The sequence below is a fragment of the Artibeus jamaicensis genome, unplaced genomic scaffold (assembly GCF_021234435.1).
Source record: "Artibeus jamaicensis isolate MK-2021 breed Jamaican fruit bat unplaced genomic scaffold, CSHL_Jam_final contig_1998, whole genome shotgun sequence".
In the NCBI taxonomy this organism is placed as follows: Eukaryota; Metazoa; Chordata; class Mammalia; order Chiroptera; family Phyllostomidae; genus Artibeus; species Artibeus jamaicensis.
Window position 1 is genome coordinate 13029371 of NW_026521407.1, and position 144179 is coordinate 13173549.

The 144179-nt window shown below is 45.3% G+C and overlaps 2 protein-coding genes and 1 pseudogene across 2 annotated transcripts in view; 1 reads left to right on the forward strand and 2 right to left on the reverse strand.

Moving 5' to 3' along the window:
• Positions 1–9743: 9743 nt before the first annotated feature.
• Positions 9744–48134, reverse strand: YPEL2 (yippee like 2). The gene is made up of 4 exons (XM_037163583.2): positions 47837–48134; positions 19352–19395; positions 18291–18399; positions 9744–14489 (listed from the first exon to the last, which is right to left on the reverse strand). Exons 1-4 carry the CDS (start codon positions 47951–47953, stop codon positions 14400–14402), a joined length of 360 nt encoding a protein of 119 aa, XP_037019478.1. The 5' UTR covers positions 47954–48134; the 3' UTR covers positions 9744–14399.
• A 56796-nt stretch (positions 48135–104930) lies between these two features.
• GDPD1 (glycerophosphodiester phosphodiesterase domain containing 1) overlaps positions 104931–144179 on the reverse strand; it is a 39457-nt gene continuing 208 nt past the window's right edge. Inside the window, exons 1-10 of the mRNA XM_037163773.2 lie at positions 144125–144179; positions 130024–130066; positions 121887–122022; positions 119574–119619; positions 113774–113892; positions 113186–113275; positions 110916–111049; positions 108232–108291; positions 106604–106655; positions 104931–106237 (exon numbers count right to left, since the gene is read on the reverse strand). The exon at positions 144125–144179 is cut by the window's right edge and continues 208 nt beyond it. Coding sequence (XP_037019668.1) covers positions 106115–106237; positions 106604–106655; positions 108232–108291; positions 110916–111049; positions 113186–113275; positions 113774–113892; positions 119574–119619; positions 121887–122022; positions 130024–130066; positions 144125–144179 — 858 coding nt within the window. The 3' untranslated portion in view covers positions 104931–106114. The remainder of the gene's footprint in view (positions 106238–106603; positions 106656–108231; positions 108292–110915; positions 111050–113185; positions 113276–113773; positions 113893–119573; positions 119620–121886; positions 122023–130023; positions 130067–144124) is intronic.
• LOC119062690 (40S ribosomal protein S15a-like) lies at positions 122465–122847 on the forward strand (annotated as a pseudogene).

Below are 144179 nucleotides of genomic sequence, written 5' to 3' on the forward strand. Positions count from 1 at the left end.
CTTTTTCACGACCCTGTGAGGTAAGTAGTCACTGTCTTCATTTATATGAGACCGAGGCTGAGGGATGACGTCACTTGGCCACGTCACACTGCTAGTCAGTGTATGGAAGCAGCGCAGTCTGGAACCGCAGCCTGTGCGGTTAACCACTGTGTTACCTCATCGTGGACCGGTCCTCAGATCCCAGGGATTCGGTCTCACTCCTATTGGCCTCTTCCTCTCTCCATCCCCATGGACACAGCCCTCGGTTAGGCACTGTGTTTTCTCAAAACTGCGACATCCTTCTAAATTACCTCCCTGCCATCATCTAGCCTCTCTTTCCTCCCATAACTGGCCAAATTGGAATTTGATGTCCAACTGACCACGTCATGCTTCTGCTCAGAATCCTTTAATGGCGTCTTGTTGCCTGGGAGTTAACCCTAAACTCCCTACGTGCCTTCAAGACGCGGCCCTGGCTTCCTTGAGCAGCCTCCTCCTCCTCCTCTCCTGCTGTTTGCCGCAAGCCCTGTGTCCCAGGCATCACCAGACCTGCTGCCTCAGGTGTGAATACTGGGGCTGGGCTGTCGCTGAGCCCAGAACGCTTCTTCCTGTCCTCCCCTGGCGACACCCCCACGCCATATGCATGAGCTCGTGTGCACACACACACACACACACACACACACACACACACACACACACCCGCAAGCGTGCGCATGCGCCTTATCCGTTCAGTGATCACTATTTTTTGAGACTCAGCCCCTAGGATGGCTCCTCTGTGAAATCTTCTCACTTTCACAATTGGATTTAGGCACCACTTCCTCCTTTGGGACCCTGCCCCTCCGTACCTCTGATGCTGCCCATCATTTTTGTTGTTGTTGTAATTCTCTCTTTACCAACCATCTCTCTCTAAGATTGTCACGTCCATGAGGGCAGAAGCCATCATGATCTCGTTACTGTTGCACCCCCAGCACCTGCACAGGCTCATGAACCTCCGTTAAATGAGTGGCTTGTTGAAACACATGTGGTTTTTGAGGTAGAGTTCACGGGGCCCCAGTTGTATGTACAATATATATAGTGGTTCAGAATGAACACTCCAGAGACACATGACCTGGGTTTAAAAACTCAGCCCTACCATCTCGCTCTCTGTGGGCCCTTAGAAAGTCACTATCTCACTAAGCCTCGGTTTTCATTACTATAAAACAGGGTTCATCATAGGACCTACTTTATGGGGCCAAGGTGAAGGTTAGTGTAGAAAGAACACACAGAGCGTTTGGTGCCGGCACAGAGCTGTGCTTGATGCCTACAGCTGTTATTAACAGCTATTTTCCTGACAGCTTCACTTGACCCCATTGTGTCACCATCATTTTTTGAACCAAATGTCTGGAGTCTGGCTCTCAAACACGGATGCTGAATTTCAGTAGGCTCTGCATTTGCCATAGGATTTGCCCTGGAGACAGGCCCTTGGGGAATATGGATGCAGATAATGGCTGAAATCAGGCACAGCCTTTTGCTTGTGAATCGCGGTTTATTGCCTAGAAACCAAAAGTAAGCATTGCCAACCAGTCAGCAAATCACCTGAATTCTTCAAAATGTTCACCCCTCTGGTCCCATGTTCTCCCTTGCATGTGGTAAAAGAGAGGTGATTGGTGTAGGTGGTTTAGGCTACAAGCAGCAATTTCTCCTTGGAGGAAAGGAAGTGGGGCATACCGACTCTTGGCGTAGGCTGCGGGTGTGTTCCTTCTGCTGCCTGCAAAGAGGCGTATAAGAAGCAACCCTGGGTAAACGGAGCCTTCTGTGAGAGGTCCATGAGCAGCTGAAAGACATGCCTTCCTTTCCATTTTCATGCACGAGAAGGGAGGGGGTAGTATTTTTTATTTCAGACTTAATTTTTCTACATTAAAACATTTATTTTTGAGAGGGATTTGTTGTTCCACTTATTGAGGATTCTTGTATGAATCATCAAGCTCATTGATCATTGGTTGATTCTTGTACGTGCCCTGACTGGGAATGGAACCCACAACCCTGGTATATCGGGATGATGCTCTAACTGACTGAGCTGCCTGGCCAGGGCTGATTTTTCTAGGTCTCAATTCACGCAGCCTCTTTTAGAGGTCATAATCATCTCAATAGAACCTTGAACCAAATGGCCAAGATTATAAATTCCAAGATTATCCGGCAAATGTGTGCCAATGAAGTGAACAGGGAGTGACAAGGAAAAGAGCAAGGTGATTCCCCAACAGGATTCAAAGACTCTGCATGTCAGATGTCTTACTAAAGAACTAAGAAATAACATAATTCTGGGTCAAGAGGTGAGGTTTTCCTCTGCATGTGCAATTCTGTATAATGATTTTACACGTGGCTATTTTAGCAATGCTATCGTCCCGGCCATCTTTCTGAAAGGGCTGGCATTTCTGGTTTAAAGGAGACCAGGTTGGAAAACAGGATTCAACAAACACAGGCCGTTTTCATAACCTATGCCAAGAACAAGGTGGATTTTTCCAAAAGTATTAATCAGAAAACTTGGCCAAGCGTATACTTCCCACCTGGATGGATGACAAAAGGGACCAATCGCAGTGGAAAGATGACGAGACCCTACACCGGGGGCCTCTTCGCAACACCTGCCTGCTCTCTCACGTCTCCAATTTTCATTCTTGTCTTCTTGTTTTCTTATGAAGCACAAGGCATTTTTGCTTATTATGTCAAGTCGCTCTTAAATTTCCTCTTGGCTCTTTACCTTGTCTAGTCAGATAGAATTTTCTACACAATTATCCCAAGGGGAAAATGTAGCAGTAGCAATCGGAAAGAAAAAATGAGTATCCACATATATCAGAACAACTAAGCAGACAAACAGTCAGGCAGACAGACCATCCAAAGTGCTGACAAAGGTGTGGAGCAACTGAAATTCTCTCACACTGCTGGTAGGGACGCAACATGGCACAACTGTGACCCGGCAATCTCACTTCGAGTAATTCACCCAAGAGAACTGAACATATACACACGCATACAACATACACAGATCTGTCCACGAATGTTTGTGGCGGCTTTTTCATGATAGCCTGAAACGGGAAGCAACACAAACGACCATCCACTCACTGGTGAGCATCCCTCCGTTTGTCCATACAGTGGAATATTACTCATCGGCAGGAAGAATGACCCACTGATTTGTGCAATAACATGGGTGAATCTCCAAAGCATTATGTTTGAACATGATGAAGAAGCCCAACTCAAAAGGCTACACAGTCTATGACGTTCTGGAAAAGGGAAAGCTACAGGAACAGAAAACTGATCTGTGGCTGTTGGGGTTGGAGATGGGGGAGGGGGTTCATTATCAAAGGGATGCAAAGGAACTTTCTGAGGGGATGGAAATATTCTACTATCTTGATTAGTTACGTGACTGCATGCATTTGCCAGACTTCACAGAACTGTACGAGTGTGAGTTTTACCATCTACAAATTATATATTTGACTTAAACAATATTTGTATTTCTTTGACTTTTGAATTTTAAAATCCTAGGCCATCAAGAGTAAAAAAAGAACTCCCTAGGCAAGAGCAAAGTATTTACTAGAAAACACCATAAATGAAAGCACGCCTTTTCTACCTCCATCCCTCACTTGCACAGGGTTGTCTAGACTAAAGAGATTAGGGAAGAGAGGAGCAGATGATCAGATTAGTGGGGCATGAAGATGAAGAGGCTGACCCCAGAGTGGTCCCACAGAACAGATGGAGTCCATGCTCACCAGCTGCTCAGCCTGCAACTGAGTGAGCCCAGGCACTGCTTCCAGGCCATGCCGGTAAGGTCTTCTCTTGGGCAGCAGACAGCACATCACCCTCTGGCCGGCCAGTTGAAATGACTCACGTTGGTGCCTTCCAAGACTTTGCTCAGATCTCTATCTGACATACACCACGTGGAAAAATCCCCCTCCTTGCTAGGACAGGAGTGACCACCAGCCGCCCTGGGCTCCCACCACTTGTACTTAGGTTGGACTGTACGAAACCATCGGACTACTAACTGTTGAAGAATTCATCATAGCTCCAGCTGGTGTGGCTTGGTGGGGCATCATCTTGCAAAGCAAAAGGTCACTGGTTCAATCCCTGGTCAGGGCACATGCTTGGGTTGTGGGTTCAGTCCCCAGCTGGGGCGCATGTGAGAGGAACCTATACGTTTTTCTCACACTGATGTTTCTTTCCCTCTTTTCCTCCCTCCCTTCCCCCTCTCTCTAAAGAAAATAAATGAATAAATATTTAAAAAGTGAAAAAAATAAGTTCATCAAACATCCACTGAGCTGCTCCTCTGGCCAGCTTTGAAGAGTCTGGGCCCCTGCCCTGGAGGGAGTCGTGGGAACTGGTAAGGACCACGACAGAGACCGGACACAAATTGCTAAGGGGACCCAGAGGAGGAAGGGCAGCAAGGGGCCCGGGAAGCCTTCTAGAACTACACTTGCTGGTCCAGATCAGTAACTGCTGTAGCGACCTGACCTTTCTTTCACTGGGCAGCCACCCGGGCCGCCTCGTTAAACAAGCACCCCCGGAGGGGACTGAGAAACCTCCCCAAGGGCGGCCGCCTTGCCTGCCTACCCCTAGCATACTGCTGGGCTCCTGGCCCTTAAAGACTGTTTGAAAGAATGTGTAAATGATTGCTCTGGGGGATATTTATTACTTGTCAAATTCCCTGGAAAGAAATGTAAAATAAAACGTGTTCAGAAAGTGCATGCAAAGAAAAAGGCCAGTTATAAAGCATCCCACTAATAATCCTAGGGTTTGTCCAGGGATTCACATGCATTTTTCCACTTGAAGTAACTTATCTCCATGTCTCGCCCGCACCGCTGCTGAAGCGACAATGAACGTGGAGTGCCAGGCCTCATCTGGGCACTCAACGCACATTATCCTGCTCAGTCCTCACGAGCCTCTTCACAGTTCAAGTCAGTTGAACCTCAGAAGGTAACTGACCTATCCAAGGTCACACAGCTAACTAGAGCCTGGAAATCTAATTGTTTAATTGTTATGATTTTTTTTAGAGAGGGGAATGGAGGGAGAAAGAGGGAGAGAAACATCTACAAGGAGAAACAGTGACCGCTTGCATTCCGCATGCACTCTGACGGGGGACCGAACCACCGCCCAGGCATGTGCCCTGACCTGAATTGAAGTGGTGAACCTTCAGTTCACAGGACAACCCCCAACCAACCGGCCAGCCCACGCAGGGCCTGGAAGTCTGCCGTTTTAATCCCCACTTGCCACCGGCAGAAAGGAGCTTCCAGTCATCCTCATCCTGAGCTCTGCCTGCTTTATGGCACTGGTTTTCCAGGAGAGCCTCCCACAGGCGAGACCTGGGTCTACCTAAGATGAAATGTTGGATGCACTGGACACAAAAGGGCCAGGCCAGTGATCTCTGTGGCAATTCTGACCTTTTCTTTGCAATAAACACCCACTCCCTCTGGCTGAATAGAAACTCCCAGAGGTCCCTCCCACAGCTAGGGGCCCAGAAGGTCAGGGGCACTCCCTCTGTCAATCCTCTTCCCTCAGATGGTACTATTCCTTTATAATACCATTGAAGTAGCAAATGAAATGAAACGTGAACTTTGGGCATGTCTCGTCACCATGGAAACAACTTCAAGTTGGAGCGCCTCCAGGTCATGTGGGTGCTATTTTCCAATGACTGTGGAAATCAGGGACTGGGAGCCAAAGATAAAACAAACTCCTGTTGGATTAGTGGCAGCTTGGGTAATAAACGTGGCATATTCAACACAGAGTTATGCTTATATAATGACCAGCAGCATTATTGACCTATATTCTCAATTTCCGACTCTGTACTGGCTTGGGTAGAACATGTTAGCCAAGTGAATGACGACTCAGATTATCCTGTTTTTGTGAAGGAACATCTTAAACTCTATCAAGGTGGCTCAAAGAATATCCTAGGAAAAGGGCATAAACAAGTAGTACATTTCAAGAACATTCTGTAGATGCATTTTTGCTTCTGGGAATGGGAAACCAAACATTTCCCAGGAGACTCCATTATGAAAGCCATAAATAAAGCCTCCCTGGCTAGACTGCTTGGTTGCTGTGCTGGTGTGGCCTCGCTCTGGAGAGGTGGCTGGGACCGGGAGGCAGGCAGGCCCAGAGAGGCCGGGGATGTGAACAAGTCAGAGCATTTGGCTTCCCCTCCCATGTGTTCCCTGCACTTCAGACCAGGATGCAAGGATAATGGGTCAGTTCTGCTTTATTGAAGACTACCAACTATGGTTAGTATAAAAATCTCAAGCAGGATCCTAACATTCAGGATATTTTTCTAGCTGATGCTCTTCTTGTTCATTCCCCAACCCCCATAAATGTGTACACTCCCCCCTAGAAGTAAAAGCAGGTAACGTGGTGCCAGGTAACAGGGACACTTGGCCCCATGGCCGAGGTGCTGTGGGTTTCACTTCCAGTTGTTACTTACCTGGCCCGTGACCAAGAACTGGTTTCCTAAGTGTCCTTTGCAGAGGTAGGTTAAAGGGATGAATGCTGGGTCCTGAATACCCTATGTGTTAGCAGTGTCCATCACAGTGAGTTCCTGTCACTGGGGGGAAAAAAAAGGCAGTGACATTTGCTAAAGCCTACTTGATCTGGGCAATACGCCGGGCACTTGGTGGCTGTTCTGTGAGCCTCACAATAACTCGTGTGTATTTACAAATGATGGGAGCTGGTCCTGAGAATTGCCCTGACTTCCTTGAAGTGATCTTGTACAAGTGCGCAATCAGGCTTAAAGTCCCCATCTGCCCAGCACCAGAGCCACCCTCACTTCTGCTTGACCCTGCTCGTGGTTGATCTTGGGATCAATCACTAACATGACTTTAATTTTAAATAGATATAACTCGATAGTTCTGTCAGAGATTTCAAATAATTTGCTAATACCTTGAAAAATTCAGCATCTCTAGCAAGTCTGACTCTTATGAAACTGATCCCATATCACTTGGGAATTACAGGTTATCGTATGTGACACCGACTTTCAATCCTTGGCTTGTTCCAAGCTGGACTGGAGAGTTGGTCCCGAATGGCCCCCCAGAGATGGTGTCTTATGTTAGGATACTTTAGTCGCTTCTGCGTGGGCAAGTTTTTGGATTTGTATCTCTTAAAGCAGTCTCAACAACCGAAATCGACACTTTTTCCCCCTTCTATGAAATATAAAATCAACAGGCCTGAAATCCTTATAAAATAAAGGTATAATACAATGCAACTCTTGTCTCCGTTCTAAGCTCTTGGTTTCCACTGGGAAGGCCAGGATTTTCATTTCATGAAAAAAGAATTAAACATAAGAGAACAAAACAGCCATGAAGTTTTGGGTGTGTGCTTAGATCTGGCAGCAAGTTTCCTACTGGGTAGTTACTCCTGTTTCCTGAGTGGTGAGCCAGGGCCCCAGATAGGGTGTAGGCTTCAGAATCAGAACAAGAGTTAAAAAAAAAAATCTGTTATTTACCCTCTCTGCGCCCCAGTTCCTCCTCTTTACAAAGGGGGCGTTTGCTTCATAGGAGTGGTGAGCAATTAAAGATATACTGCATATAAATAACAAAAACAATAGTCCTCTTTATCTCACTCCCAATTCAAAACAGACTTGAGGATCTAACAATTAACGTATTATTATTGACTTATAATATGCCAGGTACTGGGCTGAGCCCTTTCCATATAGTTCCTCTTTCACGAAGGAAAAACAAGTGTTTGAGGGCAGGTGCCCCAACTCCAGGGGCTTGCTCTGCTCCAGGCTCTAGGATGTGAGCCCTTTATTGGGACCAGATACAAGGATTTATGAGCAATTGCTTCTGCAGGAAACAGCTGCCTGCGAGGGTCGTGGCTGATGTGGCTGGACTTTTGGCCAGTGGCAGGGAGGGGGCCCTGCGGGGTCCTTTGTTCCTCCGCTCTGCGAAATTACTACCACTGAATTTCTGCTCCCTGGGGTTAGTTTCCTGACTAGACGAGATGTGTTATGTCAAAAACAAATGAGAACAATAATTTGATGGCTCATGGTGTAACCATTTACCTCACATAGAAAACATTTAATGCTAACCTCATCTCCATTCTCCTCTTAGGGATTCTAACACGTTGAACGGAATGTTTAAAGCTATTAATTCTCTACCATCCACATTAATTCAATGTTCACCAAACCGTATTAAGTTCCTATTGATCGAGGGGCCAAGGATTACATACGTAATCCATTACACAGAGTATTAAAAAACAACAAAGCCCGGCTTATTTTCAGCTACGGGTTACACAACATTTTTTCATGTAGCATTGACTTCTGTGGCTTTGTTTACATTAATTTTCTCATTTGCATTGCCTGCACCCTTATTCAGCAGTCACATGGGAGAGTGCCGTCTGAGGCCACACTGGAATTAAGAAGGAGGAAGAATGGGGACGAAACCTGGAATGTCATACGGGGAAAGAACACAGGGCTGTGAGAAGTAGGACGGGCTGTTCTCTGACCCTGCTGCCAGCCACGAAACCTTGCAAAACCTCGATTTATTTCACTTGCAAGGTCTCCTATTCCATCTATAAAATGGGAATAGTCGATGTTTAGTTTTGACTACTGAACGGTGAGGGCTTTTAGGATGATGTGAGGAGGCACTCACTGCAAGGCTCCTAAGTGAGGACACACAGGCAAAGCGCAGGGTCTGGCACAAACCAGGCGCTCAGAACACTGGCACCCTCCCGTGTTCTCCGGCTCATTCTCCGGCTCATTCTCCCAGCCAGCTACGACTGACAGCCAGCCACCGATGGCTGAAAGCTCGGAAGGGGGCGGGCCCAAGAGACAGGGCGTCTCCTGCACGTGCTATCTTCTCTCTCCTCCCCATATGCCAAAGGCAAACAAGAATGACACAGTGGCAGGCACATCCACTGAAGCAAATCAGGTCACAGGAACGTAATGCACTCAAGGACAAACGGAAGTCAACTACAGCTGGGCGCAGATGGGTAGCTGAAAATTCATGGGAAGGAGGGGGATTTCCTATTTTATAGGGAATTGGCTTTTAAAATATTATTACTGAGGAGAACACACACAAACACATACACACAAGGGCATGGTTTTAGTTCTTTCTTTCTTGGTGACGTAGGTTGCCTGTGCAAGGTCAGAACTCTCTAAGTTATGGAGGCAAGTTTTGGGGACAAGAACTTTAAAATACAGTATAAACTGATGACGTCTAGACCAAAATGTTTAAAGGATACCAGAGCACAAAGCCACATTTACACGGGGCTACGCCGAGCTGGGAGTGTTCACACACAAGACTGTGGGGAAAGTGCTTGGAAAACAGCGGATTTATTGGGATGGTCACACTGCCTCACTCTGTGCCTGGAAACTAGTAATAGATGTTTAATATTGGTTAATGAATGGTTTTCCCCATGTTGTAACTGCAAGTATCCATCTCCCTTTGTCAGATATTCAGAGATGATGCTACCACTTTTTGACCTAATTCTTTTCTTTTCTCCCCGTTACCAATGCATTCCTATCTCCAAAGAAATCGGTATTAACGGAAGAGCTGAGAATATGGGGCTTGGTAGACAGAAACGATTACGGTCACTCATGCATTTCTCGTATCTAAAGCCAGGAGAAGCATTTGTGGATAAACAGGAGACCTGCTTTTTACTCATTAATTGGCCAAGTGTCCTTGGAGAAAATGACTCCTCGGGGTCTCAGTTGCCAGATCTGTGAATGGGGTTACAGATGACCTCCCACAGGCCTTTCAGTATTGAACGTCAAGCTAAAACTGGCTGGGTCAATTAAGGCAGACGAGCCCTCCAAAGCATTAATATTTGAAAACTTTATTTTCTCAAATGAGCACCAACACAGATTGGAAATATGACCGAAACAATGCACTTCTGTCTAATACTGAATCACTATGTACAAATACAGGAGATGGTGAAGACAAATTATTGGAAAATTATGATCTTTGTTATTAAAGCAAAGTGACCTGAAAAATGCCAACAACAAAAACATAAACAAAGGAAAGAAAGTAACAAAACCCAAACCCAACAAATAGTCTGTAAACACAAGCATAAATAGTCTGTATTTAAAGATCGTCTCTGCAGGTTGGAAAAGTGAATTCTCACTTTCACTGAAATGTTGTACAAAAACATACAGGCAGAGAATTTGGTAAAATGGTAAGAGCTTGCTTCTTGGCTTTACCTTTCACTACTGGCAGATTTCATGACTGTACTTTAATTTTAAAAACCAAACACCTCTTTCCTTCACCCAAACCATTAGCATGATTTCCCATTCAAGGCAGACTTTTAAAAAAATACGTTAAGTTGATTGTGTTCAAGATTTGATTTCTCAGCCTCTTCCTGAACCTGAGGCAAACTGACCTTAAAAAAAAAAAAATTAAAAAAGCTGTTTACCAACAAGGTATGTGCATTATTTCATTACCGATCTTTCCACCCAAACCAATCAATGTTTTAACATCATGTGGCTTCTACAGCAGCTGGAGCCCTGGGTTCCATGATGAACACACTCACATCTCAACAGATCTGCCTCTGCTGGATCTTCACAAACAACAGATTTCCCTTACAGTCTGTAAAAGTTGAGAGTGCAAAGAAAGAAAAAGGAAGAAACCAGCAACAGCTCCATGCTCAGGAAAACGAGATCTCGCGGTTGTGCTGTTGGTCCACTCAGAGAGAAAACCGCCACCAGAGAGAAGAAAGAGAAACCTCATGTGCCCAAGGTGTAAACTATAGGTACGGTGTCCCCAATAAAAAAAGAGACCAGGAGGCACAGTCCAAAGTGCTTTTTACACACACACACACACACGCGCACACACAGACACACACACACTCTTAAAAACAAGATTCCCGTTTTCCAATTTGTTTCACTCTAAGTTGTTACTAAATTTATTGGATTATATTAATTTTCCTTTCTGGCCAATACTGGTGCAAGAAAATAGTTCCATTCTCAACCTGGTAACGTACTATAGAGTTCATCCCACTGGGGGGAAATACAGAGAGGCATCGCTGTATTGCCTCTAATGCGATAGAGATGTCTTTAAAAAACAAAACAAAACACAATACATTGGTGATCACTGTTTCCCTTAAAATATACTTCAAGAAATGCAGAGGAAACCGTAAAATTTAAAAATGAAAATAAAAAGTGCTCTCAGGGGATCTGAGAAAACAGCACCAAATATATTATTTAAAAAATTAAATATTATTTACAAAAGTATATTTCACAAGCAACTGTTTCTTTTATATATATCCACTTGAAACTCTTGTTATAAAGGGGCTCCCTCTTCTTCCCCACACTGACCCCCCCAGCCCAGATTTCTCGCTCCTAACTCCAGATCGCACCACCACTGCCGTCAGGGCAACGCTCAGCCAGGCCCGGCTGACTACCTGTGACCATGGACTCTGGCTGAATTTGACTCATGTCAAATCAGCCTATGAGCAGCCTGAGACAAGTATCAAGGGTGGGATGGGGGTGGGGTGGGGTGTGATCCAGGGCCACCAAGGCCGTCTGAGGATGGCACACGGGAGACGGAACTAGAGCCGGCGGCTGGACTTCAGCTGAACATGAAGGCAGCTGCTGGCTGAGGTATAGAACCCCAGGCCTTTCCCTTCCTCCCTTTCCCCTTCCTTCCTCCCTCAGCCCCACCCAAGCTCTACATGGAACTCCAATTCCCTGAACCTCCCAGGGGTGAGTGGATGAGGTCTTTGGTTATGCTCTGAGTCAATAATTTGGTGAGGAAAATTAAAGAATGAACTGACGGAGGCCATCAGTTGACGCATCTCCATTGTTCAGCTGCGGTCTCTCCGAAACTATGACGTTAGATAGACAAGCCATGAATGGAGCGAACGTTTTAAGAAGCACTTTTGGTTTCATCGACACAAAGGGAAAGCCTTAATGGTCTGGGCTTTTGATTTTCTGTAGTTATGGAAAAACCAACATCTTACTCAGATCTCTTAACACCAAGCATGGCGCCATCCACCCACTGGATGCTCGATGGATAGTGGCTGAAAACACCCAAACCAGGGTTCTATGGGAGCCTGCTCTGAGCCGTGCACATCAGAGGTCCAAGCCCCAAGGAAGAACAGTGACACACTGGTCTCCCCTGCCTGGTGATGACTCTGCAGCCCCGTGTCTGGTTTCCATGTCATCACACTCCATTTCTACTTTTAAAGACAAAACACCTACCCACGCTTAGCCCCTGTTTTCTTTTTATGGGAAGGAGTATCGATGGCCAGGGCTCCCTGAGCGAAGGGGCCAATCAAAACCCATAAACGAAGGCCACTGCCTTCTGCTGTGGGGGCGGGTGAAGGGGAATCTATGAGTTCTGTGCTGGCGAGCCAGCTGAGGAATGTGAAAGTTGAAAACAAAAAAAAATTTTTTTTGAGATCTTGGGCCTGGAAGTGCCTGGGAGCCAGAGGAAGTATTTCTCCAGGAGCAGAAACACACTACTTCTTCTGAACCGCGGTCTGCTTTTCAGGGTTGTGGGGAGAACAGAATCTCCCAGGGCGACTAAAGCACTGAGTGAGGCGGGCCAGAAGCCTTTAGGAACAGAGTTCCATTTCTAAAACCCCTTCTGTCTCACAGAGGCAGTTGACCGCTGAGCCAGGAGCCACCTGCGTCCTGCCGGTCCTGCTGTCCGTCCCTGCCAGGGCAGGGCCATGCCCACCGCAGGTCCCCCATTCGGGGAGCAGCTTGCAGAGACATGAAAAGGCATGTCCACCTCGGACTCATTCCCTTTGGGAATTCGGTTCAGTTCTGAAAATGTCCTGGGTTGGCTGCTTGAATCCTGGTTAATCAAATTTATAGACTTTTGTCTCCATGAACACATTCTTTTATGACTTCTAAGGTGAATATTCCTCTAGGATCAGCCTACTTGGACAATGAGATACTGAGAATCACCTGACATACCCTACACATATCTGAACAATAATATTTTCAGTCTAAGCGATGAAATTAACTCAGCTGGATGAGTTTCGGTCATGCACCGTGTACTGGCTGAATTGCTGCAGAACAGACTTCACAGTGTTGATTGGATGTAACAAACTCCTCCCCCTTGCAGGAGCCTTGCAGAGATTGTTCTCCACTTCCCCCATACAACGGACTTTGGATAGGGAGGTGAGGAGCAGGGGGTAGTATGAAATTTTGTGGCTTGACATCAAATCTAAGCCCTCCGCACCGCTGGACCACTCTGACTGTTTTCTCTCCACACAAAACATTCAAGTCCAAGAAGAACAGCTAGGGGCATGAAGAATCTACCAGCCAAGCTATCACTAAGCTCAAAGCCTTGGGACTTTGTTTTTCACAATCTACGATAGAACTAGAGAAAACCACCCAAAACTCTATGTACAAAGAACTGCCGATCTCACTGACGCCACTGCATACCAAGGATGAAGGACACACCTAACCTGTGGTGGTTCAAATCTGAGCTACTCCCAGTGTCGCCCCACCCCATGCCCTTCCTCGCCACAACGCTCTTCTCTTATTGAGGGTCAGGAAAAAAAAAGATTAGAGATGCCAACTGGTTTTACTTTTCTTTTTCCCCTGGCCCAACATCTGAGCCATTTCTGCAGGAGCCCCCAAACTGCAGCCCCCTGTGCTCCCTGCTCTCCTCAGTGACGGACTTTACTTGGTTCCTGGTCCAAGCCTTTGAGATGTTTGGAGTTTGCAGTCACTGCAAATGGCGGTCCCCTCTCCTCTCACCTACAGTAGCTGAAGAGGAAAAGATGATTACCCGGAGCAGCCGTGGGATTTCGGAGTCATCAAAACCCATCTGGGCTTTTCCCCCGAGCCACTCATGGCTGCCAAGACACCCCCCAGCTCGGCCCAGGAGAGCAAGGCTGCTGCCCCACCTGCTAGAATTAGGGTCACTTCTGGGGTCACATGCTAACCTTGCACATCTGGTGCAGGAACAGAAGCTTCTGATCAGAGAGAATGCGGTCATGAGGTATTTTTTTCTCTTTGTCCTTTTAGACAAGTTGGTTATTTCAAGCCTAAATTACCAGGTCTCCAGGAGTAGCACAATTCTGTCCCTACTTCTCCCCCCCAACCCCTGCCCACGCCCAGAACCCTCAAGGCTGCCCCTTCCCCTCCTCCTCGCACCCCCACGTGGCGCACTGTTCCCCCGGCAGGAGGCCATCGGGCAGCTCTTGTGCGCCCGGGCCCTTATCAAGGTGGGCTGCCGCCAAGCGGTCAGGCATCTGTTCCTCCTGTTGTTTTGTTTTCAGCCAACACTAGAACAGAGAGAGAAGCCAGGATCAACTCACAAACAGATACAAAGCAAAGAGACAGAGACAGCGGTTTAGAGGCCAGGCACCGGAAAGGCGGTGTCAGGGTGGGAGGGTGCCCCGGAGGGCAAGGCCCCTAAACGACGGAACCAAAGTATCCAGTCACTCTCTCGCGCTTGGGTAGAATGTTTGGTTGGACGGCGTTTGCGCAGACACTGGGGTGGGCGGGCGCGCTCCGGTCAGTCCCAGCCATTGTCCTTGATCATGTGTGCTAGCTCAATGATGTATTTGCCTTCTTTATATTTCTGGCTGCTTTCAAAGGCGTGTTCCTAGGAGACACAAGGAAAAGATGCTGAATGACCTGAGACAAGCAGGTGACTTCTTGTGGCAAGAAAGCAAAGGTGGGGCCCAAGACAGGCCCTGGAGCCTGCTCCCAGCTTCGCCCAAACTCACTGAGAGATTCCCGCCACTTAAAACACACTACGTCCCCTTCAGCCGACCACAGCACTGGGGTAACACCAGGAGTTTCTCAGTGTAACAGAATTTCTTCAGATTCTTTGCTCATTCCAGTGTTTGCCCAAAGGTTACCCTCTGGTTAAATTCCTTCCCAACTACTCAGCTACTTAGAATGCTAACTTGCCCTGCAGGGCCCCCCTCCCCCCCTTCGGCTGCTTGGTGGCCACGGCACTTGCCAGTAGCCAGCACGCTGTAACTCGCCCACCTGTTCTGTGTATTGATCCCGCTACAGCCACATAAACTGCCCAGAAGGCAGGCGTTTCCTTTGTTTTGCTCACTGCTGTATCCCTAGTGCCTGGAGGATGGCTCAGCACAGAACGGGGCTTCAGTAAATCACTGCCGGGTGAATGCATGATGCGTATGCGTTCTGTCTTAGGGGAACCTGGTTTCCTGCCTAACCCGAAATCTGCCCCATGGACGTATCCATCAAGTTCCTGTGTCTTCATTTTAAACTGGACCGTGTTGGCTTAGAGAAAAGACTCTCAGGGAGAGAAGCAAAGTGCTGTGAGACGGAAGTCTTCTTTTCATGTCTTATCTTGCGGTTTCTACGTCAGACGGTCAGACGAGTCAAGTCTGTTTTCCTTCTTCCTCCAGAGAACTCCGGGCTGAAGAGCCCAGCAGCCCTAGAGCCCCACCCGGCTGCCAGGCCTCCAGCAGGAAAGCTCAGGACAAAGCACCTGGCAGCCTACCGTCCTCAACTTGGAGCACCACGGGCTTTCCCACTTATAATGAGCCCCACAGAAAGAAGTCTTGCATAGATGCAAGATCAAAAGGCTATTTTATCTGATGTGAGATCAAACGGCTATTTTCTCTGCAGGCAGATACCTGAAGACCTCTGGGTGCACCATCAGAGCCATTAGATGGCTAAGCTGGATGCAGGGAGGCAGCAGACACCAGCTCTCCCTCCTGAGTCCCCACGTGAGTTAGTAACCAAATCCTCCTGTTGACAGGTTCTGGGCAGCACTCGTATGAACTAGATCCTCTGTGCTAGAGCTCGGGGGCCTCGGGTGGGAGGAGGAGAGGTCGGCCACAGTCTTTTGTTGAGAGGAACCGTTCCAGATCGTGGGGAGGGGAGGGGCACCAAGAGGGAATGTGCACACAGCAACACACACACACACACACACACACACATGAGCTGTGGGCTCAGCGGGAATCTCCCTGACACTTCATTCTCCGTGTGTGTGTGTGTGTGTGTGTGTAACAGAGAATGTGGTTCAGGAATAAAACCTGCTGATCCATATTAGTATATTCAGAGTGGGGAGAGAACAAAACTAGGAAAGTGAGAGAGTATCCCTATTAAATTAGAAAAAAAAAACTCGACAGCCCCAGGACATTTGCAGCATGGCACACATGGACTCCAGGGGCCGAAGTGCTTCTACAGCATCCAGAGTGAACCCCACTTCTGCTTCCTAGTACCACGAGCATCACTTAACTGTTCACAATTCACAAAACTATAAGCTTTCCATTTACAGAATTGGGATAGTTATTAACACTTCATGGGATCCTGCTGAGGGTCAGAGAGAGTCACAGAAAGAAAAGGAAGCCCTGGCCTGGCCCACAGTAGTGACCGATGACTCTGCAGGGACAGGTTTCCCCCCTGACCTGCCAAACTGTGCGGTTTCCCGTGGCCTTCCTCCCGCCTCCTGACTGTAAACACCCTGAGGGAGAGGACTTGCTCTCTTCACTTCTGTATCTAGCGCAAAGGCTTTCAAAAAAGCTCTGTCAAACGAGTGACTCGTCTGACCTGAAGTAAGGAGCAAAGCCAACCAACTCAGGTTTATCTGCCGTCTGTAATCCAGGACAGCCTGAGCAGAGTAAGATAGACTCCCAAGAGGTTGGGAAATAGAGATGGGCAGAGCATTTCTGGATAATCGACCCAGACCTGTGTCCACAGACCACCTGGAGGGGGCCCGTGCCACATGGGGCGGGGGTGAGGGGTGGGAGAAGAATGGCCAAGGCCAGCTTTTCCCAGAACCATCTTGGCATCATGAAACACAGTGTCTTGGTTTTTTCCTTTCTAATCCTGAACGTTTCGAGGGAGATGTAAGTGCTACTCCATCACAGGCTCTACCTGCAGCTGGTTTTAAGATTTGCCTATTTTTGAACTTGACAAAATGCAAGCACAGTTTGAGGCCCGGTTGCCATTGTTCAACAGCATTTGTTAAAACAGACTTCATAGTTTTTAGAGCAGTCTTGAGGTTACAGCCAAAAGGAGCAGAAGGCACAGATTTCCCCTCTTCTCCCTGCTCTCCACCCACACAGGACCTCGCCCACTATCAGAAGCCTGGGGCGTGGCACCTTTGTGAGAGTCGGCACAGATACACGAGTGGGCATTACCACTCTGCCAGCTCCTGCCAAAGCCACCCAACACAGGCCACGTGAGCCAGCCTCACACTAACCCCAGCCTTTTACAGGGAATGCATCACCCTCCCAGAAGAGAGAGGAAGATTCACTTTCCAATGTCCCCGCGGTGACAAGGAGGGCAGACAAAAGCCTTGTGGAAGATCAGCCAAGGATGATGACCACCACAATAACGTGTCTATTTTCACTGAACACATGTACCCCCTGCCCCGACAAAGGACTGCTCACTTTCCAAGGTACCAAGAAGACATGAAAAACGTTTCTGAGTTAAACAACGAAGGAATGAATGTGCAGTTGGGAGAGTCCAGCCATGACTGTATCTGACGGTGGGCGTTACAGCGTCTGGCGATGCCGGCACAGGGCCAAGGACCTGAGAGGTGTTCTGGGGACATCTGTTGGAGCTCCAAAGGGCAGGGGCTTAGTAATGAAAAGAGACTCGACTTGGGGTAGTGAGCACACAAACACAATATACAGAGGATGTATTACAGAACTGTACACCTGAAACCTATATAATTTTATTAACCAATGTCACTCAATAAATTCAGTAAAAAAAAAAAAAAAAAAAAGAGCCCCGGCTGGTGTGGCTCAGTGAATTGAGCGTGGCTGCGAACCAAAGGGTCACCCGTTTGATTCCCAGTCAGGGCACATGCCTAGGTTATGGGCCAGGTCCCCAGTAGGGGGTGCACATGAGGCCACCACACACACACATTGATGTTTCTCTCCCTCTCTTTCTCCCTCCCTTCCCCTCTGTCTAAAAATAAATAAAGAAAAAAGAAAAAAAGAGCATGAGCTCTGCTCTGCAGTCAGACCACTAGCTGCACTGGACACACTGTTAACCTCCCTAAGTCGGTTTCCTCATCCATAAAATAGGGGTTAAAACAGGACCTATCCTCTAGGGATGCTGTGAAGAAAGGTAATGTATGCCTGGAACACAGGCAGCTGTCAAGAAATGCTTTGTGCTAGTATCATTCTTGTTTATTGTTTATTAAATCAAAAGGCAAAGGGGCATGTGTATGTGTGTCTGTCCGTCTGTCCGTTGCAGGGGCAGGCGTGAAGGAACGAGTAGGCAGGGGGGACCACCAGTGGAGAGAAGAATGGTGTGGCAAACAGGAGTGTGCCAGGCGCAGCTCCTTGTACTTGGTTTCCTGTCCCGGTCAAAGCCAGTCCCAGGGGCCACAGAAAGTTTGCTCCTACGTGAGGCTCTCAGCCACCCCCTTCACGGCCCCCTCTGCACCGGATTTCTCAATACTTACATACTTCCATCCCAGAGTGGTTTTGCAGTTTTCACAGTAAATGTCTGCGACTGCATGCAGTCCCGTTAGCAACACTCGCTCTTCCGCAGGCCCACAGCCCACGTTAACTCTGTGCCAGGGGACAGAGAGAGGGCGGGGAGTTAGTCACATGTTCATCATCGGTTGCTCAAGCTGAGCTTCCGGCAAAACACTAACTGAGCACGCCTGCCTCGAGGGAGGCCGGCGCCGAGAAGGGTCTCGTCTATAACTGAAATCGATAACCACCCCCAAGAGGCAGCCACGTGGAACATCTCCACTGAAATGAATTTCAGGTCTGCGAGTTCTGATTCAATGAGTCTACTAAAAATAGTCTTGATGGTTGAGACTTTGTCTGGAATTTTTCTAACAAGTGCTTTTAATTTTGGAGAGTTAAGGGAACAAACTGATGGGCACATGGTGAAGTCCATGGCTACCACCCTCAGAGCCTCCTGGTGACTGACTGCAGCCGGAAGTGTCAAATACACTCTACTCCTCCGCGGAGTGCACATTATCCCAAGCTAAACACGCTAGATTTCCATCTTTACAGTTCACCGGGCTTGTGGGAGCTTCGCCTTCCTTTCCCAGGAAGAGGTCATAAATGACACGCCCGAGGCTGCTGCGTCTGCAGAGGGTGGGGCAGGGGAGGGTCTCCCCTGACCGGGCCCGCCTTCCAGGCTGAGGCCCTTCCGCAGAAGTCGGTGTCTTCAGTTCACTCTCTCCTCCCCAACAGTGTGTTTCAGACCCGGTTATAAGACCTCATGTCAAGGGCTCTCTCAGAAGCACTTTGGCTTCTTCCCTCTGAGACCACAGCTCTCTGATGTGCCTACTGGGGATAGTGAATATATTATTTTTAGCAGCCAAAGATGGTGCCAAAAAAAATTCCCCCAAGATAACTGGCTACCGCTTGTGGAAATGAATGCTCCACGGGTTTTCTATTGTGCCACAGAGGACGGGGTCCACTATTCAATCATCACGGAGAGTTTCATTCCCCCCGCCCCTCAACACCTGCACCAAACTATGGGGGAACTGTCGCAGACACTCACACTGAGTTAAAGAGGTACGCTCGTCCTTGACTTCCTTGGAACGACTGAAATGCAAAAACACAAACAGATGGTTAGACAGTCCCTTCCATCCACCCGCTCGGGAAACCAGCCCCAAGTCACAGCAATCGTGACCTTCCAGGACGGACACAGCAAAAGGGAGCAGTAAGCCAGTTAACAGTTCAGCTGGCAGGTGGCATGGTGGAGGGGGGGAGGCAGAATAAATGGCATCAGAGCCCAGGCCAGCTCACACCTGGACTGTTTTCACCGGCCCAGGTGAGAAGACATGAAAAGACAAGCTCCTCAATATCATTAAAAGCTCCTTCCCTCTGGACAGCATCTGATACAGTGAGTTGGCCTGAGGTGATTGAGCCACACTGGCCTTCCCTGGGCCCCACTGACTGCTGTCACCTGTGCTGGCCACGGCTCTCCTCCAGGTGGTGGGGCATGGCAACCGGCGCCAGCACCTTTGCTCGCCTCTGGGTGCCCAGCAGAAGGCAGCAAGAATCGCTGGGGCCAGAATAAACCACTTCTTCTCAAATCCACCCTCTTCTCACTCGTGGGGCCTTCAGGTAGATCCTAACTGCCACGACAGGCACCCTCCTCCTGAGGTGCGAGCCACGCGACGTCTAGGTCACAGGAAGGCTCATTAGGCAGCCGTCCCATTTTCACTTCTAGCTCGACTATGAGCTTCCTTCTTCCGGCCGGAGGTGGCAGGGGACAGGAGAAACGGGAGCCAGAGCCTGCCGTGCCACTTGGCGTCGACTTCCACTGACACAGGCCCGGTCCGTGTTTTCCTCCTCTGGTTACACACCATGTCTGGCTGACATGGGCCCGCCGTGTTCTGCATTGCTGCCTGCATTTTTAATGTGGCCTGACAATCGGACCCTGAATTAAGTGCCCTAGTCTGCTCTGAAAGTCACTCTAAAAACAAACGAGTAACAGGCCCTCCCATGACCTGTTACTCAGTGGCTGGAGAAGTCTGGGGGTGACTGGTTAACTAGAGAGAACCAGCCAGAATACAGATTCACTGCCCATGAGACAGTCGCTGTCAGAAGCACGACTTTGGGGATCAGCGGCGCCAGCCAGCGAGAAAGGCAGGATTCCTGACTTGTGAAAAAGCAGCCTTCGGGGCAGCGGGGCTGCTGGCTGCCTCCACGTCCAAACGAGGCAGGGGCCTTCACTCCCAGGTGTGACTCCACATGTTCCCCGGTTGCCGCTCAAACCTAAACCAGCTCTTTCCCTTTGGGTCTCGAAGCATCCCTGGGGATCACAGGAGCGCCCAGGCTAGAACGGAGCAGGAATATGAGTATCACAGCCTTGAAACCTGGGACGGGGAAGTCCAGGCCAAATGTTTAGCTGCGACAGTGTCCCAGTAACACGGGGTCACAGTCTGGCCCCACTGACCTCTGCAGTCTCTTCTCTTGCTCCGAGCGCAGCCTTTGCTGTACTTGGGCCAAACCACACGAAGCTCCCGAAAACTGATCTCACCGGCTTTGCCCACAGTGTCCCCTCGGATGGGGAGGTTCTTCACCTACCCCCCCTAAGTCTCAGCTCCGCGTCCTCTGACCTCCCAGGAAGAGGTTCCCTGGTGCCGCCTGTGTTTTGGACTCCTCTTGTTCCCTGTTTTTTTAATTTGACTTTAAGAGGGAATCTGGACTAGCTGACCTCCAAGTCCCTTTCCAGCTCCAAAATTATATTTGCTCATGGTTCCATGGTCCCTGTGGATGGATAATAGGAGTGCCGCCCTCTAAAACACATGTAAGACCTTTCAGTTCAGAGCTCAGACGATGGTGGCTATGGGAAAACAAATCCTTGAAGAAAGCAGACGGGAAAATGACAACATGAGGCATCACGGCGTCACCATTTCTGACAGGAAAAGTCACTTATTTCTTGAATATTCACAGATCACCTACGACCCGAGAGGACCTGTTCTAAGACTTTTCAGGGCAGTGGTATCCCCAGAAGGTGCACAAGACAGCCCCCCAGGGTAGGAAAAATATTAGAAATTTTATCTATTTATTTTTGTCTTAAAAACTTTCAACAAGTAGTCATAAGATACCGATTGCCAGTGGCATCTTCCCTGGGCTACTGTGTGCCACGTGTATACCAGTGTCTAAAAGTAAGAATGGGACTCTCACCGTGTGCGGGGGGCAGGGGGGCGAGGTACGCTTTGGCCTCTGCTTTCAGCACGTCGTGAATACCCCTGTGTCCGTGTCGGTAATGACACTGACCTCCAGAAGCAGGTCTTTAAACAGCAGGACCCTTGCACGTTTTTGTGGGATAAAGTACCCCCTAAGACCTTAAAAACGCAAAGTTAAACACTTTTCTTTTGCAAAAAAGATGAGCATCCCACACTAGCTGGCCTTCGTGGTAAAAAGTCGGCTACTTTGCAATATTTTCAAAAATAAATAAATAAACAAACAAACAAAACCTGTCCCTTTAAAGTAAAGCTGACATTTTAACAGGAAATGGAAATACGAGTATAATTCCTTTTAGAAAGAAACGTGCTACTGAGAGAACTGGTATTTGGCAATATTTTCACTACATATGATCTTTGTAGTTTAAAATTTATATGCCTATACAAAATTAACTCAAATGGATTTAGAAGAAAATGCAGGAGAAAATCCTTTGTGACTTGATATCTTCTTAGCTATTACACCAGAAACATAATTTATTTGAAAAAAACTGCTAAATTGAACTTCAAAATTTTAAGCTTTTGCTCTGAAGAAGACACTAAGAGAATGAAAAATAAGACTTAGACTAGAAAAAAATATTTGCTAATAACGTATCTCACAAAGGATTTATATCTAGAATATATAAATAACTCAACAGTAAGAAAATGGGAAAAAGATTTTAACAGACTTCAAGAAAGATAAACAGATGACAAATAGGCCCCATGAAAAGATGCTCAACATCACTAGTTATTAGGGGGTACGTAAATTAAAAACACAGTGACATATCACTACATACATACTAGAATGGTTAAATTCTTTAACTGAGAAAACCAAGTGCTGTCAAGAATGTGTAGCAATTGGAAGGAACTCTCCTACACTGCAAAACAGCTCAACCACTTTGGACAAAAAGTTGGTGGTTTTGACCTGACCGGTGTGGTTCAGGGAGCTGGGTGTTGTCCCACAACCAAGGAGTTGCTGGTTCAATTCCTGGTCAGGGCACATGCCTCAGTTGCAGGCTTGTCCCCTGCTGGGGGTGTGCGACAGCCAACCGACTGATGTTTCTCTCCCTCTTTCTCCTCCCCCACCCATCAAGAAATAAAATCTTTAAAAAAAAGATAGTTTGGTGGTTCTGTGTAGTCAAGTAAGATGGAAACCTATGTTTACATAAAACCTGGACACAAGAATGTTTTTAGCAGCTTTATATGTAATCATCCAAAACTGGAAACAATCTAAGTGTCTCGCAGTTGGTGAATGAATAAACAACACGAATGAATCTGAAAGGCACTAGGCTAAGCCGGTCAGCGGTCGCCACGGATTATGGGAAAGGGGGAAGTGGACTGACTACAGAGAGTCGGCAGGGCCGACGGAACCGTTCTGGGGCCTCGACTGCGGGGCACGTACGCGGGACGTCTGTCCTACTCACAGGACTGTACACTGGGGAGTGACTTTTACCATGTGCAGCACTAAAAGTAATTTTTTTCAAAATCCAATTTTTAAAAATAAGCCATCTCTAAAATTTCCTGCTATCTTTACACTGTACTCCTATATTTGGACAATGAAGAATTGTAAACATTTTTCCTTATCGATTTAAAAGAATTCCAAACAAAGAGTTTTAGAGGGGTTTGTAGCCTTCTTAAAACCCCTTCTTCTGAAAATCTGCAAGAGCAGCTGGGAAGTTCAGTAAAAACTTTTGTGTCATTGGACAGACTGGAAAATGGGAATCATGATTTTCTGAGCACAGAGATGCTGCTGGTGTTCCATCTGAATATCCCTTTGTACGTGTTCAGCGAGGGAGGCTGTTAAAGTGAAGCACTGAAAGGTACTCTGCCCAGGACGTACCTTTGAAGACTGTATAAAAAATGATAAGATTTTTTAAAAAGTATATCTTCATAAAAATAAGAATAAAAGCAAATTTATAACTGTTTCATTTTTCTTCCATCTTTTAAAATTACAAAAATCATTAAAATTTTATTTTTATATATGCATATAATGTACATATTCCACTCACATTCCACTCATGCAGCAAGGGCACGTATTTGGAGGATATGCTCAAACATTTTTTTTTGACAGGGGTGTGTGATTTTGAAAGTCTGAGGCCACTGCTCTGGGGGCTCCAGGGCAGGGCTGAGGAGGAACTTTCTCCAGCCATGACACTGATGAGAATTCCTAGAAAGTGGGGCTAGGGCAGGACACGTGGCAGAGAAGAGGAGTGCCAGCCGGGCCCAGAGGCCCACACAGGGCCACCAGTGTTCCTGCAGGCTTGTTCTTCGAGAGCATGCTGGCCGAGGCCACCCCCTGCACCAGGGTGCCGGACCCAAGCAGGGCTGTCTTACGGCAGCCCCTGAGCGACAGGGTTCTTGAACCTATTCCTCAGCCTGGCACTGGGGAGCCTCTGAATTTCCTGGGGCAGAGCTCCTCCATCAGGGCTTCCACCCTGGGGCCCCTGCCAAGTCAACAGCAATGATGGGAAAAACAGCAACCGAGAACAACAGGCATCTTGCAAATAGACACAGACAAGAATAGGCCCCGACAGGGCCCCTGTATCCGGTGGGGCCCGGCCCAGTCTGGCACAACCAGGCACAGCCTGGCACTCCCCCGAGTGAGGGTGTTACCAAAAGGTAGGGAGTCTGAGAGGAGGGTAAAGAAGCAACGGGAACGAAGCCAAGGGAATCTCAGACCAGGAGATCCGAACAGACTGCCAGACACATTTGTTTGCTGTCATTCCTTGCCAGGCAAAGGCGGCTCTGTCCCATGCGGTGTGTCGGCCACGGCTGGTATTCAGGGCTCCAGGAAAGTTTTTTTTTTTTAATTACACAAAACTTTTCTTCTGTCTTTTATAGGAAAGTAATCATTTCAGGCCCAGCCCTTCCAGCCAGCTCAAAGGAACGGAAAGGGCTTTGAGTTTCCTGTTTAGTAGCCAAAACCACTGCTCTCTGGCCCCTTTGAAAGTGTAGAAGACAGCAATTCCTTTTAAAAGTAGGAGGATCGTTGAAAAATGAATACTGTGGGGAGGGGGAAGTGGCAACGGAGCCAACATGTGGGTTCCTTCCCCTTGGTGACAGGCGCAGGTCCTCACCCTGGAGTCCTGTCTGTCTATTGAATGGACTCAGGTGTGAAGTCCCCTGGCATCGGGCAGAGCCTCTCAGACATGTTCCCCTCCCCCTGCTGGGAGGGTCAACTGAGCATGGGCCTCAGGAGGTGCACAGAGAGATGAGGGAGGCAGGTGTCCACCTGGAAGCTACTGAAATAGATGCATATCTGAGTATGATTGGAGGACCTAGTCTTGGCACCAGAAATTCAGGATCAGATTCTGGTTTTACGACTTCACCTTACTAGCTACTTGACTGTGGGAGAATTATTTAGCCTCTCTCAACTTCTACATCTTTTACACGTGTAGATGGAAACCATGTCTGTTTCACAGAGCTGTTGAAAATACAAGGTACCTGCAGTGCCAAGTAAAAAGGTCAGTCCCCTACCCTGTCTGGTCGGCCTTCTCAGAAGCCCCAAGAGACGAGATGAGAAGGCTGATTCTCATCTACTTGGGGGACTATGGTCTCCCCCCTTCTCTACTATTGTGACAAAAAGCAAGTCTTTCACCCTTTGCAACTCAATGTCTCCATAAAAATGAACAAATGGGACTGAAGCTTCCCATGATCCTTTCCACGCATCATACTCTGTGAATCCTGGAAAACATTCGGTGCCTGCCTCTCCCACCTACCATTCCACAGGCACAGTCTTAATTACACAGGCTTCCAAGAGGCACACTGACCGAGTTTGAGCCCTGGCTCTGCCATATACTAGCTATGTCACTACTCTGAGCAGGCCAATACCTGCTCTAAGACTCAATTTTCCAATCTGTATAATGGGCACAACAAAACAGTCTTCACATTCACACCAGATTCGTACACAAAACAAATGAGATGATGTGTATAAAAGAAAGCAGTTCCTAAATTTGACGGCATCCTATGAATTTTGTTGCTACTGCTAGAATTTGTTTTATTACGTAACAATAAAAGAACTTATTGGCACAAAATAAAGGTGAATTTTGTTTAATGAAAATGTAATTCACATTTTCACAAAAGTCAACCTTTTAAAGTATACAGCTCAGTGGCTCTTGGTGTATTCACGAGGCTGAACCACCATCACCACGATCTGATTCACAGCCCCTAACAGAAACCTCTCGTTTCCCTCGCCTCTGGCAACCACGGATCTACTTTCTGTCTCTGTGGATTTGCTCAAGACACCACATGCTACACTGTGGGCCATCTCAGTGTAAAGGCGGCGTGTGAGGTGGAGATACAAGAGAGGATTAGTAAAACCCCTGCCCCCACCTCAACAGAAGTGACTCTGGGCTGCTCGGAGAGTCAGGCCAGGATTTTTTTTCCTTTCTCGCTCTTTTCTCCGTCCATAGTCAGACTTGGTGGGGTTTCCTGTTGAGGGTCAGTGTAAGCCACAGGCTCTACTCCAAAGAGCTGAAACCCAAGCAAAATAATACTGGATCCTGTTTGGATTTCACCCTGAGGAAGCATATGGAGAAAGTGGAAAGGGTGATGATAAAGAACAATGAAAACTATGAAAACTTCCAGAATCTGAACTCTAATGCAACTGAAAAAAAGAAACTAAAAGAAAAAGATAAATTGTGAACATTTAGTTAAGAGGAAAGAAAATGAAAGGGTATTTCTTCCATCTTCTCTGCAGTAAAAACAAGAGGAAATGCACTTAGATGGGATTAGGGAGGGCTGGGTTAATTATAAGGGGAATTTCCTGACTCTGTATGACTTCCACACTGGGACACAGGTCACCAGGAAAGAAAGGACAAAGCCATTTATATGTCTTGATGGTCCACGAAAAGTTTTCCCATATCTGTCCAGAGATTCTGAATGGGTAAAAGGCCATGAGTGCTGTCCGGTGGCAGAAGCATGGCCTCCACTGGCCGTCCTCCCCAGCTTTGAGCTCTGCTAGGTCTCCATTCAACCTCACATTCCCTAAATGGATGGAGGGAGGGGCAGGGAAGAGACTGGCTCTAAAGGAGGAAATATCTGCTATGCAGAGTCATAAAATTCCAAGGGCATGGGAACATACGCTTACAAAAGCACAAAACAAAAGGTGGTATCGTGGATGCTACATTTTATTGTTGAGAGGGGGAGATGCTGAGATCTATGTCACTTAATCATCAGACCCTTCGAGTTCACCTTCCTGTTGACCTGTGTGAGCTGGGCTGCTTTCAGGGATGGGCCTAGAATAAAGAAACAAAATAGACCCTGCAAGGTCTGCTCCCTCCCTGTGTCACGCCTGCCTGATGTGGAGCAGGAACGATGCAGGCTTGGAGCTAGGCAGGCCTTGGCTCCAGCCCTTACTAGTTGTGTAACCTTGGGCAAGGCACTTCATCCTTCTGAGCCTCAAGGTCCCGTCTACAAAAGGAGAAACAGAACGCCTATCCCACAGGGATACTGTGAGCGTTAAACAAATGCACGGACATAAAGCACAGGACCTGGCACACAGAGTATTTAGTAAGCGTTTGTTTCCTTTCAAACCACCACCAGCTTTCAGGATTAAAAATGGGAGCTAGAAATGACGAGTCTGGAAGGGCTGGGCTGTCTACCAGAGCTGCCCCAGACCCTCTTCTGAACCCCTCTACAGCTGCAGCCCTCCGCAGCTCCCCCACACCTCTCCCTGCTGTCCTGAGGGCCTCAGATGTGGCTGGGGGCCGTGTGGTTGTTCTCTGATGAGCCGAGAGTAATGGACAGGCTCTGAGTCTGTGGCCAACGGCTGGGACAGGAGATGCCAATGTAAACACACAGCCGGTGGGAAAACAGATGCTGCCAGCACTCAGCTGCCTGCATCCCCCCTCTACTCTCCACAGAGAAGGCATGGAAAACACGCCTTCTCCTGAGCGGCGAAGCGCAGGGAATTCCTGTAAGCACGCAGGCCTGTCCTCTACAGAAGGAAGCCTGGCATGTGGCCCTCACTCGGTCTCTTCGGGGCGTCTGGCTTCTGAGTTAGAGAGCAGAGGTGCCGAATCAGGATGTAATGGCAACGAGCCATTAACAGCTGGGCCCTCTGCAGTTCAATTCAAATATAAAACTAAACCTGAAGGGGGCTGATAGGATGGGGCTCAAATGTCTCTCAAAACCATTAGGCCTTTGAAAACAATTCACTGTGAGCTGCTAAAGTTGACAGGATAATACGAATTAGTAAACCTAGAAAGGACAAATACCAAGTTCTTAGATTTATGTTTCAATCTATGCTACTGTCTCCAAAGCCAGCTGGACACTGCAAACCAAAGCGTCCTCACACTACCAAGGAAAGGCCGCCAAAACCTACAGACTGTCTTTGGTTAAGTCCCCCCTGCAACCAATCCGTGCAAAAAGGCCAGAAAAGCTTCCCTCCCAGAAGCTATGGGAGGGATGGCTTTGGCGAAGCTATGGCAGGATGCAGCTATGGCGGGATGGCTTTTTAATTATTTCCTAAGATGCAATCCCTGGAGTGATCCTGGAGAGAGTTTACAGATGTAACTGAGGTGGCTCTTAAATTGTGGAATAACAACAGCAACGGCTCACATTTGTACGGTGCATACCACACGCCAGGCAGGACTGAAGTTGTTTGATGTGAGCCAACTCATTCAACCCTCTTAACAACCTAATGAGGTAGGTACAATTGTCGCCCTCATTTTACAGATGAGAAAAGTAAGGCAGAGTGAGGTTAAGACATGTGCCCAGGGTAAAACACCTAATACACGGCAGAGACCCAGGTCATCTGGCTCCAAAGTCTAGAGGAAAGTGAAGATGGGGTAACGAGGGTGCTGTCCCAGTGACTTCCTCCAAGAAAGGAGCCCAACGGAATTAGACAAACACTGACACACACCCGAGATGTTCGCATACATTCACTGATTCAACCTCTGGAACAACAGCAGAGGAAACTGAAGCCCAGGGCGGCTCGAATGACTTGCCTGGTTTTATACTGTAAGTCAAGGTCAGAACTTGACTCCAAGCCCCCCAAATTTTTCAGGAGCACGTTCACGTGGAAAATCTGTCTCCTTGATGAAGGAGGATGGTGCAAGCCATTAAGACTGATTAAAATCTCTTAGGCTATTTGACTTCCTCTGCTCTGATTCCATATTTACTCAGCAGCCGCCTAATTTTAATTCTCTTGCTCAAGTGGGTTTACCTTCAAGGAAGATAACGCACAGTTCAAGCTTCAGGATTGTCTGTTCCCCTGTAAATTAATTAATTAGAATTCTGTCTACCTATCAGCTTCCTGTGAGTTGCGTGAGGGCAAATCACTTCACCAGAGCTTGGCCACTCCTGAGTGACTGGATATAATTAAGTCTGTAAACCACCCAGGGCCCTTCTCTGCACCCCAGCCTGCAGAGCCTTCCCAGCTCACTGCTGAATGAATGGTTCTTATTTTACAACCCACAGGAAATAAATTAAAAACAACAAAGCCCCTTAGAACTTCTTTCTTTGGCACCTGAATTTCATCGCAGAGAGTGAGTAAAGAACCCAGAAGATTGCTTGGGGGGATTATAAAAAGAGAAATACGTAACTAATTGCAGTCTGCAGGAATCCTATGCCATGGAGTACAGAGAAGGATCTTAAAAAATATATGCTTATGACTTTATCTAGTTTTAATGTCAGACTATTGAGGTTTGAAGAAGCTCCAAAGGCCAACCACTCACCTGATGCATGGACCTTGTCCACCTTTCTACCAAACCTCTGCTTAAATACATCCAGAGACAGGACACTCACTACCAGTCACTCTGACAGTACCAAAATTCCTATGTGGGCTGAATGAACTCTGTCTCCTGACAGCTCCCTGAGTCCTCCATCTTTACACCCTTTGGTGCCAAACAGCACATCAAGTTATAGCTTTAATGTTGTTATCTTGCCCACATCAAGGTTTCTCCCATGGGCTAACCCCCTCCCAGTGTAATACCATGGCACAATGAAAGAACTAAGTAGTGGGATGAACTAGATTGAATTCTCAGTTCTGGCACTTTCTGTATCAGATATTCTTGAACATTTTCACCTCTCTGGCCTCAAGTTCCTCCTCTGCCAAATGGGGTAACAATGCCCACCTCACAGAAAGTAAAATGCCTGGCATCGAACAGGCCTTCAATACATGGTAGCATCCTTCCTTCTATGAGTTCCCTCAAATTTCCCATACACGGCATGGTTTTATCCTCACCAAGCTTACTGCTGTCTTCTGAACTTGACTTTTCGTTTCATACCAGGCGTTCTCTAACTGCTTCCAACACTTTCTCTCCTGGAAATGCTACCCGAAGCACTGGGCCTTACTTAAACAGCTGGGCTGGAGCCTGCACACAGAAACTACAGCAGATCCAGTAACTCACAACTGTGTTCTCCCAGCTGGGCAGGCGAACAACAGGCTTTCCTCCAGTGAGCATGCTCGCACAGATCTGCACACACCTCTGCATTCACCCCCCACCTCCCACCCCCCACCCCAGCCCCAGGAACTGGGCTTCCGAGTAGAGCTATGAAGAAGAGCTGATGTTACTTAGAAGGGTCATGGTGGTAAGGAGGCCATGGTGGGGCTTGAAGAAATCACGGCCAAAGAGCTCTTAAGAAAGAGACTGAACGTACAAATGTTTCAAAGATTTCTGCCGAAGTGCACAAGCCGGGCTGGTGGTTGCCGGCATTCCCTCTAGAAACCTGACGTCACTGATCTGGATGACCAGCCCGTGCACTACCAACCAGCACGAGGTCCGTGGACAGATCCCTGAGCTGGGAGCTGTGTCATCTGTGAAATGAGGGGGTTGCGTAAGTCCTCTTAGGAGGGTGAACATCTTGTGAGTCCATATTCTCTAGAGAGACCACGCCTCGCACATTAAACAAACATTTCTGACTCAGAGTTAGACCTCTTCCCTTGAGTTTTTACACTTCCTGTTTATCTGCATAAAAGATCTTTTCCCCTCACCAGTTGATTTACTTTATCTGATTATTCGCCCTGAGACTCTCACCCTCAAGATACAGACACTTAAATCCCTTTCATATAGTCTGGTGCTCAACCTTCTCCCCTGGCCAATGGAAGGGTCTCAGCCTCACTGTAAATATCAGGCACAGGAAAATCATCTCCCAGGCAAAAAAGTTTTGTGTCCTACTACAGTAGTCTATGATATTAAGAGACTGGGAGGAGGGAAAGCTAATGTCCAGTTATAGGGCTATGGCTCCGAATCTGGCGGGCGGTGTGGGTCACATGAAGGAGATGGGACCGGAGAGCATGAGAGCGTGCCAGGGGGGCACTGGCCAATTCCACAGGGAGGCTTTCCTGGGAAAGGAAGGCAGGCTGAAGACAACCTCGAGCAGAGGCTATGTGTATCCCCATCTTTTCCTTGGTGAGAGTATCTCAATGAGAAGTCAGTGGTGGTCCCTAGATGCTTGCTACACATAATAGTAAAAACGACAGATAGCTTCTAATTCCCACAGCTGGATACCACCTCAGGGCACTGTCTCAAGAATTATTGTACTTTTATAAGTGAGCAAAGGCGATAGCCAATGGGGGCGGAGCCACCCCCTAGAAGCCGAATCTCGAGAAGCCCCTCTCTTCTGGACACCTACTTTGTTTTGAAGTGAGTGTGAGCATTGTCTATTGTGCACACGTCTGAACACAGGGCACTCTCATGGCTCCCTATCCACTAATCTTTCCTCGTTGATGGGGGTGGAGAGGGTGTGGGATTCTCAACAGCACTGGACAGAACATCTGAAAGCAGAACTTGTTCATTTTTAAACAAGGACCAGCCAGTTGGACCACAGAGTGGGTGTTTCCATGCAAATTCCAGCACTTTCAAGTTGCTCCATGACTGAGCCCAGCCAGGACAGCAAGCCTGGTTGTGTGGTGGTGTTTTTTTTTCCCCCTTTCCAGCTAGCTCTTTGATTAGGTCTGGAGAGGGACTCAGCATCATGGAAACACAGAGCAGATTTCAGAAAGGAAAGGTCAGCTGCAAGCCCCAGCGTTTGCTATCAGCCATCTGCCAAGCAGGAAGTGCTACTCAGATCTATTTTTAACCATCTTCCCCAGGCGAGGGCTCCTGGGAGAACACGGAGGCCAGTCTTATTCCAAGACAAACATTAATTGCTACCTTTCAGTACATATTTTTCAATAGTCTCTGGATATTCTGGGTATCATTTTCAATACATTCTGGTACCAACCTATATACACAGAGGCCCGGTTCTTGGGTTCTGTCACTTTGGCACCGCCTACAAGGTTACCTCTGGAGGCCACGGTTGGGGATCCCTTCTTAGGGAAATTACCTGAGACTGTCTGGAATACTAACTCTACATGACATCATAATCCTTCTAACCAGGTCCAGGTATTTGCTTTGGTTGTGACAGAGAAGAGAAGAGATGGAAGTTTAAGTCCAGGTTCACTCCGAAAAGCAGGATGACGACCAGAGCAGGAGCTAACTGTGCAAACTTCCTGGTCACTCCCATTTTTATTTTAACCACTTATTGCAATGCAGAAAGGTGAATTAAAACCAGCTCACCCGGCAGTAAATTTCTCAAGAGACGGATTAGCTAGAGGAGAGAATATTCACCTCTACCCACAGGGGCCCAGCCTGGGCAGTGGCTGGCCCATCCGGCACGAGAACACCGCGTCCACTGGTACCTCCCCATCCCGACTCCAAGCAGCACTAGTGTCTCAGTCCCACTCAGCCCAAGGAACGAAACCTCTTTGCGAGGTCTGAACAGGGAGCCTGGCTCGGCCATGGCAGAGTAGTCAGAAACAGGGTCTGGCTCAGGAGCCCTGCGTTCCTCCAACCCACACACTGAACACAGAGATTCCTTGTCTCTTGACTCTTACAAAATTTCAGCCTCCAGTTCCCACCCTAAAGGAAAGCCTAAGCATATGTCCAACTGTGGCTGCACCGTCAAGTTCTGTTGGCCAATAATGGACTGGGGCCAGGCAGCTGGCCAGCACCCCATCCAAATCAACCCTGGGGCACTGCAGGACCCACTGGGCCCCAGGCCCCGGGACAAAGGGACAAAGAGTTTGCTCCGGTTTCACCCACCTCTCCACCCTCCCTCTTCCCTCTTCTTAGGAGCTTATCTGTCAGAGAGCAGCGATGGGAAAGCTAAGCTGAAAGGGCACCTTGGATGTGGGATCTGTGCCTGAGGACGTGAAATAAGAGACTGGGTATTTGGGGCAACTTAACACCAGCAGGAGCCCGGCCAGAGAGCCAGGGAGGGACTGGCAGACATGTGCTTCACAGGGGACCGAACTCCCCCTGGGGCGGGGGGACCTGGAATCTCTCCCCTCAGAGCTGCTGAACTCTGCTCTAGTGAGCTGGGCATGTCTCTGGAAAAAAAAAAAAAAGAGGGGGGGCACTGCCCAGGGTCACCCCCCCCCCCCCCACCCAGTTGGACCATAGATTAATTAGGGCTCTGAGCCCTGCTGACTCCTGCGTTCCTCTACTTTCCGGTTTCAGGAGCAAAGGGAGTTAGTCAATCAGTAACCAGCTAAAGCTGAGTATCACCTGCGCTATTCTCCCACCACTTCCCACTTGCCGGTTCTGTGAGTCAGGAAACCCTATTTACAAAAAAAACCACGTGCACACAGGAAATCTGGGGCTCTGTGTTTATTTAAGTGCAAAACCCCAGGAACAGGTAGTTACCTAGAGATTTCAGAGTCAGGAAGACAGCCTGGGGCAGACCGGGAGAGGGGCTTGAGCTGAGCTCCCCAGCTAATGCAGATCAAGAAATAAACTGCGTGGTAGAGAATTTAGGGACATGGACTGGGGGTCCTGCCGCAATTCCAGTTCCGGTTCTACCATTTCCTGGATGGCTCCCCTTGGTCAGCTCAATCTGTCTAAGCCTCCCTTCTTCCATCTGGAGATGGGAACAGTAGTACCACATCTCTCTGAATTGGTACGAAAACGTGTCACATAAAAAACGCCTAGTACAGTGCTTGGCATTTAGTACACACGCAGTAAACTGATGACTACTGTCATCATTATTAGAATTCCTCCGAAGAGCAGTTTCCTTTTTCAAACAAGTGTCAGTCAAAAACCACCCTTTGGGCCTTCAAGTAGTAGAAAGGGTTAGAGGGTAGACGGTGAATGGCAGGGACAACACGGGTCGCTGTTTTCCAAGTACTGAGAACATCTGTCATAGAGCTGTGGCTCCCAGTATTAGCAACAGTTACATCAAAAGCTCAGGGGAGCCCTGGCTGCTGTGGCTCAGTGGATTGAGCACCAGCCTGTGAACTGAAGGGTCGCTGGTTCGAGTCCCAGTCAGGACACATGCCTGGGTTGCGGGTCAGGTCCCAAGTTGGGGGAGAGCAAGAGGTACCTGATTGATATTTTTCTCCCTCCTTTCCCCTCTCTCTAAAAATAAATAAATAAAATCTTAAAAAAAAAAAAGAATCATCATCTCAGGGGAGAGGGGAGGTGCTTATTAAAAATACAGATCCCTCGCAGGGCTGGGATTAGGGTGAGGCCAGCCAGAAAGCTAGAGCGGGACATTTCAACAGGTGCTCATTCTGAAGTGCTGCCTTTGTATCTGTGCGACCCTAAGAATGCATGCCTCCTTAAATTTGGGGCCGTAGGTCACTTGTTTGTTGCTCTAGTCGGGGCCCTAATTCTTGGACCCATTCAGACCTACAGAGAACAGGGATGTCTGCAGGTGGGCCCTGGGCGTCAGCCTTTTCACCCAGGTTACGCCGACGAGCTGCCTGGTTCGGGGACCACTGCCCGGGAGTCCCCACCTTCTAATGCCGGTTTCCATCACGCCCAGGAAGCCCTACAACACGGGAAGACTGCGGAAGCCACTTGCCGCCCCGTCCCACCACCCTTCGTCCTAAACCTCAAAGCTGCACCCAAAGCCATCTGAATTCCACAACTCAGTCATCCCTTCAGAGTAACAGAAAGACACGTAAATGTGCACGTAAACTGACTGCCAGCCCTGTCAATCCAACGAGCTTCCAGAAGCCAGAAGGGTCACACAAGAGGGAGGGCCTGGCCCAGCAAACCAGGGCACCTGGGAATCCTGGAGGCTCTCTTCTCAGGGTTATGGGTGTTTGGTGTTGGCCAGTGATTGATCTGATTGATGTTTGGCTAAAGGCACCAACCAGGGAAGGACCCAGCCTGGTTATTAATTACAGCCACTGGCTTAATTATCATGCTTGTTAACTTTATACAATATCAACATTCCTGTTCATACAAAGCTCATGAATATATGGTTTACGGAAGCTGGAGAAGGTGAGTCCAATCTGAATCAAATGATATCGCTCCCCTGCTGAGGACCTTTCAGTGGCCCCCCGAGGCACACAGAATTACGTCCAACCCCCCTGGCCGGGCTGCTAGGCCCACCTCCTGAATCCCTCGCACATGCCTTCTCCGTCTCTCACCTGGGGTTCCCTAGGCTCAAGCTCTTCTAGAATGTTCCTCTGCCTCTATTTAGAACGGACTTCCCTTTCTTGATCACTTAGTAAACCTTCCGCCTGCTCTTTGCCCTCAGCACCCTGAACTATTACCTACTCACAGCCTCGGTTTCACTGCATCTTTCTTGTCCTTCCTGCTAGACCATAAGCTACCGAAGGGCAAACACTTCGTTGCGTCCATTTCTGAGTCCCCAGTACCTCATACGCTGCTCGGTATTTGCTGACCGGTCAGAGAGATGAAGTGACTGCAAAGCCACCGTGAATAGTGAGTGGCAGAGCCAGCCCTGGAGCAGAGGTGGCTTAACCATTCAAATGGTCTCCCCAGCAGCAGGGCCCCACATTGTTTCCCATTAGAGTGCTGAGGTTGTATGAAACCTTGTGCATTTTCTGGCTTGGTCACCCGGTAACCTTTGCTGGGAACATGGGTGCTAGGTGGCTGAGGCTGAAGTCTGGCCTGTGCAGTAGAGTTCTCCGTGCAGCTAAACTTACACCGGAGTGTCAATCAACCTTGTCAATGAGCACAGGGCACCGACTGTTACACTCTCCCTACCAAATGTAGCCACGCGTGGACTTGGAATTCCTCCTGCAAATCACATAACCCTGTTTCTCCAACACTCGCTCCAACTTCTAGCCTACGGGTCGGCAAGTAACACAAAAGGGTGAGACGGGCCTCTCACCTGTGTTGCAAATCAAGTGTCACTGGAACACAGCCGAGTTTGTCCATGTATTTTATGGCTGCAGAACTGAGTGGTTGAGACCACACGGCCAGCAAAGCCTACAATATTTACCACCTGGCCTTCACAGAAAAGTTCTGCCAACCCCTGATCCAGCTGAAGGAACAGGAAATTAGACTTCAAACAGCTCCTTCGTCTACCAAGAGACTGGCCACCCCCACTCTGGAAGTCAGTGGACTGGCTTTTGCATGATGTCATTTTCTTTTTTTTCAGTGCTCATTTATGGGCCTGGGATCCAGGAGGAGATTTGCCTAAAGGAGACACATAAGGGCTTGAAACACCTAACATGTGGCCTGGAATATAATGATGCTCGAGAAATGTTTACTGAATAAACAAAGGCACAGGAAGCTGGCTGGTCTGTGCCCTGAACAAAAGTCCGTTCCTCCCCCCTCCCATCCATTTCAAGGTGACCAGTCATCCAGGTGCCTGCAGCAGCCTGGTGACCTAGATTTGTCAGCACACATCTTATCGGCTTTCCTTCCTCGAGTATTTGCCCAACACCTACCCCTCAGGGCCCAAGGCAGGCCGGCCTGTTGTTTTACAGAGGAGACAGACTGGGAGGAGCTCTCCTCCCCGACCCGTGCTCTGCTCTTTTCTTTCTCCTGCTGCTGAGAGGATCAAGAAATGTGGGGAATTAGAGCTTAAGGAGCTGCAGGGTGTCTGGTTCCTCTTGCTTCCTCTCTCCTTGGGTTTTTCATTTGTCTGGGACCAACCTTAATGGACTCTTCAGAGCCCTTCCCGTCCTTCTGGACTTTTGGCATCGAAAGGGGAGGGGCCAGCTGAGGATAAAGTCAAGCTGCTTTCAGAAGTAAACAATGTGGTAAAATTAAAAAAAAAAAAAAACCCAACAAGTAAACAATGCAGCCGCCATGCAAGGGTGAGAGGCCTGGTCCTAGAAATAGACATTCCCCCAACGGCACACCCGAGAACAGCAGGTCTCATTCACCAGCCACCTCAGGCAGCAAGAGCCCAGCTGGCAGTTTGAGGAGGCTGCACCAGCCTGGGCTGACATGACGGGAGGCCAGGGATAGTCTAGGGAAAAGCTATGTACATTTGGGCATGAAAATCAGGCAAATGGAATGGAAAGCAGTATGGAAATGTTGGCTCCTCGGCTGCCCCAGATGACTTGGTGCCAGGCTCAAGATGGAGACCCCCCCCCCCCCCGTGGCCACCAGCTGCTCCTTTAGACAAAGGGCACTGGGTACACGCTGGGTGAGGGCAGGGCACACATCTGTTGCCACTGTGTCCCCACTATATGAGAGGAGTCGCTAAGTGGGGAACAGGTGACAGGGCATAGTGTGGGAAGCTGTGCTGAGACCTTTCGCTTGGGCGAGAAAATGCTTTTCTGTCTCCTCGTGTACCTGTTAGTCCAATTTCCTGGTGGAACCAGCCTACCAAGAGAGGAAGTGGGGTTCCTGGCCCCCAAAGATAACTTATTTAACTTTCAACAATCATTAGTTGCCCCTTTAAAGGCCCAAAGGCGTTGGGGATGGTGGGGGGGTGAGAGCCAGCAGCACCTGCTTTGCCTCTTGACATCACTGTGGTCTGGAGGGAGGGCGTTTGTGGACCCAGGAGGTGTTGTTTTTAGCAGCAGCAGGCAGAGCCAGTCTCCTCCCCACTCCCCCTCCTCCCCTGAGTCACGGTCTGGCGGCCAGCAGCAGGCAAAGGGGGGTGGGGAAGCAGGGAGCTAAAGCTCTCCCTGGCCTGGCAGCCCTGACCCAAGCCAATATTCTGGGTCACCAGGTCAAACCCTCCCCTCAGGAACAGGCTAAGTGCTTTAAAAACAAAGGTTATCGGAGATTCTTTTTTGTTGTGTTTTGTTTTGTTTTAAAGATAAGCAAAATGACTTCTCTCAAAGGAAGCTCACACCACCACCAGCACTACCCAGCCACAGTGAACCGTCACAAAGTGAACCAAACTGACAAGCAATTCTTAGCTCCTGCTTAGACACCCAGGCCCTGGATTCTCCTCCAGCTGCCTGTGCTGCGGCTACCGTAGTAGTTGGAGGTCTCTGTAAGCTGCTGGTGGGTGGACAGAGGCAAGACCCCCACCTGATAGACAGAAAGGAAGAGGATGGGACAGATTTTTCCATTTAAATTCTAGAGAGACCCCGAGCTGCTTGCAGGTAAGGCCCAGAGAGCGGGGTGGAGGCCGCTGCTGCTGTGATTTAATTACCTCCAAAGACCCGTTGGTTTCTTTGGAATTCTAAGTAATGAGACGCTCAGAGATCACAGAGGCGTCAGAAGACCAGCCGTATAGCTAAAAGGCAACAGCAGAGTCTCTCAGAAAAGCAGAAACCAATACACCAGGCAGTCATGGGGGCCAGGGCCTGGCTGTGTTTGAATGCCACTTTGTTTTTATTTTGCTCAATAGAGAAAACAGCAGCAGCACTTACTGAGCACTTACTACATGTCAGGTACTGTAAAGTACTTTATATTGATTACCTCTTTAATTTCCACAAGAATTCAATGAGTTACAGTATCTAATATTAATACTAATCCCATTTCCCAATGACCTGAATAACTACTAAATGAAGAAGCCAGAGTTTGAACCCTGGGAATGTTCTGGCTCAGATGCCATATTGTTAACCACTGAGTTCTGTTGCTTCATATCACCTTTTGCTGCTACAGTAGAGTCAGAAGATGGGGGAGGTGAAAGGAACTTCCAAAGACAGTTTCATCTAACACCTCATTTGGTAGGATAAGGAGAAAGGGGAGGCAGAAAGAACAGTCTTCCCCGAGACCACAGAGCTTGCTGCTTTCGTTCTCCCGGCCGCCAGTCTCTTCCCCAGGGCTGCCCGCAGCCTTCCCAAGCACCTGTAAGTGCGAGGCAGTCGGGGGTCCGGTGGGGAGGAGGTGGCACAGTGCAAAGTCAAGAGGCCCTCAGTTTCTCTGGGCCTTGGCTTCTTGACCTGTAAAGCAAGGAGTTGAACGAGAAAACCCAGGTTCGGGGGCCCCTCCAGCTCTAACGCTCTGAGAGTCTATGACTCCAGATCACTTAGAATCTTGTTCCGAAACAAGACAACTACGCACAAAAAGTGCGTGTAACCTCAATAACACAGACCATATTTATTATAAGACAGTCATTATTCATTGCCAAGTGAACAACCCGGCAGTGAGCTTTGTAGACATTCAGTGGGAAGATGAAATCCCATTATCTAGGAAAACATCCTAGAAAACTCTTACACTGGTCTTGAAGAAGGGATAGATTCTACTTATGTTTCTATAAAGTTGGATGGAAATGATTATGGAAAGAAAAAGATTCTTTTTTCATAATTGTCAACGAAGAGGACTTAGCCCCCTATATCATTCTATAAGCTTTTTAATACAATTGCCTAATATAATGCATAGGATATTGCAGGGATTTTTTTCTTGCATTTCTCTTTTAGCCCCTTTCACCTCATGTTCTTATAAGAACAATTGTGCGACCTCTTTCTAGGTGGTTAATGCACAGCCCTGTGCACCTGGCTCGATCTCCCTTATGAGAACATGTTGCTAAGTGACCACTGCGGTGTCTGTCTGGGTTTGGTGCTGTTTTGCCCACAAATGTGCATTTGGCCACATAAGGTGCAAAAAAGCAAAGTAGATTTTCCTGAGCATTCAATTAAATTTCCACACAATAAACTCTCTAACGTGGACTTGAAATGTATCTGATCTTATATTATTTAACTGTATTGTATTTTGTTTTAAATTTCCCTACCACATATTCAATTTTAATAAATGCATGAGTAGATGCAAAAAAAAAAAAAAAAAAAACAACAACCAAAAAACCCAGATGGATAGAAACTGAATCCAGGGAAAGAAAGGATTCTCTAGGTGAGAGAGAGAACCCAGGGTAGGGTTCACCACCAATGTCACTGAGTGAGGCCAGAAAACAGCCAATGCCAAGAGGAGCTACCTCGGCCCTTAATGGCAGTGAGGGCACAGCCCCATCCGGCTCTGTGCCCCTCGAAGCTCCTTGGTCATCTACAGCCTCAGCAATAAATCGCTTCATCCCCACCTTGAAGGGATGTTGTAAATGATGAAAGGTAAAAGGCGCCCTCAGCACACTGTAGATGTTCAATAAATAGCAATTAATAGAGGCAATGTAGGTGTCTCACCCTGTGTTTTTGATGTCCCCAGCACAACCTCACCTGTAACTTGCCGTCCTCCACAAACAGTCTTTCATTCCCACGTGGCCCAAAGATGCAGGAATGTTGGCCTTATCTCCCTATTTCTAGGACCCAGACTAGGGCCTGGCACATTGTTTCAAATGCAAAAACGTATTATTAAACTGTATGAGCAGTGTATAACGGTGGATTCTGGCCAGGCCCCAAAACACAAACAGCCAAACCGGCGATGGCGCGGCTTTACCAGAGATGGAGGGAGTACAGTGTGTAAAAACACGGGGAGAAGGTCCTGCACCCACTGCTTGCGCCCCAGGGAGAGCACCCTGTTGGAAAGGGTTTCTTTGGATTTTGACTAGGAACACAAGCTTGCAATCACTAGCGCCCTTACTGAACGCCGACACACTAATGTACCAACCAATCTTATGACTAGAACCGTACAGGCATTTGCAAACCACAGAGTTCATTTTCAGGGTACGCCTCATAGCTCAAGTCAACATTTCCTTTTGGTATCGAAAGCAACCACAGAGAAAAGATTGCATCTGAGCCGATGCATGTGCCCCAGCTGCCTGCTGTCTGCGGCACACAGATGATTCTCCAGACTTGGGCTGTGGCAGCTGGTGAGCAATTCTACTTGTGCTCGTATTTTTCACGTAGAACAGGCATCACTACAGAACAGACAGGTCTGCCTCATCCAAAGAGGGTGACTTCCCGCATTCAATTTCTCTTGTTCATGGTTAAAAATGATAGACTGCTTGTACTTCTCCCCCCAGGCAGTGGTCAACAAGCATGTGCTGAATGATCACCACATGCCTGGCACCCCTTCAGATCACTGCAGTGCGTACACACTCATTTCTCCATTTCTAGTCTCTTCAGCTGTTCACCTACCACTCACAGCACCCGCCATTTCATAGCAAAGCTCTGGTCGTGCAACTACTTCCTCCAAGTTTTCAGCAGTACCCACCTGCCAGCAGGATGAAGTCCAAACCTGTGTGCTTCCAACAATCTGGCTTCAACCTAACCCTTCGATCTGCTCCTCAGTATCAAACCCCAAAGAATGGCTGCTCCTTGCACACGTCCTGTGTCCAGTTTGTTCACACTGCCCTTCTCCGAGCCCCTCCCTACCCATTTCCACTGGTCTAGGCTGTTGCTTCTAGGCGCACCTCAAAGTCACGTCTACCGAGTTTTCCTAGAACTTCAGTTTCTAGACAGATGGCTCATACAGGGGTTTTTGAGCAACAAACCCTTTGAAAACTGGATGAGAGTCATGGAACCCTCCCTAGAAAAATATAAGAGCACAGAGAACTACACATCCAATTTCAGGGATCCCTTGAAGCCAATCCATGGACCCCAAATTGGGACCCCTGACATGTGTCTCTACCCTAGTCACAGTCATCCAGTCAGATATTCGCGGAACATCTACCAGTCTCTAGGAGCTGTGCCAAGTGTTATGGACATAAAGATGACATCACAAGCATCTCAAGTAGTTCACAAGCTAATGGGAGACATGTGTCATTACACTGTGGTAACTGCTTTCAGATAGAAATAGAAGGTAAAGTACAAACTTCAAGAAGGGATGACTTACAAACTTATCTCCCTGACTAGAGTGGAAGTCCCTTGAAGATAAATTCCTTAAGGGTAGCATCATAGTATCTAGTACAGCGCCGCACACATATATACACAGACCACATTGTTAGCATTTGTGCAGTGACCGACCACAGCCAATGAGACAAAAGAGCAAACTAGGCACAATGCCCACTGCCGTCACCCACACACAACGGAGGCCTCTGAGACCCTGCTCTGGCGGTCCCGCCTCACACAGTCCTGCCATATGGACAGTCCTACCAGCCTAATTTGTGGCTGATCTCACCCCAAACTGACTCAATCTCTGTTTCTTGTGGCCAGGGTCGGGGGGGAATACCACAAGATACTATATTTTACAAGCTCCCAATGGTTTATTTTCACCAAGAAACACTGTGATCTAATGACGTGCCTTTCTTTGTTTGGAGATTTTCTGTGTAGACTTGGTTCTACAAGTCTTGGTTTCTGTGTAGACTCTTGCTCCTTCCCAGGTGGCTGACAGATAATCTCTTTTGCACTTCTCCAGAATGAAGATTTCATCGGGTAGGAGGTTAAGGCTTTCAAAGGTCAAATACTTGTAGAGACGAAGTAAAGTAAGTAATTTTAGGTTAGAGATGGAATTTTCTTTACAGAAGTTAAATGGATGGGATGAGGTTTCACACTGGGCCTACTGGCTTATGCTGTAACCCTTCCATAATTTCTCCCACTGCCTTTACTGGACCTCAGAAACACTCTCTGGGAAACACTGACAAACATTCACACTGGTTTGCAAACACTGCAAAAGCGACAAAGGCACAGTGGCGCCTGGGCTGTTCTCGGTGTTTTGTTGCTTATTCAGGCTCATCAAATCACTCCGGTAAAAGCCTGGGTCCCACTGTTTTGGAAACAAAAAGTTCACTTTTTATGAGATAGCTATTTAGAGATCTACACACAATCTGTTTTTTCTTGCCTTGCTAGAATAGAAATACTAATTTTATTAAATGCTTAAAAAAATCACTGGCCTATCCATTGGATACCAAAGACCTCTTAATTGATAAAATCAGATTTCAAAATATAACTTGCAAGAATTACCTAAATAACACATCTCATTGTACACGTTCGTTATGACTTATCCTGCTGCACGCGACGCAGCGGCCACTAACACGACCCACGTACTCCAACGCACACGGTGGTGTCTGCGGAGTACCTGGGGAAAACAAAATCAGTAGATACCTAGAAATTCTGTTCCTGTATTTTTTTTAAACGACATTTTCCGGCCATAAATAATTGCATTACTATTTTGGAAAGCTGCTTTTATTGTCCATTAAAGACAAGCGGGTGGGCGGTGGGAATTCAGGGAAACGAATCCGATACAGACAGAACGGGTCAGGTTTCTGTACTCCCACACTGGCACCCCCTCCACATCCACCACCTCTGAGCCACTGTGCAGGGGCGACCAGTCCGTTTGAGCACTGCTGGTACGGAACACTGGTGGCAGGGGCAGAGGTGGGAGACGGAGGGGGAGGGGCCTCTCGGCAGCGACTAGATCACTACAGCGCCTCAGAACATCCTGTTCCCTGCCCTGCCACTTTCCTCAGGCTGTTGACTGCAGTGCTTCATCTCACGTCTAGGCAGGCAGGGAAAACCAAAATGCCACCCACTGTAAGCCCAATGCAACTCCACAGGGAACAAAAAGAACCTGCCTCCAAAAAGCCAGGAACCTCAGGGGGAGGCCCGGCTCTTGAAAACGAGTGGAGCCAGAGCTGTTCACACAGAGCGCAGCTGCAGGGCGTGCGGCAGGCACACCTGGCTCCAAGGCTGTGGGACCTCAGCTGGTCACTGAGCGGCCCACGGCCTGTTTCCTCATGAAGAGGGCTGCCCTTGATGACCTGCGCCTCCTGGAATTCTGCACTTGTCACACCAGAAGATAAGTGACCTGAAGATCTGACGTAGTAAAATACAGTTTTGGAGGGTGAGCAAACGACTGTCCCTGTCCCCTTCACTGGACACCCCCTCCAGGGCCTCCTACGACACCTTCCCTCCACCAATCCAGTGCCCTAAAGCAACCCGCACCCTGAAATGAAGCCCCTGTCCCTAGAGTGGGATTGGGAGAGAGTAACCCAATTCACTATTCCCAAAGGGCCCATGCCACCATGCCACGGGAGGGTTAGCGGGTGGGAGAGAAGGGAATGACTACCGACGGAAAATTTTCAGGGAAAAGCTTTGTTAAGATCCAGCTTTCCATAACAGTACCCACTAAAGAGTATTTTTTTAAAATATATTTTATTAATTATGCTGTTACAGTTGTCCCATTTTTTCTCTATTCCTTCCTCCCTGCACCCGCCTTCCCACCAGCACCATCCTGCCCCCCAGTTCACGTCCACGGGTCAGACGTGTAACTTCCTTGGCTCCTCCATTTCCCGTACTCTTCTTAACCTCCCCGTCTATTTCCTACCTACCATTTATGCTGCTTCTTCCCTGTACCCTTTCCCCCGTTCTTCTCCCAACCCTCTCCGCTGATAACCCTCCATGGATCTCCATTTCTGTGATTCTGTTCCTGTTCTACTTGTTTGCTTAGTTTGATTTTGTTTTCGTTTTTCTTTTTTTTAGGTTCAGTTGTTGGTAGTTGTGAGTGTGTTGTTATTTTACTGTTGATAGTTTTGATCATCTTCTTTAAAAAAGCACTTAGATGGCTCTCACTCAGGGTCAACTGTTCCCGTTGACACCATCATTATTTTATAACCGAGGCCCGTTTTCATCCTGGGGCTTGCACCAGTAAGAAACAACAGCGGGAACCAGCTGTTCCTCATGCCAACTCCGAACGCCTCTGCTCGCGGACACCCCGGCATTCGGGCTGCAACACCCCCAGGAAGAGGCTGCAGGGTGCCCCTCAGCACATTCCCCAGACAGTTCTGTTACCTACTCAGAGTTTCAGAGTTCCACGCCTCCCCGGCCCCCACCCGCCCACCGCCCTGCAGAGCGAATGCTGCTGCTGCCTTTCTGCAAGCATGCGCGCCTGCGCTGCGGACGTCTTCTACTTCCTCTTCCTCTCCACCCAGCTCCCACACCTCACGCTCCTAAGGGAAACTATTTTGGCTAATCCAAATTTGCTTGGTGTTAGACAGGAATAATCCCCTCCACCCCACCCCTCGCCTTTCCTCTTTTCTTTCTTTTTCTTTTTGGACGGCAAGTCCAAGAAAAGCAGAGGAACTACTTTACACTCACATACAGCTTTCTCTGATTTGCAAACCACCCACACATCCATGATCTCATCCAGCCTCATAGCAACCCCATGAGGTAAACCTGCTCCCCCCACCCAGCCTCAAAGAAGGTGCACCTACCACACAGGACTGTTCTGGCGACGGCACACAGTGCTAGCGCCTCGGCATTAGACACAGCAAATCTCTCTCCTTTTGTTGGAGAGAAACTGAGAATCGGAGGTTGGACGGCTGAGTCTAGGCAAGCAGCCTCTGGAGATCCAGAGCAAGCTGGGAAGGTAGAACCCTTGGTGCAGAATTCTTTTTTTAAAGATTTTATTTATTTATTTTTAAAGAGAGGGGAAGGGAGGGAGAAAGAGAGGGAGAGAAACATGGATCGGTTGCCTGGTGAACATGCCTCGACCAGGGACCAAAGCTGCAACCCAGGCAAGTGCCCTGACCAGGAATCGGACTGGTGACCTTTCGCTTTGTACAGGACGCTCAACCAACAGAGCCACACTGGTCTCTTTACACCGCACGTCAATACAGGCCCTCACTGTTTAAAACCTGACGGCTACGCATTTCCACGTGGACTCTGCCACACTGATAGAAAGGGAGCCCCGGTTCCCTGCTGGCTCTATACTCAGAGCTTCGGTGCTCTGGACCTTCGTGTCGCCTTCTCCAGGGTAAAGGCAGACTCGCTTTTACTTTTTTTAAGACCAAACAATGGAATGTCGAGCTTCCAGATGAAAGGCTCCATTGCAAGCCCGCATATCATTTAATTACACTGCTGCTCCAGTTATCTGCTTCCCAGCCCCTAACTCCCACTGGGCGGATTCTGACACCACATAGGAGACTATGTCAGAAGGGAAGAACAGGACAAACATTCTCTCCCTGAACGGTCTGAAATGGAAGAGAGAACCAAAATGAAAAGAAAGGCCCATTTTCCAGGGAGGGGGCTGGGGCAATGATCTTTCCGTTAAGCGGACCGGCATACGAATCTATGGATTACTTACTGCTGGGGGTGGCTAAGCAGTGGGATAAAGGGCCTTTGTGCAATGCCAGCCACAGTTCCCTCGGTCCTTCCCCACAGCCAGGCAGTTAACCCAACTCTTTAAATCATCAAACTCTAATGTACCCCATCTGTGCACCGGTTGTAACCAACGAAACTGAAGCCTCTGCTGACTCTGGCCAGGATTTATGAATGAGCCTTTCTGCCCCAAGAGGGGCACGAAAAAAAAAACAGGAGGCCAACAAGGTCTCTTTTGCTCGTCACCTGTCTTCTCCCAAAGCTCAGGCTCTATCCACCCATTTATTTGATCGTTTACTGAGCTCTTGCCAGGGGCCTCTGCCTCTCTGGACCCCAGAGACACAAAGCTAGTAGAAAACAGCCCCAGGTGGGGAAGGGTGTGTGGGGCTCCCGGGAGACAGGAAGGTGAAGAAAAAGGGCTGCTCTTGGCCGAGGCATAGCGGCCTGAAATTCCCCTAACTGCGTATTCAGTTCCAAGTGGCTGGAACATAAAGCAAGGAACTGGCAGGAGACCTAACTCAAAAGGCAGGCTCTGCCAGATTACCCAAGGCCCTGCACACTGGGCCAGAGATTAGACGTAATTTTGAAATCCATTACCATTGCCACGGATGCACTCTGGCCCACCTTACACGACCCGCCTCTTCCAGAAATCCTTGAAGACGCTCGAAGTAGTTGCTCTCTCTTCTCTGAGCCTCCAGTTTGAATTCTTGGACAACATTTAAAAGTCTCAGCTTCTCCATCCACACAAAACATGACTGATCTTAAAGGCTTCTTACAGGGTTGAGACAACAGTGAAAAGTGTGCAGGGAGCGGTTTTGAGTACAGAGAAGGCATTAAAATTTTACGGGTACCTCAACTTCTTACGCTACAGAGCACTTCTTCCTGGCATTAAAAAAAATGTCTTGGCTTCCACTTTCTCTGGAGGTTTTCAGAAAAAGGACAACTCCCATTTTCCAAGCTTGCAGGCGCTCTTCCAAAGCAAAGAGGACCGATTCCTATCTCCCCTCACTGACATGGCCTCCCGGCGTCCAAACCTCCAGACTCAATGGGCTCCCCAAAGATCCAAGGAATCCCGACAAGATGCGTTAGGTGACGGAGAAGGAAGCGATGGGCTGGGCAGGACGCGAATAGCGTCGAGGAGAGTAACTGGCAGAGAGAAGGGAGCCAGGCGCCAGGGCTCCGAGGGCCCCAGGGTGCAAGCTCTGTGGTAACCCTAGACCCTGGAAGAGGAGTCCGCCCTCAGTCCTGGTTTAAGAATCCCCACCACCCAGAGGTAGTTGTTCAGGCAGCCTTCCTCCCTTCCCGCCAAATCAGCCTGCTGCACAGGACTGTTCTGGAACTGGTGACCCTTCACGCCTTTCTGGTTGGGGCTACCAAGCCAGAGGCAGCAAAGGTGAGGCCACCTTTTCTAGCAGTTCCATTTTTTTTTTAACTTAGTCTGGGTCTGCATAAAGGTTTGTTTGTCTCTCTCTCTCTCTCTCTCTTTTTTTTTTCCACTTTAATGGCATGCAGTCCAGGTTCTGAGGGAGGAGGGTTTTTTTAGGAAAGTCCCCCATGATCTCTTTCTCCTTTTCCCACAGCAGAGTAAAACCTGTTTCTCCTCCCTGGGGATTCGGGGTCAGGAGGGCAGCAGCTCCCCCAAGAACACTGCCTGAGGAGCCAGTTCCTGGAGCGAGCAACTGGGATGCCAGGTTCGTTTATTTACCAGTAGTCCCCTCCCCCCACCCCTACCTTGGAAAGCAGCTGCCAAGGCTCCTTGGCAGAACAGGGTTCCATTTATTTCTTCTGATGGGGATCAAACACCGTGCTGTGTCACCTCGTGTAAAAAGCCCCCAATGTCCCCACAGGCCAGCGAGTCCACTCTTCACCCAGTCACTCCCGATCCTCCTGAGTCAAGAGTCTCGGGGCCTTCCCAGGGGTGTGGAGGACAACATCCCCTCTCATCTCAGCTGAAGAGCCCTGCGACAAGATGCCCCAGCCCCATCCATGTCCTCACGCTCTCCGTGCAGGCCAGCAGGACTCTGGATGGTGCTCATCTGCCAACCTCAGCCCCTCCCCTCCAGCCTGCCAGCCACCTACCGAGATGACACCTAATTTCCAAAATAACAAAACTCAGTTCTTTCTCAGTTGAATGACACAGCCCTGTGGGACAGCATTCTTTTCTCTACACGGAAGATGGAGTACAAATGTCCCAGGCTCTTTGGGAGAGCTTGTAAACCTATGCAACGTCAGGGAGTCCCCACCCCCGCCCCAGGGGAGGTGAGAAAGGCCCACAGGGAACGAGTACCTTGGAAATGAGTTCATCGTGATTGGCCAGGTGGGCCCTGCAGTGAATGCAGCTGTAGGTCCGGTGGCAGGAGGGCAGATAGGCCTGGAAAGTCTTGGATCTTGTCATCTTCACCATTGGTGCTGCGGAGCGTGGGGCGAACTCTGGGGTGGCCCACGAGGCACTCCCACAGGACGGGTCGCAGGGAAAACACCGGAAGACGCAGGTGAAGGCCGTGGTTTGGCAGCGGGTGGGTGTGGGGCAGGCTCCACACACGGCTGATGTCTTCAGAGGAAGGGCCCTCCAGCAGGGGTCTGGGGCCGGCTCTCAGCAGCCTGCAGTGCCAAGAGAAGGGAACAGCGTCAGCCAACGGAGCTGGGCTTCCTGCAAAGCACGTAGAGGCCAACGGCCACCAGGAGGGTGACATTTACAGGACCAATGACCACCCTGTTTCTTGCACAGTGTCAAGATGCTCATGAAGGAAAAAAAACCACTGAGGATCCCAGATCTCAGAACTGCTGCTTTTCTGGAGTTGCAAGTTCGGTGCTCCGAGCAGTCCCTGGGCAGCCCCCACCGACAGCAGCAGACTGGCACGGCCACCATTCAAGGGGGCCCTGGAAAGGGCCAGGCTTGAAGACGTGCTGCCTATACAGGCCCTGGAAAAGGCCTCCAACGGCCCCCCTCTCCTGAGCCAACTCAGATTAACAGCTAGAGCACAGGGAGAAATTCAGCCTCTAGAGAGTCGCTGTGTCAACGGTCACATATGGATTTCTCATCCCAGGGGCCAGCAACCCTCCCACACCTGAACCCGCGCCTGCGGAGACAGCGAACCCGCGCCACCCTCTGCTCCTGGACTGCGCTGGGACGCCAAGGACCAGGCTCCCGGCCAGCAAGGCCCCCATGGCCGGCCAGCTGTTTGGAGAGTGGTGACTCCCTTTGCCTGTAGCTTCCCCAAAATAGGTGCTTGGCACAATTTTTTTTTAACTCAAGTGATTAAGTGAAACCAATGAAACAGTTGGATCTCAGCACCTAAGATTCACAATGACAGTGAATTTTACCAGAATTCTTCCTCAACCCTCCAACCTCCCATTACTCAACCCACAGCACCAAACACCGCCTACCAGAACCTCAGCTCTTCCATTCTGTTGGGGACCAAGGACACTGAGACACCGAGGTGACTCCCAGGGTACGTCCAAGTGAAGGTCTGAGGGCCCCACAGCCTAAGCCCCACGCCGCCTTCCCAGGCTCACTAGCTGCCTATTCCCTGAGCCTCACTACCGTTCCCACCTGCCTCCCTCCAAGGAGAGCTGGAATGTTAATCAGCACCTGTGTCATGCTCCGAAGATAAAATTATTTAGAGAGACCGGGGAGGAAGACAAACAAAACCAATCACCCTTGCTGGATTACGTCTGGGGTCCAGCTGGATGTCTAGAGAGAGTCCGCAAAGCACAGTTCTTTCTTCCTAAACCTCCCTGGGCTCCCATCTTCCCAAGGAAAGCCACCTCCTCGCCGACATCCTTCCCCCACGGCGGTCACTGAAGGCCACTACAGCTCTGAGACGCTCCACTCCTAAGCGGTCAGCATCACTCGCCAGCACGAGGCTGAAGGACAGCAGCGGTCACTACCCCTTTTCCTGCGTGTCCCTTGTGCGCCGCTGAGCCATCTCCCCACTCGTGAGATGTCCAACTGCTGGAGGAATTCAGACCTACAGGGGCCAGGCATGATGTCTCCCTTGCTCGGTCAATTTTTAAAGGTGTGAAATCGGGTTACACTGAACTCTATAGAAACACCTGAAGAATGTGGAGGTGAGAACTGATTTACCCAGTGCTAGGCCTGGACACGGCCAGAGATGAGGCAGGAAGATACGTGGCCCTCGGATCCAGAGCCCCCCCCATCTCACCCTGGGCACATTCTGGGAGTGGGCAAACCCAAGCCCGAGGGACAGCGATGCTATTCAGCGTTGATGTATTACACGTGGCACAAAGAGCCAAGGACCCAACTCGGGCTACTCGGTTTCCTGAGATATGCTTAACTTTCCGATATTCCCATTCCGTTTTCTCAGGAAGAACAGCATTTCCAGGAGAGGAAGGGGCAGTGGGGCAAGCTAAGGAAGAGAAAAGACAGGCAGGGAAGTGAGCAGGAGGTTTGTCCAAGGCCAGCCGTGTCTGAAGTCCACGCCTCGGCTGCCCAGTGGGGCGAGTCAGCAGTGCTAGGCTCTCGGGTCTTAGACAAACACGGGGCGGCGGGGGGGCCGAAAAGGAAACGAGGAGCCCTGGCTGCCGGTCTGGGTTTATGAAGCAGCCACAGAGTCTGTTTTCTTATACACGCAGCTGGCTTCTAAATTACGCATTTCCCCAGAGTAGGATTATTTCTTCTCTCACTTCTTTTCTGTAGGAAACTCCCCAAAAAGGGTCGTAGGCAGGGGTTTCTAGTTTTGCTCCACTTCAAATCCGAGTCCCGAAACGTATTCGAAGCTGTGTCATAAGCAGTAAGCACTTCTATAGTCTGTATTAAATGTATGTATGTCCCATACAAACACATGCCCCCCCACTCACTGCATGCCACAGCTCTGAACTTGAAAAGATGAGAGAAAAAGCAACCACATAAGCAGTATCTCAGGCTGCCTGGTGCCAGAAAAAACCCTGGAGAGCCTGGACAGGAGGCATCAGCGTTTGCTGCTCCACTCACTGTCTTCTCGCTCTTCCACAGGGACTGCACAACCACCCAAAAGCGGGCTCCTGCCCTGGCTGGGTTGCTCAGTGGGTTAGAGCGTCATCCTCATATGCCAAGGTTGTGGGTTCGATCCCTGGTCAGGGCGCCTACAAGAATCAACCAATGATGCTTGAATAAGTGGTAACAACAAATTGATGTTTCTCTTTCTCTCACCCCCTTCCTCTCTAAAAAATAAAAATAAATTAAAAAGCTGATTCCTTCCAAGAGGAAAAGAAAGCCTCTTGCTAAAATGTGAATCTTGTTTAACTGGTACAGGACAAACAAGAAGGAATGAGGGGGTGAGAGAGAAAAAAGCAAGATGAATCAGGATCAAGAAAGAAAGGGTCCTTGAACTTGAGAAGGAAGAGGAGTGGGCTGAATGAAAATGAAACAATGGGAGGGAAAATGAGAAAATAATCCCGTTACCGTCTTTCTTCCTCTTGGGGGAGAATTTTTAAAGCTGCTTTTTTGAGTCAGTTTGTAGGAAGGAAGATAAAACAGGTGAGTTTTTTTTAAAGGGAGAAACTGAGGGTATGGGGCCACACGACTCATATTTTAATTTTTAAAACTTGGCACCTATTAATGGGGCTGCCGGCTCCATGGCGCTTCCCCAGTCCAAGCCGTTGCACGTACTGTGGAATCCAAATTGATTTCCAATAACAATCAAATGAGCTCAATATTTAAAAGCCTCGGGGCACATGTACAGATTAAACACCATTTTAAGTGAAGCGATAATCCATCACAGTGGAAATTAAAGGAAGATCTGCTACCACCCCCAGCTGACTCCCGCTGATCAGCAACGGAAAGAAAATGGAGGAACTATTATGATTAAAAACAAAGACCTCGGATACACCACTCTGACAGCCAAGCGCACAGGGAACACACACCACAACCGCTGGCCCACCTCGCAGACGGGCCTGCTTCCCAAGGAGCCACCACGGCAGCTGGGACTCCACACAGAGCCTTGTCCCCAGGAGAGAGGGGGGAGAGGGACGAATTCTTCTGGGAAGTGCTGAAGGGACTCGGTGAGCGATGTGAGAAGCTAGGCCGCGGACACGCAAGCAGCCGGGACTGAGAAGGTGGAACTCACTCGGGGTGGCGACACCTGCAAAGGCCGTCCCCAGGTGTGCTGTCGTTTCTGGGGGTGCTGTGGTAGCAGGTAGGCAACGGCTACCTGGAAAAGAACAGAGCTCTGGAGTCACAAACCAGTTCTTCCCCTTTCCAGCTGAGTGATTTTTGGCAAGTTATTCAACCACTCTGACCCTCAGTTTCCTGATCTCTAACAATACCAACCAACGCAGGGCGGTGGGGATTAAATGAGATGATGTTAAGTGCGTATATGCATTGTTGGCGCACAGCCCTGGCAGGCCCTTAAGCCTCCTGTCCCCTTCGGTCCACCCTCCGCACGTCAGCCAGCACGGTCTAGTGAAAAAGCAGATCTGACCACGTCATCACTCTCATGGCCTTTGGAAAGGCCATACAGGGCACAGACCAGACAGGTTCTGGAACCAGAGTTGGGTATTTCAGATCCCAGTTCTGTCACTTCCCAGCTGTGTGACCTTGAACAAGTTACTTAACCTCTCTGGACCTCGCTTTCCTCATCAAGAAGGAGGACTATCTTCCTCATGGGACTTTTGTGAAGATCAACCAAGTTAATACATATAAAGTACTCAGCATGTGTGCCTGGCATGTACTAAGTATACCATGCATTCTAAGTGTGTATTAACGCTGACAACCACCCACCACTGACACCTATGAATGACTTCAGACTCATCTCTACCACCTCATAACCGGTGCTCACTTACCGAATGGACACTGAATGGAGAGTTCCTGTGTCTGGAACTCTCGTAAGTGTTGGCAACCAAACTCTTTGGAGCCCCTCCTAATACACGCCCTTGCATTTCGCCCTTGCAAGTTTTGTGGATGCCATTCCCTCAGCCTGACACACCCTTCCCACCACTGTTCACCAGGCCCTTACTGATCCATTAAGACGGATCCCAAATGTCACCTCATCGCTGGGCTTACAAGCCCCTTCCCTATGCCCACCTCTCTCTGACTCTTGCCCTCCTGAAACTGAAGTGATCCTTTCCTGCTTCTCTTTCCTCCACTAGCGGTAAGCACCAAGCAGGGACTACAGTTTAGTCATCTTAGCAGCCCTTGAACTCAGCAGCATAGGGCACATGGTAGAGGCCGTCACTGACCTGAACTCCCTCTGCTTCGCAGTGGGCTGCTCATGAGACCAGTCCACCCACCCATGTGAGTGGCAGACGTGACTGAGGCCCCTCCCCTCTCTCATGTAATGGAATAGGAGACAAAGTTACTCCGGGTGCCCAGGCTCCATAACACCCTATCCTCCCCCCAGATTCCTCACTCAGACCCTGTGCTGATATGCCGAGAACTACGGTTCTGGCTATAGGTAAATTTTAAAATCTTATTAAGACCTGCCATTGGCATCCATCCCCATTCTTTGCACTTGCAGAGTCTAAGACAGACAGACAGACAGACAGACAGATGGAGGGCTTGCTGGCTGTTGGATTAGAGTTCAGCCATTTTCCCACTTTTCCACCTCTCACTTGCTGGAGGAACTCTCGGAGCCTGAAGAGGGCACCGCGTCCAGCAGGCTCACACTGAGCGGCCCCGTTCTGCCCCGCCATCCATGGGAAAGGAGAGAAGCCCAAACTGGAAGCAAGACACAGGGGACAGCCGCAGAAAGGGAACAGAGGAGCCACTTCCAAAACGGGGAGGCGGAGTGGCTACGGGGGCCTCGAGCCAGGAGGCCTGACCTCCGTGCCCATTCCTCACCTCACCAGAATCCCGGACCCAGGCCGAGGAGCAGACAGACCCAGTCTCCCAGGGCTGCCAAGTAAGAGTGGGTGGCGGTGCAGTCCACTGGTGGGGCCAGGATCTGCTAAAGCTGATGGGCTGGGACTCAGTCTTGGTTCCTCTCACTTGCTGCACCACCATCAGGCAAGCTGCCTCATGGAGAAGACAAAGGAATCGGGTGACATGATCCAAGTGAAGCGTTCTGCACAGCACCTGGCACATGGTGAGTGCTCCAGAGCCTCGATGAGCTGTGGTCATCCTTACCAGCACACATGAAAAAGCACAGGAGCTGTTCACAAAACCCCAGCAGCAGTGCTCCTGTCTCCGAGGCTGACTCATGGTGGTTGCAGGGTTAGGACCTACATTAATCCACTTAAAGGTGCACTGGGGTTTAAGTAGGTTTTTGTGGCTTAGCTGGGGATCTGATATTACTGCGACGTTTCCAAACAACAGACCAGGCACCACTTCGTACAGAGGAAAGGTTACCTCCGCAGTCTGCAGTGACTCTACTAATCCCAGGATGGAACTATCAGTACTAGTGAGAACTTGACTGAAATGCTCCTATTAAAACTGCCTGTTAAAGCTGATGTGCAAGACATGCAGGAATGTCAATGCCGTGTTTCACAGTTACCCACTTTATAACGCTGGACGCAGGTGGGGCTTCACATCCACCTGGGTGATAATCAAAACCAGCCTGGATATTCAAGAAAGCACTCTCTTTCATAAACAAAACCAACCATTCATCTCTATCCCAGACACAGGGCCTAGACTGGGTTTCAGGGGGTTTCTGTCAGATGACAATCCTACATGATCTTCAGGATTCCTTCAGCTTCTGAAGTCCTGATTCCATGTTGCAATAATGTCTCCGCCAGCTGAATCCTGCTCCCAGAGCAGAGCATCCATCCACCGTTCTGTTCCGACCTCGGTGGCAGCGAAGTCACAGAACACGCCAGTCTCACAGTGTCCAGGCAGAGACGGCTGCTGGACTGTGACTTTGCAACATCTGCTACTACAGCAATGCATTTACCACACGGCCCTGAGTCCAGCACTTTGCCCGGGGAGGCCTCCATGTGAGGTCTGCATCTGTCTGAACATCTGCAGAGAGAAAAGGCAGTTCCCTTTGAAAATCCTGAAACCTGCACGTACTTTACTAGATATCAGACAGAAATAGCTGTTGCTAGCTGGTTATGAAGAGATCAGATATCTCTTTGGGTTGTTTCTGTAATTTCAAGAAAAAAATAATGTAAAAAGCCTGGACTGCTATCTGTCTGAAGACTCCCTTCTTTTTCTTATACAACTCCCAGCTCCAAAAAGGATTTAAAGTGGATCACAGAAATATTAACCATACGATCCTATTAAAACAGTTTAAAAAAATTCAGATAGGAGGAATAAAAGAAAAAAGAGGAGTTAGGACATAGATATGCATGCTGTTGTTAAGTTGCTAAACACTGAATTTCAATTGCAAATTTGGCTTTGAGCTCCGCAGTAACCAAGGCAAAAAAAAAAGGAAAGAGCACTTACACGGTTTACATTCCCTAGAAAATAAAAGAACCTTGGCAGTTCAGATTTTCTGAAATGTTCTCTTATTACGGGTGGTTGTAGGAGACAATGAGTAACCCAGTGGGTGAGATTCCCAGCCCATCCCAAAAGTTCCTTCGATGTAACCCTCTGATAAGACTGTCCCTCCAGGAAAACAGACAGAATAATGAACACCGAAGGGCAAAGCAGTAAAAAGGATTCTATGCTAGGTCAAATCAGGGCAGCCCCAAAACATAGCTCTCTGATGTTCTGGCTGGGTTCAGCGATGCAAACTCTCTGGAGGAATGGAAGAACTACACAGCGTTCTGGTAACACTCCATGAATATAATTTATCATAACCAGGCTTTTGAGTAACAAAAATATGGGCAGCCTGCAACCTGCCACACCCAAACACCAATTAACACTGCTGAATGCTAACACGGTTTGGCCCTGGTGCTGCGCTCAGCTCTCTCATGGGCTGCTTTCCCCTAAAACTCTTCACTCCCCACTTCTCCCACCTCCCTGCCTGAGCCTCCGTCTCCCTGGCTGCTGTCCTTCAACCCTCCTCCCCCTCCTCGGAGGTGCTCCCTCTGTGTGCCTCACCCTCCAGTCTTCAAACCTCTGCCTCCCGCTCCTGAAACCTGGGTCTCTTTTGAAAGGATGCTCCTATCTGGCTCCCAGGGTGGCACTTCAATGAAACTCACCCAAAGCTAAAACCATCTTTCTCCTGCCGGGCCCCCATCACTTTCATCCCAATTCTATTCCTTCCTCCTGCAGTTGCCCAAGCAGAAAACACTCTGTATTGTCTCTTCCTTCTTTGTCACACTTCACCTGTCCCCTGGACGTCAGGTCCTGCCTCTGAAAGGCACCCTCCCACCGCCACCCTCACAGGCACAGCCAGCAGCACCGTGCGAGCCCTATGCTCTCTCATCCTCAACTACCGTGATCGCGTCCGAACCGGACTCCCCGACTCAGTGCATAGCTCTCCAGCCCATTCCAGAATTCTATTTATACAACGCAATCTGATCATGTCTCTCTCGAGTTTCAAAACCTCCAGGGTGGTTTCCTAGCAGCCTACAGGACAAAGCCCAACACCTCAGGTGGCTCGGAGGACCTGGTGGCTTATCTTCTCATCACCTCCCCACCTCACTCCAAACCTGTTTTCCCAGCAGACCAAGCCTGCTCCTTCTCAGCGACTGCAGCCTTTCTGCAATGCCTTAACCAGTCTTCCCTGGTGGCAGACGCCTGCTCATCCCTTCACCCCAGCTCCGCCGAGACCCCAAGCAGAACTGGCGGCCTTCTTCCTCCAGCACGCAAAAAGGGAATGGCCTTTATCACACTGTCCACGTGTCTGCCTCCCCACCAGACGGGGAAATTACTGAAGTCACAAGTCTAGTCTTTCTCACCCTGCCATGGTTTCCCCAGGACTCCCAGTGTCCAGAACACTGGAGAGTCTTGGTAAAGGTTAACTGAGTGACATGACTGACCGCCATGAAACCACGTGGCCCTATAATGCTGATGTATCTTTTATTGATTGATTGGAAGGAAAGAGAGAGAAACATTGATTTGTTGTTCCATTTACTGATGTGTTCATAGGTGGATTCTTGTATGTGCCCTGACTGGAGATCGAACCCACAACATTGGCATATCTGGACAACATTCTCACCAACTCAGCCACCTGGACAGGGTTAGGGCTGATATTTTTTAAATCTCCTTACTTTTTTGCCACTAACCAGGACATTTAAAATACCTAATTCTGGACATGACGTGGGATTCACGCACCGTTTACACTCCACAAAGTTAAAAAGGCAGCAAACTCCTGTGACATGTGCTCACTCAGACTGGCAGAAGGTGTCTAAACCTCAGGGCTGTGGAGCTGCACCTCCAAAAAGCCACACACAGGAACCCCCCATGGCGTGACCTGGCAGTTGTGTGACAGCGGGAACTCTCCCCATTGAGCCTCCCCAGGCCCTTCGCAGCATCTCCCCAGGCTGGCACTGACTTCCAGACCCCTAGAGAAGCCCTCAGGTTGCAAACCCAGGAGCTTCTTCCTCCCAGGGTGGTCCCCACAAACGCCCTGGGCAGGCCGAGCTGCTGGGCTCAACGACTGGGTTAGAGAAGGAGGAAGTGTCAGGCTCCGTTCAGGCCCAGAAGCAAAGGCCTGAAGCTGCCTCTACTCTACCTGTGAGAGAGGCCGGACCTGCCCTCTTCCTCCAGCCCCCAGAGACGGCCGCCCTCAGCATCGGTCCTGTGTTTGGTACCTGGCCGTGCTCAGAGATGACCATCCGGGCAGAAACAAAAGGAATACCTTTTCCCGTGATCTGGGGACCCAGACAGGGCTCGGATCCATTCCCCTGCCCCCAGACACAGCTATTGTTGAACCAGAATGTAAAACAGCCATTTAGAAGACCTGTGGAGAAAACAAGATCTTGGAAAACGAGGTAAGAGACGCGGCCCATCTTGGAAAGGTAGTTCAGGGGGGACCCCATCCCCACTCAGCCTCCTCCACCCCTCGCTGGGGCAGGCTCCCCGGTCCACGTGCCTGTGCGCATCTCACGGTTGTAGCTTTATTTTTTTTGAGGGAATTATTTGATTGTCATCTGTGTCTCACACACGCACATATTATTTACTAAATAAATGAATGTCCTTTGGACTCTGGGCACTGTGTGACCTTGATTTCTGCTTAACTGCTGTTCCCCCAGGGCACAGCTGGGGCCCCAATTAGCTACAAACCGTGCATCCCAAATCTGCCAATACAAGGTCACTGTTCAGCTGTCAGCATGCCTTTGGCTTTCAAATAAATCCAAAACTCTAGACTCTGTGGCTGGGCTCCCTGCCTTTCCGCAATTGGAATTTGGAAATTAAAGTCCAAACTCAAAGGAAAGGACAGGGGCCCTTTCCAGAAAGAATGCTGCTGGTATGCCCAAAGCCCCAGCCTTCGCCAGGACAGAGAGGGAGGTATTTCGTCCTCAGAATTCTTAAAAGTGTCATGTAGTGTTGCCGTTTCTTGCAGGAGAGGGAACAGAAGAGGGTCGGAGAGAGGGACACACCTAGAACAAATTTCTGGGTTTCTTCTGTTCTGGGAATGAAAGACAGATTTTAATAAGAATTACAGCCCCCTCTCCCCTCCAGCCTGGCACACCAAGCGGAGCCGTGCACAATTGCCAGAGCAGCTTTTTCGTATAGTTTGAGAAACCACCACAAAGCTGGTTCTTTATGGGTCAGTCTTCCCACTAGACTGAGCCAGGCCTGGCCAGAGACCGGGACTGGTTAATCATTGCCCAGACCGAGCCCAAAGTCTGGCTGGCCGGAAGAGCTCAAAAAAGCCTTTGTCAAAAGGCTGGGAAATGAGGGGAGGAGGCAGGGAGGAGTCACCTGAGGCCTTGCAGCAACAGTCAGTAAGCCTCCAGGACTCTACAATTCACTGCTTTCCCATTATGGGCCCAGGAGGGGCAGGTACTTGATATGCATTGTCTCAATTAATCCTTACCACCCCCCAGGAAGGCAGGCACTATTACGATGACCTGTTTCAGAATCAACATTTGAATCCTGGGACCCCATCTTCTAAACACCCAGGGATTTTTCAGCTGAGACAAGCCTGAGCCAGGTCTGACCAGGTGCACCCTTGTCCTTGAGCTCTCTAGAGCAATAAGCAGAACGTCTCCCAGAAGAGGAGTCCAAGTCAGATCAAAGACAGTAAGTTCTCTTAAAACATCTTCTGCCCTGGCTGGTGTGGCTCAATGGACTGAGCACCAGCCTGTGAACCAAATGTCCTCGGTTCCCTTTCCATTCAGAGCACAGGCAGGCCAGGTTCCCGCCTGGGGGCACGTGAAAGGCAACCAACCTGCTGATGTTTCTCTCCCTCTCTTTCCCTTTCCCTCCTCCTCTCTCTAAAAATAAACAAATAAAACATTTTAAACAACAACAAAATCTTCAGACTCTCAGGACTGGCTCAGTGCTACAACTTTTCATTGCAGAAACCTGAGAAAACAAGTGAAGGGGAGGGAGCAACCTGCCCAGAAGGCAGATCGACAGACAAGGCACAAGGAAAAGCTGGTGCTGGTGGCCTCCTGCCACGGGGGGGTGTGGCTGTGAGGCTGCAGTCCTGTGTGGGGACACCGTTTCCCCTCAGATCCGAAGGGAATCAAGAATCCACAAGCAAAACTAACCAAACCCCCTATTTGTGTTTACAGAATACATCTTTATGCCATTAATTCGACAACAACCGAAGCAGACTCCATTTCTACCTTACGATCCATCTGCCAGTGGGTCCATTTAGGGAGGCACCCCCAGGAGACGGGGGCCAGAGAGGTGAAGCTAAAGGGGAGGTGACTGTTAAGGGGTGACACTCACAGGAGTCACACAAATGAAGAAAAGGGCATGGGTAGACAGTGAGGGAGAGGAGGCCCAAGGGCCAGGATGTCGGGCAGCTGGTTTCTGCCAGGGAGAACCACCGCCTTACCTCCGCGATCTCCAGACCCCAGACACGTGTGAGATGGGCTGCATCAGAGGAACACCTGGGACACAGTCCTTTTGATTATTACATGCCTGCGTCCGTCAGACTGCCTATCGTGAACACTGTCTGTGTACACCTTCGGTCGGCCTAGTTCTGCAGCAACACCCCAGTATTCTCTTTCCTCCGCTCACGTGCCTCCTAAACATTCCTGTCACGCTGCCTCTTGTGTCCGTACCTCTGTTGGTTTTGCACACCCTGCTCCCCGGGAGTGTGGCTGCTTGTTCGAGTCCTCTTCACTGTCCACAGCCCCATCCTCAAAACCCCTGCCCTTCCTGCTGAAGCTCTGGGATGACTTTAAACTCTGCCCTGTACTCTGGGCATTAATGAATACACAGGCCTCGGCTGCTCCTGGGGACAGGGGCCGTGCCTTACCTCCCAAAGGTCTTACTGTCTGCTGAAAAATTATCACCCAGAAAAATAAAACAAACTCCAAGGCTGAGTGTCAGCCCCAGGCCAGAGGTTTTTCTTCTCTCACTCAAAACAGAAATCAAAATTTTCCTGACTCAGGCAGGATGTGTTCCAAGCCTACGCTCTCTCGCCCCAGGTGTTCCAGCCACAGCACCATGGGAAAACAAAACAAAATCAGTATTTCCTATAAATAAATTTCACATCAGATAAAATACGGCCTCTTTTCTTCAGGCCAACCAAACTGAGCCACTGTTCACACCCAGAAGACCTTATCCGAGCCTCAGAGGCACCCATCTGCCCTCTGATTACCAAGGCTTCCTTCCTTTCTAGACAGGAGAACTCCAGATACCAGAGAGCATCTTCGCTCTGAGCTGGCAATCTAGTTTCACATCAAAGCCACAAAGTCTGGACACACCACATTCTCCAGCCCACAGGGGAGGGCTGGCGGCCCTGTAGCTCAGGAGACGAGAGAGCGCAGCATTGCTGACTCAACCAGGAAACAAGAACGGGGGTGGCAAGGAGCACCTCACTGGCTGAATGCTCCTCTGGCCCATCTCAGAGAGGGGGGAGGCTCTGCCTAGTATTGAGACATTATGGATTATTTGGGGTTTTGGTTAGGAGTTGGTATTTTTCCAGAATGCACAGGAGTGGAAACAGCCCTGGGCCTAAGGAACAAAAGGTATGGATTAGAGTCTGTGCTTTGCCCTAATTAGTTGTCTTAAGTCCTTTTTTTTGGCCTGTTTGAGCCTCAGTGTGTGTATCTCTAAAATGTAACACCTAAAATAGATTTTAGTACCCAACCCAGCATGTATTTAATTAAGAGAAAGTTATAAATCACTAACCCGAAATTAAGAGAAAATAAAAATTACAAGGATAACATCAGAAAAAGTTAGGATGCAGAGCCCCACAGTGACTATATTGAAGCCACAAACTTGGCTTTGTGCTTCCTGGCAGCCAAAGCAAAAAGAGAAACATGATCAGTTACAAACTTTCAATTGTCCAGTTCCTCTGAAGAGGCAAAGCTTTTCCTGGAATTTGATTCTGAAAGAAATTTCTCCAATTAACTTTTTAAAGGGGATATTAAGTTGCAGCTTAAGTTTTCAACAGAGAAATGCAGTATCAAGTTACATACAGCTGAAGCCTACAAAAGGCAAGGACACTGCAGCACAGAGACAGCTCTGGAGGAGCTCAGAGAGGTGGCCTGAGTAAACGGCTTTCAGGTGCCCACCTTAACCCAAGGACCAAACTCTGCATGGCCAGAGGAACAAGTAGGCAACATCTCCTTTCAAAAACTTCTGTAAACATTACTTCTTCCAGATGGGTATTTCTTTATAGTAGTGCATTTTTAAACTTCATTCCACTTCTGACAGATTCTACGTGACATTTTTAGTCTTCACTTACTTACACTAATCTGCAGTTTTGTGGATGAAAAAGGTTCTCTGGAAAGTAACCTCACAGGGTGATCTCATCATAAATTCCTAACAGGTCCTGGTGGGTAGTCACATTCCAGACATGAAACTTTTTTAGTAAAAGGTCTGTCTTTGCCTCAGGCAAGCCCTGACCATTGCTCTTGAGCATCGAAGTAACGTACCTTAGAAATGACCACCCTCCGGAGGGCACGCAATCTTGTTAACTACCCTGTAATCCAATCCCTGTGCTGCTTCCTCCCACCTTCACGCAGTCTTCCTTACATTGGCTCAAATCGACTCTCTCTTGTAAAAGTTTTCTACAGGTTTGCACATTCTCACATCGAAGGTTCGGTAGTTTTCACCTCTTCCTGGCCATCCCCAGATCAATGGGTTGGGAATTCCCGCCAGCCTAGAAGAGGGAGACTCCCGCTGTGCACATCGGTGTTGAAACTAACAGCCAACACCGAGCAGCTCGCGCCAGGCTCTGTGCCTGGTTTCCACGCGTCTCTCATCTAATCCTCCGTCAACCCTGTGTGATAGGTAACTATGACCAGTTCCCTTTTACAAATAAGGAACAGAGATTTAGAGAATCTTAGCAAATCACTCAAGATCACAGAGCTAATTACCCAGATCTCTCTGGTTCCAAACCCCAGGCTCTTACCCCTCCTAGCATTGACCAACGGTGATAACGAACAGAAGAAATGCGTGTCAGTCAGGAGAGCAGGCCTACGATAAGGCTACAGGAGAAGGAAGGAGGCATGCATGAACGACAACAGAACAACAACGGCGTTTTTAGAGGCTCTGGTGACCTATAAAAAGAATAAAGGCACAAAAAACGTTGGGAAAAGCAGAAATCCCGAAAGAAAGTGATTCCAAGGGAACACTACCCCACCCCAGGAAACGGGAGGAAAAAGGGTTTTTGCTCTTCTTCTCGCGAAAATAAAGCATTATTTTGTCCTCTTTACAGACCCAACCTTGGCTCTTACGTCCTTCATTCATTGACTCCGACCACAGACACTTTCCCCAGGGCTGTTCCACACCAGGCCCGTCAGCAAAGAGTGAGAGGGAGGAGCTCTCTATCTTCCAATCCAGCCATCAAGTAGACAATGGATTTCTAGACTGTGTTAAAGTTCTTTGAAAAAAATCAAGTTCATGGGATTAAGAGAGGCTAAAGGGCAGGGAAGGGAGGGGCTGTTCTAGGTGGCTGGTCAGGGAGGGGCTCTCTGAGACCCAAGTGAGAAAAGCCAATTGTGCAAAACTCTGGACAAAAGGCACACTGGAAAGAGGAACTACCAGTAGTAAAGGCCCAAAGACAAAAACAAACCTCGAATGCATCAGAGACCTTAAGAAGACAGGTGTGCAGGGGGGGGCAGATGGAGGTAGAGCAGACCAGGTGAGGACAGGTGGGAGGTCGGCAGGGAGAGGGGAGGAAAGGGGGGAGAGGGGAGGACCTTGGGAGGGGAAGGAGCTGGGTTGTGACTGCTTTTAGAGCCCCCGGGGCTTTATTCACAGCTGCCTGGGAAATTCAGGCAGGTTTGGTTTTTACTATGAAAGTAAAGTAATCTGCTGGGGAGAGGGGGTATAAGGGAACCGAAGGGTAGTGTAAAAAAAAACCAAAAATACAATAAAGATTAAATTTTTAAAAAGGAAAGAAAGTATTTAAAGTACCATCACCTTTTATTTTATTGAGAATAATACCCCTGAAAACTATAAACTCAAACAAAACCCCTTCAGCCTGCAGGCCCTGGCTTTCCATCATTGAAGGCAAAAGTTCAACAAGATGCTTCTTTCTCCAGAGTGTGATACCCTTTCCTGCTAAGGAAATGCAACTGTCTGAGCATCCAGGGCTCTGGTCCACAGAGCCTAGGGAAATGCCAAGGTCACATACAAAGGAAACTGATCCTCACCCTCCCTCTGAATGGCCCCTGAAGGCCCTTCCCTCCACTTTCCCTATCCTGGCATATCCCACCTGCCATCCTTCTGTTGCTTTCTTTTTTCCTTAGGCTCAACACTAAACATTCTAACCGTGACCTGCTTGACCAAAACTGAGCATTACTAAAGCTAATTTCAATAGCCCTACAGTTAGGAATACCATATAAGGCACACCTTTGGCAGAAAGGAGTATACTTGAATTTGAACTAGGATAATTTAGAGTTCGTTCTGAAGCTAAATTGCAGCTTTGATTCGAGGAAATTTCTTTTGGCCACATGTTTGGACACCGTAACTAAGACGGAAACACCCAGCATGTGAATGCATCAGATGTGTCTATGTCTGTGCTGGAAGGTAGAAGTGGAGGGAACGGCGTCAGACCCTGGGTGACAGACAAGGCCCAGGCGCAGACAGGAGGCGAGCAGTCGCCTCGGGAGAAAGAGCCAGGGCTGAGGTGGGCAAGGAGGCACGGAGCCTGTGCCTCTTATTAACAACTGCTGACAGGCGAGCCTTTGACACCCCCCACCCCCACCCCCTCCAAACAGAAATAACATCAGCCTCCCCTTCCCTCAGACTCTACAGCCTGGAATACCCAGACATGAAACAAAGGCAACCTCTTCTGCTGGCCATTTGTTAGTATCCCAGGCACAACGACTATGTTACTAACTTAAAATCATTAAGACAATGAATGATGTTACATAATCTGTGACCCCAAACCCATGCATCCAAAAACGTCCAGTTGCACAACAAAACAGTGAACAGCAGCCCTCCAATGGGGTGGGGTGGGACGGTGTTAGGAGGGAAGGGGCTTCTGCCTCCTATGGCTGAGTTTCATGACAGCTGAAAGCAAACACTATATACCCTTCCAGTTGTCAAAGCCTAGGCTCCTGTGACTGGCAGCTGAGTGACCCTGGGTGTGCGCAGTGTGGGGCACATACCTGAGGAAGGCTGTGCACACTCTGCATCCAAGTTAATGCCTTTCATTGTTCACTGCCCACAATTCAACCAGGTCAGGGTTTCTTATCAACTACCTGCATCACACTCTCATGGCCCACTTATTAAAAATGTGCCCCACTGAGAACAAACATCTCCAGAGTGGAATGACAAACTGCATTTTCAAACACTCCCAGAGCCGTCTTTATGAAGATTAAGTTCAAGGACCTCTGCCCTAGAGCAACGTTTCTTTAACTGTGGGCCATGAGCCATGGGTCAAAAAATTAGTGGGTCATGACCAGCCCTTGTTTGTTTGTTTTTTAATTAAGTAGGCAAGAATTGTAAATAGAGCACGCTGCATGTAGCATAGGGCAATTGTTTCCTGGAACCTGCTGCAGCCGTGAACCTCTGGGTGGAGATGCACAATGTACACTGTGGATCCCACTCAAAGTTTGAAAACCACTCTCTTAGAGGGAAGAAAAACAGGATTTCTCGTACATGGTGTTTAATTTTCCATTTTCCAACATTAACCCAAAGCTTCTTGATTTTAGTTTAAGCACAAGATATCAAGGTAGATCCCAGAAATGCTGTTACTGAATCCTAACCTGATAAGGCAAAACCAAACTGAGGACAGGGGTGAGCCCAAGCCCCCCCCCCCCCCACTCCACCCTGACACCTGTATCATGGAGCTGAGGACAAGAAACGGTGTCAAAGGGAAGTCTTGTGACCCTCTTCAGGCTGGACCTGTCCCTTGACTTATAAAAAACAAACATGTAGCCACTTATATCACATCACAGTTCGGAAGGATTAAAATATTCCTCACCAGGACCAGACTCAGCCTCAGTACTACGGGTAAGTGTGAAGGCGACAGGGAAGGAAGGACAGAACTCGAAGTCCACATGTGCAGTCCTGCTGCAGTGAAAGCCAGTGGGGGCTGAATCCAGTCCCACTGATCACAAGGCCAAGTTCTCGGAACCAAGAGCACTGAAGAGCATCAGGCACGTGAGGTCAAGTCCCACCCCAAGCTAGTGACATGTTTACCACGGGCAAGGTTACCACGCTTACCACGTTGGAAGGTTAACTTCTCAACCTTCCTAGTTCCTTTGGGCCACTAACGTTCTGTGAGAAAATGAGGTCCAGGGTAGCAGTTCCTCTTCTTGCCCAGGGCTCTAGGACAGGAAGCCCTGTCTTGCACATCTTGTTGGACCAGAAGAAAGGAAAAAGGGGGAAAAGGCAGGGAAAAGGATGAGTAGCTAGCTGGAATGTTAGCCTTTAGACTCACAAGAAGCAGCAGTCACTCAAAACTGCCTCAAGACTCCAGAGAAAACTGGCCAAGAGGCCAGAAAGCAAAAACCTCCGCAAAGCCCAGAAGCAGTTTCCTGTGCCACTCACAGCAGGAACACCGTGGGAGGGTCAGCTACATGCAGAACTGAAAAACACGAGGGCACTCACTCACTTGGCTTTTCAAGCAACTGTAAACTGAGAGCGAAGTTGGAGGTAGCAGTCTCCTGGGGTGGGTCCAAAAGAACAGGTGGTTGCCCCCAGCCCCCAACGGGAGCAAAGCCACCGCTTGGGCAGACACCCAGAAGAGGTCAGCAGCCGCGGAGGGTGAACTTGCAGCAGGCAGAGGTCGGGGCTGCCCCTCGGCGCCGGTTCCTGGGAAGTGCTCGCCGCGGAAGACCCCACATTCCGTGGGGCAGGAGCGCACTGGCGCCCACCCGCTTGGCAAGGGCACGGGGGAGGCGCCGGGAAGTGACCGGGCAGGAACTCGGCTGCGGGCGGCGGGAGCCCCGAGCATGGCCAGTGTCCCGTAGGCGGGGGCCCTAAGGGCGGCGCTCCAGGACCCGAGGTCTCCAGCAAACAGCCCGCGTCGCCCGAGACAGAAAACGTCCGAACCCACGGAACTAACTAAGGAAGCAGCAGCGACCGGGTCTCCAGGTTCCCTCCACCGAGCCGCGCACCCCCGACTCGTCCGGTTCCTCCCGAAAGTCCCGGACCCGAGGCCCCGAGCCACTCGGTTCCCGCGGCCGCTGTGGGGCCGCCAGTGTTTGTAAACAAACCGGTCACGTGGCCCTGTGGCCAGCTCCCCGCCTCCTGCTCCCGCCCCCGCAGAGACCCCCGCCGGACCCGCCTCGTGGGTGCTGGGCAGAGGGCGCCGCGCTGCGCGGGGCCGGCCCGGAGGGGCCGCGGGACGCTGCCCGGCGCTGGGAGCCCGGCGCTCGGTGCTCGTGGTGACAGCGCTCCCCGCGCCCTGCGCGCCCGGCCGCGCCGCAGTTTGCTCACCCGGCAGCAGGCTGCCCCGTCTGGCCAGCGCCGGGCTCGGCTCCGCGGGGATGCGCCGCAGCGAAGGACCGCCCGGCCGGATCCCGGGCTCCGGGAGCGCTCTTAAAGCCACAGCCTCCGCCACGGCCGCCGCCGCCGCTCCGCATCCCTCCGGGTCGGGCCGGGGGCTGCCCTGTGACGGACGCGCGCCCGCGCCTATCCCCTGCGCCCGGCACATAGCAACACGCCGCGGGTTGGCTGCACTCGCCGCAGCCGCCCCCCCAGCCAATCAGCGGAGGACGGAACTCCGCCCCTCGCTTCCCCCACCTCCCCCCCCCACCTCCCCCCCACCCGGTGGCCTGGCGGGGCTTGGGTGCGGGGAGGGCGGCGGACGGTAGGTCTGGCCCCGCGGAGCCCGGCTGAGTGTGGCCACCGGCCGGGGAGTAGGGAGAGAGAAGGGGTGATGAGGGTGGGCGGGCCGCCGTGCACGGGAGGAGACCGTTTACTTGGGTTGGGGGTTCGCCCCCAGGTCCAGACAGGGGTCCCCGGGACCTGGGGGAGGCAGGAGGGGGGCGCTGCTGCGCTGCTGCGTGGGGGCCGAGACAGTAACTCGCTCCCTGCACCTGAGTCTCCCGGCCCCGAGCCTCAGTTATCCGAGGAGGTCCCCAGCTCCCGGGCAGTGCATTTAGTCAGACCGTGCCAGCCCGACCTGGCCCAACCAGGCCCTGCTCGGAATCGAGGCATTTTCCCTCTTCTCTCGGTTTGCGAGTAGTTTCGGGGAGCTCAGAGTAGGGAAGAGGCTTTAGGGGAATTGGACGGCGCTTAGACCCCTATGGCTACTGATTTTCCAAGGCTTTCAGACGGAGATAGGGATGGTAACCCCCAGGAGAGCATGTTGTTGGTCAATGACCAGAGGGGAGGAGCGCAAGTTCTGGGTCAGTGGGGTGGTGCTTTTCAAGGAACAGAAGGTTAAAAAATAAGCCAGGGCAGTCAGGAAATCCAGGGAGGCACCAGGTGGGTGGAGTGGGGCAGGCTCCCAGCAGGAAAACAGGTCAGTTTGAAAAAGAACGCTGGCAGGGGTCAGGGGGAGAGAGCAGCCCAGCCCGCTCACGTGGCCACTGCGGTCCCTGCACTTCCTCAGAGACCAGAAATGAGAGTTGCACTGGGGTGGGTGCCCCCCATGGCTCGAGCTTCGCCCGCAACTCCACCCAGCTCTCTCCGAAATATATTTCATGCTGTCGATATCCGTTGCATTCGAACTGTATTCAGTTAACATACGTTGTATGGTTGGTTGGGTGTGAATCCAGTCCTCATGTTAGAAAGAACAACCAAAGGACCTCAAATATGTCAGGATTGTTCATATGTTATCAGTCTCAGATCTGTAGTTTCGGTAAAAGCAGAAGCACAGAGTCACTGTTCACAACTGACAAACTTCCAAAGTCTAAAACAAAAAAATAATAATAAAAGGTTTTTGGGATAAGAAAGAATTGTGATCAAGAAAGGTTTAACACTTTAATCTAAAAATTTGTGATGGATTATTTAGATTATCAAGAGCTTGATTTCTAGCCTTTAGTTTGACTCTTGGGCAAATGTCTTTGTCTCTCTGGGCCTTGGTTTTCACAGTTTAGAAGGAAGATTGAGCCCTGACTGGTGGGGCTCAGTCTCCCGAAAAATGAAAGGTCACTGGTTCGATTCCCAGTCAGGGCATGGGCCTGGGTGGCAGATCAGGTCCCCTGTTGGGGACGTGGGAGAGGCAACTAATAGGCAACTAAACTCTCCCTCCCTTCCCCTCCTTCTAAAAATAAATAAAATCTTAAAAAAAATAAATTAGTAAATAAAAGGAAGAATGAAATAGGAAGTTCTCTAAAGTTCCTTCCAGCTCCAAAATTCTAAGTAGGCCCAGAAAGTCAAACCTGTTTGAATGTTTCGGCAATATTCTATGTTGACAGATCACTCACCAACAGTAGATACTGCATTAGTTTAACACCCTAGGATACTGGTATGTTATGTAACAAGATTGGTGGCTACTGTTTCTGTTTAAATAAAAGATAATGTTTGCTAAGGAGGACAAGCCTGGCGCAGTGGTTCGGAGAGAGTCTGAGGACCCCTGCAGGCCTGCTGGGTGCTTGCAGGGCGCAGGCAGAGGCTCTCTGGGGGAGGCGGGACCAGGAGACAATAGAACCAGCCAGCCAGCCAACAAAAATTATCTAAGAAGCCCGATAATGTCCCTTCCCAGTCAAAAGAGTCAAATGTCTTGAGCTGTTAAGTGCGATGAAAACAATCATCTCTTCCTCTCTGAAAGCAAACACCTCTAAGTGCCTCTCAGTACACACTCAGGGCCTCCTATGTGCAAAATATCCTGCCTGGTTTGGAAGATAGTACACGTTCTGAATAATCCGCTGAGAGAAGAGAGGCTGAGGCTAATGGACAGTTGTGAGAATAGGTAGATATTTATCCTATAAAGCAAAAAAAGAGATGGAGAGCTGTTTAAGAAAAAGAAAACACCTGTTCAGATTTAGCCAAAGGGCTCTTTAAACAAGCAAACAAACAAACCAAACCCTTGGCAGTAAAATTTTAAGAGGTTCCTGGCCTCTCAGGTTGTCAGCCTGGCTTTGTTGGTGGCTCAGCCCCTCTGCCTCCTCTGTGTGAGGCCAGACCCATCCGCTCCCCAAACCTTCACAGCCATTCTTTTCCAGCACCCTCTCTCCAACTCATGTTCCCACTGTTCCTCCATCGACATGGGGGACACTGCCTCAACGAACAAGGTCACGTCTGCTTCCTCATCATGTTCTACCTCTAACAGCATTTGGTGATTACATCTTCCTTTCCCCGACTCAGCATCAGATCTTCAAAACACATATTTGCTCCAAACATGTCTGTCTCAGCGGCTAGCACCCAGGGTGGAGGCACCAATATCTCTTGCCTAAAATAAGCAACAGCTTCCCAACTGATCTCCCTGCTTCCGATCCATTCTCTACAGCAGGCAGATGGAACTTCTTCGAAACAACCTCCTGACAGTGCCCCACGAGGCCCCATTAGTCAGGCCTCCACACTCGGGTCTTCCCCCGTCCCTCCTTCCCCTCCTTCCTTTGCACTGTTCCAGTCAGGCTGGCTGCCCTTCTGTGCCTCCAACCCACCAGGCCTTGTCCTGTTGCTGTGTATTTGCTGCCCCACCCCTCCCACCCGGGACACTGCCTCCAGAAGGCTGCCTCCCGCCACTTGGTTCTCAGGTCAAACGCCTCTTCCGGAGGGCACTGCCTGGGGAGACTACCCAATCTCACATGTGCCCCCACCCCACCAAGGTACTATCTTACCTCCCCCCCAACTTATTTTCTTCATAACACATGTAGCTCTCTGAAATGGCCTCGTTTATTTATTTGTTTTCAGTCCCATCCAGCCCTAAAGGGTAAACTCCATGAGAGCATCAGGAGCTTCCCATTGTATCCCCAGGGCCAAGAACAGAGCCTGGCACTCACCTCACATGTGCTTGTGGAATAAATAACTGAACAAGTGAAGGAATGTGCCTCGCGCCCTTGTTCCTGCTGCTCCTTTCACTTGGAGTGTCACCCTTTCCTCCCCCCTCCCCCCACCACCTTCCCTCCCTCTCTGCTTTTTGCTTTCCTCATTTCATCTCCAAGCCTTTGGCTTGCTGACTCAGTCCGAACATCAGGTCAAATGGGACTTCTTTTTTTCTAGGGCAGTTAGGGAAAATTCACTCCTGTCTTCTCAGTCCCCTCCACAGCACTGCATTCATAGCTTTGTTACATTACTCAACACTCTGCAGTGATCAGTTATCCTTCCTGTCGGCCAGTCCCTCCTGGGATGGAAACTTATCAGATCGTCTTTGTATTTTCAGCACCTGGCACATGGTAGGCCCTCCCTCACGGTTTACAGCCAAGGGTTGAATGGTAGGGATTTAAGCAGAAATGGATAGGGTCTAGCCTCAGGGTATACTGATCAAGAGATAGCAGCCTTACTTTGTAGTATGAGAACATTAAATCTAAAGCTTCAGGATACTTTCTAATAAAAGGGGCAGCCTACATCTTAAAAGCACAGCACAGTGGAAACTTCCGGGAGGCTAAAGGCTGCCGGCTCTCACACTACCACACCACCTGGGAAAACCTTCTCTTCTGGCCTGAGTGTGGAGGGGAAGGGAAGCTGCTCCTGGGAGGCCTCGCTGTGCCCCCCCCCCCATGCTATTATGTCACAAAAGAGGGCCTGGTGCCACCTGCCTGCAGTCAGATCACAGTAATGTGCTTTGTTTCTTTGGCACAATAAATGCTTGCTCTGATCCTTGTCCAAGTCCCTCATTCTCAGTCGTGACAGTGGCTGATTATGCGCTTTTCAGACTGGGAGCGAGCAAAGGTGTTCCCTCCGCCCTCCTGAACATACCCTAGGGAAACAGCTGCTCTCCTTGACTGAGCACCTACTGTATACAGAGCAGCTTCTCTCCTGTCGAGTTTTGTTTCATCCTCAAAGCTACCTGCAAGGTAGGTGTTTTCCCCCATTCTTTAAAGAGGCTGATCTTATGGAATTTGAACCCTGATCTTTCTGGCTTCAAAGCCCAGTCATGCTTTCTTCTACACCATTGAAGAGTAACAATGCTTCTCTCCGATTCAAATACCCCAGTCTCTTCCACAAGCAAGCTCACTCCACCACCAAGCCACCCAACAAAGCCAAGCAAAAGGCCCAGGAAAATGAGTTGCGAGGGCTTAGCACCCCTATCTTACAAACAACAGCAGCGAGGATATGTACGTGGTGCTTCCTGTGTCCTAGGAGCTGGTCAGGACACTTCAGGTGCAGCGCTTATTCGGTCTTCACCACAGCCTTATGAGATGATACCTTAACCACAGTTCCAAACTCTGAAAAGCTCTGAAATCAAAAGTAAGCTTGACGAAGCCCACATGGAACAATAACAGGCAGTATATTCAATAATTAAAATCCATAGGGTAAAGAATATTTGACCGGATACTATCATGTTTCCTTCCTTTATTTTCACAAGCTACTAATATTACTCTCTTTGGGTGTCTTTTCATTTCCAATCCTTCCCATGTGGACCAGTCTCAATATTTATCTAATCAACAGGTTACCCCTCACAATCAGTTACAATAACACTGAGGATGTCTCTCTTCCGCCCAACTTTTAACTTTCAATTAACTGATGTAATAAGCCATACAAGATTTGCCTGTACTCCACTTTCCAAAACCAAAGTTTGGCACAGCTCATTTGACGGGAAACTTAAACTGATGTGAGGTCATGTATAGGTTTTATTAATCCCATCTACTATAGTCATATGTTCCTTATAGAAATATTAATGTTTGAAAAAGCTCATACTTCCTAGGGTTTTGTGTAATGTACAGTATATGTACTAAAAGATTCTAGAATCTAAAACACCTGCCTCACCCCAGGTTTTAAATATGGTGTTGAGGACTATATTATTAACTCTATGTTACAGACAAGTAAATGTAGACTCAGAGAGGTAAAGTCATTTTGCCAACATCACACAGCCAGTAACTAGTAGAACTAGAATTAGAAATGTGTCTGAAACTGTGAAAAGAAAATATTTGGAACCCATATGACAGACCAAAGGCTAATTTTTCTAAAAGCGAAGGCTATGAAGTGACAATTCATTGTAGAAGAAATAGAAATAATTTGTAAAGATAGGGAAAACATTTAACCACACTTATAACAAGAAAAATGTAAATTAAAATTACAGCGAGATGCTACTTTAATCTTAGATTGGCAAAGTTGCAAAACACTCAGCAACGCTGTTGGAGGAGATACGGAGAAACAGCTTGCAGTTTGTGGGGAGGTAAAATGGGGCAGTTTCTGTGAAGGGCAAGTTGGTGACCTCTCTCAAAACTGGAAATTAAGCTCTGGCTGGTGTAGCTCAGTGGATTGAGCACAGGCCTGCAAACAAGACAATCGCGGTTCGATTCCCAGTCAGGGCACATGCTGGGGTTGCAGACTGGTTCCCTTCAGGCCAATTCCCAGCAGGGGACCCAGGAAAGGCAACCACACATTGATGTTTCTCTCCCTCTCTCCTTCCCTTCCCCTCTAAAGATAAATTTAAAAAATTTAAAAAAAAACCTGGAAGTTAATATACTCAGAAATTTCACTTCTAGGAATTTATCCTTAGGAGCTACTCACATGAACCCAAAGATGGATATGAAAGGATATTTTAATTGTTAGTAAAAACTCTAACTCTTTGGGGAATATAAATTTGCAGTTGATTAAAGCCCAGATATTTTACAACTCTCTAAACTGACAATAGGGGGTGATTTTTTTCTTTCTGTTTAGTACAGAAGAACCTCAGAAATTATTATTTTTACCCTTTAGGACACCACCTAGTTTTGTATAAAAATTAGCAATTTTGTGTAATAATTTCTTTTTTTTTCCACTGACTTTACAATTTTTAACTTTCATATCCTCTTTTGTGCCAACTCTATCACCCTGGGGGTTTCTTCATTAGTAAGTTAAATGGAACTTTATTTTATTTTTATTTTTTTTTAAAAGATTTTGTTTATTTGTTTTTAGAGAAAGGGGAAAGGAGGGAGAAAGAGAGGGAGAGAAACATCAACACGAGGTTGCCTCTTGTGCGCCCCCCCCCCCACTAGGGACCTGGCCCACAACCCACGTATGTGCCCTGACTGGGAATCAAACCAGCGACCCTTTGGTTCGCAGTCTGGTGCTCAATCCACTGAGCTGCACCAGCCGGGGCCTATTTTTATTTATTTTTTTAAAGGATTTTATGTATTTATTTTTAGAGAGGGAAAGGAGGGAGAGAAACATCAACGTGTGGTTGCCTCTCTCGCACCCCCTACTGAAGATCTGGCTGGCAACCCAGCATGTGTCCTGACTGGGAATTGAACCGTCAACACTTTGGTTTGCAGGCTAGCCCTCAATCTACTGAGCCACACTAACCAGGGCCTTTATTTTTAAACAGAACTTTAATATGTGTCTCCTATGCATTTATATTAGAGATATGCTTAGGACTAGCTGAATATATTAACAATGCCTCTGTACAATGGACTACCATGCAGTTATTAAAAAAAGGCTAGTCTGTTACATACATACACCGTGAGGGCAAAGATCTTTATTTTGTTCTCTAATGAATCTAGCTCCTGGGCACAAAGTAGTTTTAGTTTGCCTCGGACATGATAACAAACAAAACTAACATATCTGTGGATTACACACAAGAAACATTTATTTTTCCCTCGTGGATATGCAGGGCAGCTCTGGTGGCAGTGACCCAGGCTGAGGGTCACAGTGGGGCTTAGGTTGGCTTCTAGCTTCTTCTCACTTAGGGACCACTGGTATACGAGAAGTGCTTGGGGACCTGAAATGCCTCTTACAGCCTCCACCTGGCGTGACACAGTCACTTCTACCTCAGTCCATCTGTCAGAGAAAACGACACGGCCACGGCCAAAGTCAAGACGGAAGGGCAGTGTACTATACTTTCTTATTGAACGAGCCTCCAATGTCACATGGCAAAGAGCAAGATGTGTGACCCTACAATGAGGATAGAGAACAGCACGTCAGTCTGTCCCAGTGCTCAGGAAACGCCTGTTGAGTGAAGGAGTGAAGGGTAAACACAGTCCAAGAATTAAGTGGGGGAAAAAAAATGTGGTGCGGAACCACTATATGTAATGTGCCACCCTTTGTTTTTAAAAACATACTTATGTGCAGTTTGTATATGCGTATGTTGAAATATGCCTCCACTATCTTGACGAGGTTGCACAAGTGGCTAGTAACTGTGGTTGCTGCTGGGAAGAAGTGGGAGGGTGGGGGGTTCCAAATGGGAGGGAACCTCACCCACTTGGTATCATGAGTATGTATTACCTATTAAACATGAAATTGAGTTTTCTACAGAGGAAATAAAGGGAACACCTCAACACTGCCAGACTGCGGGGTGCAAAACCCCTCAAACTCTGCGAAGGCAAATATCTCTGGGATGAGACACGGATCAGAAAGCTTCCTTCTGCTCTGCGCTCGTCGCCGTGCACTGCGCAGGGCAGTGAGCGCCTCCCCCGTCTCCAGTTGCTGCAGGCCGACTCACCGCACAGCACTGGTCAAAACGAAGTCTCCTCACAGCCGGTGTCCAATGTGCTGGAGAGGAAGTTTTCCAACAGCACAAGTCTGAAGACAGGAGTGAGCCCAGTTCATCCAGGTCCCTTCCATCAGACTGGCTCTGCTTTGAGCTGTTTTGCTTCTGAGTTTAAATAAAAAACCGTTCTCCCAATAATAAAATTCGTGATGACCAGGGCTCCCCTTATTCTCTCTTTGCAGGTTTATATAGAGCAGTGTAGTCCTGATGCAGCCCTGAATTTCTAGATAAAGCTCCACTCAGGTAGTAATGATACGGAGAATCAAAATGTGATGGACAAGATCGAGAGCATCTATCCAAAAGGCTCTCTAAGTCAGCCAATGGGTAGAGACTTGGGATGGCCCGTATCCAATTAGGGATTAAGAAAGTATCATTTCTGAGCAAAAACTGCTGCATATTGCTATTGTATCCAAAGCTGTCAAATATTCTAGTGAATGCATTGTATTATATCTTATCTGAACAATAGTCTCATTCATAACATAATTCCCAGCAAAGAATGGGAATTCCACAGCGGGAGGGCTGGCAGCCACAACCCCCCCCCCCACTTCCTCTCATCACCGTGTGGCACCTTGCAAACTGGCCCCGTTTAATGTTCTTACAGACTGTACTGTCTACACAGACCATACATTATGTACAGCATCCAGTTTTCACCAAGTCATTCCTCATAACATGGACAGAGGCTAAGCCGGATTCCTGCAAAGAAACCACGAATTAAAGACGATACTAACAGTTAAAGCACAAGAGAACGATGGGATTGCCGTTTCTCTTACCTTGGATATCAGCCGCCGCCTCTTGCTCTCGACTCAGTAGAAGCTGTGACCTGCTTGTCGGATCTGGCAAGAAGATGGTACCAAAAAAAAATTTCAAAATGATCCACGCATGATTTGGAAAATGGGCTTACACAATTTTGGGCTGTTGGGAACACACCATCAGAAACATCTGGAGACCCTGGTTGGAGGAAGAGACCCCTGAAAGCGAGGATTTGTCAGTGACTCCAACTCGGTCCAGGAGTCTGAGGTTTTCTCGTTCTGCTTGGCGAGCCGGAGCCCGGCAACCACAGCGTGATGAAACAGTCTTTGAAGATCACCCACCCCTGTTTCTTAATTATATCCCGATTTTCAAGGATAACTTGTGATTCCCATGTGGCTTCCCGGGCTGCTCCCTCTCTTACGGGCAGAGAACGTGCCGTGCGTTGCACAATTCAGTGCTGGGCTCCGGCGAGCTGGGTAGCGCGGGTCCCTCGCGGGGACCGCTCACCGCTGAGCGCGATGAGGAAGTGAATCCGGGGTTTCTCAAGGCAGAGCCTACACCCCAGAGGCCAGGGACCCTCCGTTTCCCCGTAGTGTCTCCACAGTGCCTCCTCCTGGTGCTGGCACCTCAGTTCTTCCACTGAAGACCTCGAGAAGCAATGTGCGTGCACACCTGGGCCTTGTTTCTAAAATAAGGGAGTTTGTAGCTCCGGGTTGTATTAATTCTGTAGTACAGCTAATGCTACTCTTGGTCAACAGCCATTTCTTCCACGGCCTCAGTTTTTGAACAGTGGTAACGCACTGACTGTGAGTCGATTGTTGCTTTGGGCTGCCAGGCACCAAGACTCAGGCTCGCCGCAAAGCCGCCTCTGGCAGCACTGATCCACTGACCTGCTCAGCCGCCACCCAGGCCCATGCTCAGGGCGGCCTCTCCGCCCTGCGGGCCTGCCGCCGCGCCTGGGCGCTGAGTAACTAACTGCCCGTCCCAGCAGTCTCCTCCACGGAGGGCACTGCTCCTTCTTGGAATAAAACCGAAATAGATCCATTTTCTTTAGTCGAATGACAATGCCATCAGCTGTCCTAGCAGCTTGGATGACCAGACTTTTATTTTAGCCTCACTGCCTGATGGCAATATTCCAGCTCCAGCAATTTCCAGGAGCGAGGAGCAGCCTCTGCAGAGGGAGTACCCCTGGGCCCCCTGGAATCGGGCTGACTTCAGATCAGTTAGGACAGCTGTGCTCGGCCTTGGTTGCAGGTGAGAATCATCTGGAGAGTTTTTTAAACAGTAATGCTTGTGCCCTGCTCCTAGCAATTGCGAGTTGATTGGTCTGGGGGTGGAACCTGGGCGTGGAAGCCTTTGAAAGCTCTCCAGGTGATAAGTGCGGTGGGTGATGAAGACCACAGGCTTGGGATTTTATATTGAAAGAGAGGATTGGAGGCTGGCACAATTCTTTTCTAAGCCTTTTCTGGTCCAAAGCTCCCTTCAAGCATCTCCGCACATTTTGCAGTTAGCTCACAGACAACATATTTGCAAAAAGCTGCAAAAGAAAAAAAAAGTGAGAATGATACAATGCCCCGTTTCACAGGTTGCAAGACACTTTCTCATATATTTTTACATTTGACTCTTAAAATAACCGTGGGAGGTAAGCAGGGCAGGTATTATTATCCACAATTTTCTGGTAAGGAAGTTGATATCCTCAGCCAGCCGGCGACCCAGACTTCTGGTTTTTGTTCAGCAACTTTTAAAATTACATAATACATTTTCTACAGTGACACTGAATAACCTCCGCCATCACACATAGGGAGGGAATGTTGCACAGGATTGAAAGCAAATATTTTAAAATCAGATGTAAAAATTTGAATTTTCAAGTTTTGCTACTTATGATGTCTATTATCTTAGGCACATACATGACCTTGTTGAGACTCAATTTTCCTCATCTGAACATAGAACAAAAATACAGTACCACCTGCAAAGGGGCATCAACCAGATACAACAGTTAATACTCTCATTACATAACCAGGCCACATGTACCTACTCGTTAGAGTGAGGAAATCTTGAAGAATTATTTATAGCTGGGCTCCTTTATTCTGTAAAGGTTTTCTTCAGCATCATCTTGGTCTTCCTTATCTGACACTGCCACGTAAAGTGAGGGACTTGGTTGGTTTGTGCCATCACCAAAGATCTCATCTAGATCAGCAATCAGAATCATAACAAACCCATCACTTAAAAATCTTTGTCTATTTTACTGAGACAATGCTTGATCAGCTATTTTTAAAATATATTTGATTACTATGCTATTACAGTTGTCCCATTTTTCTCCCCTTTATTCCCCTCCGCCCTGCACCTGTTCTCCCTCCAGCATTTCCCCCCCCCCTTAGTTCATGTCCATGGGTCCTACAAGTTCTTTGGCTTCTCCATTTCCTATACTATTCTTAACATCCCCGTCTATTTTCTACCTACCATTTATGCTATTTATTCCCTGTACCTTTTCCTCCATTTTCCCCCTCCCACTCCCCACTGATAACCCTCCACATGATCTTCATTCCTGTGTTGATCAGCTGTTTTGTAAAATTTGAATAGACTTAATTTTTTTGAGCAGTCTTGATTTACAGAAAAATTAAGCCAAGTACAGCCTCTGCAGTTTCCCCTATTATTAAATGCATCGCACGTTAATATGGTACGTTAGTTATAATGACCGAGCCAATACTGATGCTTTATTAAGTGCATGGCTATTCAGCTTTCCTAACTTCTGCCTGACCTTTTCCTCTTCCAAAATCTCATCCCGGACACCACCTTACATTTAGTCGCTGTGCCTCCAAGCTCCTCTCGGCTGAGACAGTTTCTCAGACTTTCCTTATTTGAAATTACCTCGACAGTCCCGAGGCGTTCTGGCCATGCATTTTAGGATGCCCCTCTAACTGCAAGTTAGATGTTTTGATGTTTTTCTCCTGTTTGATGTTTTTCTCCTGTTCACACTGGATTTATGTGGGTAGTGGAGGAGAATCGTGGAGGTAAAGTGCCATTTTCATTACATCATATCAAGGGTACGTGCTATCTGTTAGATTTGTCAGTGATGATGCTGACCTGAATCACCTGGCTGAGGTCCTGTTCGTTTCTCCACCGTGGTTACGCCCCACTCCATACTGTACTTGTGACGGGAAGTCACCACGTACAGCCCACAATGTGGGGAGTTATGCTCCCCCTCCTTTAAGGTGGAATATCTAGATCATTTATTTGGAATGCTTCTGCCCTGGAGATTGATCAAAGGCTTTCGTTTGTAAACCCTTTGCTGTCAACAGCCACCACGTCAGGACAATTAACCTATTGGGTGATTTCCATACCCACGTAGTAGTTTCCATATGGAATCATAATGGGGTCTAGGGAGACCTCTAGTGGTTAAATAGGGGCATAACCAGCCAGCTACAGGTTCGGACCTTATGCCACCGACATTCCTCCAATCCAGCGGTTCTCAACCATTGATGACTTTGCTCCCGGTGTGTGGGTGGGGGGGTGGTGGAAATAATTGCCTGTATCTGGAGACCTCTTTGATTCTCACACTTTCGGGTAAGCGATGCTACTGACATATAATAAGAGGTCAGGGATGTTGCTAAACATCTTACCACGCACAGGACCCAGACAACAATTATCTGAATTGACAGGCCAACAATGCTGAGGTTAGGAAGCCCTGTGCCACAGCTGCGCACAGGTGGGCAAAGGTCACAGCCGTGCTCAAACGGATGCTGTTATAATGGAGAGAGACAAATTCTTCGGTAAAACGTGCAGCTCAGGGCTATCGATCACATCGGGTTTAGAAGAAATGGTGGCGTGACTTCTGGAAACGTGTGGTTTCTGTCCGGGCCAACGTCCGGCACGGCAGGAGCTCAAAACGTGCAGCAAACCGGAAGCCAATGGTTCACGGGGCGCTGTTCTGGGCAGAAGAGGTGCAGGCAGAAAAAGAAACTAAATCGGGGCCAGTGTTTTGAGGAGAAGATTATGTAATACAATTATTTCAGGTACTTTTTTTAAAACTAAGAACAATTTTAAGGGAAAAAAATGCAGCCAGGTCTATTATAACCACAACTATTTCCATTGCATTCCTGTTTTTATGTTGTTGCAATCATATTCACATTCTGCTTTTTTCAATGAATGTTGTATCTGAAATGTTTTTATATTCCTAGCATCTTCACTATCTTTTTATTTTTCAATTTTTTAATTATCTTTTTTTAAAAAGATTTTTTTAGAGAGGGAAAGGGAGGGAGAAAGAGAGGGAAACATCAGTGTGTGGTTGCCTCTCACATGCCCCCCACTGGGGACCTGGCTCACAACCCAGGCATGTGCCCTGACTGGGGATTGAACCGGCGACCCTGTGGTTCACAGGTCGGCACTCAATCCTTGAGCCACACAAGCCAGGGCTCATTATCTTTTTCAATGTCTATACTATGTCAATATTTCATAATGTAGGTGAACCATACTATCACCATTCTCCAATTGTTAAGATGGTTATACTGTTTCACTATTTTCTTTCTAACATTTTAATGTAACTTTTTTCTTTAGTTACAGCATTTTTTTTGCATACGTTTCCAGGAGTCAGATTCTAGGGTCCAAGAGTATGAACAGTGTGCGACAACATAAGAGAGTGAACAGGAGCACAGAATTCTCACTCAGACAACCTGGATACTGAACTCAGACCCGCCCATTGCTAACGATGGGCCTCGAGTGATTTGCTGAAGCTCCCTGATCCCCGGGGACTGTGAGAACGATGAGGCGAGACTGTGTATGCCAAGTCCACGGTATAGATCCTGGAAAATAGACAAAACACCCTTGATGTCACTCTTGGTGGTTGTTTTTCTCTCATTTTCCTTAAGGCTCTTGATACTCGTCGTGTTGCCTTCCCGAAAGATCGTAGCAGTTTATGGTATCACAGGCAAAGCAAAAACTGGCCCACAGTTTGCATTTTTACCACAACCCACAACTGGATTCAAAGTTTGCTCCATTATTAGGAATAAGTTTTTATTGGCTTATGTTGCTCTCATGGATGAATTATCTTCCTAAAAGTGCATATCTGTAGGTAAAGAATATTTTGGTATCACTTTAACCAGGAGAAAAAAGGGGGATGGGGAAGGAGAGAAAAAGAGGACTTGGATTTTATCACTCCTCAGAGAAGTTGCAGTGAGTGAAGAAATGAAGCTGACTTTCCTGGCAATTATGTAGGGTCTTTGGCTGCATGACATTGGCCTTGGATTAGGCCTTGCTTCCCTGCTGGGGACCATGGCACTTGCAGCTATGGCAACCACATCCCTCCTCCTGGGAACACCTCCACTTTGGCCCTGGTCGTCTCTCCTGTGGGCCTGTGAGGCTTCCCTCCCTGCTGGGCACTTTCGGTGACACAGAGACCGGTAATCCTTAAGCATGTCTGAGCCCTTCGGGCAAGAACGAATATCCTCCGGCCCTCCCTAGACTCTCCCAAGTGTTTTCTCTGAGGCTGTGTAGGTGATAACATAAAGGACGTAAAATACAGTCGAACTGATCACTCCTGTCCTTGGTTCCATATGAGGAACAAAGGCTCGGACCTGAACTCAGTCTCTGTCGCCCTCTGCTCTGGGCTGCATTTCAAGGGCAGATAATTACATAAAATTATAGAAAAAAATCTAACCGTTATTAGATTATTAGGAGAATTTATCACAAGCTTTTTTCTATAAATGTGTAGTTTATGATTTTTAAAATGAACTTTGAATCATATGGTATGTGCAGTGTCATTTCCTGTCTTTTCTCTCCATTGTACTGTGAAACATCTATGCAGATTTTCAAAAATGTGATTCTAATTGGCACCATCATATTCTACCCTATGGATATACTCCACTCACCCTGACTGGTGTGGCTCCAGGGGTTGGGTGTCATCCAGCAAACCGAAAGGTCACCAGCTTGATTCCCGGTCAGGGCACAGGCCTGGGTTGTGGGTTGGGGGCGTGTGAGAGGCAACCAATCCCACATTGATGTTTCTCTTCCTTTCTTTCTCCCTCCCTTCTCCTCTCTCTAAAAATAAATAAAATATTTTTTTAAAGGATTATTCTTAGATATATTTCATTCATTGATTCTATTATTATTATACATTCTGGTCACTTCTAAATTTTCATAATTACAAATAATTCAATGATGAGTATCCTTAAACATACGTCTTTATTCCTATCAGTTGCTCCCCAAGGGGTGGTGTATTAGTTCCCCAGGACTGCTGTAACGAACTCCCGCAAACCAGGATGGCTTGTCTCCCAGTTCTGGAGAACAGAAGTTCGAAATCAAGGTATCGGCAGGGCTACACTCCCTTTGAAAACTCAAAGGGAAACTTCTTCCTTGCCTCTTTTATCTTCTCTTATTGGCAGGCAATCCTTGACATTCCTGGGCTTGTAGATACATCCCTCCAACCTGGCCATAGCCACATGGCCATCCTCTCTCTGAGTAGCTCTGTCTTCGGATGATGTACTCCTCTCTTACAAGGGCACTAACCATCTAGAATAAATAACCCTCTTTATTCCAGTGTAACCCCACCGTAATTATTAGTACATCTCTAATGACCTGATTTCCAAATAAGGTTCCGTTCTGAGGTAGGAAGGTCAATAAGGCAGCACCAAGGAGGAAGTATTTGGCACACAACACCAGGTAAACCAGGGTACAGCTCCCCAGGCAAAGAAAAAAGGTGCCTTCCACGGAGTGGGAACAAGTCAAGCCCAGCTGGGCAGCTGGGCATTTCTGCGTTTGAAGGGCAGAGGGAAGGCAAACGGGGGTTGCTGGGGAGGCGGTGAGTAGGATTTTCTGCACACAGAACAGTGCGTTTGTTTGGTGTAGCTAGAGTTTCAGGTGTTTGGAATGGGAACAGATTCCGGAAAGGTGCGTAGAGGTATAATGTAAGGCGTTTGAACTTTATCATAAAAGTAATAGGGTCAGAAGAGGTTTTGAAGCAGGAGGGTTTTTTTCCCCTTTTTATTGAATTTATCGGGGTGACGCTGGTTAACAAAATTATGCCGGTTTCAGGTGCACGACTCCACAGCACATCATGTGCAGCCTGTACCGTGTGCTCAGCAGCCCAAGTCCAGCCTCTGGCCGTCACCCTCTTGCCCCCACACCCTCCTCTGCCTCTTTCCCCCATCCCCACACCGTTGCCTGTGTTCATGAGTTTTTTCTTTTTCTTTTTTCACTCTATCTCTCCACCCCACTGCAACAGCTGTCAGCCTGCTCTCTATCCATGAGTCTGTCTCTATTTTGTTTGTTCATTTTCTTTTCACTAGATTCCACATGATGAAATCATGAAGCAGGAGTTTTGATCAGCATTAGTTTTTGACAAAATACATTCTGGCACCAAGGATGGCTGGGAACGGGAAGAGAGAAGGCTGGGAAGACGGGGGAGGGGTGGTGTGTTGGGGGGGCACAGACTGGAGAGTGTTGCATGCCGCAGGGAGCTGAGCCTGCCGTTTGGACCGCAACCTTCTGGTATCAGAGTGACGAGATCGAGTAAGTAACCAAATGGTGAGATACGCTGGGATGATGGATTGCACAAATAATAGCTAGGCATTCAGGGGAGGGAGTTATCACCACGTAGGGAGATAACTTTGTCCTTAAAATCAGACCTAGGCAGGAATTCCAGTTTTTTTCTCATCACTTGCAAACAAAGTCTGTAGCCTCTGAACCTCAATTTCCTGACTTCTCATAAAATAATAAGGCCAACAGCCCTGGCTGGTGTGGCTCAGTGGATTGAGCACTGGCCTGCGAACCAAAGGGTCACTGGTTTGATTCCCAGTCTAGAGCACATGCCTGGGTTGCAGTCCAGGTCCCCAGTAGAGGGCGCTCATAAGGCAACCACACAAGGATGTTTCCCTCTCTCTCTTTCTCCCCCTTTTCCCTCTCTAAAAATAAAATAAATAAAATCTTTAAAAAAACGAGACCAATAATACCTACCTAAATACCTGTAGTGAGGGCCGAATGAGAAAAACCTATGAAATGCCAAATGCACAGAAGGTGTTCAGGAAGCCTGGTTTCCGACATGCCAGCTCCTACCTTCATGGATTTACAGGGGAGAAATTTGCATTTGCACTGGTCACTAGTTTCATGCTCATCACTTCTCAAAATCCTCTACCCATTTTCTTTTTCGTGTTTATATATATTTTTATCTTAAATTCTACCTTAAGACAAACTTTGTTGTGGTTGCAGATTCCTTATCCTTCCTCTTTGTTTTACCTTTCAAATCCAGAAGAACATTCTAGATCTGGAAAAACCAGCTCCTCCACCCTGTCCCTTTCACTATGTTGCATTTCCTAAGGTTTGCTCCTTTCTATCTGGTTCCAGGGTCAAAGATCGTGGTGATAGCACAAGCATTCAGCTTAGGGAGATAATGGCTTATTCATGTCCCCCTTTGGGCTTCTGAGGAAATAAAACCAAACAACTCAAACATCCTGGGAGAGCGAGAAATATGAACCAATACCTCCTCCTCTTCTGCCTTCTTAGGTTTGAGCCCAAAAGTCATCCAAATAATGTCTTTGTCAATAAAATCTCAGTGCCTTCAACTCAACCCAAAGACTGGTATTGTCCCCAAACCCATTTTGCAATCTGTATTCAGGAAAAAACTGCACTGGGTAACTTTGTCATAGTGATAATTCTCAGGAGAGAGCAGTCGCTCACGTTCTGGCCAAAAACTGACCTGTAAGTCCATCCAGAGCTGAAGCTGCAGTACAGTCATTCATTTATTTAACAAACCTTTACTGAGCAGTCCGTGCCAAGCCTTGTTGGAAGCTCTGAGACGCAGTGGTAAGCAAATGAGGTCCTCGCTCTCGTGGCGCTTACATCCTGGTGAGAGAGACAGATAACAGACAAACAAAGGCATTACTATATACACAGTAAGTCAGCTGGCAATATGTACAGTGGATACAAATAAAACAGAATTAGGGGGAGAGCTGATGAGAGGGTAGGAAGGGCTATTTTACATAAGTGAATTTGTTGGTTTTTTTCCCCTTAAGGTAATGCATACATACATACAAATTACATAAAGTGTACAGCTATGTACATGTTGATGATTTTTATAGACACTCATGTAACTACAGCCCAGGACAAGACATGGGACATTTACAGTGCCCCAGAATGTCCTCTAGTGCCGGACCCTAGTCAGCGCTGTCCCAGAGCGGACAGCTGTGTATTCTGACTTCCATCACCACGGGTAAGTTTTACCGGCTCTTAAACTTCTAACAAATGGAATCCCAAAATATGTATTCATCTGTGTCTGGCTTCTTCCACTCAACATAATGTCTGTGGGCTGAACCCACGCTGCTGCCCATGAAGGCCAGTGTTCTCATGTTGACCCATCTCCAGTTGACAGTTTTTGGATCATTTCCAATTTGGGGCCATTACGAGCGAAATGGCTCTGTTCTTGCCTTTGTCCAGGCGTGGAATTACTGAGTCATGGAACAGGTATAGATGTACTTTTTAGTCATTAATGATGGACAGTGATGGAACCAATTTACACTCTCGTCAGCCAAGTATGAGAGTTCAAGTCCGTCTGCATTCCTGCCGTCGCTTGTGCATCTGTCTTTTTCATTCTGTGTGTTTGTAAAGCGACTTTCAAGCAGAGACCTGAAGGAAGTATGCTCTGCGTGGGACATGCTGCCCCTGAGAGCGAAGTCCGGAGGCCTGGAGGCAGACGCGAGTGGCCTGAGAAGCAGAGAGGCCAGCGGGGCTGCAACTGGGGAATAGGAGGTGGGGTATGAGACTCGGGGGCGGGGGCAAAGGCTAAAGTGAAATTCCAGAAGGCCTCATATGCTGAGATAGAGAAGAAGTTGTTGGAGGGTTTTGAGAGAGGACAGACATGATCTGACTTAGGTTTTCCCCTGCATCCCTTTGGCTGCTCTGGAGGAAAGGCTGAGTGAAGCAGAGCCGCAGAGGGGGAGCTCTGTGTAAGCCAGGAGAGACTGGTTTGGGCTTGGGTCAGGCTGCAGCCTTGAAGAAGTAAGAAGGGATCTGATTCTGGATACACTTTAAAGATACACCTGACAGGGTTCTTTGACGGGACTGAGGTGGAAGAAAAAGATTATCAAGCGTGAGTCCAGGTTTTTGGGCTTGAGCAGGATGGACTTGAACCCAGTCTTCTGTACAAACTTTTTGGTGTAATTGATCACAGAGAGAATCCGCCAGGGCTTGGCGCCTTGAAGCCTCCTTATGGTGTCATCAAGTTCAGGAAACAGTCCATGCGACAGAACTTTGCCGGAACAGGGGTGGACCTACCTGTAGGTCATCTGCAATCAAACGGTAATCAAACAGTCATCTCTCCCGGAGGGATTTCAGCCAGTTTACAATGGTTGACAAACAAAGTGTGCCTTTGTTTATAATCTCCTCCACAGACTCTGAACCCTTGACAAATTCCACACTAGCCAGTTGCTGCACCTCAAAAACAAAGGCATTTAAAAGCAGAGAACAAAGAGAAAGAGGTGAAGAAATGTCAGGAAAATGAAAACCTTCACCTAACCCCTCAGAGAAGAAGCACAAAGCCATCCGCAATGCTTATAAGCGAACAGAGCTCTGGGTCTCACCACAGTGCTCAGGAATGACCTCGACAGGAAACACAAGTACTTTTCTTACTTCTATTTTGCACTGCAAAGCAAACCTAAGGGAATTAATGGAATGAAATGACCCTGGTCAGTAAAAAGTTCCAGATTCGTATCAAATGTGCACCACACAGCTGTTTTGCTCTCTGAGAGAATTACCCAAATGCTTAGGAGTCGGTTTTCCTCCACAGCAACAAAACCCTGTAGAGTTCTGGCTTTTTGGCCTTAACAGGGGGGTGAGAAGAACACACTACAATTAGTGTTGCCTTACTCCGAAAAAGGGGAATTGAAACACTTTCAAGTGACAGAAAAAGTGTGATTAACCATCAGTAAGCTTTGCTAGCAATGGCTTCTGGTGACAACCCACGGCCCACATGTTCAGGTCACCAGCACAGAAGGTGGGGTGTGAGGTTGCAGACAGGCTCCCGGGTGCAAAGCGGACGCTTCCCGTGAGGGTGAAGGCCACGGCTGCGGCCTCATCGCCAGGTCCTGGTTCGTGGTCCCAGTCAGTGGGCGGAACTAATCAGTCCTTTATGTCAGGGATTGGCACACCGTGACTCATGGCCCACAAGCTAAGAATAGTTTTTACATTTATAGATGGTTGAAAAAAATCGAAAGAATATTTTGTGATACGTGAAAATTACATGAAGTGCAAATTTTGGAACCTATAAATAACACTTAACTGGAACATAGCCCACTCACCGACTTAGATACAAGCCATGGCTGCTTTTGCATCATTACAGCAGAGTTGGAAGTTGAATAAGGTTCCCCCCTCTCTCTCACTCTATTTTTTTTTTTTTTTTGCATTAAGGAATTGTGACAGACCCTGTAGCCTGCAAAGCCTAAAATATTTTCTAATCCTTTCCAGATAAAAGCTTGCCACTTCCCTACTGGATATCACACTGACATGTAAAGCTAGAAATAACCGTTAAAGGAACTTACATTTCCAAAGTACAATTGAGCGCACATCCTAGAAATGGAAAAGCACAGACACAAAACTGGTTGACGTTGCAGGTGCAGAGCGTTTACCTGCAACCCTCGGCATTGCAGGCAGTAGAAAGGAGAAAGATCACTTTCCCAAGAAAGGAAAGGGATACTAATCCCTTTAATCAGTGAGAATCAGATACCGTTCTATTTCCTGCTCTTGGATTGGTCTTTTCCATGGGGAGTTGGTGAGATAGAAAAGGTGCTGAGTCAGACGCTACACAGGGGACTTAGCCCCCACACATCGGCGTTAAAACTCTCAGAAGGGGTTTCCAGAACAGAGTCCTTGCCTGCCTTCTCCACTCCTCTATCCTTAGAACCTCCACATGGTAAGCCCTCTGATGTTTGTTGATTGAATACATGAGAATGAACTCTCTGCACACACTTATGGAGAAAGTTGGCTACTGTGTCTCCTGTTTTCTTCAAGCTGTGGTGTTGAACAAAATAAACCATTGTGAGCCTCTAACTGCCTTGAGGACGCTACAGCAGTGACACTTGAGACCTCTGGTCAACCTCAGCACCCAAGCATTCCAGAGCTCGTGGCCGCAGGCCCCTCCCTGTGCTTGCATCAAAGGAAAGTATGGCTACTATCTAGGGAAGGCGCCACGGGAAGATTTACTTCAGATTCCAGCTTATGGGGTTAGTCATTCTCAGGCCTAGGCCAGAATGAGCAGTCATGTTTACAACCTAGTTCAAATTCCTTATCTCCTCTTCCTGCAGACAAAGCTCTTCCCTCCTCAAAGTGTTTTCCGAAGACGATCCATGATGTGGGTAGAAAATACCAACCAGAGCAGCAGAAAACCCGAATGTTCTTATTTACACAAGGAAGGCATTTTATCTTCATTCACTAAATAGCAAAAGAAGTTCATAGGTCCCTTTGCTTTTTAAAAAATATTATTTATTTTTAGAGAAAGGGGAAGGGAGGGGGAGAGAGGAGAGAAATACCGATGTGCGAGAGAAACATGATTGGTTGCCTCCTGCACACCCCCACCTGGGGACCTGGCTGCCAATCCGGGCAGGGGTCGACAACCTTTTGGTGTCTCTGGGCCACACTGGAAGAAAAGCTGCCTTGGGCAACACACTAAATACACAAACTCTAACAAAAACCGATGAGCAAAAAAAAAAAAAAACGTTTTAAGTAAATTTACAATTTTGTAAGTTTTTGTGTTGGGCCACATTCATAGCCATCCTGGGTGGCACGTGGCTTGTGGGCCACACGCAGGTTGGACACCCCTGGATGTGACCTGACTGGCAATCAAACTGGTGACCTTTCAGTTCACAGGCTGGCATTCAATCCACTGAGCCACACCAGCCAGGGTGATCCTTTAGCTCTTTTTTCCCCCTAATTATAAACATTAGATTAACTAAATTATCTGAAACATTAAGCCCGAAGGATGTTTTTGTTGTCCACCCAAAAACAGATTCCATAACTCAATTTCACTTTTTTTGTTCTTTTCAACTTCATGATTTTTCTTTTCTTTTTTTCGTAATCTTTTCAACTACAAGAGGAAGTTTACTTAGAAAGTCACAGAGGTAGAAGAAATGAGCGGTAGAAAAAATGGTCTTAATAAACAAGTTACAGAAGCAAGAGAAGGGCCCTTGTTGCTTAAAGAAAGAGAGGAAAAGGTAACAGGCCTGGGGGTGGTTGGAGGAGGAGGAAGAGGAGGAGGAGGAGGAGGCGGAGGAGGAGGAGGGAGAGGCGCACAGGCTTGCTCCTGGGAGGGAGGGAGAGTTGCCTCAACTTAAAGTTTTAATGAGGATCTACCGAGTACCTCTCGTGCATTTTGCCAGGTTGGGGGAGAAGGAAATAGCAGAGGTGAACGCGATGAGCCCCCCAGACTCCAGCAGCTCGGGGTGATAAAGCCGCCTTTCGTCTGTGACAGCATCCCCCCGAGGGAATGCGAACTTTCTGCACCTGCATTCCACACTGCAGACTAAAAGAAAAACGTAAGGAATCTCTGCTCTCTGGGAGAGTATTTATTTTTATGACAATGACAAAAATTCCCCCAAGAGCACTTTGCAGTTTTCAGGCACTCATTTCAGATCTTTTAAAGATTGTTCCTTAAGTAGTTTCAAGAGATAAATAACCAGAACTCTACTGGTTCTTCAAAATTTTAAGTACCAATGCACTACCAGAAAGAATAAAAATTTCCCATGGACTACCATAGAAAAGGGAGGGAATACAGAGAAATAAGTCAGATCTCCAGGTTCTCTCCAAGTTCGGGCGCTAAATATTAATTATTGTACATAGCACGAGTTTGCCACGAGAAAACCTGTTTGGATACTCTGTGATCAGACCTCGGGCAGCAGCGGGAGCTCTTGGACTCTACACTGCATGGCTACCTCATCAGACTTCTATAAGAATCAAGGACGGTGAGATGCAGAAAAATGCCCTTTAAATAATAATGCCCCAATAAAAATGCCCTTTAAATAATAATTCCCCTCTTGAGAATAGAGACTGCATCTTATTCCTTATTAGATCCCCAGTATCTAGAGTAATGTCTGGTACACACAAGATATTTATTCACTTCTTTTTGATTGAAGGAATGCTTTACCATATAACTGTGTTGTCATATAGAAACTTTTATTATAATTTGTGGATTAATAGGAGGGTAGTAACTGAGTAGAAGATGCCAAGCTGGACGTTGTCCTTGGGCCATTAAATTCTTATTCTAGGTCCTTCTCTCTAAAATGTGACTTTCCTGATGGTAGAGCCCAACCTCAGGGTTTTACACACATTAGACACTCCACAGCTGTGCAGTAAAGAAAACCGTACATGCACATTAAGGAAAAAAGTCACTCCAAGGCTCGTCATGTTGATGCCTTTTATTCTGAAGATAATTTTGCGCTCCAAGTTTCTCAACAGTTTGCGATGAACCAGCCACAGCGTGGCTTTGGGGTCTCCTGTGAAGAACAGCGCACGTGTGTGGCCGAGTGCCAGAGCTCAGGGATAAAGAAACAGCGCCCCTCAGCAGGACGATTCCCATGGGGATCGAAGGCACGCTGGCATCTCATTAACTGAGTTTCCAGTTAATTACGCTAACCAGACTGTAAAATGGCAAAGATACCAGGCAATTAAAAGACCAAGAAGGGCCTGGCCTGGCCAAAGTTTAGGGTTCACGTACAACAGTACGGTCACGTACTGGTCAGGTCAGGTCAGGTCACGTCACGTACAACAGTCAACCAATGAACTTGTGAGTGGAACAACAATGAAACAACGAGTTGATAACCACTTCCTCTCTCTCTCTCTCCCCTGCTCCCTGCCTTTTTCACTCTAAAATCTGTAAGTGAAAAAATTAAAATAAAAAAAAATCAAGTAGTATTGGAGGCTCTGGGGAAGAGAGCAGCATGGATAAATTCTAAAGTCAAATGCCCCAAATTTCTTTTATTTTCAAAGTTTCTTTTTTCTTTAAATTTTCAATTTATAGCACTTGCCCTATTTCTTTTGGATTGTTCACCTTTCCCTTCCTCACTTGTACACGCTCTACGTAAACTAAAGAACTTAACCCTTCAGCTGTTAACATGAGCTACAAATATTTTTCTTAGTTTTTTAACTTTAGAGTATTTTAGACATACAGAAAAATTTAATTTTTAATAGCTCATTGAGACATATTTCATATGTTACACAATTCCAGATTTACTTTTTATGTAGTCAAATCTATCAACCTTTTTTCTTTGCTTTTGGATTTTATTTTCAGGAAGGCTTTTTAAAAGAAAACATATAAGGTTAGCCTATTTTTAAAAAAGAATTCCTATGGTTTTATTTTTTGACATTTACATTTTTATTCTATTTGGAGTTTATTTTGGAACAGGGTATGTGGCTGGGGTTCTTATTTTTTATTTCTCAAGTGATTAGCAGATAGCACAATAATCATACACAATACATACATAATACATATGCAATAATCCCACTTTCTAACTGGCTTGAAGTTATCTCTATAATAATTTAATTCACATTTGTATTTTTCTAGAACCTGTAGTTATTTTATTTTTAAATAAAAATTAAGCTTTTAGCATTACAAAATCAGTTTAATGAGCACTGTAAAAAATTAGAAAATACGTATATTATACTGATACAACCAAAGATTACCTTACTGTATATTCTATTTTTATCTTTTTAAAGATTTTAATTTATTTATTTTTAGACAGAGGGAAAGGGAGGAAGAGAAGGAGAGAAACAACGTGTGGTTGCCTCTCGCCCACTGGGGGGGGCTGGCCCACAACCTGGGCATGTGCCCTGACTGGGAATTGAACTGGCGATCCTTTGGTTCACAGGCCCGCATTCAATCCATGGAGCCACACCAGCCAGGGCTGTATATTCTTTTGAGGTATTTTTTATGAAGAGATATATTAATACGTACATTTTTACCAAAATGGGATTATAGATACATGCTGCCTTATAACCTGCTTCTTAATGATCTCCACCTACGTATTTCAGTTAATATCCATGTATAAATTTCACCAACCTCAAAATGGTCTTTTACAGCCGGTTCACAAAAAGCAGGATTTAACCCAGAACTGTGCGTCTGGGCGTCAGGTCCCGTAAATTTTTAATCTTGATAAAGTGGGCATAGAGTGCAGATCTCACTTGCGTGGCCCAGGCCCTGGGCTCCTTGTCCAGTCCTGGACACTGTGCTCCCAGCGTGCACGGTGAGGCTTCCACAGGGCACCCGCAGGGCTGCAGGGCTGCAACGGCAGCTACTTGCACCAGGCCAGCAGAACCTCGGACTTGATCCTAAAGCAAATACTGGTTACACAGGAAACTGGCAGCCAGTTAGCAAAATATGAACCTTTCAAATAGAACGCAGAAGGAAGAACGTGGAACGAAGGATGACTCCTATCGGATCCTGCAGGATGACGGAATTCTTGTTCCCAGAAGGAAACGGAATCAGTGAGGCTAGAGGACTTCTGTTGCTCAGGGATTGTTGAGGAATCAGGGCCAACGACTAGTTTCAAGAACCCAAAAGAAAGACACCAGAAATTCAAAATGCAGTAAAGCTCATTAACTTTTATGCTTTCCTACAGGAACTCTTCAAATGCAATTTGCCAGATTTTAAATTTGTTTTTGCCAGAGCTCAAGTTTAGATATTATTCAAATCAAATCCCTGGTTTGTGAGGAAGTTCTCACAACTGAATGAGGAAGAGGTAAGCAAAGCGGTGCCGGGAAAACCCTTCACAGTCCGCTGTTGCAGCCTCCTACTCTGTGCTTCCATTCCACTATGCCCCAAAGCAGCCCCTGAATGGCAGACGGTTGGATCATCTAAACAACACAGAGTAGATTGCAAAATGAGAGAGGCAGGCTACAGAACAATGAAAACAGCACAGTATCATCTGTGGTAAAACAGAGTGGTAACATTTGTGCTCGAAAATCCTCTGAACACACAGCAGACCACGTCAGCTCTGGGACCTGGGACTGGGTGAAAAACGCAAGGTCCTTTTTTCATTACACATATCTACCAATTTTGGGATTTTATTCCGTGTTTTTACTTTTTCCTTCTTTTATTCTTTGGGATTTTTTTTGTCTGTTTTCTTGTTTTATTCTTTTGTTGTTGTTGTTGTTACGTCTTTGGATTTTAAAAACTTTTCCTCTCTGATGCCTCCTGCAGGTCCGAGGACAGGCGCTGACACGGGGGTGCAAGGCAGAGCGAGACCAACGGCCCCCTCACTGCTGACGTGCAGTCGCTTTAACGCTGGCATTCGGGTAGGCCTGGCTCTAGTGTGACACCAGGGCTCTTCTATCAGGCATTGCTCATGGGTCAGAGGGGAACCAAAGTGGGCGTCGTCCAAGAGCTGAAACAGACGACTTTCCGCAGTTCCCAGGGCTCAGGTCACTGCGAGAGCGGAAGACGCAGCCAGCGCTGTCCTGTTGGGGGCAGGGCTACTTCGCTTTGGGTCGGTTTAGAACAGATCGTCTACAAGTACTGACTTTCTAAAAATATTAAAATCTAAAATATTTTCATTAACCCAAATTCTGTCTAAAGACAGGTCACGTTTAGTCAAAGTCTTTAGTCAAGGCCTTACTAGGCCTCCTAAATAACTTAAAATAATTTAAAAAAATACACATAAAGTTTACCATCTTAACTTTTTAAAAAAACTTTTGGATGGCATTCAAATAAAATGTCAGTTAGCCAATTTCGTACAGATAAGCTTTCGCCTTTTGTTTTCAGATAAGTCACTTTTGCAGAAATTACAGGCGCCCCCCCCCACCCCCATAGCTTCTAGGGATGATTCGATAGATGGAAAACTGTAATTATCCACCACCCAACTTTTATCAAACTTATTTTGAACTTATTTTTAAAACCACATTTTATTTAATCCACCTTAACCATCTTTAAGTGCACAGTTCAGTGGCATTTGCACCGTTGCACATCCATCACTACCATCAATTTCCGGAACCCTTTTCATCTTGCAGCACTAAAGCTCCACCCACTAAACACAACGTCCCCATTCCCCCAACCCTGGCCCAGGCCCTGGCAACCGCCACTCTGCTTTTTGTCTCTGTGAACTTGACCGCCCTGGGGGCCTCACACGAGTGGGCTCACACAGGTGTTTTTGTGCCTGGCTTCTTTCGCTTAACACACTGTTCTCCAGGTTCATCCACGTTGTAGCCTACTGCAGAATTTCTTTTCTTAAGGCTGAATAATACCCCACTGTGTGTGTACCACATTTTGTCCACTCATCTGTTGATGGACACTGGGTCGCTGCCACCCCGTGACGGTGGTGAAAAATGCCACGAACATGGACGTACAGAGAAAGTCCCCGCCTCCAATCCTTTTGTACATAAACCCAATTACTGGGTCGTATAGTGACACTGTTTTACTTTTTTGAGGAATAGTCTTTTTTTTCTAGGCAGCTATATCATTCTACATTCCCAGCAACAGTGCACAAGGGTTCCAATCTCTCTACAGCCTTGCCAATATTTGTAATTATCTGGATTTTCTCTAATCATTGTAAGGTTGTTCCAGTAGCTTTTTAAAAATAAGTTTTGGGGGAGAAGTTATTCCAAAGGCTGATCAATTTAGAAAAAGACAACTTCTTTCCTGAGAAAAATGTTGCCGTAGTTCTCAGCATTTCCCACTTGAACCAAGAAGTTTCTTTCTCCTAAGATGATATCAATTCATCCAAGTTTTTGATGGGTTCAATTTGGATTGCTGTTAGTGATTAACAGGAGTGGGTGTATACTGGCACATTTTGCAGAGCCACCCAAGCGGTTTCTTATTTTAGAATCGTGCACCCTAAACATGATGACTGGAGGCACACAGTCAAGAAAAAAGGAAATGAATCAGCTGTGAAGGAGATGAGATTGGGAAAGAGCCCGAAACAAGTTCCAGCGTTTGAACGTTTGCTGAAGTGCACAGAGAGACGGCTGCCTCGCTGGCGAACTTCAGTATCTGACTTCACAGATCACAGAAACCCTGACTGTTGTGGCTCAGCTGGTGAAACAGCGTCCCACAAAGTGAAAGGTAGCTGGCCCAATTTTGGGGTCAGAGCACATGCCTGGGTTGCGGGTTCAGTCCTATTGGGGTACGTGAAAGAGGCAACCGATTGGTGTTAATGTCTCTCTCTCCCTTTCCCTCTCTCTAAAGATAAATAGATAAAATATTTTAAAACATGTATTCCTAAAAAAAAAAAAAGTCATAGAAGACAGGTAAAACTTGTGGAGTTTTTAAAACTCAAATCTCCATTTTTCACTAAATGATGAAATGGTTACAATAAGCAAATGAAGAAAAGACCCTCCATGTAACACCATAGCACAGTAGTAAGAGACCTGGCATGGATGTCTATGAAATATTAACCTGTTAAATCAAAAGTCTTACTTGGAAGAAGCAAAACAACCGCATGAGAGCTACCTGATTTCTCCTAACATACTCTTCCTATGATCATGTTGAAGAAGTTCAGTGACAAAGGCTGTGGAGGAAGAACAAGCCTGTGAGCAGCAGTGTTGCGTGGTGAAAACAGCTTTGAACTTGGGCTTGAAGAAGCAGGTTTTCCCGTACACCCTTTCTCTTCCCTCCCCTCTCTCTAAAAATAAATAAAATTAAAAAAAAAAAAAAAAAAGAAGCAGGTTTTGCACGGCAGGTGAGTCACCTCACCAGCTGTGTAATCTGTGTGAGTCACTGAGCCTGAGTGAGCTTCAGTCTCATCTGTAAATCAGAGATAGTATCACTTATTTCACAAAACTGTGGTCATAGTTTTATCACACCTATCATTTAATAGGTGTGATAATAACTGGCATACAAAAGATACTGGATAAATGTTAACTTAATTCCCTTTCCCAAAGTAGAGCCTGAGTCGCCTAGTTATTTTGTAGAGCTCAGAGCATGCATACTGGGCTCGGGACAGTTTCTCACAGAGTGATCTGAATCAGAATGTTTCACGTTCCCTTGAGAAACACATTTCTTTCCCATCTCAGTGGCTGGCTCCACCATCCAGCTATCCAGCTGGATAAGCCGAACCTACCAATCAGCCTAGAGTTTTCCCGCTTTCTTCACCCACCACGTCTATTGATTCTACCTCTAAAATAGATCTCGAATCCAGCCACTCTGTCCTTCTCTTCCCACACTGACCTGCCTCTACCTCCATCCCAGCTCTTTCCAATCTATTTCTACTCAGCAGCAAGAATAATCTTTAGAAATACATGGTATCAAAAGGACAGCGTAGGGAACACAGTCAATAATATTATAATGACTTCAGTGCCAGGTGGGTACATCTGAAACTAACAAAATAGTGTTGAATGTAAACTGTAATTGAAAAATTAAAAAAAAAAAAAGACACTACATCGCTCTTCGACTTAAAGCCTTTTCACGGCTCCTCTTTGCACTTGGAATAAAATGCAAATCCTTTACCTTTCCATCAGGCCCTGCCTGATCTGACCGGCTCTCTAGCCTTCTGTTGCACCTCCCGCTGACTTTGCCCCACACACACGGTTCTTTCTGCTCCATGACAATGCCTGGCGCGTCCCCACCTTTTCTGCTCTGCACTGCCTCACTCCTCTCTCAGGTCTTAGCTCATACTTCAGGCTCCTGTGTGACATCGTCAGAGGGGCCTTCCCAGGCCACTGAATCTAAAAGCGTTCTCTGCCCACTTAACCCACTATCACATCAAAACCAGCCATAAGTAAGTTATTTCCTTGTTGGTTGCCCGCCTTCTCCCCAAGGCAGGAGCTGTGTCTTGTTAATCACTGTGTCCACAGCACCTTGTCCAGTGCCTGGCACATGAAGCACTCAAATGTTTGTTGAATGACTAAGTAAATTAATGATAAGAAAGGGGCAAAAGTCTGGGAATCTGCATCTTGGCCAGCTCCCCAGGTCAGTCAGTCAGGGAAAACAGATGCACGCTCAAGTTAGCGTCGAGTGGTGTTTAGTAAGAGGCCATCTGCGCAGGTGTGAGGGAACCACCGGGATGCTAAAACGCCCAAGGACCAGTCCTAGCAGAGCTCTTCCCACCTCCAGCCCAGAGCGGAGAAAAGTGGGAGCTGTTACTGGGAGCTAGAAGGACATCCTGGAGACAGGGCCACCTTGAAATGAACTTGTCCTTCAGTTAAGGGACTCGGTCAGCCCAAAGCGATTTTTATATGGGGAAGAGAATCTATAGCAGCCTCCTCTGTTCCCTCTCTGGTCGCCTGCTCGGATCCCCACCGGCCAAACAGGAGGGACAATGCAACAGGGACCAGGGCTCTGGTAGCATCGTATCTGAAAGGTTGATTGACAGTTGTCAATTCTCAGTGTTAGATTCACAAATGTTTACTGTTATTTTTCTCTTTTTATTTGAGATTTCTTAATTTCTCAAAAAAGTGGTGGCACAGTTTTCCATCTATTCCCATAGTCAACGGTTTCGGTTACTGATGAGAACATGGACCACCGGCCACGAGATCGACACTGTTCAGGCCGCGTCAGGGAGCAGTGAGTATATCTGCCGTGCGGGCATTTTCTGTAGGTTTTATCTGGAAAAGTCCACTCTCCATAGGATCACATAACCTTCCCTCCTACCCAGTGTTCAGTGTTCCTCGTGGCACTGAGTGGTGAGATGAAGTCAAATTAGAAGGATCAGCGTGGGCGGGAAGGCTGAGGAGACCCAACCACACCAGTTCCAGCGGGTGACCTGGCAAGTCCCTCATTTCAGCTTCATCAAAAAACGGGAATGTGACATCGACTACTCTAGCAGGTTGTTGTAAGAAACACATGAGAATGTATGTAAAAGTGAGTACGATCTAAATATAAATGTAACGTTACGATTCAGCAATACCCAAACTTTCAAACGCACTGTTACGTGAAGCTTAACGTGCATTTAAACATAGCAAAGGGTTTTTTTGTTGTTGTTCTCTAACCCACTACGGGCTTGTCCGGTATCGGTTGTCTGTAAATCTCCAGCTAGGTATCCTAGGAAACGAAGAACACACACGGGTTCTGACAGTTCCCAGCCACACTAGACTCCTTTCCGAGCCCCTCCATGGTTGGCTACTACTGCTTCCTTCTCTCTGACTCTGACTTCCTCAGTTTGCCCTCCCCACTTCCAGCTCTCCCACTTTGACCGCCACCCCCACGTGCATGGATGAATTGTGTCCCTCCTCACAACCCCGGCAATTCATGTGTTGAAGCCATAACCCTCAACACAACTATATTTGGCGACAGAGCCTTCAAGGGTGTACTTCAGATTAAACGAGGTCCTAAGGGAAGTGTCCTCATCCGACAGTACCGATGTCCTTGTAGGGAGAGGAGGAGAAATCAGAGGCCCCTCTGTGGGTCATACAGAGCAAAGGCCATGTGAGGACACAGCAAGAAGGTGCTGTCTCCAAGCCAAGAACAGAGGTCTCTCCAGATACCGACGCTGTACCTTGATCTTGGACTTCCAGGCTCCTTAACTGAGAAAATAAATTTCTGTCTTTTAAGCCACCCAGTCTGGGCACTTTTCTATGGGCAGCCTGAGTGGACTAAGATACCTTAGCTCTTCTATCCTCTCAAGTGCAAAACATCCCAGTTTTTGAGACTCTGATTCCACCCTGGAGTATGAGAAAGAAGACACTGCTCTGTCCTCTCAGCTCTTGATTACCTACTAACTAGGCCAAGAGCCCTAAGGAGGGCAGTGATTGTTCTGTGCTGTTCACTGGTATAACCCCGGTGCCCGGAATGGCAGGCATTCATAAATATTTCTTAATAAATACAACCCATTTGGTCTTGAAAGAGACCTTTTCTCACACGTCCTCTCTCTCCAAATCTCTCCCCACTGGCTCCTCACTTCACACATTTATAAGCCTCCCCATTCAGAACACAGCTCACTGGGCACAGCCTTTTCAAATGTCCTGGTTCTCCAGTTCCTTTGAATGGGTGGCTCCCTTTTATTAGCCCCATTTAGTGCCATTCAGTCCTCTTCAGCCTTTGCACTCTGGTATCAGTTCCATCAACTAGGGAGGGAAGTGAACCACAGTTGGGGCTTATTAATCTCTGGCCCTTGCATCTTTAACCTGTTGGTTAAATTTATATCTCCCAGACTCGCCACATCAGGGTGATGACGGTGATTGGTTATCAACCAAGCCCTAAGTTATCTGATACGAACACCGTATAACACCCAGCGTCCACACTGGTCTTAAGAATCCCTCCCCAACCACTAGGTAAGATAGGGTGAGAGCATCACGGTTCTCAGCTGGCAGGGTCTACTGTCCCATTCCGGGAGGAAGTACACACAGAAGAGAAACCATCCCCCCTAAGCAACCCCCCAAAAGAATTTTTGAGAACCATGTCTCAGGTGGAAGATAGAGTTGGAAACCCTGACTAAACAGTGCCGCTGCTATCAGTCAGCACCCTGATGTCTGAGAATCGCCTTGTGACACCTGACAATAATCAGCTCTGTGGTTTCCTCCCCAAGTCGGCAGTCAAGGAGGATTGTGGGAAACTGCATGTGCACAAGAAGCCTAAGTAAAAATGCTATAAAGCCAGTAACCCTTCAAAAGAAGGGAGCCATTCCCTGGCCAGAGATGGCCTGCTCCCATTTCTTGGGAAGTGGACTTTCCTTAATAAATTCCCCACTTACTTTGCTTTACAACATCTGTATGGTCAATCCAGCCCTTTGTTCGCAGCCGCCAAGAGCCTGGACCCCGTCTCCATCTGCAACACATACATCACGTCCATCTTGGTTCCCACTGTACCCCCAGCTCTCGTAAGTGACTGGCCTGCAGGAGGCACTCAGTAGATATTTACTGCACAAATTAATAATAATATTGATTTCCTATTTCCTCAAGAGAGGGAATTGGTGATTGGAAGATAGGAGTGGGAAAGAGAAGTTTCACTGTATATCCTTTTGTACTCTGCAAGCCAGTAAGTGTATTATCTAGTAAAAAATAAGTTACATTAAAATTGGGGGGAGGCGGTTACAATGCTTCAGGCTAGAGGTGGTGGTGGTTTGCACTAGGGTGGGGCAAGCAGGTTTGGGAAACAGTACACAGACTCTGTATCTCGAATTTCATGACTGGGTGAGGGCGTGAGACCTACTACATAAGAACACCTCCTCAGTGATTCCCAGATGCAGTTCGATTCCCAGCACACCTACTTCCTGCAGAGAACATTGATGTTTCTCTCCCTCTCTCCTTCCCTTCCCCTCTAAAGATAAATAAATAAAATCTTAAAAAAAAAAGAATGTTCATTACAGCATTATTTGTAATTAATAATAAGAAACAACTTATATAATTTTTTAAATGATGGCACATCTGCTTGATCAAATAGCATTCCATCTTTTGAAAAGAATTTATAACATGGGAAACTGTTCATGTTGTACTCAATGGAAACAATATAAAAGTGTGTATACAGTACGATTATGACCACGTAAAAATGCCCCAAACTATGCATTATAACAAAAAGTAGAAAGTAGAGCAAAAAAATTAACAAGTAAATGAGTTGTGGAATTACAGTTTTTTTTTAAAAGTCCAGGTCGGTCTCTGGATCACACCCAAAGCAAAGCCATTATCCCTCTTCCCTCATTTGGTGTAAAGGAGAAACTCTGGGTTCCTCCGCCAACTGCAAATCGGCAGTGAAAGGTTTTTCTCCTCAAGAAAGGAAGCAAAATTGGGAGAAGAATCCCCTGGACATCAAATGACCTGTAGAAGCTAGAAAACTTTTTATTTTAAAATTATCTTGCAAAATCATTTATCCCTATTAGTGTACAAAAGTTAGAAAAACCTAAACAAATTTGAAGAATTCACTCATAAATTCCATCATCACAACGAATACATATATATTTTTACAAAGATTTTATTAATTTATCTTTAGAGGGGAAGGGAAGGAGAGAGGGAGAGAAACATCGATGTATGGTTGCTTTTTGTGTGTCCCCTGCTGGGAACTGGCCTGCAGGGAACCAGCCTGCAACCCAGGCATGTGCCCTGACTGGGAATCGAACCTCGATTGTCTGGTTCGCAGGCCCGTGCTCAATCCACTGAGCTACACCAGCCAGGGCCACGACGAATATTTTGATAGCTATCCTTTCACTTTTAAAATATGTACGTGTAAACATTTTTGTTTATGCAGGGTACAGCTTCGTGGCACAGTCTTTGCACTTAATATTTCATGTTGGTAGATTAAAAAACAATAATACTTTAATTATATCATTATGGGCCTATCATAATTTACTTAACCCGTTCTCTACAGCTGCACGTTCAGGTTGTTTCCAGCTTCTCACTCTGCGTATGTATCTTCGGGCATTTGTCCTACTATTTTCTCGAGATAGTATTCCTAGCACTGGAACTTCTTAATTAAAATACGTATTCAGATTGATCCTCAGGGTTCTGCCAACCTACGCTCCCAGCGACAGCCCACGCACGCCTGTTTCTCCGTGCCTCTCGACGATGCTTTCATGCGTGTCCATCTCAATTGGAAACTAGTATCTCACCTAATGGTTTTTTTTTTAACATACAGGTCTTTGATTACTAGAGAGGGTTAACATTTTCTGTTGACTGTTTACATCTGTGGATTATCTGTCCGTATCTTATGCTCCTCCACAACCATTTATTGGAGGAGCATATAAAAGGACCAGAAGCCTTTAAGGAACTGACTGAATGAAAAAGGCTTAGAGTGAGTTCAGAAAGGAAGGGAAGGAAGAAGGAAAAGAGAAATCAAAGATATTAAAAGCAAGAGTTCATATATTAAGTAGAAAAACTAGGAGCAGCTCTGGTCAGATTGAGAGTGGGTCATCTGCTCAGCCTGCTCCCAGCCTGACCACCCCGATCACCCAGCAGAAGCTGTCTATACCCTGTCTTCTATCTTAGGGCTTTAAGAAACTACATTTAAAACTATTGTTACACTGGCTGGTGTAGCTCAGTGGATTGAGTGCGGGCCTGCGAACCAGGGGACTGCGGTTTTATTCCCAGTCAGGGCACATGCCTGGGTTGCAGGCTAGTTCCCAGCAGGGGATGCACGAGAGGCAACCATACACTGATATTTCTCTCCCTCTCTCCTTCCCTTCCCCTCTAAAGATAAATAAGTAAAAAAAAAACTATTGTTACAAATGAGAACAATGCATTTGCAATTCTTTTTTAAAAAAAGATTTTATTTATCTATTTTAGACAGAGGGGAAGGGAGAGAGAAAGAGAGGGAGAGAAACATCTGTGTGGTTGCTTCTCACATGCCTCTCATCAGGGGCTTGGCCCGAATCCCAGGCATGTGCCCTGACTGGGAATTGAACTGGCAACCCTTTGGCTCACAGGTCAGTGCTCAATCCACTGAGCTACACCAGCCAGGGTATTTGCATTCTTTCCATAAACAATACACTGAATTAAGTTATGCCTGTTTTGATAGAGTTTTCTTAATTTTCTAAAGAAAATGAAGGCATGCAAGTGCATGGGAAAGTATGTTATCATTCCATCTCACTATGGTATGAACTATGTTATGCACCACATAGGCAACCCATTCACGTAGCAAGTAGACTACTGCGTAGGGAAGGAACTAACATCACCTCCAAAGGGCTGGCTTTGCAAATCACCCCTGTCAAACACACAAAACTCCTAAATCTCTTCCTCCACACTTATTACCCTTTCACCCGAGGGCCAGGATGCCTACAGCACAGCCACTCAAATGCCTTTCTGTCATTTCGGAGAGCAGCACAGTCATCATTTTACCACCCACTGGTTCCCCTCTTCAAGTTCCACATTTTCTTGCAGCTTTGGAGTTGGCAGTGACTTTCACTTCTCCTTTTGGGTTCGGCTAGTCACCAGCACTTACTATTCCTTCTTCCCTTTCAGAGACATGGAGAGTTGATGTTTCCCGACTTACACTGCCACTACCTTTATCTGGACCTTTATTACTTCATGTCTGGATTGCTGCAAGTCTCTCATCCTATAGAGTATTGCCACAATTTTTATGCAATCTAATGTCAGTTGAACTTGTTCAGCCTTCTGACCTGGTTTCTGTTGTATTCTCTGGTCGAGGCTTTATCTTTATTTTAGATTATAATGTGAGGGAGGAAGAAACTTTCCTCTAACCTCAAGGTTTGTTCCGCGGGTGTAATAATTGAATCTACACGAGACAACAAGAGAAAACAACCAAATGTAATACGTACGCATGGGAACCCCCCACACACGAGAGTCAGGGACAGAAAGTGAAAATGAGGTACATATGACATTCGAAACTAAGGATGAGATAAGGCACCTTGGAGTGTCACTGCAGGACGATAAGAAGAGCTGATGTTCAGTAATCAGTAGTTTACCCTGCCATATAGATAGGTCAGAAAAGGTTCTCTTTGACCCTGGCTTGGTGTGGTTCAGTGGATTGAGCATTGGCCTACAGACCGAAAGGCTGCTGATTCCATTCCCAGTCAGGGCACATGCCTGGGATGCAGGCCAGGTCCCCAGTGGGGGGCATGTGAGAGGCAACCGATTGATGTTTCTCTCGCATATCGCACATCAACCTTTCTCTCCCTCTTTCTTCCTCCTTCCTCCTCTCTCTAAAAAGAAATACATAAAATCTTTTTTTAAAAAAGGTCACCTTTGATAATCTCTTATTATGGGCAAAGCCCCCAATTCAGATTCTCCTAGCGAGTTGTGGGGAGGGGGCAGAAGTTTCTCTTGGGATCATAGGGTCTTGCTTGCCTTTTACAATTTTCTTGTTTTTAATTTATTTTTTAATTGAATTTATTGCAGTAACATTAGCTAATAAAATTACATAGGTTTGGGGGTACAATTCTATAATATCTCATCTGCATATTGTATTGTGTGTTCACCATTGCTTGCTGTTAGCTCAAAATAATCTGCATACCACAGAGACACCTCTTGGGGTGATTCATCCTGAACCCCTAACTTTCCAAGTGTTAGTTTCTCAGTGCTATATAAAAGAGGCAGAAAAGCTAAACATTACTAGTGGCTTTATGGATTTTCTTGGCATGCTCTAAGCATTCTTTCTTATTTAATTTTTATATTAAAAATGGTTTTTAAAATTAAAAAAAATTACAGTTCACATTCAATAGTATTTGGTACTGGTTCAGGCGGTATCTGACATTTGGTATCTGACAGCATAGTGGTTAGATAATCACACAGTTGACACAGCGACCCCCAGTTACACCCAGAACCCACCCGACACATCCTGACCTCCCTTTCGACTTGGACCTGACCACTTTTTAGTTCTCATCTTGTTTTGGTGCCTAGTCTCAGACTGCTATTTCCATTTTCCTTTTGGCACTGAAATGATTTTCTCATATTATTGCCTAGCAGTTTTGGTTCTTGTTTTTAGTGTCTAGAGTTCAGCCACCTACTCGAGACATAAGACTTGAGTCAGGACAAACTCTTCAACCTGGCACCGCCCGGCAACTGGCACTCCTCTCCGCCGCGGACTCTCTCTTCACCATTTACTTTTTACTGCGCCTTTCCAGGGCCGCCGTGCCGCACGACTCTAACGGTTTTCCGTATTAGAACACGCTGAGATTTACGTTCTCTCATCCCAGCTCTCTGCGGCCATTCCTTCTCCACCATTGTGGCTACTAGATGCCCACCCCAGTGTCTAGAACCAGCCCTAGCTGGAAATTAGAATTTTAATAGCTCTGGGCCTCAGGACCAACTCACCTCTGTAATCGGTCAAGTGGCATCACTCTGTTCCTCAGCTCTATTAAATGAGCTTCTTTCCAAGACCTGGGTCCTGGGTCCGGTTGGTACCTCGTGTCCCGTTTTGCCTCGGCGACATGCCTAGGGCTCCAGTCCTACAGGGAAGCCCTTACTGCTTCATGTGAAAACCCCTCATGCCAACTGCTGTCCAACTGCCATACGCATGGGACACCACTGACACACCGGACTGTGCCTGTAGCCGGTTCTGGCAAGTCGTGCCGGCCTCACCACAGCAGAGGGGTCTAATCACATCTGTGGACCACTTCTTTAGCCTTCCCAACTGCGCTGCCCTCCGTGCCTAGCAACAGCTGTCTCAAAATGAAAGGATACTTAGCCTCTTTTATTTATTTATCTTTAGAGGGGAAGGGAAGGAGAGAGAGGGAGAGAAATATCAATGTATGGTTGCCTCTCATGTGTTCCCTGCTGAGAACTGGGGCATGAGAACTGCAACCCAGGCATGTGCCCTGATGGTGAATCGAACCGCGATACTTTGGTCCGCAGGCCCGCGCTCAGTCCACTGAGCTACACCAGCCAGGGCTTCTTAGCCTCTTTTAAAACATGATGTTCCAATTAGAAAAGTATTCAGATGTTTTCTGATAATGAATATCAGCTCGCTTGTTAGAGATACTATACTCTCATTAAGTGATTTAAAGTCAGTCACCTTGACTCTAAAATCATCAAACTTTTAAAATATGACTTTGTAAACATCTTTACCATACTGTGTACTTTCTTCTGTGGGCTGACACAAAATATATGCTGGCCCTATGATATGAACTGCTCTGAATCATAACAAAGCAAAATTTGGTAAGAAGAAGTAACAAAAAGAATTACATCCAATGTGATCAAAATGATCCCTAGCAGCTATAACCATAAATTATAATAAAAGTGGAAATGACTAATTTAATAGATTACCTGCCCAAGCTATCTGTTCACGTGCCAAGAAGCAACTTCTTTGCCGTAAAATGTTTCCAAATTTTCTTTACTGTAGGGAGAAATCACAGGTACATTCACTCATCAATTCATTACCTCATCAAATTCTGCAAATGAGGATCTACGGGGGGGGGGGGTGGTGTAAATTCACAACTGCAAACAACAATGAAGAACACTTACTTTGTTCTTGGTAAACTTTATTTCAGTTTCAACAAAACAGCCTATGTTACTATGTCACCCAGGGTAAGGGAGAGTAAGACCATCCTTCACAGCAGTAAACCGGCGAACTCCAGATGAGAGCCGTGATCTCGGTAAAAGACCCTAATTGATCCAGAGCACGCTGGCCTCCCAGAGAGATCATGAAAATTAGTGGAAAAGACTGGGAACAGATTTATATGAGGTCACATCAGAAAACCTGAGAAAGTGATAGCTAATGCTTTGGGAAATTCTGTTTCCATGTTAATACTCAGAAGAATAAATTCTTAAAGATCAGAACAGGTAGTTTATACTGTAAGTGTTAAAAAACAATGATATACACTTCCATCTGTTTCTTATTATTAGGACTCAAGATATGATTTAAAATCTAGATGTAAAGCCCAAACACTCAGTCATTGCCCCAAACAGAAAGTTTACATTTCTTTACAGGAAACATAAAAATATGACTATTTGGATCTTGTGTTAATTTACAATTGATAAGTCCAAATTTAATGTTTACCAAAAAAAAAAAAAAAGACACTGTTACACACCTGGAGAAGATCCCAAATAGAATGCTCATTAACAACAGCAACCCAGAAATCTAATTCAGCCTATGGATTTTATTTGTGATCAAGTAACGAACGTTCAGTTTCCTCTGTGAGTCTGCTTTCTGTTAACACGCACAACTTGTCAGATAAGCTCATCGCTGATTTTCAAGCTCTCCTTCCACTGTGCTTCCCCCTGTTAACTAGGATGCACCTAGAAATAACACGACCATTCAAAACAGCTGGAGTGGACATCAGTGGTTTTGCTTTACTCACTAGCTAACTTTACTCTAGTGAAAGTATTAAATTGTCCAAGAGACTTCAATTTCAGAATTACTTATAATAATAAAGTCAGATACAGAAATCTTGATCAATAATCCTCTACTTATATCTTACAATCAGTTAATTCTAAACAAACTATTTACAAATGCAAAATATGCAATATTTAAAATAAATACACAATATATTGTGTGTACATTCTCAGACAGGCTTAAAAATGAGGTAATAAAACTTAACTGATTAAACCTTTTACCATTCTGGAAATGGCTTAGGAACATGATGGTGAAAAAATTTTTTCTTAGGTCTTTTCCCGTTTTCTTTGAAAGCTTCTGAGGACTCCCTTTCCTACGCTGAAAAATCATGTAAAAAATTCTTCAGCTTTGTTGGGTAGTCTGTCATCACCCCGGTCGCTCCCAAGTCAAAAGCCCTTTTGTATTCTTGTTCTTCATTTAACACCCAAATATACACCTGAAAATTAGAAGCGTGAGAAGGACGAGAAGAAATGTTAAGACAGAAAAATTATTTATAGTAACATTTATCCACTACGACCTCAGCACACTTAAGAAATAATCTTTTAAACACGCAGTTTTACGAAACCACCACCATAAATGGGCACTGCCCCAGCCCTCTGCCTGCAGCTACTCTCGCCTGCACATGAATGGACTTTTTCCTGTTCACTGTCAGGCAGAGCTGAAGGTCTCCGGTACGTCAACTGGCAAAGCAGCATCAGCAGAGTGGAGACCAAATTAAGCCAGTTAACAGTCCCTTCCCCTTACACTTGTGTTAAAACGGTAAACTATGCTGTCGTCAAGATGCATCACCCCAGAAATTTACCTGAATGCCGCGGGCAGTGAGGTGGTCAAACAAAGCCTTTCTCATTAGTAATCTAGAAAACAAAAGAAGAACAGATTCAGGTACTTCTTAGCCCTACGAAGGACTAAAATTAGTCCTTAGTCCTAATTTAGTCAATTTAGAGTTTATAATTCCTAGTTAAATTTGATCCCAATGCTTCCTCAATATAAACAATGGCCCCGAATAATAACCGATGCTGTGGATGCATTTATATTTAAGTGCTAGATCTCTTTTCACTGCTGCTGGTTGCTTGCGGGGGAATAACCAGGACCTTCTTTCTGCTCCTTGTGGTCATTAGATCCTCAAGAGACCCATTCTTATTGAAGCAGCTCAATGCAATCTGTGTTCCTAAATTTGCAAGTTAAAGTAGATGGTAAACTTGGGTCAAGTTCTATAACATCATAATTCATTTACAGAATGATTAGTCTTGTGTGAGCTCTCTTAGAAACCTAATGTCTATTAATTACACTATGCTATATATAGCAAAAAAGCATTTCTTTTTTAGCTCCAAAAAAACCAACTTAAAAGTGAACTTTTAGAATATAAATCTCTTGAGCAAGCTGAGAACTAATTCTATTGAAGTTACACATCTCATTTCTAGTCTGTTAATGTTTGTAAGAATGACTAAAGAACAGAAACTAAAAATCATGTGTATTTAATCATGTGAATTAAAAATGTGTCCTTGAAAACTAAAATTAAATCAGGAATAAAACAAAAAACCAGTAAGCTCTGTGGCACAAAGAAAAGATGAAATTAGTTTTTCATCTCTTTGAAAGAGGAGCTAAATTAAAAAGGCTGACAGTAAGGATTATTATTTAAACATTCAAGGTTCCATTTTACAACAAAATATAGCATAATAAACTGTGTGATTTTTATCTAAAAATAAACTCAACACGTCTTAGAAATTATGGCATTTTCTTTAAAGTAGATGCCTGGCCCTCGCTGGTGTGGCTCAGTGGGTTGAGTGCCAGCCTATGAACCAAAGGGTCACTGGTTTGAATCCCAGTCAGGGTACATGCCTGGGTTGCGGGCCAAAGTCCCCAGTAGGGGGCATGCGAGAGGCAACCACACATTGATGTTTCTCTCCTGTCCTTTCTCCTTCCCTTCCCCTCTCTCTAAAAATAAATAAAATCTTTGAAAGGAGGGAGGGAGGGAGGGATACCCACCCTATAGGTAGGGCTTCCTTTTTGTTAAATCTTGGTACAGATTTTTCTGAGAAATGTGCCATTAGTCAATATACATTTTACATATACTGTATCACTATACACACTTCTTTTATAGAGGAAACAAATAAGTAGAAGGGAATGAATGGTTAAACCACATCCCAGACTTGCCGTTAACCAGGCAGATAACCCCAAGGAAATCATTTAACTTTGGGTGGGTCGGTGCTCAGTTTTCTCCTGAAGTTCAGTGAGATGTGCGCCTCCCCCCCTTCCTCAGTAATTAAGCTAGTTCTAAATGATTCACACACATCCATTTGTACAGTGAGTATTCAACACATCCTTGTTACAAATTGCATGTAGAAAGCTCGCACTAAATTGAAGCACAGTGTTTAATAGATACGGCTAAAACAATGACTCATGTGTGTACCAGGAAACTAAAATTCTTACATATCAGAAAGCCAGATGAGAAACTTCTGACTTCTGGATATTGTGTCTGGTTCTTTTAACCTGTGACAAAATAAAGTTTGAATCATAAATTAGAAATAGTGTGATAAAATAAAACAAGTTAAAAAAACAAAAGTTAAACTAAGTGCCTTGCACTTAGTATGTACTTAAAAATATTTGTAGGACGAACATAAATTAAAATAAAGCCCAGCTGGGTTCTCTACTTCTACTGATTTCAGGCTTTTTGCCGCCACTATTCCAAGGTTAGAAAAAAGCCCCCTTTCCAGGGACCCTGAGTGCCCACGGCTCACACCTCTCCTCTTTATTTTTTGGTGAACCCTTGTTCTCTTGCTCTGTCTGCTATACTTTAGTACAGTGCACAGCAGATTTACACACACAACCAAGTGAGACAAAAACCCCTCTAACAGCATGGCATCTTTCTTTCCCTTTCCATATTTGAAGACAGAGGCCCCATACTTTTTGATTACTTTGCTACTGAGAGAGCACATGAGTTTCAGAGCTCCGCTGGGTTTCCTCTCCACTCTCTTTGACGCCTTGAGCGCCCTCCACCTGTGCTACCACCTCTCGGCCGCGCCCAGAGAGAATCTCCCAGCAGCCTCTCTGCCGTGAAGACTTCTCAGCTTCAAGGCTGACCAGCATACAGTGACTCTCAGTCTCCCCAGGTCTTCATTTCTTATTCTCTTTCTACTAAAGCCACCTATCAATATACTCTTAGTATAATCCTGATTATCCACACTTACATTCACTTTTTCCCTCGCTCTGAATTCAGTTTTTATTAGAAGCTCTCTAAATAAATCCCTTTTTTCTCTAATTCTAGCCAAGGCAGAAAGTCCTGGTTGCTATTTCAGGAATCTCAGGGATTTAGTATTTCAAATACTAATTACCTTGTTACACACAAATTATTATGTTGTCTTAGGAAGTACCCATTGTCTTCCATAAAACAAACAAACAAATCTCAAAACATTAAAACATATACACATAAAATTCTACCTGTGTCTTAATCCATAATCTCTTTTTAGAAACAAGATTAATTCTATGAAATTTGTTCTTATATCTGTATTTGAATAATACGTGCTCCTAAAATGAATACACGGAGGTCATCTAAAAGGCACAATAGTCCATTCCAGGGCAGGGGAAAGCTAAGTACTTTAGGAATAAATGGTTAGGAATCATTTTACCCTAGCAAAGGAAAATTATTTCTTTGTAAACAAGAAGTGATTTCTGTTGTTTTGTCTGAGAAATAGCTACAAAGACTGCTAATAAATATAACTGGGAACAGATAAAAGTGTTCATCACTAAGAAACTCAGACTGTTCTGGCTGGTGTGGCTCAGTGGATTAAGTGCCGGACTGCAAAGTAAAGGGTCACCAGTTCGATTCCCAATCAGGGCACATGCCTGGGTTGCAGGCCAGACCCCTGATGGGGGGCACATGAGAAGCAACATGATGTTTCTCTCCCTCTCTTTCTCCCTCCTTTCCCCTCTGTCTAAAAATAAATGAATAGAATCTTAAAAAAAAAAAACCAAAAGATAAAACTCAAACTGGCCAGAAACACAGATGCCGAATACAAGGGTACTGACCAAATTGCTTTGCTTACCAATATTTTCTAATGATTAATGACTAATATTCCAGCTTGATTTTTCTAAAGTTCTGTTCGGGGATGAAAAAAGTTTTCATGCAAGTGAAATCACATTTAAGTGATCTCCCTGGGAACTCTGAGTTCTTTTGTAATGGCTTGGTGGTTATTACCACAAATTTATACTTAGAAATAACATTCTGAGGGTGCAGGATCATGAGATAAAGCTATCTGTCTTTACTAATAATGATAAAGATAACTCAATGAGGAAACACTATCATTTACCGAGTGCTTATTATTTGCCAGGCACTGCTAAGTGTTGCACGTTTTTCCTTCGCAGTAAATCAGTGTGTGGAAAGCAAGGCTGCATGCCCTGTAGAGGGGTCGTGCACACATGGAAGTGTGTTAGGTAAACCGATTCTGTCCTTCTCTGTCTCCCATCTCCAGGGGGCTCTTGGGGTTGTTGTGGTGGTGGCTGTTTTTCTTCCTAAATGTATTAACACTAGTGGTGAATGTGAAGTTTAATTAAAATTCAGCTTTGTGTATCTGTCAATGAACAAGGAAGAGAGGAAGTTGGAGGGCAATTGCTATTGGATGTTAGAGTAAGAGAATTATTAAACTTCAACAATTAAGCTCAATTCTTTTTACCTAATTTCAAGAAGTATTAAAGTCACTGTTACATGAGATGGGTCCAGATTAACTACTTTTAACCCTTTATTATTCATTTAGAGCATGTGTCTTAATTATGTCAAAAAAACACCGCTGCCCCGGCCAAGCGGCTCAGTTGGCAGGAGCACTGTCCCTACACCAGAGGGTTGCGGGTTCGACTCCCAGTAGGGCCACCAGATCTGTTCCTCTCTCGCCCTGATGTTTCTATTTCTCTCTCTCCCCCCTCTCTGCCTTTTTCTCTCTCTAAAGTCAATAAATAAATATCCTCAGGTGAGGATTAAAAAAAATACTGTTAATATAGGTCAGTTAATCAAACATGGAAATCACTACAGCAATCTATTCTTTATCATTAATGCTGATATTAAGGAGCCTTGTCTTAGTCCTCCTGCAACTGACAATTGATGAGAACAGGCAGCCACTTACTTCAGTATGATAGACGGCATTGGGATTTCAAAAAACTGTTCTCGGATGGGCACGAAGGGCAGGAGACCAGTGAAGAACAGGCCGAGAATGAGCAGAACACGCTGTAGACTGAAGAGTATGGGAATGTCGGAATTCTAAAAGACACAGACAGTATTAGGTTACTTTGTAACTGCTCAGATAAAGGGGATTATTTCACAACCTTCAAAACTTCCAAAGACTGTATCTTGACATCTGTTTAAAGCAGTCCCTGAATTATCAGTATCCGAACGCACCACACTTAGCAATGGCACGTCGGCGACGAATGGGTCAGTGTCTGTCTTGGAGCCCCACAGTGTTAACTGACGACATTCAAGTTTCTGTATTCCCTACTCTGTGTTTTATAGTCCCGCTTCTGTCTGCTGGTAACAGTGCTTAACCACTAGGGATTAAGTACACCAAACTGATGGAACAAGACAAAGAAAGGAAGATGTGAAACGGTAACCTTACTCCTGTGGAAAAATATGTAACTGTATCTATACAGAGATATATATTAATACTGTTGTAAATATATCATCTCTCAACTATATTATAAATCAAATATAAATAGGATTTTGTAAACTAGCCCAAGATTCTAACCACGATTTTAAATTTCTATTGGAAAATGTATTTAAGATCCCCAAGCCCTTAGAATGCCAGCTTCCTGTATGTATGAAGCCTTTTCTTCTTATAAATTCAAACTCTATCCCCTTTGAACAACTCCCCAAACACCCCTCTCCCTGGCTCCTCCTATAGTTGTCTCTAAAACAAATAAAAATTATAATAATTTGAATTTTCTGTATAAAAGTAATACACTGAAAAATCATATAAATTATTTAAAATAGTAGCTCTAAATTACCCACCTCTTTATTTTTTTAAAAATAGAGTAAATAAGTTTGAGGATTTCTTTTTCCCCTATGTCTATATGCTGCCTTGTAGTTTTTTCAGCTTATTTATACACAGGTGTGTCAGCTGCAATACAATACACAAGTCTCTGATTTCTGCCAATTCATATCTTAAGAATAACAGGGCTGGTAGGGAAAAGAGGGTGGGGGGCTGGCCCTCAAAACTCATGCAGCTTTGGAGCCAGGGACCTAAAAGCAGTAACTGGTACTTGCGAGGAGTCGTGCACGGCTGCTGGGGGGAGAGGGAGGAGAGGCTGCTGCACATACAGCAAGCTGACCTGCCTTAACGAGGCCTCCGCTGCACTTTCTATGCAATGCTGCTGCTCTTGGATCTATGTTTTCGCCTTGTTGGCTAGGAAGGAAGGCCTTCCAAAAGGAATTCTTCCTATTTCGGAATTGCTACTTCTGGCGTACTTCCTCTGCACTATCACTTGTACTCCAAAGGTCTTCGATCCTTAAGGCTTTTTTTTTTTTTTAACATTTTGAATTTCAAATTCTCTTAGCTGACTATATAGCTAAACTTGCTTATAGAGGCTTAGCATAGCATTTCAATATACATCAAAATGAATTCTTGTAGATACCATTTCTTCAACTGGAAAATAAGTAGCATTGGATGGCCTTACCTCTTATACTACCTGATAATCATGATCCTGGCTTAATTTGATTGATACTATTTGGCTTAATTTGATTGATTCTAGGTGAAGAAAAAGCTTGAGCTACGGCTGTAGGACTAAATACTTTTCCTTAATTAAAAGTTACACACAAAAAAAATCATCCTGGCTGGTGTGGCTCAATGAATTGAGTGCCAGCTTGCAAACCAGAGGGTGACCAGTTCCATTCTCAGGGCACATGCCTGGGTTGTGGGCCAGGTGCCCAGTTGGGGGTGTGTAAGATACAACCACACATTGATGTTTCTCTTCCTCTTTCTCCCTCCTTTCCTCTCTCTAAAGATAAGTAAATAAAATCTTTAAAAAAAATTACACCAAAAATTCAATTACCTTACAAATTACCTCAACAGACATTAAAAGACAGAAATATTTTGTTTTATAATGTACGTAATAAACCATTAGTAAACAACTAATGTCAGCATGTGAAAACAATAATCCTGTAAGCCAGTCCAATTATACTGAACTTTAATTGCAAGGTCCGTTTTCTCTATTAAATCAGTTATCTATGAATCCATCATCTCCATTAGCAAACTTCTGGTTAGCTGCTTTCACCCAGTACCATTGGTTTTCTTATCAAGGCTATGAAATAAGATAATTTTAAATAATTATTACTTAATAACTTACCACTTACAGACATACAATAACAACCAAGATCACTCTGTACCACTTTCTGAAGAATTACCTCTCTGTAGCACTTCTCCACGATCTCGTAACTGGCATTGCCCCACACTGTTAAGTGTTCCCGTCGATACTGCTTCACCAGCTCGGAAACCTGCAAATGAAAACTCAAACTTTTATGCATATGCCTACTTATAAGTCCACTTACATTACTTCATTTTTAAAAACTAGGTTGTAACTATCTGCCAGTGAACAGCACAAAATTTTGGAAGAAGCAATGTATAAAATCAGATTATTGTATAAGACGTAAGAAATTACTTATATTTAACCATTGTATGATTTCTCTAATAGAACACAACAACTTGGTAATCTGACACGTACTGACTGCACATGAAACAAGTTAAACTAGAAGTTAATTACATAAATGCGGCGCTGCTGGTTCTCAGGTCACTTTTACCCACGACTGAGACGTGACAACTCCGAGAACAGGCTTCCCTGCAGCGCAGGGTCTCTCCCACCAGGGTGTTGCTTAGAGCAGCGCCAGCCCCGGGAGCATCGCCACACTTCCGTGAACACGATAGATCTGTGCGGCCGCTTTATTAGTTTGCGGAATCGGATGCAACACACTCAGAGGAGGCAACGCCGGAGGTACCTTCTTAATCAGCACGTTGTTGTTGACTTTGATGTCGATGTTGATGGGAGTGTTGGGGAAGGCCTCGAACACTTCCTTCAGTAACGGGATGCGGTTGTCTTTTCCTTCGCACTGGCATGCTGAGAAAGCAAGGCTTTAAATGTAGTTTTAAAAGATAACTTACTTTTTCTGATGATTAGAAGAGATAGAGTAGTAGTCCCAATAGGACATTTACAAAATGATGAAAAGTATAAAGAAATAATCTGAAACACAATTTAGATATAACCACTGTGACCACCTCTACTCTTTTTTTTCCTGTGCATAATTTAATAGTTACAGTGTAGCTACAGCTTTTAACCGGACCATCAGGAAAAGATAAATATTGCATGTTAATACACTGTATTTGTAATTATGACTTGGAAGTTTTTCATTCAATGCTTTGCGATAACTGTGGATTCACATGCAGTTGTAAGAGAGGTACACAGTCCTGTGCACCCTTTACCCAGATTCCCCGATGATATAATATCGTGACCATGATACCGACATTGATAGAATCCACCAATCTTATTCTATAACTATTATTTTAAAGGTTTTTAAAATATCCCATTGAGCCCTGGCCAGGTAGCTCAGTTGGTCAGAGTGTCGTCCCCACACTCCGAGGTTGTGGGTTTGGTCTTCGGACAGGGCACATGCCAGAATCAACCAGTGAACACACACACAGGTGGAACAACAAATCCGTGTTTCTCTCTGTCTGACTCTTTATTCCTTTCTCTCTCTAAAATCAATAAAAATGAATAAATAAAATCCTCCATTGAGTAGCTATACCTCAGTTTAATTATTTTAGTTTAACCACTCCCCTTAAAATGTATCAGTGTTTGCCACTCCAAAATATGCTGCTTTGGTATAAGGATTATTTCGAACTGAAGGCAATTGAGAAAAGCAGATACGGATAAAATAGGCTCTCTGCCCTTCCCCTGTTTGCCTTAAAACAAGACTTAAATTTGTACAAACATCAATCACCAACGACCCTAGAGACGTATCAGCACCAGAGGACTCTATAAAACAAGCCACTGACTAGCCTTCATCCTCAGTTACTCCCCCATGTATTTACCTTCCCACAATTTGCCCCCTAGAAACTCGAAGTCTTCCCTTTGTCTTGTTACTGCTCTGAAAATTTACTGGGTTTTATTTTTTTTTAAGATGCTATATAAACTCAGGTTGCAGCCATCTCTGAGTTTCTCCCATAAGACGTACATAGTAATAAACTTCCGCTTCTCTTTCTCTCATTAATCTCTCTTTTGATACAGAGTCCCAGCTGAGAGTCTAGAGGGTAGAAAGAAAAATACTTTTTTTTCTTTCTCTATACCCTACCAGTGCATATTGAGATGGTTTCCAAAGTTCTGCTCTGATATCATCATTGAATTGTTCAGAGCTTGAGAATAGTATGTTCGGGCAAGAAAAAAACATGCTAGTTCAGTAACGTGTTGAAGAATGACACCAACGCAGCTCAACTCAAAGAAAACTCAACTCGATGAAAAGATTAGGATTTTTAAACACTCTTTATATATTCTTAGAATTATTTTCTTTATTCTTTCCCTACTCCCTTTTGCCTGTAATCATTTACATAATATACTCTCCACAGTATATAACTACTATAAAAATTTCTCCTTCCATCTGAAACTGCAGTTCTACTAATCTATGAATAACAGTGAAAGATCCTTTATTTCATCCTTATTGAACAGCAAATCAAAACAAAGGAGTGTATCAAAAAAGTAAATCTATGTCAGGACATTAATTATAATAAAGGCTTATATGACTAAGACAAAAAAAAGGAAAAATTTGTTACTATTTTGTCTGTTCTGTGTCCTATTCCTATTGCCTTTTTCTTATTCCTTGCAAGTCAGATGGGGCTCTGGGTCATTCTGATGGGGCTGTCAATCATTTGGCTCTGTATCCATGGCCACAGAGAGTACAGCACCCTGTACCATAACAACATGGACACTAGGGAGGGTCTCCTGAAGTCCTCAGCTGGATGGATCATGTACTTTTGACGCTGTCAGAAGTCCACTTTACATGGAGGAGGTGTGCCCAAAGACAAAGCTAACAAATGAAAGCAGAACAAAGAAATGAAGATAGAGACCTATTATTGTTTCAGCAACTGGAATCAGTCATGTCTGAAGGCATATAACCTCTAGACTTCTCACTTATGAAAAGCAATAAATTCTTTAAAGAAATTTTTTTCTTGAGCTATCTTGAAATGAATTTCTAGTACTAATTAACTGAAGATTTTAAACTTATCATGGACTACAAAATTAATTAATACACTGGGCTGTCAAAAACAGGGCCATTCACTCTCAAAGGCAGGGACATGACCTAGGTCTGGCCAATCATAATAGCTTAGCTCTTTATCCACAGTGAGTATTTCAAGGTGGACACATGGCCCACTCTGGACCCACTGGTTTCTTTCTCTAAAACTTTCCCCTTGAAGCTCAGAGGGCAGATCTTTTTCCCCTGGGGTCACAGTGCAGGCAGGATGTGAATTTACAGTTGTACCATATTCCCTGCCACACGGACAAAATCCATCCACAGCAGAAAAGCGTAAGACCCCAGAGAAGCAGAACCATGAAATGAAGCAAAAAGGGTCCTTTTGGTGCCCCTGGATCCAGGAATGTTTAATGTCAGAGCCACCATCATCCTAGATAGTTGGTAATAATATAAGTGTCGTGTTTTCCCCTCAAGCCGGTATAAACTGGTTTCTGTCACTTACTACCTAAAAAGTCTGAACCTGATGTTCTGGTTCTGTACATTCAGTATGGCAGTCACTAGCTGCATAGGGTTATTTAAATTAAAATTAAATAATATTAAAAATTCAGGTGCTCAGATGCACTAGGCACATTTCCAGCGCTCATTAGTCATCTGTGGCTACTGGCTGTTGTGCTGAACAGTACAAAAAACACTGATATCACTAAGAAAAATTCTCTTTAGACAGTACTGTTCTAGTCAAAAATAATTTTGTTAGCTTGTTAAGTGTGGACAAATTACTTCGGCAATCAAAAGAATTGCCACGGGCAATAGATATTCACACACTAGTAAGATATACGTGAGAATCAACTCAGAAAAAGGCCAACAAACAAAAGTTATGGAACAACAAAGTGACCTATTACACCAAAATGATTATCGCATCAAACTGTGGGGGAACAAGGAAATTAAAGTGTGCCAAGAAAAAAAAGTGTGCTAAAATGAAGATAACTAAATTAGATGTCTCAGCTTGCATAGAATGTTTAAAAAAAAAAAGAACTGGAGAAAGAAGTTTGTCCCCAGTATTGTTCTGGGCAGAGGATAACCAGGTGGAAAATAAAAGGAAAAATAACAAACAAGAATGCTAGAAACTAATATCATACTGAATGTCCAATATAACTGAAAAAAAAAATTTAATATTAAAAAAAAGAATGCTAAGCAAGTCCGCCAGAGGGTGTGTTGAGCGAAGTGGCCTCCATAGCATGCTGACAGTTTCAAACTGCTCATTAGAGTCGACTTCAGACTATCCAGAGTATTCTTTTCCACGAAAAAGGACTACTTTCAAGTAAGTAGGATAAATAAGAAACTCTTTGGTTAACACATTTTGATGTTCTTTCTTTTTCCTGTAACCTGCAGCACACGAAAGCACCCATAAACGAAAACACGATCCTTCTCCAGTGAAGATGTGAACCACAAAGAGGCCCAAAGTGTGTGTTCCTCTGAGAGTCGGTAGTTTCTCTCTCATCAGTATTTAAAATAAGCAAGAGTTCTGAGCAGAGAAATGGGATAGAAAAAAAACTGAACAGCCCTGGCTGGTGTAGCTCAGTGGATTGAGTACGGGGCCTGTGAAGCAAAGGGTCACCGGTTTGATACCCAGTCAGGGCACATACCTGGGTTGCAGGCTAGGTCCCCAGTAGGGGACACATGAGAGGCAACCACACATTGATATTTCTCTCCCACTCTTTCTCCTTCCCTTCCCCTCTTTCTAAAAACAAATAAATAAAATATTTTTTTAAAGAAAAAAACCGAACGGCTTTTTGCCTAATCTGAGTCAAGTTTATATAGTACTATGTATTAGTCTGTTTCAAATACTGCAAATCTGTACGTTAATTTGTTGAATGCAATATGAACTAAACTTAATTATTTTTTACAGTTGTCTGAAATTTGAGAGTACATGGCATTGCTATTAAGGCATTTGAAGAGGATCCATGTGGAGAGGCAATAAGGTGAGGCTGAATACTGGGCTGGTAAGGAGGAGACCGAGGTTCAAGGCCTGCCTCTGGTATTTACCGGCTGCATGACCTTACTTTGCATCTCTAGGCCTGTATCCTCATCTGTAACAGGAAGAGACCTTTGAGATGGTCTCTTGAGACCATCTCAAAGGTCTCTTCACATTCAAAAGTATTATGACTTTCTGAGGGAGGCAGAAAAAAAACGAAACATTTTTTTCTGAAAAGATCTTTTAATCTTCATGGGGCTTTGCTCTACAAAGGGAAAAACAGAAAAAAACTTCACTTATCCAATTTTCTTAACCTTCACAAGTTGACAGTTGACACAAAGATCAGAAAAGCTTGGCCAGTGTACTACTATTAATTACAAGAATGGGAACAGCGTTTCCTTGAACCAACACAGCTTCACGATGCTTACTTGGAAGGCAGAAATCAACAAACATCAGATCCAAATATCACTTAGAGGGAGTGAATTTAAACAATTTTCTTATTTTTATTTGCCTTTCTAAAATTTTCCAAAGGGAAATTTTACTGGCCAATTTTAAATCTAATGCAGGTATTTCAGAAAATTAGTATCAACAGATCCTTGACATTTAATCCAAGTTTTAACTATATGCGAGCCGCACCATGGACCGTACCATGAAACATCTTGTCGCTTTACCAGGTTACTTACTACATTGGAATCATTCAGAACGCGGGGCTGAACCGTGACAGTGAGGGAGCCCGCGCCTGCTCAGCAGCCTGTGTCCCCAGGCCGTGTACCTTCCACTCCAACACATTCCATCCCAACGTGACCGGCAAACTGGGGCCAAGGGACATGTTTCTTTGTAAGGCATTTTCCCTCAAAAGAAAGGAAAATGCTGTGCTGGTGATTAAAAAGTGAAAATCGCCCTGGCTGGTGTAGCTCAGTGGATTGAGTGCCGGTCTGCGAACCAGAGGATCATGGTTCGGTTCCCAGTCAGGGCACATGCCTGGGTTGCAGGCCAGTTCCCAGCAGGGGATGCACTAGAGGCAACCATACACTGATGTTTCTCTCCCTCTCTCCTTCCCCTCTAAACATAAATAAATAATAAATGTTTTTTAAAAAAAGTGAAAATGACTAGGAAATGGATGGTTTATTTGAATAATACAATGCTTTTTAAAATTTAAAATATGGAATACCTAAGTGACACAGACTCGAATGTGAGACTATCAGGAAGGATCTGAAAGGGGTCCCTTCAATTTCTTTTCATTTACTCATTTATTTAATTTATGATTACTGTAAGTTACAGTAACATTCCAGAATTAGAAGCTTTAGAGGTATAAAGTATCCCTAACAATATCTGGGATTCTTGTCATTAGTATTTAGGTTTAAATTAACTGTACATAAATTTAACAGAATGGACCAATTAAATCTCTGGACTTCGCCATTTCAGGGTCAAGATTTCAGACTGGCAGGCCTGAGAGAATAACTCTGGAGGGCAGTACTTTTAGCTGGAACCCACTGTGTGAGAGAACATGCCTCTATATGTAATTCTCAACATAAATGAATACAGTTTAATATAAATGTTTAAGCTGTGAATGGGAAACATTACCTCTTTGAAATGTGACGTCCAGTTTGCCAAGGTAAGTTGGGAGTTCCTTTAAAAGATATGATTGAAGAAAGTTAGCTCTCAAAAAATCAAAAGTATTTGAATGTTAAGAAATAAAGATTTGTTTCTTCAAAGAAACAAACACTACATATGTTTATATAGGGCACCCTTTAGCAGAACATTCCCAACAGTAAATTAATCATATAATTACTTAGTTTCACAGCCTACAAGAAATCTTTGTTTTTAACAAAGATTCAATAACAGAATGGACCTGTTATCAAAATAAATATACCAAGGTCTCAGTAGATAAATGTTAAGAATAGATAGTTCAAAGGAAAAAAATGACTTAAGATTATATAGAAGTACCTATAAATGCATATAAATAAATGCTAACTAAAATTTAATCTAGCAAATTAGGAAATGTTTGGTATAATTATAATGCCCAAATAATAGTAAGAGTACAGCAAAATGACAATTCTTCTAGTACCAGATTCTAGAACTCTTTTAAGTACTTTTTAAAAGCAAGCTGTCAACAGCAACTTTCAATATATATTATTCTTAGTCTTTTCAAGATAATATTCCTAATCTTTTACCCAACAGTTTCTTTGCTGGAAGTTTATTTAGGGAAATAATTTTAAATACAGAGATTATCTTTATAAATATTTAATAAATATAAACAGATGTCATAAAGATATATTTATATCCCTTAAATAAAGTTATAGAAGCATATAAGCATAGAGAAAACTTTATCTTTATGCATAAAGTTGTTCAATGCAGTGTTGACTATAATGGTGAAAACTTAGAATTAACCCAAAAGTCCAACAATAAAGGAATGGTTAAAAATAACTATATATTCACTCAATGGATAACTGCAGTCATTCAAAATGTTTATGAAAAACAAGCATGGAATCTGAAGAGCCTCAGTACTGTACAATTCTAACTCTATGACATTCTGGGAAAGGCAGTAACTCCAGAGACAGTAAAAAGATCAGTGGTTGTCAGGGATTCATGGGGGTGCAGGAAGGTTGGGGCAATGATATTCTATACGACACTACTGTTAAAACCTACGACATGTACACACCAAGAGTGAGCCCTGATGTAAACTATGGACTTTGGATGATGCTGATGTGTCAACGTAGGTTAATCAGCTGTAACAGACGTACCCCCTGGTGCAGGATGTTGACAGTGGGGGTGCAGGGAGGCTGTGCCTATATCAGGTCAGACGTTACGTGAGAATTCTCTCTACTTATTCAATTTTGCTCTAAACCTGTAACTACTCTAAAAACTCAAATCTATTAAAAAGAAATAGCTGTATCATGCCAAAATGTTTAAAAATACTATATATATAATACACAGCAGGATGACAACTATATAAACAACATACAAGGTATACATACACGTTATCGTAAGTTTTAAGTGGCAAAATTGAGCATTTTTCCTTCAGTTTATCAGTATTTACTATAATGAGCACGTAACCACTAAAGTAAGATTGTTAAAGGATTCTTCCCCATACTTTAAAACTAAAACTAATTTATATAGTTAATCTGAATCCAATACATTACAGAATACTTTAGGCAAGTTGAACTCTACTAGTTTTACTAGACTTCAGTAATTTTAGGACTTTGGTAATTTTGTTAAAATACTTATAAAATTAGCCCTGGCTGACATAGCTCAGCGGGTTGAGTGCGGGCCTGCGAACCACATGATCGCGGTTCGATTCCCAGTCAGGGCACATGCCTGGATTGCAGGCCAGTTCCCAGCAGGGGACTCATGAGAGGCAACCACACATTGATGTTTCTCTCTTTCTCTCCTTCCCTTCATCTCTAAAGATAAATAAATAAAATCTTTAAAAAAATACTTATAAAATTAGCCCTGGCTGGTGTGGCTAAGTGGATTGCACACCGGCCTGCAAAACAAAAGGTTGCTGGTTCAATTCCCAGTCAGGGCACATGCCTGGGTTGCGGGTCAGGTCCCCATTTGGGGGCATGCGAGAGGCAACCAATTGATCTATGAGTCTCTTGCACACTGATGTTTCTCTCTTTCTCCCTCCCTTCCCCTCTCTCTAAAAATAAATAAATCTTTTTTTTAAAAAAAGAAAAAATATTTGTAAAACTAAGTTTCCACATACGTACATAGTGAGTACATCTTCACTGAAAGTCGGAATAGTACCCTAAAATTTCCTTTGACATTCATTATTTAATCACTATCATTTTGAAAAAATTATTTATTGAAGCACTCTCTGATATTCACTGTTTTCAAAATCTTACAGGCCCTCGTCTCTCCGAGGTATTGGTTTATCATGAGTCTTATACGTACACAGTACTTGAGATCGGAGATGTTCACATTGACCCCTGTTGATCTCTTCAGATTCTCATCGTGAGACACAACAACCTGCTCATCTTTTGTGATGTGGCAGTCCAACTCCAGCATATCTGTCCCGATGGTAACCGCACTGAAGAAATACAAAGAATAATGACATTCTTAAACACTGAGGTTACATGTATCAGATGTAAAACTCAGAATTATAAATCAAACATCAAAAAAATCCCATAATGCTAAAATTTCTAAACACTGTCATCTATTATGATTTACTAAGTGAAAATATTTTAAGTGAACTTAGAATAAGGACTCATGTGGCCTCCTTTCTATAACCAGCTACCCTATTTCTATAATGGAAAGAACGCTGGATCAGAAGTTAAGAGATTTGGGAGTCAGTTCCTGCTTTGCTACTAACTTGCTTGTGTAACATTGGGCAAGTAAATGCCCCCTCTGGGCCTGCATTTCTATTAAATGACAGGAGTGAAAAACAAGAAAAGGATGCCAGCTTTTGCCACTTTAGCTCAGTATAGTATTGGGAATTGTAGCTCTTTCTGACACCTTTCTGTGCCACCATAATGGTGTGCATGAATGTCCTGACAGATGCTCTCAAGAGTATCAACAATGTTGAAAAGAGAGGCAAACGCCAGGTTCTTATCAGGCCGTGCGCCAAAGTCATCGTCTGGTTTCTGTGGTAATGAAGCATGGTTCCATTGGTGAATCTGAAACTACTGACCACAGGGCTGGAAAAACTGCTGGGAACTGTACAGGCAGATTGAACAAGTGTAGAGTGATCAGCCCCAGATTTGATGTGCAGCTCCAAAATCTAGGAAAACGGCAGAACAACGTGCTTCTGTCCTGTCAGTTTGGTTTCACTGTACTGACAACCTCAGCAGGCACCAAGGACCATGAAGAATCAAGACAAAAACACACAGGAGGGATTCTTTTTCTAGACATATAATACATATGTGCAAATAAGATGCCTCAGAGGACAAAAAAAAAAAAAAAAAGGAAAAGAAAAGAAAAAAAAGAAATTCAACCCAGCTTTGGCTGGTGTGGCTCAGTGGACTGAGTGCCGGCCTGCAAACTGAAAAGTCGCCAGTTTGATTCCCAGTCGGGGCACATGCCTGGGTTGTGGGCCAGGCCCCCAGTTGGGAGCATGTGAGAGGCATCAGATTAATGTTTCTCTCTTTCTCCCTCCCTTCCTTTCTCTTTAAAAATACAATAAAACAAAAAATTCTAGCCAGAGCAATTAAACAAGGAGGGAAAAAAAGGGGGAGTCCATATTAGAAAGGGTATCATACGACAATTCCATTTATGATAGCATCAAAAGAAGAATAAAACCTAGAAATTAACAAGGAGGTAAACGACTGTACAATGTGAACTATAGAACGTTGCTGAAAAAATTAAAAAATGAGATACATGATGGAAAAACATCCCATGTTCACAAATTGGAGCACTTAACATTGTTACATGTAAATGTTACACTGATCTACAGTTCAGTGCAATTCCTCTCAAAATCCCAACGATGTTTTTGAAAAAATAGAAAAATCCAACCTAAAATTTATATGGCAACTCAAGAAACCCCAGTCAAAACAATCTTGAACAAAATAAAAAAAGAACAAAGGTAGAAGACTCACACTTTGTGATTCCAAAACTTACTACAAAGCTACAGTGTAGCGTAAGCCCTGACTTTTTTTTCTTGTAATGCAAGTGACTGACTTAAGCTTTGATTGACAAGGCATCCACTTCAAAAACATGTTCTTGCAAAAACATTATGTTATTATGCAAAAACATAATGTAAAAGCATTATGTCTAAAAAACAATGTACGTGCCTTAATTTAAAAAGTCTTTTAAAAATGCTAACCATCATCTGAATCTTCAGTGAATCACAGTCTTTTTGGTGGTGGAGGGTCTTCTTCAATGTCGATGGCTGCTGACTGACCAGACGGTGGCTGCAGAAGGTTAGGGGGAGTGCAGCAATTTCTTACAGTAAGACATCAGTGAAGTGTGCCACACTGGTGACTCTTCCTTTCACAAATGATTTCTCTGTAGCATGTGATGCTGTTGGATAGCATTTGATCCACTGCAGAAAGTCTTTCAAAATTGGAATCAATCCTCTCAAACCCTGCTATTACTAAGTTCATGTAATACTCTAAATTTTGTTGTCCTTTCAACTACCTTGACAGCATCTTCACCAGGAGTAGGTTCTTCCTACATTAGATTGTATGCATATCAGAGCACTATTGCAAGGAATACTTAAAAACATTCAGATGAAAATATTTAACCATAATCCCACAATGACAACACTATTTTAATTATTTTCCATTTTTTCACTTTAAACCTTATTAGATTCCATCTCAAGAAACCACCTTATTTGCTCATCCATTAGAAGCAACTCGTCACACATTAATGTTTTATCATGAGATTGCAGCAATGCAGCCATGTTTTCAGGCTCCACGCCCCATTCTAGTTCCTTTGCTATTTCCACCACATTTGGAGTTACTTCCCCCACTGAAGTCTTGAACCTCTCAAAGTCATCCACAATGAAATGAACCAACTCCTCCAAACTCTTATTAATGTTGATATTTTGACCTCTTCCCATGTGTCACAAGTGTTAACATCTAGAATGGTGAATCTTTTCTAGAAGGTTTGCCCAGATCCATCAGCAGAATCATTACCTAAGGCAGCTATAACCTTACAAAATATTTGTTAAATAACAAGACTTGATGGTTGAAATTACTCCTTAATCCACGAGCTGCAGAACGGATGTCGTGCTAGCAGGCATGAAAACATTAGTCTCATCGTACATCTCCATCAGAGCTCTTGGGTGACCAGGTACATTATCAGGATGAGCAATAAATTTTGAAAGGAATCTATCTTTTTCTGAGCAGTAAGTCTCAAGAGTGGATGTAAACTATTCAGTAAACCATGTCATAAGCAGATATACTGTCATCCAGGATCTATAGTTCCATTGTTACAGCACATGCAGAGTTGATTTAGCATAATTCTTTAGAGCCCTAGGATTTTCAAAATGGTAAATGAGCACAGGCCTCTACTTGAAGTCACCAGCTGCATTAGCCCCTAAAAAGAGAGGCAGCCTGTCCTTTGATGCTTTGAAGCCAGGCATTGACTTCTCTCTATGAAAGTCCTAGGTAGCCTCTTCTTCCAATAGAGGGCTTCATCTACATCGCTAATCTGCTTAGTATAGCCACCTTCATTAATGATCACTGTGAGATTTCAGTTAAATATTTTCATCTGAACGTTTTTAAATATTCCTTACAATAGTGCTCTGATATGCATACCTAGATCTTCTGGATAACTTGCTGCAGCTTCTACATCAGCAATGCTGCTTTGTCTTGCACTTTTATGTTATAGAAACAGCTTATTTTCTCAAACCTCAGAAACCAACCTCTGCTAGCTTCAAACTTTTCTTCTGCAGCTTCCTCACTTCTCTCAGCCTTAAATGCAGAGCTGGGCCTTGCTCTGGGTTAGGCTTTGGCTCAAGGGAATGTTGTGGCTGGTTTGATCTTCTATCTAGACCACTAAAACTTTCTCCGTATCACTAATCAGGTTGTTTTGCTTTCTTATCATTCATGTGTTCTTTGGAGTAGCACTTTCAATTTCCTTCAAGAATATTTCCTTTGCTTTTACAACTTGGCTAATTGTTTAGAGCAAGAGGACTAGCTTTCAGCCTGTCTCCACTCTCAGCATGCCTTCCTTACTAAGCTTAATTCTCCTAGCTTTTGATTTAAAGTGAGAGGAATGCAACTCTTCCCTTTACTTGAACATGTAGAGGCTACTGTAAGGCTACTGATTGGCCCAATTTCAATACTGTTGTGTGTCTGGGAATAAGGAGGCCTGAAAAGGGAGCGAGATGGGGACACTCGTGGAGCAGTCGGAACACACACAGCATTTATTAAGTGCACTGTCTCACATGAGTGTGGTTCATGGCACCCTAAAAACAACTGCAATAGTTAAAACCGAAGGTCACTGATCAGAGGTCATCTTAAGAATTGTAACAGTAATTAAAAAGTTTGAAATAGTGCAAGAATTACAAAAATGTGATCTAGAAACACAAAATGTTGGAAAAATGGAGCCAACTGGCTTGCTCAATGCAAGGTTGCCACAAAGCTTCAATTTGTAAAAAAACAAAACAAAACAAGATGCAATATCTTTGAAGCACAAGAAAGCGAAACATGCCCTGGCTGGTGTAGCTCAATAGATAGCTCACATGATCATGGTTCGATTCCCATTCAGGGCACATGCCTGGGTTGCAGACCAGTTCCCAGCAGGGGACACACAACAGGCAACCACACATTGATATTTCTCTCCTTCCCTTCCCCTCTAAAGATAAATAAAATCTTAAAAAAAAGAAAGAAAGTGAAACACAATGAGGTACACCTACATAAACTTTTATAATGGAAAAATAAGAGCACTTACATTGTGAATACATTTTATTAAAAAAATGAATTACGGAATGAATTACAGCAGGAATATGACCTAAGAAAAACTTAACATCCTTTTAAATACATAAGCACTCATGATTCCTATTTTGACTGTGAATCTCCCAAATGGGGTGAATGTGTCTTCTGGTATATAGTGCTTAAACCTAAAACACATAATATTGAAATATTATATAACAATTAAAGAATCAAGTTTTAACAATTAAGTAAGTTTCTTCATGTTTCTCAAAAAATTGGTAATTCACTGATTAAAAAAGAAAGAATGAAACTGTTAGAAATGCAAGCATCCACCCTGGCTGGTGTGGCTCAGTGGGTTGAGTGTCGGGCTGTGAACTGAAAGGTCGCTGGTTTGATTCCTAGTCAGGGCACATGCCTGAGTTGTGGGCCAGGTCACAAGGGAACATGAGAGAGGCAACTGATTGATGTTTCTCTCCCTCTCTTTCTCCCTCCCTTCCCTCTCTCTAAAATAAACAAAATCCTTAAAAAAAGAGAGAGAGAGAGAAATGCAAGCATCCAATCATTAGTTAGACTGGGTGACTTTTAAGATCCTTGGCCATTCCAGATCTAACGATTTAAAAATCTTCCCGGTTTTTCTTACTTCACCTGCTTCTAATGATCCACCCCCCCCCCACCAGCATCTCATTTCAAAAGACCCAATGGCTACTTGCTGCCTTGTGCCAAAGTCTCAAACTGCTCCCTTATTCCTCTTTAAGTGACCCTCCCCATCCGTGTCCTGATCCCCAGTTTTTAAAGGAAACAAACCAATCAGCCTGGTTCCTTAATGTAATTCTTACTAAGATGTAAATAATTAAGTTGTTAGCTTTAAGTAACCTCTTCTAAAGGGTATCCACCTTTAAAAGAAAATGTTTGCCAACGTGTCTTTGTCAGAGCCAGAAATGTGTAAAAATGAAATCCAAAGAGGAATAGGCAAACAAAAACAGTTTTTAGGTTGGTGAGATCCTTTTTCTGTATTTTTTAATTTCCTTAAATATTACTGTTACACTGTTTATTTTTTTAAAGGATAAAATCTGTAGAAACCATAAGTAACATATATAGCTAACGAACAGTTTTGAAATAAATTCTGTCCTTTATAAAAGGTAAAAAATGGTACTACTGATTTTTGGTCATGAGCATGCCTTACTTTCTTTTTCTTTTCTTTTCTTTCTTTTTTTGTATGAGTGTGTGAAGGGAGGGGAAGAGCAGGGGTTATCTGTATTTTCCGGTATTTAAAAAAAATTAGGCAGGGAGGTTAGAGGGTGAAGGGATTGAGCAAAAAAGAAAAAGGACTCACGGACAATGACAACAGTGGGGTGGTTGCTGGGGGGAGGGGATTTAAGGGGACTAAATGGTAATGGAAAAAATGTAAGATTATATATTTAAAAAATAAAAATAGAAACTACATGAAGAAATAATTTAAAAAACTATACTTACCTATTACCTAGGAAATTTTTCTAAGTATAAAGTTTGCCTTTAGCTGAAATGCTATTTTTTTCAATGTTTGAGAGTTACATGAAAAACATTATTTATTGCATGCTTACCTCTTATGAATAAGCTAATAAATAAAAATTTAGAGCAATAGTAAGTGCATCTAGGATAATTTATAACTTATCCTAATAAAATTATCCCTAATTTGACACATAAATAGCTAGAACATAGCAAGAAAAGAACTGATCCCTTTTGCCTTCAAATTGTTCCATAAATAACAACATGCAATACTTCAACTGAAACACCAGATATTCTGTAGCTACATTCCTGACAAGCTGATGACAAACCCTGAAAAGAAGTTAGGGAGCCAGGACTCAACATTTCCAGATAAAGAAATTAAAACTCTAGCTTTAAAAGAAGTGAAATTATTTGAAACTCCACAGAATGCATACAATGTATAACAGAAATTAACAGCAAGGAATTTATTTGAATTTCATTTCCTGCTCACAACATTGAGGTTGTATCATTCCCATTTCATTGATACAATCATGACTACTATATTAATTAGACAGTCTAAAAACTTTATCATGAGAATCAGGTTGCTGATTAATTACTTTGACTGTCTGCCAACTTTTACTTCTAGCTACTGCTAATAGCTAGAGGCTTTTTTTTCCTCTCACCATTCAAATTAATACCACAGGGATCGAATTGTCCTACGGGTATTTACAAAGGCAGCCTGGTTTGATAACCTAGTTTTATTAGCTCTTAAGAACCAGATTTTACATACTCAAGGGCTTAGAGACTCTGTGTGTGTATGTGTGTGTGGGTAGTATAATTCCTTTGATTTTGGCTCTGTTTATTATGAACGGGGTTCTATCTCCTCCATCAGTCTTCTGCTAATATTCTGCTTTGTTCTGAGTGCCCTGTTCTGCATATCTCATTAGTGAGCAACTCGTAAGAGCCTGTTAGCACCACAGCTAGATGTCAGGGATTGAGAGATCAATAAGGAAAGAGTCTTGTTTCCAAAACAAGACTGAAGAGCCATATACAGAGTTTCCTATAAATTGTGAGACACAATTATTTCTTCATCAGTCCTAGTGACTTCTCTAGCTCCACTACAATAAATTAATTTTCCATATATTCTTAAAGTCCTTTCAATTTCCCAGACACACCTGGTCCACATATCCTCACATCTTAATCTCAAACATTTCACATTTTTCCTCTTTACCACATTATAGCTCATCTACGCCTGGTATCTTTTCAATTTTATGGTTACTTTTAACCAGGTTTCCCACACCGACTGCTTATACTTTCTCCTGGATCTTCTCATCTTCCTCTCCATGTCATCACACATGTGCTTTGCCAACTGTGCATCTAAATATGTGTGGAAATCACACATGTGAAATTATACACATGTTCAGCTATAGCTAGCTCGCTAGATATATAAGCTCAGTAGAGAAAATAAAAGTAATTTAAATTATTCTGTTTCACTGTCTGTGATAGGAGGAATGAGACTGCATTTTAAAGCTCTAAGAGAATTTTGAGATTACAGTAAAAAGGCATCATATTATAAAAGAGGAAACGCAAGCAATGACAAATCCAGGGAGGCAGGACTTAGATGAAACTAAAATATGGAAAAGCGGCACTTTTCAGCCTCGTAACAGGAAAAAAATAATCTCTAAGTTGTCTTTGAATGATGAGAAGCAGAACAAAAACATAAACCAAATTCTCCTGATGCCTTAGCTGTCTTTATAGACATAAGAATAGCTTAAGAATTATATAAGAGAATCAATATGGATAGGTAATATCTTTCATGGGGTTTAACTTTTCACATTCCCTGTTTTAGGCCAGATTACGGGCTCAGGTCTGTACAAGAATTACTAAGTAGACACATAATCCTATTCGTAAATAGCAGCTGGTATAACAGTTGTTTCATTTTCTCCTTTTCTCTTTCTCTCCAAGACTAATTAGCATCACACACAGTATGTTCCTTGTTACAAATGTCTTCTTTCGACTTTGGAACTATAGCATTTTTTGATTACCCGAAACTCTGGTCTAGTTTTTTCCCATCATGGGGAAGCCAAACACTATTTGTAACACTTCAGACTGACTACATAAAAATGCAATTTTAATAAAATAGAAACAACCATCACCGGTGGATGCTACATGTATTCTATCTTCACTTTGTGAGCCATCATCACTTTAAAGACAAATTGTAAAAGAAAAGAATAGTCTTATACACTTACTGCTGGAAGGCTGCCATTGTATTCTCCAAATTCTCTCCAGCACCTGTAAAAACATTAAATGTAAACTTCATGTACTTAGATGCTTAGATTTCAATTTTTTCATAAATTCATTTTAAGCTATATCTCATGAATATTGATATTTAGATATTATTTAGACATTACAAGTATTTTAAAGAGCATAGTGGTACTTCGATTTTTTTTTTGAGCTACACCAGGAAGAATCAAAGATCAAAACACAGCCACAACATCACAGGGTTAGAAGAACCTAAACATAATTGTTAAACTATAATATCCACTCGTCACAGGAAAGACAGAAGAGGACTTGGTACCTCCTCACACAGAGTCAACATCTCTCCTCTGTGTCTCCTTAGTCTCTTATGTGTCTCTCTACTAAGGCATTTATCATATTATAGCATAAATTATTTACTTCCTCTCTCCTTCTTTTGCCACGAATTACTTAAAAATTTTAAGAGACTGTGTTCTAATGACCTCGGCTGAAGGCAGGGTGGCACAGAGTTGAGAGTGGGGCAGTCAGGATCTCTGCTCTGAAAGCTATTTGATGTTTTTGTGCCGCCCGGAGGGGTTACCTAATCTCTCGGTTAGGCTGAGCCTCCTTATCTATGTATAAAAATGAGGGTAACGATGGTGCCCATCTCACTGGACTGGCAGAATTAAATGAATTAACATCTTAAGTGCCACGCCATCCATTCAAAAAGTATTAGCTTTTTACTTTTCAACAATTGTGAAGTTAGGGTGCATTTCACAATGGATGGTAACAGTTTCATTGGCAACTTTTAGCAGTACATAAAAATTTGTGATCTTACAGCTAATGGCATTAGATATTCAACTTAATAGTGAATATTCAGTAAAAGCAAAGAATTATTATTATTAACACCATTATTATAGTAACTGGTGTTTGGTGAACATCTGTTGCTGAAGTCATGAATAATACTGTAATGACAAAAAGGACACAGATAAAAAGTAACTAATTAATATTATCCAGTATTATACACTACATACAATCTACTAGCATAACATGCTGGCCATAAGTTTTAAAATATTTTTAAACTAAAAGACTTCGGTATTACTAAATAATTAATGAAAAGCACAGGGAAGATACTTTGGAAATATGTTTCCAAATGCTTTGAAAAACAGCCACTTTCTTCTAAGCAAAAAAAAGGCACTTCAAGGTTAGGGTGATGTTTAGGTATTAGCATTAAAATGTTTTACCTACAATATCATCTGAACATAGTTGCAAGAGTATTAAAATGTCCTTATTCTTTTATATTATTACATTGTATTTTTACAATCTAATTAGTAATCATCAGAAACTCGAGGTATGAAGAAACAAATGTATTACCCTAATATTCTAACATCAGTCTGGCAGAAAGGGATACACGCCCATGTGAAAAAGGGCTCCTTTGATTTTTACACTCACTTTAGTTAATAGAGTTGGCGCACAGCAGAAAACAGGTGAAGTGAATATGGATATTGCAGGTGGTTTTCAAAAGTAAGCACTGATTTGAGGTTAAATGACTTTAAAAAATCTAGTTGGTGCCTATTTTAGTCAAAAACTATGGAAATATGTTATGTTCAGATAACCAATATTTCAAGAACAAAGCACTCTAGAATCTTACCCAAAAAAAGGACTAAAATAGTATCAAAGGGTTAAGTTAAACTACTGACTGCTTATTGTGCAAAAAACAGGCAAGGTAAGATGACACAGCGGTCCGGTCCGGTCCGGTCCGTTTGAAGGAGCTGTCACCAGCCAGAGCTGAATAATGTTAGCGTCTGACTAATGACAGTAAGAGATTCTTAAACTATTGAGAATAGGAAAGTCCATTTTAATAAATGGAGAGTTTGATGAGGAATGTGGTTTCAATATATCTCCCCACAAAAATACTTATTAGTTCCAAAGAGTAAAGGAGTAACTTCACAATGGAAAAGTCTCTCGGAAAACACTTCAACCAAGTGACCAAAGCCAACCTCACTAGAACTTTCAAGGGGCTGTGTCCTTTTCATTCCCTTGCTTTTTGGCACAAGCAGTAGTGAGTGGTTTAACGTAACAAATCAAATTAATAAGTTATCTCCAGATGGTCAGAATATGGATGAGTTTTTTCCTAATATGCATTCTTCTATACTGTACAAACCTACAACGAACAGGCGCTACTTTTAAAAAAGTGGGGAGACTCGGAGTCTTGAGCCCGTGCTGTGTGCCTGGGACATCCTCTTCCCCACCCCTCCCCGTGTTTCTCTACAGTAATTCCAGAATGAATTCGCTTCAAGTCCTCCATGAAAGCACTTTTTTTAATCACTTCAGATTACAATGGTTCTTACTACAGACAAGAATGAATTAAACTGGCAGTTCCCAGCCACTTTGGTCTTAGGACTCTTTTACTGACTATCTCCAAGAGAAACTGACTTCTAAAATGTTTTAAATTTATTTGAAAATAGCACACCCATTTCACGTTAACATACATCTTATGAAAAATAACTATCTTCCAAAAAATTTAGTGAGAACAGCACTGTTCACATTTTTGTAAATCTCTTTAATGTCTGGCTTAATAGAAATCAGCTAGATTCTCCTATCTACTTCATACCTATATATCAACCTTGACCCAGATTTGTCATTAGAAAAGATTCTTCTTTGATACTGCACCAAAAATCCACAAGGGGTAGTTTTTGTAAAGTTGGCTGCAATGTGGAATCTGACCGTGTCGATGACCTTTTCATACTCTGTTACGTGAACACCCATCGGTCCAGGTGAGCTCCCTCTCGTGGGCTCGCCCACACCCTTCCCTTCCCCCTCTTCTTTGCCCCAGGCTTGTTACCCTTGCCTTTGTCTCCCCTGAACTTCAAGGGCCCTTCAGTTGCCTCTGTTACTCATCCTGAGCCCACACAGTCCAGCTGGCTCACTTCTACTACCTCCGTAATTTTCTAAATAAACTATCACCTATAGTTTGAAAAAAAAAAAATCCATTGGTCCACTGTGAACTTTGAATGGATCTTTCACCCATGCATGACTTTGTAATATCATGCACTAGTTTTTGGAAAATACTGATTCACTGAATTATGCTAATCTTTTAGATGCCGACACATTTCATTATACAGTATTTTTTTTTAAATCTCATTCGTTAATATCTGATCTCATCGAGATAAATTTGAGAATTGGAAAACCATCAAGCTCACAGGGGAGGATACAAGTTTTCAAAACTTTAATTTTGGCTTAAAAGCTCAAATTTAATCATTGGCACTGCTTTCACAGAAAGCAGCTAAGTTATTTTTCTTCGGAGAGATACACCTTATTAATTTTCTAGAACATATCTACTGAATATTCAGGAATGAAAAACCAGTCTGTCAGTTTTTTAAAAGTAAAAACGGCGCTCTGTGGGGGGAAAAGGGTGATTCCCCTGACAACTCCAATGGCTGCACAAGTGCTCTTCCTCAGACAGGCACCGCGCACTTCGGCGAGCAGCAGATGTCTGTGTGCTTCCCACCGTGTCACACCGAATATTAAAGTTGTGCCCTAACCGGTGTGGCTTAGTTGGCAACCCCGCAAAGTGTGAGGCTGCCATTCTGATTCCCAGTCAGAGCACGTGACTGGGTTGCGGGTCCATCTCAGGATAGGGTGTGTACAAGAGGCAAGTGATGGATATTCTCTCCCTCTCTTTCTCCCTCCCTTCCCCTCTCTCTGAAAATAAATGAATAAAGTCTTAAAAAAAAGTTGTGGCTTCAGGTCAAGAGGGTAACGTAGGCAGACATGGCTCACCTCTTCACACAACCACATCAAAAATACAACTAAAATATAGAACCACTATCATTCGGGAACCTCAGAAACTGAGTTGAATGGAAGTCTGATAACTATGTAATTGAAGAAAACACATCCATTTAGTCTGGTAGGAAGGGCATGGACGCAGAACGTGCTGGCCCCACACCCACATGGATGAAAAGTCAGAAGGGAAATCCTGGGAGCAAGGAGTCCCAGACCCACTCCAGGCACCCCCGCCCAGGATTCCAGTGCCAGAAGATAAGTCCCCACTTCTGGCTGCAAAAACCAGGGGGGACTGAGTCTGTGGAGGCTGCTGGAGCCCGAAGCAGTTCCTCTTGGGGAACCCACACAGAGACTCACCTACTCTGACTCCCTCCCTCTGAGCTCCAGCACCAGGGTGGCAGCTTGAAGGGCACCAGAGGTATACAGGGAAGAACTGAAGAGTCTGGCATTGGGGCAAGCAGAGGCCATTGTCCCTTTGCTGAGCCCTCCCCCAAAAGAGCCGGTAGGCAAGTGCCATATCTGAGGCTCCATCAACCTGGCTAACAGTGTGACCCACTTTGAAGATCCACAGCGGCTCTAGCCCACCCAACTTACAGGCCCACCAAGGCTGCTTTTCCAGAAGAATGACTGTCTTGACTCCTAAATCCTCTCAAACCAACAACAGCTGGCCTCAGTGAGCTCCAGGCTGGCACTAGTGGCAGCCAGATTAGTCACAGTTTGGCTTCACCTGGGAATCTCCAAACCCAGCACAAGTAGCAGCCATCTCAGATTGCTTTACAGCTCAGGCAGGATACCCTGGGTGAAATGTGTTTCACCCAGGCCGTAGGGGCTGACCTTGGCCTGCACCACCCAGTATACCCAGTGGACAGCTACGGACCATGACAGAGCACCACCGCATTGTCCCTGTACACCTGATCCTCCGTGGAGGGCAGAGGTTGGTGGTCAGTCGTCACAGCCAGTCTTTGCAACTGATTGGCCTGGATAAACCCCTCCCATTGATCTGCCAACAGCAACCAAAGCTCAACTACGAGAGAAGGGGGGTGTACTCAGCCCAAACAAAGGGCAAACCACCAGCACCCAGCTTGGGTGACTGTGGAGGCTGTGCCACTGGACCCTATAGGACACCCACTACATCAGGCCACACTACCAAGACAGAGTCATAGCAGCTCTACCTAATACACAGAAACAAACACAGGGAGGCTGTCAAAAGAAGACAAGGAAACATGACCCAAATGAAAGAACAGATCAAAAGTCCAGAAAAAGAGGTAAACAAAATGGAGATGAGCAATCTATCAGATGCAGAGTTCAAAACACTGTTTATAAGGATGCTCAAGGAACTTAGTGAAGACCTCAGCAGTGCAAAAAAGACAGACATGAAGGATATACTTAGTGAAATAAAGGGCAATTTACATGAAACAGTAGAATGGATGAAGCCAAGAATCAAATCAATGATTTGGAACATAAGGAAGTAAAAAACAACCAATCAAAACAAGAAGGAAGCCCTGGCTGGTGCAGCTCAGTGGATTGAGCACCAGTTTCTAACCAAAGTGTTGCCAGTTCAATCCCCAATCAGGGTACATGCCTGGGTTGTAGGCCAGGTCCCCAGTAAGGAATGTGCAATAGGCAACCACACATTGACGTTTCTCTCCCTCTCTTTCTCCTTCCCTTCCCCTCTCTCTAAAAATAAATTTAAAAGATCTTTTAAAAAAAGAACAAGAAGAAAAAAGAATTAAAAAAATAAGAATAGTACAAATAGCCTTTGGGCCTGGTTGGTGTGGCTCAGTGGATTGAGCACCAGCCTGCGAACCAAAGGGTCACTGGTTTGATTCCCAGTCGGGGCACATGCCTGTGTTGCGGGCCAGGGCCCCAGGGGGCGCCATGTGAGAGGCAACCACACACTGATGTTTCTCTCCCTCTCTTTCTCTCTCCCTTCCCCTCTTTAAAAATAAAGAAATAAAAATAAAATCTTTTAAAAATAAAATAAATAACCTCTGGGACAACTTTAACAGATCCAACATTTGCCTCATAGGGCTACCAAAAGGAGAAGAGAAAGAGCAAGAAATCAGAATCTGAAAAACTAGTGAAAAGAAAACTTCCCTAATTTGGTGAAGGAAACAGACACACAAGTCCAGGAAGTGCAGAGCCCCAATTATGATGAATGCAAAAAGGCCGACTCCAAGTCACATCATTATTAAAAGGCCAAAGGTTAAAGATAAACTTTAAAAGCTAGAGAAAAGAAGTTAGTTACAGGAAGGATGTCAGATGGGAGGGGAGGGTGGGTGGAGAGATGAGGGGATTACAAAGTACAAATAGGTAGTTACAGAATAACCATGGGGATGTAAAGTACAGCATAGGAAATGGAGTAGCTAAAGAACTTATACGCATGACTCATGGTGGGGCAATTGCTTGAGGAAGTAGGGGGCACCAGGTGGAGAGGGGCAAAGTGGGAAAAATCAGGACAACTGTAATAGCATAATCAATAAAATATAGTTAAAAATTTAAAATTTAAAAAGTTGTGTGTGCTCAGTGGTTGAAATTTAACAAAATAATTTTTACTAATGTATCAAGTATACTCTTAAGTGAAACTGCCTGTTTTTAAACCTGTGAGTGAGTGGTGATGAAGAACACAATGGCTACTGGAGTACATTATTACTTAGTACCACTGTTTTCATTCTCAGTAAAGAGACGGCAATTCTCCCCACTCCTGCTTTTGCAACCTTGGTACGAATGTCAACAAAGTGAAAAAGGTAAGTAACGTCTTATGAAAATAGTTTAACCTTGCTGAACCATGAAAGGGTCTTGGGGACTCCCAGGAGTCCACAGACCAAACTTTGAAAACCACTGTCTTAAATAATCAGTGATAAAAGTCAGAGGAGTGGTTATTTCTGGGGTTGGAGGAGTGCATCGAAGGAATCTTATATTAGTCTAGAAATGTTCTATGTCTTGATCCAAGTGGTGGCTACCTGGATGTGGATGTGTGTGTGTGTGTATTTTTTTTAATTAAGCTGTACCACTTAAGATTAGTTCTACTAACTACATGTATGCTATATCTAATTTTTTAAAAAATGACTTCATTCCAAGTTTTATGATTTTTGTATTCAGGTATATTCAACCAAACCCTAAGAAAGGGGTGTTTTTAGAGCGAGGAGAAGGGAGGGATAAAAGCACCAATCACTTATTGATCCATTGGCTGCCTCTCGCAGGCACGCCCCCAGCTGGCGGCCTGGCCCACAACCTAGGCATGCACCCTGCCTGGAACTGAACCGGTGACCTTCTGGTTCACAAACTGGTGCTCAATCCACTGAGCCACACCAGCAAGGGTCTAAGAATGCTTTCTGAAGGCAAGAACTGAGGGGAACATCTGCCCCTTACTACCTGTTTCCACCTAATGAAGGAAAATTCCACTCCAGTCCCCAAGAAGGGAAAAGAATGGAGGGGACACTTTTAATTCTTTACTCTCGCTCCCACTTCTCCTCACGGGAGCAGAAGTGACTAAAGGGACAGAGCTGTCTGTCCACCTGTGACCCAATCCTTCACAGTCCCCTTAATCTGCACTGGCCCACCCTGAAAAGGAACAAACTCTGCTCACCTATACAGAAAGTTTGCCAAGGCAGGCTCTACCCATGTAAGAAAAAGGCCTCCAGTTTTAGTACTAAGTTCAATTTAGAGAGAGGATTATAGAGTCCAATCTCAGTACTTTCATGTCCTTCTTTTTTTTTTTTTTTTGAAGATTTTATTTATTTCTCTTTAGAGGGGAAGGGAAGGAGAGAGGCAGAGAAATATCAATGTATGGTTGCCTCTCCTGCTGGGAGGTGGCCTGCAACCCAGGCAGGCATGTGCCCTGACCGGGAATCGAACTGCAGCTGTTTGGATCCCAGGCCCGTGTTCAATCCACTGAGCTATACCAGCCAAGGCTCACATCCATGTTTCTGATGATGGTATTTCATTTTTTAATTGGTTCCAAACTTGCCAAGGGAAAGTAAGCAATATTCTTTATTAGCCTCCTTAAATTCCAGTAGCAAGGGCTTTGTAATATACATCTTTTTTCTCTGATTTTTTTCAAAAGATTTTATTTATTTACTTTTAGAGAGGGGGGAAGGCAGTGAAAAAGAGGGAAAGAAACATGAGAGATACAATTGGTCGCCTCTCACACACACCCAACTGGGGACCTGGTGTGCAACCCAGGGATGTATCCTGACTGGGAACTGAACCAGTGACCTTTCGATTTGCAGGCCGGCACTCAAACCACTGAGGCACACCAGCCAGGGCTGTGATCTTTTAATGTGGGGGGAAAGAGTGAACAAAAATATAGGAGACTTGGTACCCTGAAATAAATTTCCTCACAGTTAATAAATAAATATTTCTACTAATATTTAAATTCAAAGTCTGTCTGTTTCCCCTATTAATTTTAACTGCAACTCATTTAAACCTAACAAGTCAAGCATGCAAACATTACTGCTGACCATCTTTTATCTCTTTTGTAAGTATATATTTTATAGCCAATACGAAATAAAATATTGAAAAGGTGGTCAAGATATTAATAATTAACAGAAGCTAAACACTGCACAGAGAATTTTATATCTCATTTTAAAAACCCACAACCTATTACTATCCTCCAACCCCCAAAAAGGGTAAGGCTGCCTAGCCAAGAAGGGGGACGGGGACTTGAGCATAAGCAGTAAGGGTTCAGACCGCACTCGCTTCCCCACTGACTGTGCTGCAGCCTCGGTGCCTCCGCTCACCTAGCAGCTCAGACTCAGTGTTCAGTGTTCCAGGTGAGTTAGTCATCTCGGCCCTCGTTCCCATGTTCTTCTATTGGTCTGTAAAGCTTGACAATAAATTTCGCAATGATAATACCCACAAATTACTTGTTCGATGGGTATGGTGAGAGCCTGGAGAGTAACTAAGGGATTAATTAAGAGTATGCCACTCCTCTCCAAGGAATTATTTGGTGTTAGTGCCTCTCTCGTGAACTGGTTTAAATTCCTTTCCTTTTCAATTATGATCACATCATTCACAGAAGCATGCTCGCCATTAATTTTTCTCTCAGTAAGCAGCTTAGACAATGCCTGGCTTTGCAAATAACCACTCTACATAGAAACAAAAGTTTGGTTATGAAGTTAATTATTAAATGTGGAAGAGAGTGAGGATCACACATTTTGCATGCTGCCCTGACGCACTCTGTTCGTAATTCCTCGCTGTCTCCTCCTGCTCCCTCCTCACCAGCTCACATTTCCCCCTTTGAGCAAACCTTCTCTGAAGATTCCCAACTCACTTTATTTACAGCTTCACTATTTACTTCCTAAGCTTTCATTCTATATTAACTTTTCCTGCCTAATACAGTGCTTCATAGTTATTCTGTGATTGGTTAATTTCTTATAGGATAGGAAAAATAAAGGGACCATTCTCTTTTGCAGCTTTAATTAGATTAAGAGGCAGGAAACATCTGTTCAGTTTCCTTTTGACCTCCCAAATGTTTTATATACCAATACACATTGAGTAAACATTGCAGACTTGTTTTAGTTAAGCTCCCAGCACCACTATCGTTTACATCTTTGTGTACATTATATATGCATGTGTATGTGTGTGTGATGTTTATAAACCAATGACAAATATGACAAATGTGCATCAGCCACAAAAGAACCTTCAAAATTAAATAATTTCTGATATTGGTAAAGAGAGTTTAGTGAAATAACACATATCTTAATATCTGAATAGCCCTGGCTGGTGTGGCTCAGTGGACTGAGTGCCAGCCTGTGAACCAAAGGTGCAGCAGGTTCAATTCCCAGCCAGGGCACATGCCTGATTTGCGGGTCAGGTCCCCAATAGGGGGCGCACAAGAGGCAATAACACATTGATGTTTCTCTCCTTCTCTTTCTCCCTCCCTTCCCCTCTCTAAAAATAAATAAAACCTTAAAAAAAAGTTTGAATATATGATCCTATCTCAACTCAAAATGGAATTATTTGGTAAATCACACAACAAAGTAGGTCCTTTCTTCATTTCTAAATTCATTCGTTCACTCAACATTTACAGTGCGCCTTGGCAACAGTACATATAATTTCTGTAAGGGCATAAAGAGTTTGTAAGGACTAGAGTTGGTACACACAAAAGAGCATTTCTTAATATGGGTCCCATCTTTCAAGGGAAGTAAAGAACTTGTGAAATTTATATTTGCATATATAAGAAAAAGATTAAACACATCCATAGCATAGAAGCAGGTGATATCCGAACCATATACTGATACACGAGCAGCATTTACCAACCAGCCACCATGTGCATGCTCTCTTCAACAATAAATGATTTTTGATAGTATCTTGTCATGATTTCAATAACTTTTCTACAGTGCTACTTACTTTTTCTAAATTTGTATACAGTTTAAGAGATACATGGGTATATGAATATATACACATACATATGTATCTCCATTGCTGAAAATAAGTACATTTGAGTTTGTTTTATTAAGTAGGAAAGTACTATTAAATATGTGATAAATGACTCCAGTGCTAAGATACCGGTAGGAATGAGTGAGCCAGCTGGAAAAGTTTTCAGTGACAAGTGAGGAAGAGTTTCCCGAAAGTAGGAATGAGGGAACAAAAAGCGGAAGAGAAAGAATCGACATCCTGACACGGAACAAGTTTCGGGTTGCAACTGCAGAATGCTATTTTCAGTGACACTCTGAGACTCAAATTGATGCATCAATTTTCTCCTTGAACAAGCAAGTCAAGTTTAGGACCCAAGGCAGCCAGTATCCAAGCGCAATCTTTACCCTCAAACTTATCCCCTGTTGCCCTGGCCAGTGCGGCTTACGTTGGTTGGAGCATCGTCCCACACACCAAAAAGTTGTGGATTCCATTCCCAGTCGGGGCCCATACCTAGGCTGTGGGTTCTAGCCCTGGTCAGGCACACGCAGAAGGCAACCTATCCACGTCTCTCTCTCTCTCCCTTCCTCCCTCTCTCAAGTCAATAAATATATCTTAGGGAGAGGATTTAAAAAAGAAAAAAAACCCTTATCACCTGCCAAATCAATCTGTGGTAGGATGCCCAGACTGTGACAGGACTCTGGTTTGATTCCAAGGGTGAAAGGAAAGGAGAGAAGGTTAAGATTTGATCCGTTAGTGATTTTTTTTTCCAATTCTTTGACCACAAAACCCTAAAAAATAAACATCTTTTTTTAAAGCCTGTTGCTTAGTCCTGACCGGTGTGGCTCATTTGGTTGGGGGTCATGTGGCAAAGCAAAGAGTCACCGGCTTGACTCCCAGTGAGGGCACAACCCTGGGTCTCAGGTTTGGTCCCAGGGTTGGGGGCATTCAAGAGGCAACTGATCGATGTTTCTCTCCCTCACTCTCTCCGTCCCCTCCTCTCTCTCTAAGAACAAATAAACAAAATCTTTTAAAAATATAAAAATAAAAAGCCTTTTGCTTAATTCGATTGGTCCATAGAGACCGGTTAGGGAGTATTAAACTAAGTTATTTCTTTGCTATCCTATCTCTACCTGTAATAAATGTACACACGGTGTAATTCCAAATACAAGACAATAAGTATTTAAAGGATAGACTTCAAATTGTTAACAGAGATTATGTCCAGTAAAGTTTAGGAACTATTTTTTTATTTTCTCATTTCCATGATTTCCAAATTTTCTACGATGAACATGAGTTACTTATGCAATTGGGGGAAATATTAATGAAATTCATAATTTCATAGAGAAATTAAGAGAATGGCCTTTGAGAGTACTGCTTGCTCCCCATTTAATCTGAAGGGTGTACCTTTGGTCCTATTGATGTTTCATCAATACACTGTAGTTACAAAATATGTTCTTGGTCAAATAAATTTAAGAAACACATGGAAAACATCTAGCATCCAGTAGATAATTAGCAGATAATAAACTACTATTTTCATTATGTATTAGTATCTGAACTAGAAGCTAGAGACAAAAGAATTAATACAATCTAAAACCTGACCTTGAGGAATTCACAGTCTAGTAATGGAAGCAGATGTATTAATATATCCTAATGCAACATAAGTATTTTCCACGTTCAAGGACAATCAATGTTTAAAAAGGCAAAAGAGTTTGCTAAAACTGTGAAAGCATAAGTGTAGGGTGATCTCAAGCTTCTCAATCAACTCAACGTTCTATTGCAAAGTGCAAATGTGGGTTTCCTGTATCCATGCTTATATTTTCAATTTTACCATTTTCAAAGTGCTTTCCACACCCAATCCTCTTAACAACCCAAACAGAAGCAAAGCAAACGCTCTCCATCTACATTAGGAAAACTCGGGCTGATTCCCAAGGCTAACTAGTGGTAGGTCCAGTATCGGACAGACATAATGGAAAACAGTACACATTAATAGTTTCAAGTTATAGCAATGCAGGTATATATACTTTAAACACATGCAGCCATCAATGTTCCAACCTCAATGTAGTCATACATCCGGTTCATGTGAAAACTACATATTTGTAGTTAGGGACATGACAGTATTAGCCCAAATGTTAGTGGTATGCACAGACTAGTGATTGCTGTTATCAGTGTCCAAGAAAAAAATAAAAATAAAAGCAAGCAAGGAGGTAACTCCTTCCTAGTGTATTATTTTCCAGAAACTTAATATCTTGAGCTGCAAAATGTTTTTTAAAAAATAAATATCCCCTCTATCACCCTGGACTCAACTGTATTAGGAGATGTACATTCTCCACAAGAGCATATTAAGCATTAACACATTGAAACTTACTACAGTGCTTTACAGCCTGTCATACAAGTAGAGGAAAACAGATTTTTGAGTCTGCCGATGTTTAACAAGGTTATTTCTTCAAAATAAAATTTGGATCATCCACAGTGACAGGTTAGATAGCTTCTTAGAGGGTCTAGTTTTGTTTTGGTTTGGGCTCTTAGTGAGCACTTTTCTTTTCTCAAGTCGGCAAACACAACTGCGGTGTGTACTGCTTGTCTCCAGAACAGGACTATGGCCATTAAAAACTGCTTCTGCAGCAACAGCTTCAACACTAAAAGCTGGTTTTGGGCTTTAATCCTTGAAGGCACATTAGCAGTCCTATGTTTACCTTATAGTTTAACAGTATCTAAAATACAGATAAACCAAATGAGAAATAACATGGCATCTAGCAGGTGACCCCTTAAAACCTTTGATGATTTTCACTGAGTGGGAGGCAAGGAGAACCACTGAGTACTATGTGTAACTGATAAAATTATACGGAAGGATGCTAATATATTTCTGTAACATTTAAAAAGGAGTTATGGTTCTAAATCAAGTTTTAGACCGTGCATTTAGAAATTTACCATTTCAAGTACAACAGGAGGCTGCAAAGTCCAAGCAATTTTAACCCAGTTTAACATTCACCTCTAAAAAAAAGTTAACACTGATTGAAATAACCCATGAAATGTTCACATTCTATATACATCATGCTTGGAATGAAACAGACACTTAATAATGAAGACGCAAAGATTTGGCCTGCTATCTGGGAAATCAGAGGGTGCACTACCTAGTCTCCTCTCGGCAAGACAGCTCTTCCAAAGAAACTTCTTTGTTTCCCTCACACAATACTGTCCTGTCACAAACTCAATCATCTTCTTGTCTTTTGGGAATCCACGCGTCATTGCTAGGGTGCAGGGTGGGGCTTTAAAAAAAAAAAAAAAAAAACACGACGAAACAGGTACGACATTTGCAGACTTGGGAACCTGGCCGTTCCAGTTTCTGTCCCATCCAGGCCAAGCTCTAATTGTAACCTTAGAAAGTGTACCCATCTCAGAGACTCGGTTTTCCTCTCTTATTATCTTGCTCCGAGTGTGGCGTGGGGGGTGGGACTGGCCACCAGGGACTGCAGACACCTGGGCTGCAGCGCGCTCCAGGTTCACGCAGTTCCTCGGTCCTGAATTGCTGTGGCCCAGGATCTGCCCCCAACCCAGGCTCAAACACTGGCTCACTCAGCGCAGTCCGTTCCCGCTTTCCCCCAACCGGATATGCGACCCCCGCCCCACGTCTCCCTCCGCGTTCCCCACCTTGTGCCTCGCTGCCCGATCATTCTTCCGAGAAACTGTCCATCTACCTTTCATTCTCACCCTGGTCCTTCCTCCTCCTGAGAATCCCTGACACCGCTGCACTCAAGAGATCCTCACCTTGGCTTTGTCTCAGGACCCCTTTCCTCCCCACAGGAGACCTCCCCTTCACATCGCCACCTCCGGAGGAGCCCCCTATTCACACATGCCCATTCTTCCTTAAATTCTCACGTTATTTCCGCCCGCCAGCCTTTTGCCGAGCTCCAAAGAAGCGGGAAAAATCCTCCCGCATCTCCGCCATCGGGTTCTTAGGACCCCTCTCACCTCCGCGGTGAGAGATGTGTTTACTGAGGAATCGCTGCTTCTTTCTCTGGTGCAG

Bases quoted from the DNA above. Each gene is read 5' to 3' on its own strand.
- YPEL2 (XM_037163583.2), bottom strand. From the start codon at position 47,953: ATGGTGAAGATGACAAGATCCAAGACTTTCCAGGCCTATCTGCCCTCC. The intron at 18,400-19,351 runs GTGAGTGTCTGC...CCCCTGGCACAG, and splicing joins GCGTACCTCTTTAACTCAGT to AGTTAACGTGGGCTGTGGGC. The intron at 14,490-18,290 runs GTAAGTATTGAG...TGTGTCTCCTAG, and splicing joins CCACTCTGGGATGGAAGTAT to GAACACGCCTTTGAAAGCAG.